Genomic DNA, 110,977 nt, shown 5'->3' on the forward strand with positions numbered 1-110,977 from the left:
ATACAAATGTGACAACATGCTGAAGTTTTAGAAAAGTCTCTGCTCTTGGTTACTTGTCCAGGTGTTTTGTGATGTGTCTTTTACAATTTCCCTTTCTGGAGATGGAAGATCATGACTTTAACACAACTCAAAATACTTATTCAAGACGCTATCTCAGGCATTCAAAAGTCCTTGCTTGAGAACTTTCTCCTTCTCCTTGGATTATCTACTGTCACCCTAAGAACTGCTCTAAAAATAAAAAAAACCAGGAAGAAATAATTCCTGGCTTCCACTGAACTGACTCAATTGTATTACTTGCATAATTTCTCATCAAATTCTTGCTGGGTTTTGTCTGTCTGTACATCTGCATCAAGCGGGGCAAACGTTTCTTCGGCCTCAGCAGATCATTGCTTAACACTAGCATCTTATTCAGTAAGACTATCAAAACAAAAGGGTGCTTTGGGCTGTATGAGATCGAGATGTAGGCCACACCTGGCGCCCGGTTTTCAGACTCTCCTTTTCTAATGTAGTCTTTGTTTTGTGCTCCTCTTCTTTTCTTTTCGGCTTTATCTTCCAAAACGCCCAGGTTGCCCATTCCGTCCTACTTTCCTGCGTACTTCCCCTCCTTCAGTCTGTATCTGCCCAGACAACTGTGGATAATGCTTGGGCCACAGCTGGGCTTTGATGTTGGAGTAGAAGGAACACAGGAATACCCACATGTGCAGCAGGGATTTTCTGGAGAAGTTTGAACTTCACTTTTCCAGTTGATAATTTCATTCATTGCAACCAAGGGTCAGATCTGGTACTGTTGTAATTAAAATAACACACCTTTCTAAATTTCCCCAAGCCCTTTTCAGGTGCATACAAGTACAGTTTCTTTTCTTCCTGTAACTCAGAAGGCTCCTTCAATTTTCTCTAATTAAACTCTCATCTTAATAATACCTTGGCTGAATGCCAAGATACGAAAATTCTTCAGAAAATAATCTTTTTAGAGGATTATAGCAGATTAAAGCACCATCCTGTGCTTAAAGACTTCAGCATGCCTTCCTAACAGTTAGGGATTGCAATGGTTTCAGAATGTGTTGTCACACTTATTAAAGAATTGCTGTAAGTTAAAATGCAGACTTCAGAGGGAAGAGAAATTCTTCATGAAGATTAACATTCTTGGTGTTCAGTCTGGGTGCTGTGTGGTGTGTGGCACATGCAAGGATAAGCACAAGATGATTTCAATATTCTAAAACGTATGGGTTTACTGGAGATACTGGTTGAGGTCAGGAGTGGTATCAGGTATGTGTTAGTCTTATCTGATTATGCTTCTGAGAAGCATTCTGCCTTTGCAGAACTCGTAACTTTCTGCAGAATATAAAATAAAATGGATGATATGGTTTGGAAAACTTTTTTTTGCAGAGCTTTCATAGTCTGTGATGGTGTGAGCTAAACAAGGAAAGCTGGTGAAACTTTAGAAGCATTAACTGAGATGAAAATCCAGTTGTGCCAGCTATGTTCTAAATCTATGCAAGCCAAAATAAAGGCCCTGCCCCCAACATGCTCTGTTTTTGAAGACTCTGAGTGAAAATATTCAGAGACTGATTAAGTTCACTTTGACTGATCTAAATCAAAACAACTAAGGAACCTTTTCTGAGTGCACTGATATTATTTTAATGGCAATAAACTAATATTCCTGAAAGCCTTTTGGTTTGTAGTAAATCAGATAGTAGTTTAACTATGAGAACAATTCCCCATCTGCATTAATGGGGCCACGTGGTCAAGAGGGGGTTGTTGGAATGACTGGAGCAGGAACAACAGGCTTTAAAGAAAGAGAAAGAAAACATGGGCATTTTGAACATGCATTTTGAAGCCTAGTCATGAGCATTGTTACAAGGAGTGGGCAGACTGCCAGCATGCATGTAGTCCTTCATGTAATTTGTCTTTTTAGTCTGTAGTGTTCTGACTACATTTTGAACATGTAGTCTTTATCCTTTCTCTCCTGCACTTCTCGATATGAAAAAAAAAAATTCTATCTTTTTCTATTCCTTGTTAGATACATTAAAGAACAGGTCAGCTCTTCACAAGCTGGCATCTAATTATTTCCTCTATTATGTGGATATTGCTGCTCCTCCAGTGCCTTCGTTAAGTTCCCGTCTCCAACTGTGCCAAATTCATTACTTCTGTGGAGCTCAAGACCTGTCTACGCCCTCTGTGAGCGTACTGATTGTCTCAGAAAGCGATGGAAAAGGGTTCATCCTGGGCCTCATGTGTGACGCCTGTGTGACAGATCAAACTGTCCTCCACCTCGAAAGTTAGAAATGCTGATGGTCATCTTAGCTGCTGCCAACCGTTTAATACTATGCTACATGAAGATTTGCAAAACCCAACCTCTATCTTTTTACCCTAGATAAGCCATGTACAGCAGCAGCCTAGAAGGGAAATGGGAAGAATCAATACCTTTATAGATGCTGGAAGCACAAGTACAAATGTTTTAACTACAATTTCTAGAATTGAAATTCTGTGATGAAGCTTAAACATTGCAAGCATGCCTTTTAACGCTGCAGAAGATGCTCTGCAAGAACAGTTGTAGCCTGAGTTTCTCTTCCTCCTGAATTGTTATATATCTCTGCTGTCTTGATCCAATGAGGGACAGGCCACCTCTCATGGTCACATAGTCCTGCAACCCTGGTGGCCGCGGACCCCACACGGAGGCTGCCCTGGAGGGCGTGGAGACAGGGCTCTGCTGCTGTAAAGCCAGCTGAGCCTAGTCTCTCTCATATCTCCAAAAAGAAAGCCATGGCTATGAAGGGGTGTTTTTATGATTTGCAATATATATGCTGATCCTTATGGCTGTATAATTTGCAGAAACCTTAGAAGTGGTGATATGCTCTAGGTGTATTCAGGTCAAGGACTGCAGGGCTGCCAAGATCCTGAAGTCCTTAAAGATGTCAATTCACTGTTCCTTTACAACGACTGAGAGTCTAGCCCAAGGTATGAAGAGTTGTGAGAAAAAATCAAACTGTTTAAAAACAGAGAGATTAGCATGAAGTACGGATTTTTCAATGAAACTACTAATTTTACTGAAAATACTACTCGCCTTTGTCTCGAAATTCCATTTCAGACAACATTCTGATTTTTGGGTCTGTTTGACACTAAGCAAATGTTTTCATGATGCCTTGGGCTTTTTATTTTTTGGATTTTTCAGAATGCCGTTCTTAATTTTGTTTAGTGCCTCTTCTGCAGTCAGAAACTTTAATATTTTGTCTTTGTAATGAAGGGCTTTGCTATTATGCATACTCTGCATGCATTTCCCAGTGAAGCAGCTGGCAGTGACATAGTGCATGTGATGTCCTGACAGCTGTCCTCCAGGTAAGACATTAATGCATTAGAGTAATTTCTTTAAAAATTGCGTGAGATTAATGAAAACTATAATGCTAACACTTGTTGCATTGCAACACATGGCTTTACTCCCTGGACCTGTATCCAAACCTGAAGTGGATTATTTTTAGACTCATTGCTTGACATTACAAGAGGCTCAGTTATTTCCTTTATTCATCATCTGTGACACGGTGCTTTGTTTGCTTTCAGGTGAAATACTAGAGAACTTTATTTCACAAACACATAGTGCATATATTGAGTCGCGATTACTAAAAATAGAGAAGATTTCAAAAAATTATGTCAATTACTGACTACAGATTCAGCATGAACTTCATTTTTATTCCTCACACCCTTTCCTATTGTATCTGAATAGCTAATGAGCGATCAGAATTTCCAGCCCTCTCCCCTGCAGGGCAACATTATAGAGCTGTGCTCCACTTTTCTCATGGAGAAGCAACGGCAACAGCAACATTTTCAAATTGCATTGCTAAGAACTTGAAAACAAGGACATGGCCTGTAGCAGACTCTATTACGGTGACTGTCTGTGAGACTTTACACACTTGATGAGCATTTACATTATTGCAGTGGCTAATGGGTTGGACTAGATCATCTTTAAAGATCCCTTTCAACCCAAATGATTCTGTGATTCTGTGATTTTAAATAAATACAGAAAGAGCTCCTAATAAGCCTATCTACACCAGATGAGGAGAAACGTTAGTTGTGTCAGGATATATGACATATAATTTTAGAATAAACTCTGCAAAAGCAAGTGATGTGTCCTCATTTGATCACGCAGGGCTTACTGTAAAGATGAGTTACATGCTTACCAAGCTTCCTGTAATAATTTCAGATGTTAATGACACAGTTTCAGAAAGTTTGAGAGAGGAAGGCTTTGTAGGTATAAGTCAGATTTTGTAGAATTGCTGGCTTTACCCAAAGAATGATTCATCTAGATTTCCAGCTTTATGAAAAATCCCATATTTTATTTGCTGTAACATAGGCAAAAATAGCACCTTGGCTCTCTTTCTCTCCTTTGTTCTTTACTAAAAGACTACATCATTTTAATCAAAAGACTACACTATTGTAGAGATCAATCTTGGTAAACATAGGTAAACCATTTTCCATGATATATAAAATAAATAGCACTGATATTTTCTATAACATGTTCCAGTTGAGAACCTTGGTGTTTTACAGGCATACATGTAGACTCCTTAAGAGCAATTGTGCCTTCAAGTAGCTTTGATACAGCTTGAGCATCAATGGATCACATCATTTAACATGACTGAGGTGAGTGGGTTTTCATTTGATAGGAAAAATGAGACACAAAATGTTTCCCATGAAGCTGAACTCAAGCTTTTGAGCTGAAACCAGTATCCAGAATTTCTAACTTCAGATGTTACACTCAATCTGGCAAGCATTTTTACATGCTGCTGTGTCTCCGCCATGCTCATTACCGGTTAGATGTTTAGTTGAAGGGCAGCTGAGCTTGTGGAGAGATTCTCCCTGCTACTTAACCCAACCTAAACTTCTAAATGTAATCTGAAGTAAATAATAATTTTTCTGCTGGTTTGAGGTTTTGCAGTAACGTTAAGTACAGGCTTCCTCGTTTTCAGTAAGTGGCTGTTAGTGGATTGAATCTGGGTAACGTCCTTCATTCCTTGAAGATTAAGAGCTTGCCTTCGTATCACTTTAGTGGAAGTGTACGCAGGTTAAAACTCCCTTTAGGTCACAGCTTCTTTTTTCAGACAGCACAGCAATGTCATGGTTCATAAATTAAGAGGTCAATTGTTTGTCACCGGAGCTGAAAATATCTCCCTAAAGGTCAGGCCTCTGAGAGATTCTTTAAAATTCTGGCAAGTTTCTATGACAATGGTCCTTTGAAAAGAATGTTTTCTGATACTTATCAGGAAAGAAACGTCAATAGTGTGATGCCTTATCATTTTGGACTCATTAGCAGCAGAAACCTTTGCCACGCTGTTTGGAGTGTCACTTGACATTCCTATCGTTGATTACAGGCAGAGTCAAACCTATGTCACATAAAACTCAGTAGCACTGATAAAATGTAATTTCCAGTCTCTTTCTTTCCCAAGGACAAGAATGGTTTTGTGGAATACAGGCAATACCAATGCTCTTCGTTCACGCAGCAGTACTGCCAAATCTCAAGGGCGGGTTCATCGCATGTCCACGCTTGTAAGGGAGTAGGTGTCATCTGAATCTGGATCTCCTGACTACCAGGCCACAAACCACTGGGTTCTTTACAAGAGTCACCAAAATCACCCAGGAATATGTTCCAAACTGTGAGGATACGTAGAGCGTATGTTACAAGGAGCCTGCAGGCTGTAATGTCTCTGCGTAGACATGTCTCTCTATTCAGTTTGCCACTGCAGTAACCTTTCCAGAGCATCACTACTGCTTGGTGACTGTGGGTGAGTGAGGGTTTAACCAAGCAGAAAAGCTTTTTCTGATGTCTTGGTCTTGGATGAGGCTTTTTGGTGCCTCAGCAGTGGAAGAGGAAATGGATGTACTCCTTTGCAGTGAGGCCCACCTCCTCTGCAGTGTTATATACATTAATTGCTTTGTACCATGAAAATTGAGCACATTTCTTGCTTGGTTGTGCCTGATAATGAACAGACCCTTAGTCTCCTGTGAGAGAACTCAAAGGAATATTTTGTATCATGCTTGCTTGGTAATGCTCCAGAAAATGCTTTTGGATAAAGAGAGGAAATAACCAGCAGATCACTGTTGCGAACTTCATTATTAACTTCTTGCTGGTAAACTCTGGGTTATTGTGGATGAAGATGACAGACTAGAGCAGCAGCTTTACTCTCTCAGTTGTGGTGACGGTACAAAGCACTGCAAAGAAGCCCCAGCCGTTGACTTCAGCCACAAGCATGCAGTAGTCCCAGATTATCCTCGTTTCTTCTATAGGAAGTGTTCTGGTTTTATGATGCCATGAACATGGTTATCATGTTTTTATGAACCTGACCGTGAGAACCACTGGGCAAGTCTCCGTGCAAGCCTAGAGGACTGACAGCCCCTTGCAGGATCAGCTCTCTGTCAGCATATCTACTCTTTTTTTCCTCTTCATGGTCTGGCCTTGTGATGCTGATCTTGTATTTTTGTGTTTAGGAAGAAGATAACTTAGTGCACTCAGGGGCCTTCCCACATTTGCAGTAGTCAGGAGGACAGTGAATCTTTATGGACAGAATATATATAGGCTGGGGAAGGAGAGGAAGGTAGATTTACTATTTCCCCTTTTAAACATGATCTTTAACCTGTTCCCCTCAGCCTACATTAGAGACTGAAGACTGGACTGCTGCAGCCGGATACCGTCGCTCACAGAATAAAATTTCTGCCATGTAGTAAATACCCAGGAAATAATTGTGTCTTTTTTTTTTTTTCCGCTCCAGTTCAGCAGATCTTCCTGTGTAGAGCCTTTGGGTTTGGGATGAGCACAAGTCTTTTGTTGCTTAGGGAACCTCATCCTTCTTTCAGGAGCGTTGGCTGAATGTGCAGATGACAGACTACATGCAGTTTAGCTTATCAATGCAAGTGGAAACGAAAGAGAAGAGATGGGGAGTGGGGTGTGTGCACATATGGGGGTGCATGTATTCTTGCCTGGTTTGTGCCTGGAAAGAAAGGGACTGATTGTGACTAAAAAATTATTACAGAAAGCTTACAGAAAACAGTTGACTGATTACCTTCATATCAACAATCTGGGCTGCACGATTTTAGCTAGTAATTAAGAAGGAATATATACTGTGTCAGTTTCATTCACAGGAAATGGAACTATTCTCTTTCGTGTGCGGACAAACGTGGAAATAAAGAGTCAGTACATGTACAAAAGGTATGTCTTCTCTGCAGAGATCTGGCATTTCTCAAGAAAAGCTTTGGTAATTTTAGTCTATCCTTTGGATAACATGACCTTGAAAGATTTCAAAAATTAATTGTAGTTAAAGAGTACAATAAGAAATGAGATGCCAAATTCATCACTGGAGTAATCAAACTGGTTTGAACAGAGCTTTTGCAATTATGTTATGGATTAATGAGTCAGAGACATGATACTTTAAAATAAGCCACCACTTTTTTTACCAGCCTGTAAGTACAGTTATGTTGCTGATCCTAACCAGACCACTGCACAACACTAACAGGCCATTCATCACAGTGAGTTAGTAGCTACATTCCAGCAAGCACAAACACAAACACACACACACAAACTAACCCACAGCCATCTACGTGACTCAGAGTAGATAAACACTCGTTCCAAGTTTTTCTGAAACTTGGTAAAATCTGAGGATTACTACAGATCTGAAACCCAGGACAGTATACCTCTCCAATGCTAATATAATTACCTCAAGGAATTTTGTTTCGCCTGGTGTATTTTCATAAGCAAATACAGCCCAGACTGTATCATATTGCGCATAGTGTAGCTTTGAGTTCATTTTAATTTTTAACAGTCATCTGTTTTCTTCATCTGACTTTAAGTTGGTTCTTTACCTTCATACTGTTGATTTCAAGTTTGCATTTTTATAGCGTGGTTTTGTTTCCATATCACGGTCAAAGTAACTTGCTTGTTCAAAAAGAGGCAAGGGAAGGCAACATGCTACAGAGCTACAGTCGTGCTGGATTTGGCCCCTGCTTACACAGGGAACCTAAGAGTCAACAGCTCTTTTCCGTGCTGTCCCTCTTCCCCTTGTAACAATGCCCTGTGGCTGGGCTGAAAATCTATTTGTCCCCTATGCTTAGAGTCGGTCTCTGTGGTGAGACGGGTGTTGGATGGTCTGTAGCTGATAATTCTGTCCCTGTATGGTGACTTTGCAACACAGCCTCGGTGCTCTGAAAACGTGGACTGTGAAGTTTACTCCTCAAGATGCACCAATGAGCCACTGTGTGGTAGCAAATTTTACTTAGACTCCCACTAGCCAGTCAAATCTGCAAATCTGATGTGAATCTTGTGACAGAAGGCTGGTGATATATCTTGAATTCTGTAAGTTACTAAAAATTGGTGGGATTTGGTCTTTACCCCTCCTCTTTCCTGCTGCTCTGAATGGAAAAAAAATAAATATTGAATACTCCTGGATTTTCCTTTGTTGCCACAACAATTAGTCTGTAGCAGGAATATATGTTAATTTGAATACTTACTACTTTAACATGCAACAGGATTTTGAACAACAGTCAACTGAACATTTCAGCGTGTAAAAAGTATCACATTTGTAAGTAGGCAATATGCATTACTATTAAATTGATAATTCACTTGATTTTAATTTCATCAGCCACCTTGAAAAAAGATCAAACCTGCATTGCTATTGTCTTATGAAGGAAATTAATCATGACTGTATTTCAATAAAGACCGTTTCTCCCTTCTTGTGGGGGAAAACTGATTGATCTGAAAAGATTTTAGGTCACCTCTTTGGCTGCGAATCTTTAATACACAAATGACTGTGTGTGTGTATGTGTTGAAGGAAATAAACTAGCAGAAGTAGGGGGAAAAAATTAGCAAACCTCATTAATAGGAGCTCAGTTTTCAGTCCCAACAGACTTAACTAGCAGAAGGGGAAAGGAAGATCTGGGGCTGGCTGCCAGAGAAGCATTGCTGAGTATAAACACTCCAAGGCATCTCAGAATGCCCTTATCATTGGGAGCCCAAAAGTGTTTGTACTCTGGGACTCTGCGGTCAGGAGCAATCCTACAAGTAAAGTACGGGGAAGGCTATAGCCAAGCTGACCAGAAAGACTGGAATTTCATCCCGCTCTCTCTCCGCCCCCGCTCCCTGTCTCTCTCTGTCACCCACTCATTGGATTTCTTTCTCTGCCAGCCTTTTAAACCAGAGATTACTGGGTCAGTGACATTCGTTATTCCTTTTATTCTAGTATGATCTCGTGTCCGGCCCCCTGGAGAAACACTGCTATCTGTAAGTATCTGAATCAAGTCTGTTGTATAAACTGAATGCTGCTGTGTTTGTGGTTGTTAATAGCTGTTTAACAGCTTGCAACATTCAGTTTGCTGCTGAATGTTGCAGCCAGGCAGTCAGGCAGCAGTTTTAGTAGCTAGGATGGATGGAGACTTTGGAGGAAAACACGCATTGGTTCTTGTCAGTTTAGTAGAAGTTAACTTGGAAGTTAAGGATTCCAAGCAACTTAGTTTATCCTAATGTTCAAGTTACTATACATCTCTCAACTATGCTGGCTTTCTTCCTTCAGCTCTAATAAAACTTTGTGCTTTTATCTTTTGTAGAAGTTTGGAGGAACTAAGGAAAATTTCTTTTCTTAGGATTGCCTTTTTACTAAGACACACTGGGGAGAGAAATGTGATAAAAAGCACTGAAAAACATTATGAAAACTTTCAATATTAGTATGTCTTCCTAAAGGATATATTTCATTTAGCTGGGAGAACTTGTTTTTAAACGCATGTTTTAAAATTGTAGACTTTTATTTTGCAGTAGGGATCTGTGAGAGTTTTCACATTTTCATGTACTTTCTTTCAGACAGCTGGCTTCATTCATCTAAATTAGACAGACATTCATTGGTCGTACGTCTGTGGCAATGTTTATGTGTGTTTCTGAACACGCACATACATGCTTGCACAGTTTTTACATTTCCTGCTGATATCTAGGCATTTATCTAGATCCAAGCCATCACCTTTTAGAAGTTAGATGCTGTCATACTATGTCGTGCTGAGATAGCATCAACAAATCCTGCAGATAATTACACAGTTTCTTGAAAAGCTTATTAAAAGGGGATTTTGCAAGTTATATTTTTGCAAGTTAGTGATTTTTACTAGCTCATCATCTCCGCTACCTCAGAGCTGCACGTTACCTTAGGCAAAACGCTTCTCTGCTGTTGACATGTGTCCAATGTGTCTGTGGGAGGCATTTGCACTGTAAACCACCAGTTGCTTTCACAGTAAAAGAGCACACGCATCTGTAGAAGTTGTTCAATCTCTTTCTCTTACTCGTGTGCTACTGCTGTGGGCTTGCCAGCATTTTCTTTATGATTCTTCCCTCGGGTTTGTTTTGCATGCAACGTGACTGCATTCAGACTGTTTTGCCGTAGAGAATGAGGTGGTTTGGATCTGGGCACCTTTAGATTTTGAACATTTTTTCCAGCATGGATCCCTGCTCTGAGAGGAATTAGGCAAGTATAAGGACAAATGATAAAACAAGTCCCTGGACAATGACTTGATGTTTTAAATGAAAGTATCTCACACCTGTTCATTCATTATATTGATTTTCTTCAGTCTTGATAATATTAGTCTATGGTAATATTAGTTACAGTACAAGTGGTCTTGATAATATATGTCTATGATAATATTAGGTACAGTACAACAATAATTAATTTATTCATGGGAAAAGAAATGACCACTAACTTCATCAATCTAACAGCGAATTTAGATGGAAACATTTATACATGTGTAGTAAAAACACCACTGAAAAATAGCACACGATGCTAGTAAAAAAACCCAATACACTAGCAGTGCAATCCGCTTGACTGTACCTGTTGGGTATAAAGGGAGACTGAGCAGATCCTTCATCAATACTTCAACTTTGCTTCCTTCATTTTTTGAGACTCTTTGGCAGTCAGTTGTGAACCCAGATTAATTTATCTCATGCTAATGGCTGCGTGGGCTACAATTACTGTAGCCAGGGTGTCGTGCACAACATCGCGCTTTCACAACTTGCAACAGGAGATGCTCAGGATGATTCAGCTGCCTTTTGTGCAGCTGGGTAAAAGCACCTGGACAGATTACATTTGGGAAGTTTGTTAAACACTCCCTAATGAAATGTATTATTTCCGTCTTCAGTCATTCCGTCATTGCGAAGCCTGCAACAGTATTTCAAAGAACTCTAATAGCTGGCTGTGAAGATAAACTGTAGATGGATTGTGTTTGATTTTCTGACAAATGTTGTCTAAAACCATTGTGACTACATGAGCTGACAGGTTGTAGCTGCACTGTGCAGGCATCCTGAATGCGTAAGGATATACATTTACCAATGACAATTGTTATCAAAAGAGGAACTATGGGTTTGTTTTTTGTGTGTTTGTTTTTTGTTTGTTTGTTTGTTTGTTTGTTTTTTTAGTGGATATAGATTAATTTTGATGATATGTGTAACTATTTAATCTAATTCATAGTCCTTGTTTATCAAACATAACTTGAAGGCAATCATACCACATCTAAGCAATTTACAGACTTCACAGAATAAACTCAAGTCACTTTTTATTTGTGTGTAGGAAACATCAAACTCCCAGTGGAGCCCACTCACATACCTTTGCAAACGTAAATTTGTGTCTGGGCTAAATCTATCGTCTTTCTCTTAAATAGCTATATAAACAGGAAGGAATTGCTCTTTGGAGGCATATCCTTTGCTCCCAGAATGTAGCAGTAATCCTGGCAAAAAGCTTAAATGAGCTTCTAAGTTTCACATATTTAAGGCACACAGAGATGAACCAAGCCAGCGAGTTTGTGGGAAAGTGTAAACCATACCATCTACCAGCTGTTAAAACTTAGGCATTCAAAAGAATCCTCTGTGTAGCATGTGCAGCAGAATGCAAGTCGTCTTTTGTTTAGCACATCCTCCAGCAAGCTTGCTTTTTTTTTTGTGAAAAACAGTCTGCAAAGTCTTCCTTCTCAAAAATTCAGCACCTTTGCTGTTACCCTCAAGGCTTATCAGCTCAAAGCTCAGCCTTCTTCCTCACACTCAGTTAACCAGCCAACCAATAGCAGTGCGTAAATAAATTATTCTAAAACCACCAAAACCACATGCTGCACTTAAGGTAGGTTTCTACCTGTAAGAGGGATGCTACCAGAGGTGGAAGTCCACTGCCATTTTGTTGCTCTGTACCTCCACATAGAGCAGGGCTGGGTGTTATCACATACAATTTACTGAGCATATGAGCAGATGTGCAACACTATGGGGAGGTGCAACATGTCAGTGGTACTGCATTTCACCATCACCGCCCAATGATTGTTTCGCAGAAGTATCAGGCCTTGCAGTTCCTGGTGTGATGAAACAAGGTCATTGTTGGACAGCTGGCCACAGGTTCCTTGTCCCTGCCTCCTCATCTTGCTATTCCTCGTGCAGGAGGCTTTTCCTGCTCCTTTTCTATGGGTTTTGACACTCTCACAGAGTGGGTCAGAGATGCTTTCACTCTCTCATAGAGCTGCTCTACCACTAAGTCAAGCTTATCTAGCACCTCATGCATGAGACCTGACCACAGCTTGTGAAGTTTGTGGAAAAGCATGGGGCTTGAGAGCTGGAAGGCTTGTGTTGTCACGTTAGATACTGAATACAATGCTGTCATTTCTATCCGCGCTCGCCAAAGTTGTGGATCAAGGTGAAGCTAACGATTTTGTCCTTGTAACACAAGAACAATGGTCACTGATGAATCCTAGCCTGCTTGCTGCATTTCAGTAGTTTCTTTTCTATCCATTACAAGCTATTCGCTTGAGCCAGCACTGTGTGCTGCCAGCCCAGAAAGCCAACCGTGTCCTGGGCTGTACCAAAAGCAGCGTGGGCAGCAGGTCGAGGGAGGGGATCCTGCCCCTCTACTCTGCTCTCGTGAGACCCCGCCTGGAATACTGTGTTCAGCTCTGGAGTGCCCAGCACAAGAAGGACATGGAGCTACTGGAGCGAGTCCAGAGGAGGGCCACGAAGATGATCCGAGGGCTGGAGCACCTCTCCCATGCAGACAGGTTGAGAGAGTTGGGGCTGTTCAGCCTGGAGAAGAGAAGGCTCCAGGGTGATCTTATTGCAGCTTTCCAGTACTTAAAGAGGGTCTACAGGAGAGCTGGAGAGGGACTTTTTCCAAGGGCATGTGGTGATAGGATAAGGAGCAATGGCTTTAAACTGAAAGAGGGCAGATTTAGATTAGATCTAAGGAAGAAATTCTTCATTGTGAGGGTGGTGAGGCACTGGAACATGTTGCCCAGAGAAGTTGTGTCTGTCCCATCTCTGGAAGTGTTCAAGGCCAGGTTGGATGAGGCTTTGATCAACCTGATATAGTGGAGGCTGTCCCTGCCCATGGCAGGGGGGTTGGAACTAGATGATCTTTGAGGTCCCTTCCAACCCAAACCATTCTATGATTCTATGATTCTATGATTCTATGATTCTATGATTCTATGATTCAATGATTCTATGATTCTATGATTTATTTAACACTTAAAAGGGAACAATCTATTGTTTTCAACATGGTCTTTAAGGGTCAAGTACAATCAATAGCTCATTTTTGTTAGTCTTCGTCTGGGACTCTGACCTGCTCTGCCTTTTTGAAAGTATGTTGTTTAATGGTTGAAGGCCAAGCTGTCAATTATCCCTGCTCTCGATTGATTCAAAGTCTTCCTCTTGGTGTTTCTCTTGCCCTTTATTTTCTTGTCCGTCACTGTCCAAGCCCCACCATAGGCCACCCTACGGCTTAGCTCTGTTTAACGGGAAAGAGTGGAATCCTCCTTAAAATCCCCTCTGGCCTTACAGATTCTGGTTGATTCAAAAGGGGGTCTCCGAAGGAGCAGAAATTAAAAGGGTTCAGCAAGGGCTGCAGAGGAACGCCGTGGAAAAGAATAATTTAGGTTTTAGCCTTGCATTAAGCTGCAATACTTGGCATTATGGGGCAATGATGTTTATGGTGTTATATACAGATTCTTCTCCTCTACTACTTGTCTGTCTTTGTGAAATATTAAATATGCTTTCAGTCTTATACTGGCACTGAGTTTCCACTACCTAATATCCTAAGCTTGGGGGAAACTTAACTTAGTGCAGACAGTGACAATGTCATGCAGAGAATGAACATTAAAGTCAGAAATAATCTCTATAAATAGAAACTATATTAGGTCTGAATCTGATAATCACTGTTAAAATAGCTGTAACATGAAAGAGGGTAGAACAAAGAGAACCAGGTTTTTTTCTACCTTATAGTATTTTGCTTTTAATGCAACAAAGAAACAAAGGACAAAAAAGAAATGTTAATAACCTGGATATATCTGATGTGCTTCACTTCCTTCAGCTCTTTTCTCTGATGAAGAAAGATCTATTCATTGAACATGCAACGGAACACTTGTTTCCTTACTTTGCTAAAACATGTAAACGTGTACAATATTTGTCAAAAAGTGCACAGGACTTCTGTTCAGAGACCAAAACTGAGAAAGGAAAAAAAGAATGGAACTGTTATCTGCCATTCCTTAAGTCAGCAAACACCTCGCTGAACACCTAGTTTCTGTGTGACCTATAATCCTTGTTTGTAGTGCATGGAACAAAAACATTAAACAGCAAACTGTCCAAAGGGCATATGTGTTAATTGCACATTCTGAAGTGACAACCCCCTAATTTAATAGCTCAGGATCCTTTCATTGCCCAGGGCTAAGTTTTAACTGCGGTAATAATATTCATCTTGTTTCCTAGAAAACAAGGAAGGCTGCAATTTGTTTTGTTTAATCCCATCCTCTAAAAAAAAATTTTAAAAATCCTATATTCTTTTTCTTTTCTTGTAAACTTTTTCTGGTGTTCATTAAAACAAATCAGTCCAAATCCCAGCCCACAACAATTATCCACTATAATTCCCTCAGGCTTTGCAAAAGAAGGCAGCAATTTTGGATGCAATTTTTTTCAATGAAATCTCCCAGGCAACCAGAGATTTTGCCACACAGAGAAACTCTTAAGGTCTCATCCAAATCCCATTGAAGACTTTGGATGTCTTGAGACTTGGCATAAGGTCACTAGTGATTACAGATTTTTTAGTCAGGTTTTAGGTATTACAACTGAGAGTTATTGGTGCTGTTTCTGATCTAATTTTCCGTTATTTTGCACTGGTAGACAGCTATCTAAATAATTGGTATTAGTCATTATTTGCATCCCATTAGTCCTGCTCAGAATCAGACTCAGGCATCTGTACGCTTATAACTTCTAAATAAAGAAGTAGTGCTAGAAACATTCACATCAGTGTATTAATACATGCATTCTTTGAAGTAAATTTCATTCATGCAGGTGTTGTAATGACAAAAAAAATTTCAAAAATTACCTAAAATAGCAGATCCACTTGGCTTGGATCTAGAGACACACAACTGGGAATTTCTGCAAGCACCTCCGGATGAGTTCCGCACAGAGGTATGTTTTCTCCAGAGTCTGCTGTTGGAAGGACATATAGCTTTCAGTAACTCATGGGTGCTCTAAGGGACCTAACACAGTTCTCCACATTACTGAAGGCAATGAACACTTGACAAATTGGGAAGTTTTGTCAGATATTTTGTGATGATGATAACTCTACAGCAGTGTTTTTCTTTCCTTTTTTTTTTTTTTTGTTGAAAATCTTGAAAACCAGTTGTATTTGGTGAGAATGCTAATGTTTGTAATTAGCCATTGCATCATTTCTCACATGTGCACCAGCAGCCCTAAAGGAAAACTATTTCTTCTAGTATTTAGAGGAAATTTTTAACAAACCACATCTGAGATTCTCAGTAATCCTTCCCTAAGGAAGATCAGACCCTAAGGTCTGATCTGTCCCTCTGTTAACTCTTTGGAGTCACATCCACAGCCTCTTCAGAGGGCCTTTCTCCCTCCATCTTCTCACCCGGGTTCATCTGCAGCTCGCGTAGGGGTCTGACAGCAGATGAGAGTCTCCTCAGAGTTCCCCTTGATGAGTGTCCCTTGCACAATGCCTTGGACACATCTTCGGGCTGATGCCAGGGGCCAAGAAGGGTACCCATTCTGCAAATAACTGGAGGTAGACTCCTTTTCCAGGCTCCCAGATCTCAGGGTCAGCTTGGCCAGTCTACCTCTAATTATGGGAAAGGAGGTCTCCTTCTTTTTTGCCACATATTTTACACCAGTATAGTTTTATATTGGATCTCATGGGAATGACTGGACAGTTTGTGGGGTGCAATGCAGTGTTTTGAAAAAATAGGTAATTAACTTGAGTCCTGGGAATCAGGCAGCTCTGTCATTTCAGCTTATAGTCATCACACGATTTAGGGTGTAAGAGACCTCTGCAGGTAACTGCGGCCACCTCTTGCTCTCTGCACAGCCAGCTTTTACGGCAAGTCCAGCTTCAAAGATACATCAGCGTGCTCAGGCCCCGAGTACCTGTTTTTAAAATATCTCTGAGGATACAGATTCCACAGGCACTCAGGGAAACCTGTTCCACTGACCATGCTCACTGTGGCCTTTTTTTTTTTTTTTTTTCCTAATATCTAATGTGAATTTCCCTTGTTGTGAATTTTGTGGATTGCATCTTGTCCCTTCACTGTGCACCTCCAGGCTCTCTGCTCTCTTCTGTTAGATGTGTAAAAAGAAACAGTAAGCCTTCTCTTCTTCAGGGTGAACAAACCTAGCTGCCTCAGCCTCTGCTCATAAATCACATGCTCCATCCCCACTGAGGGATAACAACTAATACATGATATATCACTGCACTGACACAGCTATTTTGCTTTTGAGACTGAAGCTGGCAGCTTTCTGTGGGCTCATAGGCACACAGCGCACCTGGAGCTGGTTCAGGTGTTTTGCCATATAGACAAATCCTTAGAAAGTCAATGAGGAAACAGCTTAGTTTAAAAACACTCATTCTCCTAACGCATTTTTCATGAACATCATTATTTCATTAAGCCTCTAAGTGTACCCGAAATATTGTGGTGCCTTTGGAATTAAACAGTGCCTCATTTGTTCATTCTGGATACACAGGTGACACTCCAAGGAATAGTGGGGATGAATCAGGCTCAGCTGTCATATTAAGGGCAGAGAAGTAAGGAGACTCTAAGGAAGTCCAATGCAGCCACAAAATATGGCAGCAGCATCACCAGTAGTTGTAGGGCTGCTGGAGAGCAATGTGCTGTCACTGTGGGTCAACATAAGTGTGTAGCACACACGAAACTTTGCTGAAGCAATGGCCTCTTCACACAGAAAGGAGAATGCTGATCTGATGGCAATCACTCCAACACCTTCTCATTTTATTGCTATTAAGTGCTGAAAGGATGTCTTGTCATTCCATTTTGCTGTCATCGGATAAGAGTTTGGGAAAGTGAGGTTATACTTCTCAGGATCTTCACTTGGCCGCAGAAGGAGACAGCTCTGCAGTTGACAAGTAGGGGCCAGTTGCATGAACATATGGGGCAAACGTGTATAGTGATACAGGTGCAATACCTGCAAGCAAAAGTAATCCAAGCAAGATTGAAATACACAGTGACAACACAGGACCATTCTGTAGCAGAGAATGGCTCATACGCCCTCCACAAAATTGGCCAAAATGTTCCTGGCTCCTCTTGGAGCTTTTCTACTCTTAGTGTGCGATACAGAATAAGAAAAGGCAGCAAAGAAACCACTGCCTGTGCCTGGCATTTACATCTGCACCCAGTGCTGAGGTTTATGGGGCAGGCACCAGAACACAGACCAACCTGGGCTTCATCAGCTGAGGTGCAAACATCTCTGTATGAAGGACCCTGGCAGTGACTGCTGGAAAGAGACAGCTGGCTTTTCCTTCTCGTAAGCATCTATGTAAGGTGTAAAGAGAATGACACACTTCCCAACCAGTGCCATTTCTGGACTGGTGATTAGGCTGTCTCTGAACTATACCATGTTTTTGTGGCAGATATCCAGGTGGGAGTGGAGAAAGTCAAAACTGTCCAGGCTTTAATTTCACCATTTCTCATAAGGAACCCAATGCCCTGTGAATAAAGGCATTTTGCACTTTAGATCAATGCCTTAGCCTGGTATTACGGAGCATGAAGTTACTGGCCCTGTCATGAGTTGTAAACCACCGGGTCTACGCTTCAGAGTCATTGACTGCCTCTTAGCACTTTGCCAGGTTCTAGTCAGAGTCTAAAATTCCTGATTATTTTCTTCTTATCTGAGGCACTCTATGGCTTAAGAAACTGGGTCTTCTCTGAAACTAGCTGTGACTTACTCATCCATTGCTTCTTCATCAGGGACTGGAGTCAAAGGATTTAAAATCTTTTCCAGTCCCTGTGCCAGGAGCTTCCTACTGGCCAAGGATCTCTGCATGCCTGTCAGAGAGGAGACATTAGGCAGAGCATCTTCTTGAGACATATGCCAAGGAAGTTATTTCACTTCCCTCAGCTCTACCTTCACTTTGAGTCAGGAAGTAGGAAAGGGAATAGCAATAGAGAAGCTTTTCACTTGGAACATCTGTGTGGGGTTTAAGTGGTGGGGTTTTGGCAGCTGGGGAGGGGCTACATCTGTAAGCAGAAGTGAAAAGCTTCCCTGGCTTCAAGTCAGACCAGTCTCTGGCCAGGGCCAAGCCCATCAGTGATGCTGTGAATAAACATATTTAAGAAGGGACAAAGAAACCTGCACCATCTGGGACCTGCAGCTGAGAGAGGGGGGAGGTGGCTGCCTGTCCTGGGCTTCTGCCCCTCAACTGGGGAAAAAAGCCTGTGCTGGAGCAGACTGATGTGTAAGGACTGGATTCCACAGGAAGGACTCACGTTGGAGAATTCTGTGGAGAGCTGCCTCCCGTGGGAAGGGACCCCACGCTTGATCCGGGGAAGAGTATGAGGAGTCCTTCCCATGAAGAGGAAGGCATGACAGAAACAGCATGTGATGAACTGACCTGTAATCCCATTCCCCATCCCCCTGCAGTGCTGCAGGGAGGGGGCAGAGAAATTGAGAAGAACAGAGGGGTGGGGGAAGGTGTTTTTAAGATCTGGGTTTGTTTCATAGATTTCATAGATTTCTAGGTTGGAAAAGACCTTAGAGATCATTGAGTCCAACCATCCCTAATCTCCATTAAACCATATCCCTAAGAAGATCATCCACCCTATTCTTAAACGCATCCAGGGATGGGGACTCAACCACCTCCCTGGGCAGCCTATTCCAGTGGCTGACAACCCTTTCAGAGAAGAAATACTTTCTTGTTATCCTCTCTGAAAGAACCATTAACAAATTGAATTGATTTGTTCCCAAACCGAGCCTGTTTTGCCCGGGCCATGGTCGGTGGGTGATCCCTCCCTGTTCTTATCTGGAGTCTCAGGCCTTTTGTTATATTTTCTCCTTCCATCCCATGGGGGCAGGAGGATAGGGACAGTGAAGGAGCAGTTTTGAGGTGCTTAGTTGCTGCCTGGGGCTAAATCGTGACAACATCTCTCCATACTTTGCATGTGGTAAAGGAAACACAGATTATATTTGATAAATGCTAGCAATCCATGCACTATGTGATAAATGCCAGTCAGATATTCGGGTTAAAAGGGTGCACTTGCTGCAAACCATACTTTCTCACTTGGAGGCTGAAGTGTAATCTGTTTTTCTCCTCCTCATTCCAAGTTGTCCTTTATAGGATTGTAGATTGTCTTTCAAAACTGTGAATTTTAGGAAGTGGAGTGCTGTCTCAGATGTGCTCATTTCAGTGAAGTGCCATGTATAACCATCCCACTAAAAAGAAACAAAAATCAGCAAGTACATTTACATAGCTGGATTTTAGTAAAAGCTGTCTGTTTAAGTAAACTTTTTTGAAATCAATTGAGATTTTGATTTGTTTCTGGAATTTGTTGAAAAACTTTCAACCATGAATTTCATTCCCTTTTGTCTGGCTAGAATTCTACATTTTCTCTCGCATTTTGTTCAGACTGATCTGGCTGCATAATTTTAGATCAAAATGGAAAGATTTTCAGATAAAAATCTAGAAAACCAGAGTTAAGATTTGCAGCCCAGACTACATAGTCAACATACATCTAACTTCAAACATACATTACTCCCAATGTCTTCAATCTTGAATCTGGGCTGAAGTGAATGTATCTGTCTTGTGTTACTTTAGGAAGTGAGCAATTCTAAAGAAATTCTTAGGTGCTGTTTGTTTTTCAGTTAAAAGTAAAACTCGATGGATATGTGCATACAACCGTAGGCTGCTCAGAAGGTCATCCTGCCAGAAACAGCAGAGTGAACACTTAAGTGCTAACAATAATGAAGGACACAAAGAGACACGTGGATTGTGTTTTTTATGTACTTTCAGGAAAGGTCACTGTTGGTGGCAGAGTTGTGGTTAAATCAGACCACGCAAATAAGTAGTTGAGGCACCAAAATTTTACAAGAAACTGAAGGAGCGTTGATGCTTTACTAGTTTGAAATTATTTACGATCATATCAAATTTAATTAAATCAATACCATTGCCTATTCTTCGTGCCAAAGATCCAGTTACTATGGAGGGCTGTAAAAATTAGGGTCTCATAAAGATTTCAATAGTGCTTTTTCAATGTCAGAAGAGCTATGCTTTTCTTAAGAGTTTATAAACATGAAAGAAGATTAGATGTAACCGGGGACATAAGGGGCTTGTGTAATTTTATTTACCATATTATCTTTTGTTCCTCATTTTGATTAAATTTTCCTCAGAATGATTACTTTTTTTTTGAGAAAAATAAAAAATTCAGCTTTGTCATGCCATATTATATGTTTCTATGCTGACATTCTGGCATACTTATTATAGCAGGAAGAGTGGAGAGGTGCTGGCAAGGTGCTTTCAACCAAAGGCTGAATTTTTTCCCTCACACTCAATGGCAAAGCAAAATAGCTTTAACAAAAGGCTACTCTCTCTTTATCTCACTTTCAGGTATATTGAATCTATACAAATGCCTACTCCTGCATTTTAAAATTACTTGGATGCTTACTCGCTTTTATTAGTATCTGCTCACTCTAGCGATTAAAAAGACGAGTTACAAAGGATCCTACACAGCAAGCGATTGTTTGTGCATATGGATCAAAGGTGCCTGGAATTTATATTGAGAGCTGATCCCATTGAGGGAGAAATCTCATTTTACATAGCTAATTTTCTGAGCATGCGCGCACTTAATAGTATTCAAAAGTGAAGATAATCTGCTGCTTGAAATGAACTGCAATTGTAAGAAAGGGTGGAAGTTTGTTTTGCCCCAATAGTTACTCAATGACTTATATAAATTTTCTTTTTTTTTTTTTTTTTTCAGGATTAACAAACCTTAGAAGTACTCTCAGAACACATTCATCATTTTGTCAGGCTTGACCAATGAATTTTATAAAAACTCAACGATATTTTGAAAGGTCCCTGTTCAAATTTCAGTCAAGGGGTGCATCTTAGTGGAATACGTGGGACATTGCTACCTGTGACTAACATTTGGGTCCTTCGTTATATGGTGAAAAACTGCTGGTGGAGAGAGAGAAGACTTCTTTTGTGGAGAACATTTTCACTGGTGGAAAAGAGCTGGCATTCCCTCATAACATGAAGGCCTTTGAGAAAAGCTGGTTGTTTCTTCTTCTTCCTGTTGTACTAAGAGTTGCCTGCTCCTCCTTTATTAGTGTCAACCTTGGGGTGAAAGTGATGAAAGGACAGTCTGTCTTCCTGTCAGAAGATGACCTCAAGTTTTCCATCCCCAGAGAGAAGGATGCCTGCAAAGTAGAAGTTGTGATTAATGAGCCAATAACACAGAGGGTTGGGAAACTAACTCCACAGGTATTTGGGCTCCATTGCGCTGCTCTGAGTGTCCACATGTACGCAGATGTGGGAGAAACTAGGAAGAGCTGCTTTATTGATTTTTCTTTGAATAGTGACTAAAAGGCATAAAACTGAACGGCCTGTGAGATTCAGCCTTTTTCTGTAAGTAGCCAGCTGACAGAGAACTGCACCCCTGAAATCAAAAAGCTGAGTTCAATCCAAAAAACACAAGTTCATAAAAGCGGGTTGGGTCAGAGTCTCCTTTCACAAGCAGAGAATGAGTTCTTCAGAACTTTCAGTGAGGAATTGTGCTCCTGTCTCTCAGCTGCTTGTTTTTCATAGATTTCATAGATTTCATAGATTTTCTTGGTTGGAAAAGACCTTAGAGATCATCCAGTCCAACCGTCCCTAATCTCCCATTAAACCATATCCCTAAGTAGTTCATCCACCCTATTCTTAAACACATCCAGGGATGGGGACTCAACCACCTCCCCGGGCAGCCTATTCCAGTGGCTGACAACCCTTTCAGAGAAGAAATTCTTCCTAACATCCAACCTGAACCTCCCCTGACTAAGCTTATACCCATTTCCTCTTGTGCTATCACCCATCACGAATGTAAAGAGCCCCTCCCCCACCTCCCCACCATCCCTTCTCAAGTATTTATAGGCCGTAATCAGGTCTCCCCTCAGCCTCCTCTTCTCCAGGCTAAACAGCCCCAACTCCCTCAGCCGCTCCCCATAAGTTTTATTTTCCAGCCCCTTGACCAGTTTAGTCACCCTTCTCTGGACCCGCTCCAGGAGCTCAATATCTCTCTTAAAGCGAGGGGCCCAAAACTGGGCACAATATTCCAGGTGCAGCCTCACCAGTGCCGAGTACAGGGGCAGGATCACTTCCCTGCTCCTGCTGGTCACACTATTCTTGATACACGCCAGTATCCCATTGGCCTTTTTGGCCACCTGGGCACACTGCTGGCTCATATCAAGCCGGTAGTCAACCAACACCCCCAGGTCCTTCTCCGCCAGGCAGCTCTCCAGCCACTCTTCCCCGAGCCTGTAGCGATGCTTGGGGTTTTTATACCCCAAGTGAAGGACTCTGCACTTTTCCACCATGATGGTAACCAATGCCCCTCAGGTAATCCATAGCCCTCTAGAGCATTTTGCATTTTAGTCACGCAGACACTACTTAGGGAGCAATTAAGAATAATATAATCACAGACAATAAGCACATTGTGTACACCATTGTTTGCTCTGCTCTGCAACAGCTAAATTGCTAGCAGATGGCAATTACATAAAAAAAAAAAGAAAAAGTTTTCTGTTAAAATTTCAAGCTTGTAGGAATAATGAGATGTATTTCACGTATCACTGTTCTGCTACTCATTTGCCTCACAAATCTCCCCACCTGAGTCATAGTATGAAGGAGTTGGAAGTAATGGACATGAAGATGTAATGCAGAGATAAAAGATAAGTGGTTTTAAAACGAACCATAACCACACAGTTTTCGTCCATTTTCAGAAAGTTTTGTTAATTGTACCATGCAGCAGGCACTTTTATATGTATATTGTTTTAAACATCCTCTCTGACGTTTCCGGTGGTCTCTGTGAAGGCTGATGCAGGAGCGCCAGTCTCAGCAGATTTTTTCAAAGCTTCTGGCTTGGTCATCATCATTATTTTTGCTGACCACTGACAAGCCCTTCAGCTGGACCAGCACTCAGAAGGAGCAGAGGCACGCCAGAGAAAACTGGAGGCGATGAGCAGGACAACATGTGATCTTCTCTAGAGACTGGCCCCAAGAGATGCGATGCCTCTGCTGGGACTTCCCCAGGGCTTGCTCTCTGGTCACCACAGGGACTCTGACCGTCGTCCTTGCTCTCTGGTTTCCCAGTCTAGTTTGGCCCATGTGGAGAAAAAGAGCGACTTGCATGTGTCGTTGCAGGCAAATCTCTGCTGTGGGCAAGCTGGCTGGCTGAGTGAGTGACTTTGCTTTTTATTTCTGCCTCAGCCTCTGTGTGCAGCAGGGCCAGCTATTTTGAAAAAGCATCTTTGTCCTTTGTAACCTGACATGCTCCAAGCACAGGGTCAGAGGTAGTTTTCCAGAAACTATACTCACCATACCTTACTTTCTAAAATATCTAGGGTCCTTATCTTTCCCTGCTCCCAACCCCACCTCCATTAGGTGCCCATCCTTTCATGGCCCTGATGTGAGCTGAGGCAGCCAAGCATGGCTCTCGGAGGCTGCAGACACACCTCATCTGGAGGGGTGAGCTCTGCTGGGCAGGCGGCCCTGGGTACCAGGCTGGAGAGCGGCTGCTGGTGGTGCCCCTGGCTGCCATCCTGTTAGAAAAGGTGCCTTCTCCTCTCTGATAGGCAGTCTGGTTATCTCCAGTCATATTTCCTTGCTGGGAAAGAACAAGACAGCATTTGTAAGTTGAGGGCTTCTGTTTTAAGTGACAAAATCCTGAGCTAGATACTGAAAAGTGTTGCCTGAGCTTTCACTGTTCCTGAAAAAAGGTGTCAGAGTCCAGCCCTCCTGGTGCCACTCATGCTGCTTCTACCAGGAAATTCTGCAGCCAGAAAATGGCTCTGGTCTGACCTGTTTTACAGCCATTAAAGTGAGTAATGTCCTAGGAATGTATGACAATTTAATTATAAATTGTAATTGAAAAGCAGTTGAAGTAGAAAAAAACAAAGCTAGAGAGTAATTAGGAAAAGATTTACATGTCCTTTGTCTTACCCAGCGAATTTATAGACAATTGGAGTTGCCTGTTCATATAAAAGGAAAACATATTAGGAAATAAAACAGATGTTTCTTTTTGCAAAGCAGATTGTGTCTTATACACATATAAAATGACTGTCAGTCATTGGTAGCAGACCTTTGTGGAAAGGTCCTTTGTTTTCCATCCTCTTGTCATCAATTAAGAGATGGAACTAATGATGTCTTAGAAAGAAATTAATTCTTTGATATGATAAACGGTCTCCTTTACAGTAGGCAGTCCCCTCTGGTACGAACAGGGATGCATCTTCTAAGCAGTATCTTACTGTCAGGTGCACACCCGACCTATACATCACCAAAAACCCTACTGACTTTGAGGACTCCACACTGACTTACATCAGCGAAGAATCTAATCTTCAGCATACAACATTAAACCCCTGGAAGCTGTAATATGAGTGGCTTTTGTATATAATGTCCTTTTTTTCTCTTTAAGGTAATGCATCACCTAACTACTTCTCTTATTTTTTTTTCTTTTATGTAGGATATCACTTAGGACTGTCTAGTTATTAAATCACCTTCCTTTATGTTAGCTTGTATTAAGAAAGAAAGACATTAAGTAAGAACAAGACATATTTGCTGTTTGTTAAATACTGAAAAATAATTAACCATATTTATGTGACATTTGAAAACAATACACAACAGAACAGCCACAACATAGGCAAAATCTTCATCATATAAGAAAAATTTTGTTTTTCACAAACTGTTCTCGTCCTTCCTTTTTAAGCAGTCCCAACAAAGGTAATCCATCATACATTCCATAACATCATATATTATGGATTATTCCAAGATTATTTTAGCCAATAGAAAGAGTGGTAAATCCATGTATATGTATCTGACAATCAACTAACTCATTACTTAAAAAAAAAAAGAGAATAGTTTGTACAATGTACTTCTTGATGAAAGTTGAAACCAGGGAATACATTTTAAAATCACTAGGAATATAGAACAATTACCACATAGCTTGAGCATCTGAGAATAACTTCAGTGGAAGTGGACACTGCCAGTAATAATGAAAGCTGATAAACTCTAATTATTTTTCCGTTATAGAAAGATGCAAGCTCTAGTTCTGTGTAATGCCTAGAAACAAATGTCACTAGTTCTCATATGATGCACTTCATATAACTACCCACTAACCACTAATTTATATACCCCACTATATGGGGTATAAAAACCCCAAGCATCGCTATAGGCTCGGAGAAGAGTGGCTGGAGAGCTGCCTGGCGGAGAAGGACCTGGGGGTGTTGGTTGACTACCGGCTTGATATGAGCCAGCAGTGTGCCCAGGTGGCCAAAAAGGCCAATGGGATACTGGCGTGTATCAAGAATAGTGTGACCAGCAGGAGCAGGGAAGTGATCCTGCCCCTGTACTCGGCACTGGTGAGGCCGCACCTGGAATATTGTGTCCAGTTTTGGGCCCCTCGCTTTAAGAGAGATATTGAGCTCCTGGAGCGAGTCCAGAGAAGGGCGACTAAACTGGTCAAGGGGCTGGAAAATAAAACTTATGAGGAGCGGCTGAGGGAGTTGGGGCTGTTTAGCCTGGAGAAGAGGAGGCTGAGGGGAGACCTGATTACAGCCTACAAATACTTGAGAAGGGATGGTGGGGAGGTAGGGGAAGGGCTCTTTACATTCGTGATGGGTGATAGAACAAGAGGAAACGGGTATAAGCTTAGTCAGGGGAGGTTCAGGTTGGATGTTAGGAAGAATTTCTTCTCTGAAAGGGTTGTCAGCCACTGGAATAGGCTGCCCAGGGAGGTGGTTGAGTCCCCATCCCTGGATGTGTTTAAGAATAGGGTGGATGAACTACTTAGCAATATGGTTTAATGGGAGATTAGGGACGGTTGGACTGGATGATCTCTAAGGTCTTTTCCAACCTAGAAAATCTATGAAATTTAGCAATTTAAGTGTCATTTTATTTTTACACTGAAAGAGCATCCAAAGACTTTCCCTATGTTCTGCACTTCCAGTCAACCTTTCAGAACTTCACTAAAAGCTCCCTCCTGCTTAATTGTTCTCCAAAGTGCTTGGGGAGATGTAGGAAACGCAGGCATGCCATTTCATTTTCAGGATTCTTTCGGTGTATTTTAAGAAATGACTTGCAGTAAGAAATGACTTCTTTCTGCAAAAAGATGTGGTTTGTCAGTCAGCCGCATGTGTATATTAATCCTTATTAGTTACAGCCTCATCAGGTCTATCAGTGAATGCTGAACAGATTTTATTTTAGTCCATAGAATAACTAATCATATGTGAATACTGCTCATGAGAACAGTATCAAAACATTTAGTTCCACAGTGAGACACTCAGCAAAAGCAAAAAATAGCTTTTGCCTTCTTGCTGACAAGAATATGCCCTGTGGCTCTGTAGATAGGAAACATGAGTATCCTTCACCTGTGCATGGGCTGTGTAGAGGTTCTCTGTTATCACAAGGACAACATAGACATAGTCTTATCAACGCTAGGAGCTTTCAGCTGTTAAACCCCATAAAGAAACAGAGCTAGGTGGGAACTGCAATTTGCCCAACCTGCAAATGGGCATGTGTGAGGACATGAAAACTCTATGCCTCAGAATCCAAATCCCTGCTCCATTTGGAGAGCGTCAGAACTCTCCAAAGCAATCTTTTTTTCATTTGGGCCAGGCGTTTTTCCTTATTGCCTTACTTTCACAAGTCAACAAACCATTAAGTAAAACCATCAGCCTGAAACAAGTGTCTGTGTTAGATGGTAAAACCATTGCCAGCCATCTTTGCCAATCTGACCCTGTATCAGGTGTGTCATAAGAATTAGTCTCTTTTGAACGAGCTGGTGGACACAATACAGAAATTCTGCTTGCTTTTATGCTGTGAGATTACACTGAAATTTGAGCTGGGTGTTGGTATGGAACAGGGTTGACATCTGGCCTGGTAAAAGACTACTGGTACAAAGTCAGTGTTCCGAAAACACGTTAACAAATCCGAGCTAGAAAAGTTTCCAACAAAGAAGTTTTGCAGGATCATACTTTCGCAGTCCAATGGTAGTGACCATAACACAGGATTTACTGTATAATCAAGCTATTGCCACGAGCAACTTTAAAAGCTAATAAATCTAACATTATACTACAGGAACTGTTGGCTTTTCAGATCCACTGCAGTGCTCCCACTGAATGCAGCTGCATCCAGAAGACCACAGGCTGTGGTGGTAGAGAAGTGTGCTCTCAAACTATTTGTTGTGCTGGAGGAGGGACTTGGCAGCCTGAAACAATCACATTTATATGCCCATTCTTCTGTAGAGTGCCAAGTGGCCACATTAAAGTGGTTGCTCTGGCTTTCACTGGGAGACCACAAAATGTGTGAATACCTATTCATAGAAATAAACTACAGATTAAAAATTTCCTTATTCTGATGCATTCCTGACAGTCAAGAGAGAAGTGGAATAGAAGCCGTGAAGTTAACATCCTTGACAGTGTTGTACTTGTCTATTCTTTCTCCTTCACAGGTTTTTGACTGTCACTTCCTTCCTAATGAAGTCAAATACACCCACAACGGCTGTCCGATTTTAGATGAAGACACAGTCATACTTAGGCTGTACAGGTAAGCAGAGGTGGGAGATGACACTTCATTGTTAGCAGGAGAACAGCTGCCTTCAAGAAGTGCAAGCGGCTCATCCTTCGTGGTAAATGTGTGTTCTGCTGTACATATCATAACCACTCAGATTCAGTAACAGCATCGTTAGTCAACAAGTGACCATTTGTTTACAGAAAGCTTTGTCACGATGTATTTCAGATACACTCAAACAATGTGCTTGTTAGTACTAATAAATATTATGTACTGCTTGTTCGTTTCGGAAACCCAGTGATTTTTCTTTTTATTACTGAAAGTGACAACAGTACTTTCAGAGCACTGTATGCTCTATGCTGTCCTGTTGATAGGGTCACAGACCCTTGTATATACACAGCATGTAACCTCTTCCTTTGTACAAACACCCTTTTTACAAGTATGAGGAGGTGGGCAGCAGTGTCTGACACCTCATTGTGTCTGGCGATCTGGGGTTTGAGGGCGCATGAGAGAAAGGGGTTCAAGTAATTCAATTTAGACGGTGAGGTCAATGCCAAACTCTCAGAGCAACAGAAGATGAGATGAAGCATAACTAATTTCTTTCTGTCACCTGCAGGTTTACAGAAACTGAAACGTTTGTAGAAACATTCACTCTCCATGTCCAGTTACTTGAGCCAGACTGTAACATCATCAAAACGCGCTCCCGCACCCTGGTGGTCCCTGAGTACTATGGTCTGTCCAGGGTGATTGACAAGAATGTCCTCACTTTTGACTATGACAGGAAGATAAATCTGGATTGCACTATTTCCATAGCCGCTTCGGAAACCCACCTGCCTGCTCATGGCCAGCTCATCACTGGGGAAGTGCAGCACGAGCAGCTTCGTGGAGATCAGCCACAGAGCTTCTTCCCTGGTCCTAGTACGATGTGCTTTAGTTGTTTGCATTAGCAGGTTCAAAGAGATCTGGCAGATTAAGTCTGCAGCAGAGGGTTGCTTCAGACGTGCTGGGTAGGAGTGGGTTATCTGAAGTTTAATAAACAGCTTGAGCTATCATGGAAACTGAAAGGAACAAGAAGTTTGAGTGGGGCACAATGCAGATCATAGATGTGAGTCAGTAATTCTGCCCCGAGTGGAGTCTGGTTTTGGCTTCTAGACATGTGGACCAATGTGATGGCTTTGGAGTGCCAAGACTCAGCAGAAACAGCACAGGGAGTTGTGGAGGCAGCACCTACCCAAGACATCAAGGGAGGCTGGAGTTGGAAGATGTCAGCTGAAAATGAAATCCTTTAGGAAAAGTCAAGTCAGAAAAGGAGTCTTTATTAGGGCTAGGTTAGCTATACAGACAGGCTTCCCATGTTGGTTTCTGCTCCGGTAATGGTTTCACTGTTGCTTCTGTTGGGTTACAGAGCACAGCCTAGGCCAGCAGTGCAGAAATGGGAGCTGCGTGCTGGGACTGGGCATCATTCACAACACAAAAATGAGCTGCGAGGAATTCCTGAGGATGGGGATTCGATATCAGCACCTTGACCCTCCCTCGCCTGACACTGACTATATTCCCGTGAGGCTGGATCTCACAGACACCAGAAGCAAAACCCTGCACAAGGTAGACTTTTACACAACTTTACAATGTCTGATTATCTTCCTGGTTTTCAAAAAAAAAAAAAAATCAGATTTGTTACTCCCTTTCACATTTGAAAAGAGGTCGTGATCCTGAAAACTTGTTCAGTTCTTACAATGTTGCCAGCTGGGCAAATGAAATATGTGTCTACCTGCCTTTATGCTTAGAGCATTATAGCTACAGAGAAACACCTCTGGTTGTTTACTGGCAGGCATAAGCAGTTTAACCTGAAAGCAAAATTAATTCTGGCATAGTTCTACTTCTAGAGCATGAGCTGCACTGACTTCAACATATATCGTAATTAATTAGTTAAGATCTGTGTTAACATATTCAGATAATAATAATGGCTTGCACATGTTTCTGTCAGGTAAAGTTACTCATTAAACTCACATCAAATTAAGCAAGTTGTTTCAGCCCAAAATTAAGACTAGTGAACCTGGAAGACCTTTTCATGAGGTCTGAATATTTACTTTAGGCATTTTCTCATTAAAATATTTGAAGTTTTCCTTTAAAAAAAGATATTGCTTTAACATGTACCCCAACTAGCTATGTGAAGGTAATGGAAATTGAATTTATTTTGTTTGCTTCACTTTGTCTTTTCAGTTGTCTCATTTTTTCCTGTTGTAGACTGAGTATGCATGGATCCCTGTTCAGATTAAAGGTGCTATTCCCAATCAAATACCCAAAGCTGCCTCAATGGCAAAGTTCAACCTGGAAGTAGATCAATTTATTTTAACCCCCCTTACAACCACAACTGTTGATGCTGAAGACAACGAAACTCCAAAGTCCCTGCTTGTGTTCAACATTACCAAGCCACCTGCACAGGGCTTCATCACTCATCTATCTGACCATACAAAAGCTGTTGGCTCCTTCACATGGAAAGATCTCAGTGACATGCTCATTGCTTATCAGCCTCCAAATAACAGCCACACAGAGAGAAGGAATTATGAGGTAACAGTATGAGCATTTGCTGGTTTTCACCTCCTTAAGATTCAGTAAGATGTAAATAAATGCATCAATTTGTAATTAATATTTTTTTGGGGAAAAAAATAATGTTACTCATATGTAATGCAAGAGCAGAGGTAAAATCTGTTACCACTTTCACCTGTGACTCATCAACTTCACTGTCTAACACGAATCAGGTATTTGTTGCTCACTAGTGAAGAATTTCTTTGCACTGAAAGATTTTTTATCCCTCTGACTGAGAATATCTAATCTGGATTTTTTGCTGCTTCTTTTCTTCTTTTATTTTAATTTTTTCATGAAGGGAATAGGAGAATAACACTACTTGTAGTCTAACCAAGAGCCTTTGGAAGGATGAGTGGTCCCTTTTCCAAATAGCTTTTTTCTCTACATGGCAGTTCTGATCCCTGTGACCTGTGGACAGGTGGCATATTTAAAGCCATGAAAGATGGACCAGCTAAATGTCAGGATTGCCATTTGATCTTGCACCCTATCTACTGCGGCAATGGCAGTACAGGGATAACAAAAAGGGACTCCCAACAGCTCCTGCTGGGAGGAGTAAAAGCGTGTCACTAACATGGAGAACATGCTGCAAACAGTGAGAGCAGGCTGGTATCTGCAGGGTCTGGAGTAAGTGAGTAAATAAACAGCACCGACCTGTGAGATCAAGGCTGCAGGACTGTGTTCATGTTTTATGGAAGTGAACAGAGCACCACTTCTACCTTTTCCGTGTTGGCTCCTAGGGATGTTTCTCCCTCCAGGTCTGTCACAGAGTGCTGATGGTGAACATCCCCTACTTCGGGTACAGTGTTACTTTATTTTGTCAGTATAGTGCTGCTAGATATTTCGTATAATTAATTCAGTAGTGTGCCAGCACTCTAAGAGATAAGCGTAGTCTTAAAAAGGAGGTACAAGAGGAAGAGAAATGAATTAAAGGAGTATATAAATATGCTAATAGTTATAAAATAACTGATAACATGGTTAAGCAATAACCCAAACAAAACATAGTGGTTGGTGCTAAACCAACGAAACAGAAGAGACGTAATGAAACTGAAGAGGAAGAAAATCAGAGCAAGGTAAGCTGGCGAAAGAGTGTTCTGGAAAGCAGAGTAACAGTAAGTTTAGTACTCAATGCTGACAAGACTTGTCTTTTTTTAACCTTGGCTGTCACAGAAACCTCCTTTCTTTTTGTTTCCTTAGTGTGAGGATTAGTCGTCCTACCAAACCACCCACTCCTCAAGTGCCTTTTCTCTGTTCTGCTTTCAGCATTGTTTGATCAGAGGTTCAAGAATTTGACAATTCAAGAGTTTCACAAGTCAAGAATTTGACATTTTCTTTCTTTTTATGACTTTTTTCTGTGCCAGCCCACATCTTTCATAATATTTTTGGTCCTACGTACATTAAAAGAGTGGTAAATGCCCCTTCCCCCTCTTATTACTATAAAAAAAGCACTATGTTAATCCCTGAGTTAATCATACCCCAAACAACAGTGAAAATGCTTGTCTTTCCCATTATTTTCTACACATTGCTAACTAACTTTCCCAGCATTCACTGTGAAAAGCACAGAAGTCAGATACTTAATTTAGTTCAGAACCTCAAAGATTCTTTTTAGAAACTATATCAAATTTTGTTTGTTAACATATTATCAGAAGACCTTAAGATCTCTCAGGTAAGAACACACTATGTTTTTTGAGCTATAGTTGGTTTTCAGGCTCTCTTTTTTTTTCCCAATAAATAGTTTGTCTGTTTTCACAACAGGTGGAGTTTGAGGTTCATGACTTCTACTTTGAAAGGAGTTTACCAGTTACTGTGCAGCTTTCTATCAGAACAACAGATACAAATGCTCCTCGGGTTTCATGGAATACAGGTGAGATCTCTTTTCCTCAGTTTACTTTGCTACAGAATTTACAATGCTTCAATGCAGACAGTTGACAAAGCTCTAAAATTCAGATTTACACCTGGAGTTTAAGCATAATTGAATTGAGGGATTATAAATCTATTTTTCTTCTTTATCCATTTTGAGAGAAACATGTTACAACAACTTGAAAAAATCTTAAGATTGAACTGGAATGAAAAAGAGGGAAAAAAGAGAGTTACAGGAAAATCAGGATTTCTGTATATAGCATTTTCTTCAAGAATGAACTGAACATAAACCAGGATAAATCGTAAAGAAAAGTATGTAATGAAACAGGAGTAGTAGACTAGTGCATGGGAAAGACAAAGGCTGGATGGTATTGTTTAAAGTGGAAATCAACAAAAATGAACAACTAGAAAAAGAGGACATGATACACCACCAGTCATTTGAAGCCTGGAAACTTTACAGGGTTAAGGCTAACTCAAAGAGATTTATAATGCCTGCTGTGGAGAGGGGATAGGATCTCCCATCTAGAGTGAAACGTACATTGATATTTAATCATCAAAAGGCAAATGTGTAAGATCGAAGAAGCCTGGAAGTTAACACCAGAGAGTCTTCTCACAGAAGAAAAGGGAAGGAGCTGAGAAGGAGAGGCCTCATGTCTCCCGGAGAAGCCCCACCTGAAATGACTCTCTGAGTAAAAAGAAGAGATACTGTCCTCTGTCAGGAAGATCAACATATATTTTTAAATGCAGACTCACTAAAGAAGCTGAATGCCCAGTTTCAGAAATTGTGGGATGGCCAGGGCAACACTCCAATTTGTGTAAATGTCCAGAATTGTGCCTAGATAGTCTATCAGATCATTGGGAGACAGAATACCTTATTTCTCTTAAGTCCTTGAAGACAGTTGACTAAGGCAAGCATGTCAGCATAAAAGCTGATATCAAGCTTTTAAGCTGGCCTTGAAATGTCTGTCATAGGTAGATATGTAGATGGAATTAAACGTGGTGCTTCTCCTGACTGCAAAAAAGTTTGGAAAGGTTAGGTGCTGACAGCTCGAATGTCACAGACACGTTGGTGCAATAACGCTCCGCTCTTCGCAGGCCTCAACCTCCTGGAAGGGCAATCCCGACCGATCACATGGCAGCACTTCCAAATTGTAGACAACGACGACATCCAAAATGTCCGCTTGGTCACAGTTGACGGCTTACAGCATGGGCGGCTCACAGTGAGAGGTAAATCATTTCCACTCAGGGATTTGGAAACATGTTCTCCGGTGACAACTGGCTACGATAACGTGACAGTCGATAAGGCGTTGACAAAGTCTGTCGTGTGTCACTCCCAGCTGCTGCCAGCCTAAGAGACAGATTCACAAGGCAATCAGAGTGCGGAAGGAAATACAGACCCAACAGGCAAACACAGCTGCTCTGACTGAGGAGCCCCCACCCTTTCCTCGCCTGGCCGGGAAGAAGAATTCAGGAGGGAATGAGGAATGGCAGCAGGTCCCTGCCCGGCAGGCCTGCCCCCTCTACTCCCACATCTACCTCCCAGGTTCCGTTGCATAACAGATATGAAGCTCTGCAAGTGGAACCGACCCCCAGGGAGGATCACAACACACACATATTAGAATCCTTCCCAAGGTCCATACATGCCATTAAGACATCCTCAGTTAAGAAGAAAAGGCGGGTGATTGTGTTAGGTGACTCCCTTTTGTGGGGAGGAGAGGGCCCAATTTGTAGACTGGACCCTTTACATAGGGAGGTCTGCTCACTTCCTGGGGCAACAATTAGGGATGTGATAAAAAACTCCCATCTATAGTCAGGCCCACGGATTACTATCCTCTTCTTGTTTTCCAAGTTGGTAATGACTTTAGGAAAAGAAACCTTCGGGCAATTAAGAGGGACCTCAGGGTTTTAGGAAGAATGGTGAAGGGATCGGGGGCCCAAGTGATATTCTCTTCTGTCATACCGACTTTGGGACATGACACGGGATGGAAAACAAAGAGCGAGGATTTAACTAATTGGCTACAAAAGTGGTGTGAGGAACAAAACCTAGGGTTCTTTAACCATGGGCTGACCTTCTCAAGGCCAGGTCTTCTATCCAGGGCTGGGGCAGATTTGTCTTCACAGGGAAGAAGGCTATTTGCTGCAGAACTAGCTGGGATTGTCAATAGAGCTTTAAACTAGATGTGAAGGGGGTGGGGGGCATTGCCAGACTTGGAGGAATAACAGCTGAGGACGGCCCTCCAGTGTCTGAGGAGAGGAGTGTAGGCAGGTACCTTTGGCCTGCCACCTCAGGGATAGTCGGGGGTGGTGTGTGTAGTACGGGGGAACATACAAGTTGCATTGAGGTAAAAGAAAATCCCATAAATAACGGCATAGGTAAAGCTACTCCCCGTAGGGGTGCGATGTGGTCGAGAGCCCAACGTAAGTGCTTCTATACGAACGCACGCAGTATGGGCAATAAACAAGAGGAACTGGAAGCCCTTGTTATCCGGGGAAGCTATGACATAGTTGCCATAACAGAAACATGGTGGGATGACTCGTATAACTGGAGTGCTACCATGGATGGCTACAAGCTCTTCAGGAAGGATAGGAGAGGTAGGAGGGGTGGCGGGGTTGCCCTTTATGTAAGGGAAGGTCTAAACTGCTTAGAGTGTAATGTTGGGGATGACTTGGTGGAGTGTCTGTGGGTGAAAATCAAAGGGGAGCCTATGAAGGCGGATATTGTAGTGGGAATCTGCTACAGGCCACCCTATCAGGAGGGTGAGGCTGACGAACTATTTTTTAAACAACTAGTTTAACAACTAGCTCACTAGCCCCTGTCCTTGTGGGTGACTTTAACCTACCAGATGTCTGCTGGAAGTATAACATGGCAGTCAGAAAACAGTCTAGGCGATTCCTGCAGTGTGTGGAGGACAACTTCCTATCGCAACTGGTCAGTGAACCGACTAGAGAAGGTGCTTCCCTAGACCTGCTGTTTGCAAACAGAGAAGGTCTCATGGGAGATGTGATGGCTGGAGGATGCCTGGGGCATACTGACCATGAGATAACAGAATTCTCAATTCTAGGGGAAGTTAGGAGGGGGAGCACTAAAATGGCCAAGCTGGACTTTGGGAGAGCTGACTTTGGACTGTTTAGAAGTCTGGTCAACAAAGTACAGTGGCAGACAGCCCTCAAGGGTAAGGGGGCGCAGGAGGGCTGGTTACTCCTCAAAAAAAAAAAATTCTGGAGGCACAGGAGCAAGCTGTCCCTGTGTGCTGGAAATCGAGTCGCCAGGGTAGAACACTGGCTTGGATGACCAAGGAGATTTGGGAACACCTCAAAAGAAAAAGGGAAGTCTATAAGTCTTGGAAGAATGGGCAGGCGTCCAGGGAGGACTACAGGGACGATGTTAGGGCATGTAGGGAGATAATCAGGGGGCAAAAGTCCAACTGGAACTTAGACTAGCCTGCTCCGTAAAGGACAACAAAAAGTCCTTCTATAAATACATTAATAACAAAAGGAGGGCTAAAGATCACCTCCAGCCCCTACTGGACTCAGGGGGTATGTTAGTCACTAGGGATGAGGACAAGGCTGAGGTCCTTAATGCCTTCTTTGCCTCAATCTTTAATAATAAGGTCAGTAGTTCCCAGGTGAGCTGGCCTTTGGTGTCTGAGAGCAGGGAGGGAGAACAAATCGAAGCTCCTGTGATCCAAGAGGAACGGGTCAAGGAACTGCTCCTTCAGCTGGATGCCCACAAGTCTATGGGGCCTGATGGCATCCACCCGAGAGTCCTGAGAGAGCTGGCGGATGTCATTGCCAAACCCCTGTCCATTATCTTTGGGCAGCCTTGGCTCACTGGGGAAGTTCCGCTGGACTGGAGGCTGGAGGACGTTACCCCCATTTACAAAAAAGGGCGGAAGGAGGATCCGGGGAACTACAGGCCTGTCAGTTTGACCTCGGTGACGGGCAAAGTCATGGAACAGGTTCTCTTGAGTGCTATTAATGAGCACATACAGGTTAACCGGGTGATCAGGCCCAGTCAACATGGGTTTATGAAAGGCAGAACTTGCCAATCAAATTTGATCACCTTCTATGATGGGGTGGCCCTCCTGGTTGACGAGGGAAGGGCTGTGGATGTAGTTTTCCTTGACCTCGGTAAAGCCTTTGATACAGTCTCTCATAGTGTTCTGGTTGAGAAACTGGTAACTGCTGGCCTGGATAGGCACACCCTCCTTTGGGTTAAAAACTGGCTGGAGGGCCGGGCCCAAAGAGTGGTGGTAAATGGGGCTAAATCCGGCTGGAGGCCGGTCACCAGTGGGGTTCCCCAGGGCTCAGTGCTGGGTCCGGTTCTGTTTAACATCTTTATCAATGACCTGGATGAGGGGATTGAATGTACCCTCAGTAAGTTTGTGGACGACACCAAGCTGGGAGGCTGTGTCGATCTGCTCGAGGGTAGGGAGGCCCTTCAGAGGGATTTGAACAGACTGGATCGTTGGGCTGAGGCCAATGGCATGAGCTTTAATAAGGCCAAGTGCAGAGTCCTTCACTTGGGGTATAAAAACCCCAAGCATCGCTATAGGCTCGGAGAAGAGTGGCTGGAGAGCTGCCTGGCGGAGAAGGACCTGGGGGTGTTGGTTGGCTACCAGCTTGATATGAGCCAGCAGTGTGCCCAGGTGGCCAAGAAGGCCAATGGGATACTGGCGTGTATCAAGAATAGTGTGACCAGCAGGAGCAGGGAAGTGATCCTGCCCCTGGACTCGGCACTGGTGAGGCCACACCTGGAATATTGTGTCCAGTTTTGGGCCCCTCGCTTTAAGAGAGATATTGAGCTCCTGGAGCAGGTCCAGAGAAGGGCGACTAAACTGGTCAAGGGGCTGGAAAATAAAACTTATGGGGAGCGGCTGAGGGAGTTGGGGCTGTTTAGCCTGGAGAAGAGGAGGCTGAGGGGAGACCTGATTACAGCCTACAAATACTTGAGAAGGGATGGTGGGGAGGTGGGGGAGGGGCTCTTTACATTAGTGATGGGTGATAGGACAAGAGGAAATGGGTATAAGCTTAGTCAGGGGAGGTTCAGGTTGGATGTTATGAAGTATTTCTTCTCTGAAAGGGTTGTCAGCCACTGGAATAGGCTGCCCAGGGAGGTGGCTGAGTCCCCATCCCTGGATGTGTTTAAGAAAAGGGTGGATGAACTACTTAGGGATATGGTTTAATGGGGGATTAGGGATGGTTGGACTGGATGATCTCTAAGGTCTTTTCCAACCTAGAAAGTCTATGAATCTATGAATCTGGATGCACAGTAAGAAATTAAAAAACTCACAAGCTCATAAAGACAGAAAGTTGCATAGCTTAGACACTTCTGCAAATAGTGTATTTATGCCGTCCATGTCCTTAAACGGGAGGCACTAGTAAGTCTGGCATTTTGCCTACACACCGCTCTAATTTGAAAATGAAATCGGTCCTTCCTTTCTTCACTGGAGGTGCATTCATTGACCGGCTTCCCCCGCTGCAGCTGTGCTAGGCACGGGGGTTCAAACAAGAGTATTGAAAAATTCAGTATTTAAGCTTTTATTTCCTTAACTTACATTTAAATCCCAAAGCCGAAATTTTAAAGAAATCAGCTATGCTTTCATCGAGCAGCCATGACCTAGGCGATGTGCAGTCACTGTATTTTCACTTACATCTTTGCTCTAAGATGCTAAGGAATGCCAAGTGATTTTCAGTTGTTGGCAAATACATATGACATTTGGATATGATTGTTATTTACCGGCAGCTTTAAGGTTTATTTCAAACAGTGGTAATTAAATTGGGCTTCTAATTCGTTAGCCTTCTGCATTGTCAATATTACTGATTCAGCTTCGCAATCTCATGAGTCAGCACAGTGCTGCTCTCTTTGGGAAAATGGTTAGGTAAAAAAAGTCACTCTGCTGTTGGCAGGGTGGAAAGCTGCTGCCACTATCAATGCTGATTTTTTTGATAGTTAAATGCATTCATGTAAAATGCATAGCCTAGAGACAAAGCAAGTATTTAAAGAAAAGGGGAAGGTGGTGCTTGGAATTTAGCGGAAACAGAAACTATTCAGAAGTACATTTCATCTCAGGAAACTACTGCCAACGAGTTCAGTGTCTGCACTATTCTCCACTATCATGCTACAAACAGAAACTCTGAGGTGTCAGCAATTTTTGATGGGCTCTGCCCCAGAGATGGTGTTACAGGGGGGCTGTGCAGACAGCCAGGGAGTGAGCTGCAGGCTGTAGAGCAGCAGACCAGTTGCACCTGCAGAAGCAGGCAGAGCCCGGCACCCATCTCATGGTGGCAGTCCCATCCTTGCATGTGGGCCCCTGGGGTTTCTCCGCCTCCTATGGGCCAGCCAGGGGTGGGTATTTCTGCTCCTGTGACCGTGCTTTATTCTTTTTTACGTGTCTGCATAGGCACATGCAAAGGAAACCATCACCACATTTTTTGGCAGTTGCCTTTTTAGTCTAGCAAGCACTGACTGGTGTCTAAACTTCAAAGGAAGGCTCAGGTTCAGCCCTCCAGCTGCACCATAACTCTAATGCTGCTGGCAAACAGTCTGAGCCACTGCCCACTGAGTCAGCAGAGGGATTCCTGTTAACTGCAGGGAACACTGAACCAACCCAATGTTTTGAATGCTCTTTTGGTAATGCCAGTCCTAGAGCTAAAGGAAAGCCCTGAAAGAAAGAGGTACGTATAGCGATGTTGCCTGCCTTCTGTCACCTTTAATAGGTTTTTGTTCAGTGATGACACAATTATTTCTCCATCCTAAAGTTTGCCCATAATTCTCTTAAAGTAAGGAGTAACGGGAGTGGGTGGTGGTCTCTGCTGATGCTATACAGCATGGAGGGCAAAACGAGATTTTCCTTCGAGGTCCTGGGAAGATCATCTTCCAGCACCAACTTGCAGTTCTGGAAAACTTTAACCTGCCTGATCATTTGTGTGCGTGCATAACATGCCTAGTGAAGCAGAGGTGCAAATTGTCTTATTATAGACATTTACCTCCATATGCAGAAAAAACAAGACCCACAAAGGTTATTTTTTACTTACAATGAAGTGATGAGCTGTAATTACAAAGCATATTCTCTTTAATGCTTAAAATACATGTGAAATGTTCTGATATGAAAGTAAGAGGTCGACATGAAAGTGGAAACAGTTGCAGCTAAAAATCCTTGATATTTCCAGTTACCTTTAGTGCAATGGACATTTGGAGGATTTTCTCTGCTACCATAGCTGTGAACTCTGCATTCTCATTTACTATTCCAACTTCTACAAACTTGTTTCCAGTAGGTTTGATTTTTCTAGTTAGAAATGCATTCTCCTTCTGTCCCCCTTAATAACATTCCTATTGGTGGAAGTATTCTCCTCTGGGCTGAAATGAATGTTTTTGATGCATTATCTTCCACCATTTTGACAGGAGGGAAAGGATTCATGTTCACAGTCTTCGACATTCAGGCTGGGGCTGTTCACTACCATCATGATGACAGTGATTCTACTAAGGACTTTGTGGTATTTAGGATTTTTGATGGCCTCCACAGTATTCGCCATAAGTTTCCAATCAACATCCTCCCTAAAGATGACAGCCCCCCATTTCTCGTCAGCAATGTGGTCATTGAAGTTCATGAGGGACAGACAATCCTGATTCAGGGCTCCATGCTTCATGCTTCTGACATGGATTCCAGTGATGATTACATTCTATTCAATATTACCAAGCCACCACAGGCTGGAGAAATCATGAAGAAACCAGGACCAAACTCAATAGGTAATGAAACACATCCACAGAAGTACGTCTTTCTTTGTCCCTTCCTTTTTAAACTACCTTGAATGTCACAGTTAGATAACTTACCTTGGCTCAGGACATATCACGGCAAATTTGTACTGCTTTCATTATAGTGTAAATCTCTATCATTAATTGTTGGTCTCTGCACCAGGGTAATTATACCTGTGAACACAATTTATCCCATAATTCTTCCACTCTGAGTCAATTTCCCTGCTGTAATTTTCTCCTCCAGAAAAATTGGGCTAGTCAGGAGTTACTCTGTCTGCAAAGATAACTGACAAGTTCAAAACTTTTAGATGACATTAACAATGCTAAAAGAGGAAGGAAGCTCTTCTTCCATTTAACTGAATTCAGAAATTCCTTTGCTAGACTGCAAAGGCTGCTAGTCCTATAAATTCTCTTTTGCCCTCTGAACAGGGCCACAGCCTTTCTATGTTGCTTCATTTTTTGAATGATCTTTAAGTGACATAGAAGTCAATGATCTCCATGAAATGTGGAAGACAACGAGTTAACATTTCAAACAGCTTGCCCTAGTTAGAGTGAGAAAGAGGACATCATGCTTCGCTAGTTACTTGTAGAGCTAATGGATTATTTTTATGAATTATTAAAACAATGCACTGTTCAATAGAAAATATATTCTTCAATTCAACAGGGTATTCTGTCAGCAGTTTTCTTCAGAGGGATCTATTTAATGGAATAATTTACTACCATCATTTGGGAGGAGAAGTGTTTGAAGATTCGCTTGAGTTTGTGCTCTGTGATAGCCATGACCCTCCCAACCTCTCAGAGCCACAGGTATGAAACTAGAGCATCTTTGGCAGAGCCCTGCACTCTTCCTTCAAATGGCTGATGATTTTACACCTTCTGACAGACTTTCAAACCAAGTATAGATCTTTGCTGTTTGCCATCACCATCATCACCACAAAAAATGTTCTTCAGAGCTTTTCTTGCTTTCTGTGAGGTAATCATCTCTGCCTGGCTGCAGAGAGACAAGTCCATTGCAAAGACCTTTTCCTACACTGTAAAATAAAATGTTGAAATAAAATTAGATTTAGAGACAGTACAAACAAACTAAATATCCCTCTTAAAGTCAACTGAGAAGAGACTATTTATTTCACCCAGTAGTCCAACTTAACAGAATTTAACTTTGCTTTTAATTTAAAGGGAAACTGCTAAAATTCAAAGGCTTTTCATTTGACTGTTGTGTATCTTCATTACTCCTGTGTTCATGATATGGCATGGCAGCCGCATCCTATATCTCATATTCAGGTGATCCACTTACTTCCATGTGAGCATGTTTGTGAACAGCTGCTTGGACAATCTCTTACTGAAAGGAATGGCTGCTGATTTTACTGTCTTCCTGATTCCAGGTGATGATGGTGCACATTATCCCTGTGGATGATCAGCTACCCAGAGAAGCCCCAGGAGTGACCCGTCACCTCGTTGTTAAGGAGACTGAGATTGCTTACCTAACTAAGAAACATCTCCACTTCATAGATGTGGAAGAGCAAGACAGGGAACTCACATACACCATAACCACTTCCCCATTTTTCTCTTGCACACATGGGTAGGTGTGACCTGCCATACCTTTCAAGTGAGACAGGGCAATGACCCATGTAAGAGGAGCGGCCTTAGTGGCAGTACGACGCTTGTGTCTCGGGTTCTTCATCTGTTTGCATAAAGTGCAGGTGACGATAGCTGGGTGCAGATCTCCTGTTGATGATGAAGGGTGAGCTAGAACGGAAAGCAACAGAATAATTCACAGATTAATTAAAAAAAAAAGCATAGTTTAGCAAGAAATCAGAAGGAGGAAAGCATCCAAATCTTTTATTTCTCTTTGTTGGACTTGCATTTCACACTGTGTTGTGGGATCCTGTACAGCCTTGAGTACAAGTCATGGCACCTCTCCTAACTGGTAGAGTGGGCTGACCTGGCCCTGCCCCAGACTGAGAAGATGAGGTGCCATAGCTTTTTCTAGGAAATGTATTATTACCATGGCACTGTGAAGGACTCCTGGTCCTGGACCAGGAACCCATGGAGCAGAATGCAGCTGGAACATGTTATGAGACCAATAGGGGTATGGGATGAATGGGTATAGTAGAAGTTAACATTTCACTGATGATGTTTCACCCTTTGGTAAATTCATGACAGCATCAACAACAATTTGCTGAATAGAAAAGTTTGAAACTCATCCATTCTACGGTTTAAGCTGAAGATCAACACTTTCAAATTTGACCTCAAGCAAGAGAAGATCAGTACGCAGCTCAGGGAGAAGGACATTTAGGTTGTTTCCCTATTCAGTCAAATAGCCACATGGTTTTCCAGTTTGCTGGTTACTGCTGTTGGAAAGCTGGCTTGCTGGAAACTGGTTTGTTTCAGAAGTTTAGAAGATGCCTGAAACTCAGAAATAATTTATTTTTCTGTGTAAAGATAAATGTAGGTGTGTGAGTGATGAGAATGTGATGGACTAGACTTGCAGATGGTGTAAATGGTATCTAGAGGGTGCAGAGACACACTTGTAGCACTTGCTTATAAGGTATACAACCTGGCGCTTGCTTATAAGGTATACAACGATTTCTCATGACTATCCTGAAAAATATTTCTTGTGGTCAGTTTTCTGTGGTAATGTTTAGATGAATAACAAGGATAGAAGAAAGAAAAATGTTTTTCCTTTCAATGCAGTTGAGAGTGGGAAGTTAATTTGAAGTGCAATATTGAGCTATGTGACTGCTGTTTTTCCTGTTCTTGAGTATTGCTAACCAGGATGTGACATACATATTTTTGTACAGCCACTCGGACGCTGGGAAGCTGTTTATGGTGGACACCATCCCCAAGCTGGTCAAGGATCCTGCTGCTCTTGCACTGCAGTCGTTTACTCAGGTTTGTTGTGTTACCTGATAGCACAACCAGTTAATTTAAAAACTTACAAGCATACAACTTCTTTTTGACAGGAAAACGAGGTGAAAAATGATGAGCAGTACTATCACAAGCTCTGCTTAAGAAGCTCAAAACTTTGCTAATTCAATTCCAGCTTTTAAAACAAATTTCCATCATGTTTCAGTTCCACAATGTGTAAACACAGCTCTCCTTCTGAAACCAGCAGGGGCTGCAGTTGTTTAGGGTAGGCTGAATTTGGCTCCAGCGTGATGTTAAGAGGAAAGAAAACTACACAAAATGTGGAAATGAAGTCTTGACAGTTTCCTGCTTCTTCTCAGTGTCTCCACTGACAAATATGGTATAGGCTAGCAGAGGCCTTTTTCAGGATTTTGTTGTTCAGTTTTCATGTTTCTATAGTTTGACAAGTGTCTTACAAATATCAGTAAACTGCCCTGTTTTATCCTGCTGTATGGTTAAGTTGCATAACAGTGATCGTTGTGGTACCACAATGAGAGCTCTGACCCTACAAATCCTTAACCACATGCTTAGTATGGGCATCTGGATGCAAGATTTTGGTGATTATTTTAGCCTCTTTCATCGGCGTGCCCTCACCGCGGGAGGCCAGGTGTGCAGTTTATTTATGCTGGTGAGGGCAAATTCAGCCGCTATGGGAGATGCTGTAATTTGATCCACTGTTTATTTTCAAGTCACAGTTAGAAAAGGCCCTGGGACCAGCATTCTTACCTTCTCCATCAGGAAGGTAGGGCCATTGCCTCTGTTATCACTTACAAACTGTATCCATATTTTTTTGCTACAGGTTTGAGTGTTTGAACCTGTACTCACCTGATTTGTAGCTAAAGATGCATTTAATGAAGGTATGACCAGTAGCTAGAGCATGTGCAAAGTTTCTGGAATTAATTTTGATGGTTCAGATAACACCTATCAGAGGATGAGAAAGGTACCTAATGTCCTGAATTATGGCTATTTCCATTACGTCTTCTTACATGCACATCTCTTCTTTTTCGCAGCATGCTGTGAACTATATGAAAGTTGTCTACATGCCACCGCTGCAGGACATTGGGCCTGAACCTCAGCAAGTCCAGTTTATTTTTTCTGTCAGCAATCAGCACGGTGGCACTTTGTATGGGATCTGCTTCAATATTACAATTCTTCCTGTGAACAATCAAGCCCCAGAGGTAGGGTGCTGGCGGAGGTGAGAGGGAAGGACTTGGAAATGGTTTTGGGTAGAAACAGAAATGCGGAGAGATGTCCTGATCTGACTGAAATAAATAATACATCCTCCATGGGATCAGGGCTTCTGTGTCTTGCACACAGCCTGCATTGGGACTGAAGTGGAAGGCTAAGTCTGGTGAGTGTGAAAGGTGATTTTTTGTGCTAAGTAAGCTGACGGCCATCTTCAGCATCTGAGCAGCTGTACAGAAATACATATGTCACATCCTGGTTAGTAAAACTCCATCCCTCCTCTTTGTGCTGCCTATTGCTGATGAAGGCCAGGAGTCTCCATGAATGGGATCAGGTCTGGGCTGCACGTGTTAGGGCCTACCATTAGTAAATGTCTTTGTTTTTCCTAAAGCAGCAGAAAAGGGCACAGCCTTTGGCATTTTGGTTTTTAAGGTGTCACACGTCTTCACACCAGAGCAAATTGAAATTGCCCTGGTCGGAGGACAATTTCGGAAATCGCATGTTCGGAGCTGCAGTAGAGAAGCAAGTTCAGCATTTCTCCTCCGTGCAGGTTTTTACAAGCCATTTGAGAGTGGAAGAGGGTGGCCTGACCCCTGTCACAGAGGGACACATTCGCATCTCCGACGTGGACACAAAGCGGGAGCATCTCCTCCTCCTCCTGCGGAGACAGCCTCAGCATGGGGCGGTGGAGCTGGACGGCATTCCCATGAACGAAGGCGACAGGCTTTCCTGCGGGGAGCTGCGTGCCCTGGCAGTCAGGTCAGGAGAGTGGCTGTCTTTTCCTGGCACAGCCGGGTGAGTGCAAGCCCCGCGGTGGAGCTGATGCAGGACGAGGCGGATGCTGGAGCCGCGGGGCCTCCGCGCCTGCTGCGGGAACGGAGCTGTCCTGCGGCCGGGAAGCGGGAGCTAGCGAGCGTGTCTAATGTGGATGGGTTTCTCTGAAACTCACTGCCCTCTGCAGATGAGGAGGCAAATTCTGTGGTCAGCCATGCAGCTCCCGTGAAGAAGGCAACGGTTGCCAGCTGTTCTCTCTGCAGGAAGTTGCGTGTTTATTCAACTTGGTTAGTTTACAAGAAAACTTGTGTTAGTACTGATTAGCGTAGAGATGAAAATTTGGCTGGTGTATTTTTGGCAAGAGCAAGACTTGACTTCCGACATGCACGCAGAATTAGAGCTCCCTGACTCTGTTTCCATCTGTTAGTCCAAAAGGGCACCTACTGCAGCGAGGACATACATGTTTAGTAGACACCTCACAAGCAGATGGAGCGTAGATGACAAAGCTTCAGTGAAACCTTTTTGCCAGCTGATGTCTCATTTATCTTAGGGATTTTCTTCTTGTAGGAGACCCTACCAGCCCTCTGAAGACACTCTGATCCAGAATCAGCAGTCTTAGATGGACACCCTGCACAGGGATCAGCTTTTTATATCAAGAGGGCTCCACGTTGTTCTGGCATGACCAGAAAGCACAGCTTCTTTGACTGTGTGAAATCAGTGTAGCTTTTTTTTTTTCTCACAGGTATCGGCATGATGGCTCTGAGACTCTGACTGATGATGTCCTCTTTGCAGCCACAGATGGTATCCACTTTGTAGAGTTCATCCTGCAGGTCAAGGTCAGTGTGTTGCATATTTCTGAGAGCAATTGCCTGTATAGAACAGTGCAAAGCTTGACTTCTGAAAGTCTTTGAATTTCCCTGGAAATTGGAAGGTAAAGGACTTGTTAGGCTTCCATTTTGACCCTAGCTTTCAAGTTTATGTGGCAAATTTGACAGGAGATTTGGCTTGTACTAGGTGAAAGGCATTTGTTCTTCCTCGGTCTTGGGTTCTCCTGTCTGGAATTGTTGTCTCTGTACTTAAATACGGGGAGCGAGTTTTCTTTCTCAAGCTATAATTATCTAGTTTGGTTTACTGTCATCTTTGAACCTTAAGAGAGACCCTAATTCATCTGTTTTCATTTTGTTCGTATAGAAAGCTGAATGTACTCTGACACCATACTGCTGGTTTGGGCTGGAAAGCAATGTGTTAAGACCACAGGTTTCCACTGGGATGAAAGATAAAAGAGAAATTGTTTTTCTGATTAGGTGTTGCCTGTGAATGATGAGCCACCAGTTATGCGAACAGGCCTTCTTCCTGTGCTCCACTGCCTGGAAGGTGAAGAAGTAGTCCTCTCCTCGGAGTACATTTATGCCACAGATGCAGACACTGATGACATGAAACTGACGTTCATGCTGGCTCGCCAGCCCTACCATGGGGTAGTGAGGAAAGCTGGCATTGCTGTGGATCGTTTCTCCCAAGCTGATGTCATCTCTGGCTTAGTCACATACAAGCACACTAGTAAGTGAGTTAAGGATAAAATTAAACTGGGAGGTGGTCAGAGAGTTTTTGGCGGAAAATCTTAACCTGAATCTACAGAATCTCTGCAGAAACTCAGCAGGAATTGCTGAGAAACCACATGTTGTGACTAGGGTAAAAAGTAAACTGGCTTTGAAAGAGGGCTGATGATATACAACTTCCAAATGTTTTAATGTGTTCTCCTGTTTGAACCGAAAATTATATTACAACAAGTAAGTGAAAGCACCATTAACCTGAAGTATCAGTTTCACTGTTGCTGATAAAATATCTTGGGCATTTTTTGGCAAAATTACTATTAAAATAGAGTCTTTTTATTTGTTTCATGACATTAAAAAAAAAGCTTTGACATTGTTCGTTAGTCATGTTTAAATAAAGTAATGTGACTTTGTAAATGAAGATGCCAAATCTTAATAGCAAACTGGTAACAACCTGAGGTGCTTTTTGCTTGCCTCCTCAATCTAGGTAGATAATCACTTTTGGACAGTTTATAGTCTTTCTGTACCACAAGATAAACGATGTTCAGATTTTCTACAAGAGAACCACAGTGCTAAAAAGATGTTATTTCATGGTTTTATCTTTAAAATCCAAAACTACTTTTTTTTTTTCTTTGTAATTACAGGAATCAAGGGCTGGTTAACCCCCATTCCTACTTAATTTCATCCTTTCATTAGCATTAAAGGGGTTCTCTTTTCTACATCTCTGATGGCAGCTTTAGTCTTTTTTTTTTTTTTTTTTAAAGGCTTTGGTTTTCTGTCTAATTAGTCTGTAATTTTGTGCTAGCACGGAGAATATATGTGATATTTTCAGACTTGGCACTGTCTAAAATGAATAGCTGGTATTTGAGAAGAGAAGGAAGTACTTTATGACCACTCATAACAAACTTTTCTTCAGCATCCTAAAGATAACAGGAACATTATTTCAATGGCAGTGTTTTCCAGGGGCAGCGAAGGGCAGAAGCTGACCTTCAAGGGGGCAGTGCCTGTGTTTTTTGTTCCCAAATTTCTGCATGTTAAATGTGCTGTCAGTAGATATCACAAGAGAGGGTGGGAGTCACTGCCTTTCCTTTGCAGGCAGCAAATAACAGTAATATGTTGCAGCAACGAAGACACAGGCTGCCAGAAGACCTGAGAACTGGAATATGCTCAGTCACGGATGCTTCTTGCAAGGGGTAGCAGTTCCCAGTTGTGTGCTGTATCAGCCCACGCTTTGAACACGATTACACATGGGCATAATAGACAGTATAGCAACAAAGCACAGCCCTTGTTGTAGTCCATTTTGTAGAGACGAGAGGCATATAGGTACATATGCATTTCTTGGTATGCAAAAATGTTTTATTCTGGAAGAGCATTGACATTACCACTTGTCATATAGAGAGTATTTATGTATAAAAAAAAAGATCTTGTCCTACGTTCTTCAAGAAGGAATGCAGAAAAAAAAATCTGTCTGCACAAATGTGCATTTTGCACATGCCTTAGTGCACAAAGAACAGAATCATGAGGACTATTAGCAATTTTATTACAGTATCATATTATAACATTGCAATAATAATATTGTAACTATTAGTAATACTACTTAGTTGTATACTTTTCTACACCCTTTTGTTCTAGAATAGAAGTAAGCTGGTTAAAATTAATTACAAACAGCAAACCAAATCCCTAACCAAATAGCACCCCCACCAGCCAGAACTGTGAATTCTAGCAATTTTGCCGTTTTCTTCTTCTTGTGAATTTAATACTGCAGATTGCCCTTGCAGAATACAAAATTATTCTTCATGAAGTTTTGGTATAACATTTCTTCTGAACTGCCACGTTTTTTCCAGGTGGGGAGATTGGCCTGATTCCTGCCATTGACGTCTTAACCTTCGTGGTTTCTGATGGTGAGGTTAGCCTAGATGTGAAAGACTGCTGTTATGATGGACCTCTTCCTCCGGTTCCACTTCATGATCTGTTTCCAGTATATGACCTTAACATCACCGTACTTGCAGTGGACAACCAGCCTCCATCAATTACCACTGGTGAAAGCTTCCTCTCACTATAGCAGTTTAGTGTGGGCTATGCAGTACTGTAATGGCCAGAGATTAAGGAGTTTATTTCTGTGTTGGTTTGGTTTTTAGCATTAGAAAGAGTCAGCTGAGATCAGCATACAAAAGTTTTGGATCAGAATTTCCATCAATATGTTTTTTCATTTGCTAGTACAGTGCAACCACCAAATTCAGCTGCAGGTGCAAGTATGAGTAACTGCTTGTGGCTCTTCAGCTGCATGTTTAAATCATGTGGTTAGAGATGAGAGTGCTCAGATCTGCTCCCCTCCATCTATGCATATCCATTACTGCATATGTGTGCTATGTCTGAGTAAAAGTGATGTACATCTTGTCCCTGAACTTAGGTCTTGACAATTGTCAGGTTTATACAATGCAAAAACATAAACATAAACATAATTATCTGTCTACATTTGCGTGTAAAGTATACAACAGAAATTTAGGCTCTGGTCCTTATATGAAGGGAGAGACTCTATTACAACCTCTATTTAATTCTGTTAGTGAATTAAGACACATTTAGGCTATGGACGTGAGACCACATTTTCACTAGTACTCTTCAGGATCTAAAGTACTCAGTTAAAATGGAAACAGCATTGGTACTGTACATTTAGTCCAACAACAGCCCATTGTGTGTCACTTCCATTGACTTCCTGGGCTTTGGATGAGGTTTGTAGTACACATATTAAAAGTATGTTTGCTGTATACTTGTCTTTTTCAATGTCATTTGTCTGTAAGCATCATGTATATGTTATGTTTCTCAGAGTATATTTAAGCATATGTAGGAGTAGTTTTGTAATTTGCAGGCTCTCGCCCAAGTAATGTTCTGGAAATGAAGCATTGTCCCAGCAGGGAAATTAAGCAGCGATGCATGAAAAATCGTTCATTATGAGCGATTCGTAATAGCTCTCATGTAATTAATGCTCTGACAAACAGAAGTAACAACTGATTTTGAGCAGCACATAAACCATACTTAATAACTTACTAGTAAAATAATTTCATGATTCCCTTCCTCTTGACTTACATGACGGCAAAAGTAGAGTTGATAGTGTAAGCAGAGGAAGAAAGCCTAAAGCAAAACCCCTCAGTAACTCAGTATTTGCTGTCTTTCCCCCTCTTCATTATTATTACCATTCTTGTTAAGAAAAAAACAGTAAAATGAGCTAAACAAGCAATAATGATTATCATATTGTTTGTGTGCAGGTGCAAGGTTTGTGGTGGAGGAGGGCTCCTCAGCAGCCCTTACCACCAGCCACTTGTTTGCCACTGACCCTGACACCACGGCAGATGACTTAGAGTTTGTCTTGGTTTCTCCTCCTCAGTTTGGTTACATTGAAAATGTACTGCCTTCTCCTGGGTATGAGAAGAGCAACGTTGGCATAAGTATAGGTGAGTCTTAACCACATACGGTCATCAAGCCGATGAAATGCTTGTGGAAGGCTGTGCGGTGGGCTCTGGAGTGGGCTCTGGTGAAGTAGCTGCAGGTGTGTGCATTGATATGGGCTTATTGAGGAAGGCAGGTGCTGGCAAGTGAAGAGCAGCGGGACTGGGTGGGAGGAGTTCAAAGGGATGCTGCAGCTCTGCAAATGTGAAGAATTGGCACTGGAAGTAAACAAGCCAATGCTTGTTTCAGGCATTCCAGCTGCAATCTATTAGAAGTGGTGATATGAGACATTAATCTGCTCTCTCCACCTCCCCCTTTACTCTCCTATGCAAGGCTCCTGCACTTCCCTTCACCTATAATTCTGACAATTAAACACTGTAGCTGAGGATTTGAACAGCCTGAGTCTCATGTTAGTTTCCAAGGCAAATTTACAAAAGTGATGGAAATGGTGGTTGACTTGGGTCTCTTCCGCTGCCCACCTTCAAGCATTTTAAGGCAGTTTTGTCCCCAGCAGAACAGATTGTGGCATGCTCTGTAATGCTATCAGCTTTTACCACTATCTTCAGCTGAACACCCAGAGTCGCTGAGCACTTTGTTCCCCATTTTCCTGGTCTGTCCGTCAAATAACTATCAACGTACCTACTTAGACCTCAGATCTTCTCCTGCTTGTTATTCGAGTCTTTTTATTTGGCCATATTTCTGCAGACTGAACTGAGAAGTATGAAGTTGCACAGTCCCACAAGAAGCAGCAGGATGCATATTAGTTTCAGGAGAAGGGCATGTGTCCTGCGGTAACATGTGCAGTGAAACTCTTTCAGCCAAAAAATGACTGAGAACTTATAGAATCCACTTTATTTGTTCTTTGAACAAAGACATAGTTCCAGATTTTTTTATGATGTGTTAAGACCAGAAGGCAGGAAAAGATTGTGCTAACTCATCTCTTTAAAACCTCTAGCTTCATTTCAGCTGAAGAACCTGAAGGCCCTGAACATAAACTATGTACAAGCCAGGCACATGGGAATGGAGCCAACAGCAGACCGCTTTGTACTTTATGTCACTGATGGGCTGCATCGCTCAGCAGAGACTCCATTTTTTGTGTTGATCAACCCAACCAATGATGAAGTCCCAGAATTCATAGCAAGGAATATTACCGTAAGAAAAAAAAAATAAAAAAGCTTCTCATAGAGTTATTTTATACCTGAAAAGACGCTGTAATATAAGTAAGAACATTGTTCTGACACCTGTTCCTCTGCATCTTTCCCTTTGTGTAGTTCAGCCTAGTTCAGGAAACAGCTCAGTTAAATCCCACGTAAACCTGTAAGACAGAGCTTCAGTGGGACTAGAGCAGTGCACAGCTCTGTTTGGTAACTTGCAGTTAAGAGAAAAAACAGTTCAAATCTTTAAACAAGTAAGTGGAGTAGAGAGCAGAAAGGGCTTTATGCCTATTCTGGTTTCTTAAAAGCTTTTATAATCTTTTTGTAGAGTTTTTTTATGTTCCTGGCATAGCCTCTCCCCTCTCCAAAGACTGCTTTTAATATAAATAGTAATTCTGTGACCACTGCACTAGGGCAGTGTAATCTTATCTTACTGTAAAATAAAAAGTGCATGTATTTGTACAAATTTATTTGCATCCATATTTTTATATATATTTATGTATTTAAAGGCTTTCTCCTCTGTGCATTCCCTAGCACTTAATGTGAAGTTTACTTACCTAACAGCTTTTCTAATAATTGAGGCAGATACGACCTCCTTATCTCATCTTCTCTTTTCATCACTGTAACCATTTACTCCTCTGTGCCTCTTAAACTGGTTGAAAACAGTAGCTGGTTCAGCAGCTACTGGCCAAGAGGTGGAGGAAACCGAGAGATACACTCATACACCAAAACACCTTTCTTAGGAAATCACGCTAAAATTATATTATTTCTTTTTGTGTAAAAGAATTGGACATTTTTTTCTTTTCTGTTCAGGTTCAAGAGGGGGAGATGAAAGAGCTGGATCTTTCTGTTATCAATGCAGTTGATCTGGACGTGCCTCAAGACCGTCTGGTATTCGGAGTTGTGCAGAGGCCCTGGTATGGGTTCCTTATTAATGGAATCCATGGAAATGATATTCTACATTATAAAAAGCTAATTAACCACGACCACCACAGCCATGGGTTGCTTGTTCAGGACTTTTCCATGGAGCTACTGAAGAATGGTAGGTGCAGAATTCTTCTGACATTGGTCTCTTATTCCTTTTATGAGGCAAGGTGGCACACAAGAAACCTTCACCTTTTATTTATTCACTTGCCTTATGTGTGTTTCCAAGACAATGTTTAGGAATAGAAGTTAACCTATTTAATGCTAATGTCTATTGATTTTAGGAACTGTCAATAAAATCAGCCTGAGAGGCCTACGTGTCAGAAAGGGTAGTAATGTGACTAGAGAGGCTGTCTGCTCTAAAAAAATACAGGGACTACTGTAACATATCAGCAAACAGATTTTAAAATGTTTGACAGCACCTAGAATAGAGACAAAGAGACTGATTTAAAAATGCATTAACTGATCATGGGGTTAAATATTGCTCTAAATGATCACATAATCATAGAATGATAGAAGGTTTGAGTTGGAAGGGACCTTTAAGGATCATCTAGTCCAACTCACTTGCCACGGGCAAGGTTAACTTTCACTACATCAGGTTGCTCAAAGCCCTGTCCAGCCCAACCTTGAACACTTCCAGGGATGGGGCATCCACAATTTCTCTGGGCAACCTCTTCCAGTGTTTCACCACCCTTATTGTAAAACATTTCTTCCCTATATTCAATCTAAACCTACCCTCTTTCAGTTTAAAACCCTTGACCCTTGTCCTGTCCCTCCAGGCATTGGTAAAAAGTCTCTCTCCATCTTTCCTGTAAGCCTCCTTCACAAATTGAAAGGCTGTGATATGTACCTTCATCATACCTAATGATGAAGATATGAACGGGGGCTCTATCGCTTTGCGTGATCAGTTAACCTGCTTTGAAGCAGACTGTGGCCATTTAGTGAAACATGGGATCTGCCAATATAAAGAGGGCTATGAATCCTGCCACTCAGGTTGCAGTTCAGTCTTCCAAACCTGTGGAAAGATTCTTCTTCTCTCTGCCGGTCTAATATGAACCTTCAGAAATATCATGTCCCCATCTCAAATTCTTCAGCCTTCTCAAGTTGTGTTTTTGACCCTCTTCCAATTGCTTGGCTTTTCTCTTTTCCCGTCCACAATGGTGACTGAGCCAGCTCCAGCTGCAGCCCAGATCTACTGATTGTCCATGATCTTAGCTACACAGCCAGGTGCCCTCCCCAAGGTTTATTTAAAGTTCCCTGAGGATTATTTAAAGCACAGAAAAGTGCTGCCTGATAGTCTCACCCTTTCTATGGTACCTGTTAAAATGACTTGGAATGAGGAGAGGAGAAGAAATGTGCCTTTTTCAGACCAACAGGAATTCTTTTATGAAGGGAGTCACTCCTTAAACCAGGTCAGGCTTGTGTCTCTGACTGTTGTCAGATTAATGAAGAGCAGTAGCTCACTAAGCTCATCTGCTGGTAGCTGAAACAAGCTTGTTGTGACCAGGGCATGTGGGGAGGGGAGATGGAAGAGGGGTGGTGGAAGCAGAGTGAAATGATGTGAGAGATGTTGCAGAGTCAGATTTATTTGTTCTTTCCATTTTTTTTCTCTCTCTCTCTTCCTCCCTCCCCCCTGCTTTTTCTTCTCCCTCCCCCCACATAGGAATGAAGCTGATGTACATGCATGATAATTCGGAAAACCTCACGGACAGCTTTAAAATCCAGCTATCTGATGGGAAACATACAGTCCTCAGAACCATTTCAGTAAAGGTCATTCCAGTTAATGATGAGAAACCAGTGCTGAGCAAGTAAGCCACATGTTCCTGTCTCTGACAGAGGGATGATTTCAAAGAAAATGATCCAAAAGTGATCAAAACAGCAGATCGGTAACTGATGGGGAGAGGATGCCGTAACTAGTCACAGACTAATGTCAACACAGATGTTTCCATGTGGGTCTCTATTAACCTGTTTAACAAAAACTTTTTTTAGCAAAAGAAGGGCATGCTTTAGTGTTGCTCAATATTAAAAGAACAGAGAAAAAAAAAAGGGGGACATGCTTGTTCTGTCTTTCACAACTTACTTCAAGATGTTTGCCAGAGAGCCCTGATCTTTGCACACCTCCACTGGCCACTGACCACTATGATATTGACTGCAGTTACTTTGCTTTCCCCTTCCCTGGGGCAACCACCTGTCTAAAACACCTCTCTGAAAGCAGCTCTGGAGTTTGGCATGAGAGAACCCACAAAGTTGATGCCCCCTTGCCTCATGGGGAAAAGCCTTTCAGCTTAATGATTGTCTTCTTTTCTGTTATAAAACTCTATTGCACAGCCAAAATTCAACTTCTGAAAAGGTACGTGCTAACTTCCCTTACAGTTCAAAAGTAGGAGTCATAAAAGAATTAGATGTGGTCAGAAATTGCCTGACAGACGATTTGCAGATAGGTGGCTGGCTGTGAGAGAGCTGAACCTCCTGACATTTTAACAAGGAGCTCATCTCTCTGGATCCTCATTCTTCAGCTGATGACCTGCCACAGAGCATCAGGGCTTCCGACCTCCTGGCTGCTTTCCAGCTCCAGGTAGGCAGACGGGGAGCTGGGAGCACGAAGGCTTTGGGAGTATAGCTCCGAACCTCGAATGTTTGTATTTCAGGAATGACTCACAGCCTGTTAAGCAGGCTGCCACTAAAGAGGGAATTTCTGATCCCTCAGGATGTTTGGTCTACCTTCAGATCAGACCTACATTTCCCCTTGCAGAGGATTTTGAATGTTTTGTTTACCATGTAGTTTCCTGCATTAACAAATGTTAGTTTTATAATTGAAAAATTATCAAGGACCACATAATGCTAACGGGAGAAAAAGTCCTTTTCTAGTTAGAGTAAAGAGTATAGTTTATGCATTAATATCATGTACTGACAATTACTGATAATTGCCTGTTTGTTCCTCACATGGTAAGGATTGATATGTCATTTTCCAAGCTTTCTCTCTGAAGGAAGGTGATGGAGTGTAAGAAGTCAGGTGTTTTTAGCTTTGCCCGGCTGGATCCAGAAAGTGTTACTGCCTTGTCTGGCAATGTTAGATCTCAGCATTTGCCATTTGTGGTGAATAGTAGCACGTAGCGAGCCATCTACTTGAAAAATAGCATTATCACTTCTTGCCTGTTACTCTACCACCAAGATGCAGTATGCTGCCAGCTGTTAAGCAGCAGTGCTTTAAGGTAACTTGTTCAGTCTGGAATTGGAGTGGTTTAGCTGCCACGTTCAGTCATTACATTTCTGCTGTGGGGTAAGAGCTACTTTATGCCACTGCAGTGTTTTGCAAGTGGACACCTGCCAATACCTGTAAGCTTTCTCTCACCTTTTGATCTAGGGGTACCTTTCCACCCCAGGGAGTTACAGCTTTCGTCTCTGTTAGCTATGGTCAACAGACTGAAGAATCTGGGATGGGATGTTTTTGGCTGGCAAACAGTGACTCTTATTCACAGTGATTGCCAAAACCTCAATCTGGCACCTCTTGGATTTCTTCCTGTAGAAAGGATCGCCCTTGGGGAATGCAAGGCCCTTGCACATTCCCCTTGAAAGCTTCAAGATGAGTCATATGGGCGCTAGGATTTAACCAAATAACTGCTAGGCAGAAAAATTAGTTGGGATTAGACAGCATTCAGGATGTAGTTGAAAGTGTGTATCTTCATTTATTTTTTTTTGTCTGAATCTTCTCTTCCTGGTTTATACAGTCTTTGGGTCAGGCACTTGGTCTTTCTGTTTGTGTAGTCCCAGCATGTTTATGAGCAAATCATTAATGTTGCTTGATCTATCATTAATACGACTTTGATATACTTTGTCATATGACTCCATTTTCTTTGCTTCTCATTTTGCCAAACATGACATTTCTATGTCTCATATCCATATTGGTTTGAATATAAAACTTCAGGGAAAAAAATATCCATTCTTCCTGAGAATAATAAATATATTTTCCAAAATCACTAAATAATAGTGACAATTTCTTCTTTGGAAATCTCAGTCATCACTTGGCTTTGGAGCAAGCACCTGCAGCTTGGCAAAGGGCTGTTACATGAAGAACGTGTCTTTAGCAATTCTTGTAAAAATTCTATCTGTATTTGGCCTTTGAAATAGCATGGTTTGCACATGCTCAGTTGTGTCCAGCCAGTTTAGCTGCCCAAGTGCCTAAGGAGTCTGTCCTTTTCCAACTTGCTGCATGGCCCCTGGGCAGATTAGCTAGAGCAGGTCCCATCCCTGGACTGACTGAATATGCTGAATCCCCTCCAACCTCCTTGAAACTTTTGTATAGTCTAATAATATTATTTGGGTGCTACATAGCAAAAATGTAAGACAGCTTACGCAAAATGATAAAGCAGGATGTGCAGAGGCAAACTGGAGGATGGTTACTAGCTGAGAATGGAAGCAGAGAAGACACAATCTGAGAATCACCCTGGAACAAGACTCTGCATGAATTTCAAACTATGTGGTGTGGGTTTTTTTCTCCAGAACTGCCTCAAATTTTATTTGTGACTAGCAATGGCCATTTCTGCCAAGGAACAGATGGCCTTAACCTACTTTTCTGAATTAAGAACCAAGGAAAATTCTGCAATGGGGAGCATATAGAAGAGGCCAGTTAGGTCTTCATAGTGTCTTTTAAAGATTAAGGTGAGCAGTGACAGACTAGTAATTTAAAAAATAGTCTTTTCTCTAATGCACAATCAGGTCATTAGAGCCAGTATTGCTATGGTCTATAGTAGCAATAACAGATAATACAACCTATTTGTTTACTCTGTCCTCTTCTTATAAACTGTATTAAGGTAAGCAGAATAGGGCCCAGAGGAAGAAGACAGCTGCGATAAATCCCAGGTTTTGCAGATATCTGCTTTCTTGGTTTTCACCATTGTAAAGACAAGCTGGTCTACCTTGTTTGCTTTTTTTTGATTCTGTTTTGAACTGAAATAGGAACCCTCCTTCCATTCTTTCTGCAGTTGTCATTTCTGTCAGCATCTGAGTATTCCATACTCCTGGCAGAGAAATTATGTATTGGAAAGGTTACTTTTCTTTCATTGCATCAATACATGACTTAATTTTTGCAGGAAGAATGATATAGAGGTGAACATGGGTGAAACTCGTATCATTTCTAGTGCCATTCTGTCAGCGGAAGATAAAGATACTCCCAGGGAGAGAATTTACTACTTATTTGAAAGACTTCCAGAAAATGGTCAGCTTCAGCTCAAGGTTAGTCTTTGAACTTGAACAAAAAGCATGCATGCAAAGAACTCACTCTCTTCAGGGTAGAATGAGGTTCATCTTCCTTTTCTTCAAAATGTCTGTCATGTTTTGAAGTAGATGGATGTGGCCAGTTTGATTGTTGAAAGGGCGTTTGAACCAAACAATGATGCTGTCCCAGAGGCTTTGACACTGACGGCCAGATCCTCAACAGGAGGAGAGGTAGGGTGAAAAGCATGGCAGATCATCTGAGATGACAATGTAGAGAGATACTGGGAGAATCAGTCCACAGAGGGGGAAAACCAAGCGTCAAAGCTAGGAGGAGGTGTTGGGGAAGCACTTGATCAAGAAAAAGTGACAAGCCATTACTTCTGTTACTTCAGGGTTCAGAAAGAATAGAGGGAGACGTGTGTGAAAGAGTGACTAACGAATCATGAGTTAGAAGAAAAGAATAGGGGAAGGAAGGCAAGAAAAGGAAGATGATGGGAAGGATATAGCAAGAGGAAAGGCAGAAAATAAGATTAGAAATGGAAGGAAAGATAACTGTCTATTGACCAAAGATAAACCACAGGAACAAAGATAGAAAAAATGCCTCTCTTTAATTGCATGACATATAATAGAAAAAAAAAAAATTCTAAGACCTGCGAGCCTGGAAAGTATTTTGATGCTGGATCCCTGTGAGAATCTGTTGGTCACGTGAGACTTGTGAATTAAAGGGGTCCTACACACTGGGGTGAGAAACAGCTGCTGACTGTCTGACAGTTTGAACTTGTAGGGTATGCACGTGTATTTGAGCTTTCTGTCCTTGATAACCTTTACTTCAAATCTAGTGACACTGTTACTGCAGGCTAAATGTCAAATACACAGATCAGTCCAATATAGGGTACTACACTATCTTCAGAAAAGCAGGAAATTTTATTGGGCCATTCACATTTTTCCATTAGAGGACCTCTGGGGCTTTAAACTTCTGTGCTTCCCTGAAGTTTCCCATAGGTTCATTCCTAATATTCCTTTAGGTATGATTTCAGATAGAACCAAGAGCAGCTTTGTTAAATTAAAAAGTAGAAAACCTAAGCTGGGTCAAGAACCATTTCATTTTCATCTTCTCGGTGTCTCATTGAGAAGTGTGCAGAAATGTATTTCCTGGAGTAAAAGTGGCTAAACTCCATTTGCTCCATTTTATTTATGATCACTGTATTTTCTCCAGCTTTACAGTTGCTTGGGAGCAACTCTAGCTATTTATTGCCCTTCAAAACATACCATGAGGAAAGAGTCTACAGCTTAGAAGGGAAGCCAGGGAGCTGCCACTAACAGTCTGCATAACTGCAAAGACACACAATTAACTTGGGATGATGCATGGGAGACTATCTGTTTAGTAAAGGATGTTTATTCTTTCTAGGTAGGCCAAGGCTGGATGACTCTCCAAACTGGAATGAAGTGCACTCAGGAAGAACTGGATATGAACCTTGTGAGATATGTCCATACAGGAGCTGTAGGGTCCAAGAACCAAGACAGCTTCACATTTTATCTGTGGGATGGGTACAACAGATCCCCAGCTGTGGACTTCTACATAAATATCAAGGACATGGAAAAGGGTAAAGATCTGCCAGACTTGATGTTGTACAGTACCTGTTTCTGAAAAAAAGATCACCTGAGTACGTGTTCTAATCCTTTCCCTGAGCATTATATAGGCCCTTGGCAAATCTCCCTGCAGATCCCAAAAGCCTGTCTGCTTGGATTTCACTGCTGGCCAGAGCTCTGATGGTTCTGCTGGTGAAGAAGTGGTCCTGGGTTTTGAAAAGGCTCTACCTAAGGCAATGTGTTGCACCTTGCCTCCCAGGACTCCCAGCTACTTTTCAAATAGAGTTGAAAATATCCTTTTGAAATTAACTTAGTGTCTGAGTAAATCAAAGCAGAGAAAAACGGCAAGAAGGTGACAAGGTAGGCAAAACACTGCTCAAGAACAGCTCTGTCTCCCAGGTTTGTGCTCTAGTCTTACAGTCTCTCTTCCTTTACTGCATTCCTATTAGAAACCTAAATTAGACCAATTTGACACTGCTAAGACTGGAACAAGTTTTCAGAGAAGTCGTGCTGTCTCCATCCTTGGCAGTTTTCAAGCCCCGATAGGATAAAGCCCTGAGCAACCTGGTTATGGCTGATCTCATGGCTGACCCTGCTTTGAGCAGAAGGTTGGACTAGAGACATCCTGAAGTTCCTTCCAGTCTGAATTTCCCTATAATACTACAGTCCTATGATTTTTCTACTGGTGATGGCTTGCATGCGGCTAAATAAAGCATAGAAGATCAACTTACCATTCAATATGACTATTTTAGTGTTGTTTTGTCTATCTGGCAGGAGATATTGGTGTTTTCATGAAACCTCTTAGAGTGACGAAAGGGGACCAGGGCTGCATTACGACTGATGTCCTCCTTGCAGTGGATGGTACTGACAAGCCAGAGGAGCTCCTCTATGTGATAACATCCCCACCCCAGTATGGACAAATAGAGTACGTCAGCTATCCTGGCATCCCCATTACGAGCTTCAGTCAAATGGATATAGCAAGGCAGATAGTCTGCTATGTTCACAACACAAAGGCAGTTGTTCCTGAAGACACATTCAGGTAAGGCATAACTCTCCACTCGCCAAACTTTTCCCCTTGGGTTTCTTGAATATTTAAAAAAGACCCACAACACAAAGCAAACAAAAAATCCCATCCAAACCAAATTAATAAAAAGAGGTGGAAGCTCTGTGGGAATTCTTGATATTTGTATAGCAAAGATACTTCTACTATAATACATGTAGTTGTGACTGCTTTGGTAATAAACGCATTTTCTAGTTGGTGCAGAAACTGTAGCCAGAGCCACAGCTTCAATTATTATAGCACCCAAAGACACATAGCTGTTAAGATTTAAGTAAGGGAGAAGGACTAAGAATGTACTTTGTGGAATATTTCTTTGGTTTCTTGCTACAGCTGGATATGACAAAACCAGTCCACATAGGTATTACATAACTGCTTTCTTGTCTATTCTTATTCATCATATTCATTCGGTTCCAGGCTTTTTGAATCCATAATTAGTTCTTGTACACACTGAAAACCAGTGCACTTACCTATTCTGACACCACAATAGTTAAGAAATTCATGTAGACAATTGGATTTTTTGGGTAAACCGTGTTATCTATAGGCTCAGTTCAGCCTAGTGATATTTAATTTACTTCCACCTGGTTCTGAACCTTCTCCTTAGACCAGCTAAGACTAGGTGCCCTCCTAAAGTGAATATTTCCTTATTTTGTTTTTAAATGACCCTCTTTTGGTTGTAGACTGGAATGATGTAATGAGTTATCAGGTAAAGACTGAGTAGATGTATTGTTGCTCAAAGTCTCGGGGACAGTTTTGTAAAAGAGTAAACTCAAGGATAAAAAAAAAAGCTCAGAAATAAGGAAAATGTTTCTAAGGGAAGAACGCTAACTTCTTGCTAGCATTGGCAATTTCCTCTGAAAAAACCTTTTGACAGAAAATGGACTTTCTGTAAAATTCAATTTTCCAGACAAAAATAAAACCTTACAATTTTTTTTCATTTGTGACTAAGAAAAATGAAGGATTTAGCTCCTAAAAGTTGCAATTCAGAAAAGAACTCTTTTCACACTCTCTTATGAATAGATTCCTGATCCGAATGGCATTTTCCATGATGCATGATAAAGATTCAAGGACACGTTACGCCATCCAGTTTGAGAGCTTTTTTGCAGGGAAGTCAAGCAAGTGGGGTGTGGAGACATCAAATAAACCTCCCTATGACACCGAGGCAGCTCAGGTGACATCATCTAGAGTTAAGGCAAAAGTAATTTGGGGACTTTCCTCAGCTGGCACATTTTAAACTATCCTTTCCTTTAAATTCAATGTGGTGGAAATTCTAGTTAGGAGATTTGTCTGGTCCACTTGTAGTCATAACAGAAAAAAGGTCACAAATATTCTCTAGCTTCATGTTTCCCAATTGTGAAACACAACGACCAAAACTAGGGCTAGCTTAGACAAGTAAGGTTGCAGTCATGCCAACACTAGGTTGGGCAGTGTGTGAGTGGCTTGCATCAGTATGACTTCTATACCACGCTAATGGAAGCAGACCAAACAATTCTAGGGAAACCGTGCATGTGGATAAATCCCATGTCTTATGTTCAAGGCCAACAGATAGGAACCACACTAGAAAGCCACCCTTATAAAACTAAGGTTATGAGGCTTTAATAAATATTGATATTCAATAACTATTTTAATCACAATGATTGATGTTCCTTGATGTTATAATTCAGAAAAGAATTTGGTTTTATGTAGACATATAAATATCATGGCAGAAATTATTATTTAAACAAGAAATGGTTACATTAATTACATGCGTAATTATGTTGGGGAGGGGGGCATTAACTGATCAGATTTTTATTTTCCACTGAAGTACTTCCTTCAGACATAAATTTGCCTGTATTGTTTGGTGCTGCTGGCCTGGAAGAAAGATTTGGCAGTGCTTGTTTGGACAGATGACTTCAAGAGATTAGCAACCTGACATCAGATGCTGGCAGCAGGATACTAAAAGAACATGCTAATGTCCTCCATTTTGACACACTGGCTTGATTTTGTAATAAGCTGGCACTATTTATGATTCCATTTTTATCTTTTAAATGCCATGACAGATGGCAGGTCCTACAGCCAACTCTGTTGCCATCAAACTGCAGAAAGCATGAAATGTTGGTAATGGTGAAATCAAACCATGCAACATGTCCTCCTAACTGTCCCCTAAATTTCATCAGAGTGAGGAGAATATTGGCTGCTCTCCATTCCTAAGGAAAAGATGAAGCAGCCATAAACCAGAAATAAACAACCAACATCTCCCAAAGTGCAGAAAAAAGGATGTCTTGGACAGAGGCTGCTTCATCACCTGTGAAATCAAGTGGCGTACGACATTTGCATCATAAATTTCAGTCTGCTGTGTATAACCAGGAGGTTTGTTCCTATTTGGTATCCTGTAGAAGACTGGATGAATCTTCAGTTTCATGAACTGAACTATCTAAGTCTTTCACTTAAATATTGTTTGAGGCTTCATCCCAATGATTTTACAGCCATAAAAAGAACCAGAGGAAACTCACTTCTGCTGCAATCTTCCAGACTTCTTGAGAGATCGTTAAGGTCTTGACTGAACATGTTTTGCCTTTTTTTTTTTTCCTTAGCATAGTATTTATCACCACTATTCTAGTGCTGTATTTGATTTCAGCTAGATTACTAATAGTACAACCCTTTTACCATTGGCACAACAGCATTAGGTCAGTGCAGACAGATGTCTCTACGTTCCCAGATGGGAATACCATCCTCAGTAAACATATTTCTAACTGCTATATAGTCCCTGGTCTGTCTATGCTCATTCCCATCTGTTTCATGGCATACTGCCAGCTTACAAGTTGATCAAGCCCTAATCATCCAGCATTGGTGAAGGCAGTCAGGAGTTTTAGATGAACGGTCTGTGTGACAGTAAGCTACTTCATGACCTACTGAAGGTCACTTACGTTCAAGGCAAGCAACAATAGGCCAGGTTCTGACCCTGTAATTATTTAAATACTTGTTTGAGGTCTGCAGTCAAGAAAGCAAGAGGAGATAATCCAAATGTTAACCAGTCCCCATTTTACTTATGTACAGTAGAAGCATGATAGCTCATATTATCTGAAACAATCATCCCATGATACTATCCCATACCAGATCAACAGTGTAAGTGTAACTGTATGTCCATTCAAAGTGGTGGGCATTGGAGAGTGGGAGAAAAAGGAAGGTCAGGGAATCTGAATAGTTTACCACACTCAAATTTCTTTGCAAAGCAGATGCTGTTCTGGCTCAGGCAGAACAAACCTGAAAACCACTCTCCAAGATACTTTTGCATGTACTATGCAGCATAACCACAGAAGCTTCTGTAGAAAGAAAGGTAAGTTTTATGAACCGTATGGTGATGGGACACGAAGGATTGTGAGACATTTTCAAAGAAATTTTTAGTTTGTGAGGTGCTGAAGTGTGTCCAAAGAAGGGCAACAAATCTGGTGAAGGGTCCAGAGCCCAAGTCTCATGAGGAGCAGCTGAGGGAACTGGGGTTGTTTAGCCTGGAGAGAAGGAGGCTGAAGAGAGACCTCTACAACTACCTGAAAGGAGGTTGTAGCAAGGTGGCTGTCGGTCTCTTCTCCCAAGTAACAAGAGATTGGACAAGATGAAATGGTCTCAAGTTGCACCAGGAGTGGTTTAGATTAGATATTAGGAAAAATTTCTTTACCAAAAGGGTTGTCAAGCATTGGAACAGGCTGCCCAGGGCAGAGGTTGAGTCACCATCCCTTGAGATATTTAAAAGTTGTGTGGATGTGGCACCTAGGGACACGATTTAGTGGTGGACTTGGCAGTGCTAGGTTAACAGTTGGACCTGATGATTCTAAAGGCCTTTTCAAATTTAAACGATTCTGATTCTAAAAAAACTTTTGTTGCAGGCTTGACAATGTGTAACATAATTGCTTTCAGAAAAAATACTGAAGTAATAATCTTGACAATGAAAGCTAGGACGAATTTTGAAGGCTAAAAGATTGGTTTTCTCTTTATTTTTATCCATAACTAAATTTGATAATAAATTTCTATAGAACATGCTGTCACTTGGACGGCAAAGGCCCGTACCCAGCTGGTAGGGTTCCAACAGATTTTGTCTCCAGCCTCGGGCACTTTTGTCTTTCTGTTGTTTAGGAAAGGAAAATCAGCTGCAGAGCATAATCGAATATTTAGTATATCTAAATAAATATCAGTGCTTGAGAGAGAACTAAAAGAAACTCTGCTGCTACTAATAAAAATTACCAGCATGGAATAAGAACTTTGCAGATCTGTCCCTTTGATAAATAAATGGTACAGACATGTACATTTTTACAATTACCCTAGCAACTTGTATAATTCTGCCCAATATTTTCCACAGAATCTTAGTATTTCAGTGAAACCTTGAGTTTTGTAAAGAAGTCTGTTGCTCTGAATATACAGAAATTTACACATACAGTGAGTGCCTAAACAAACCTATAAAGTGAGATAAGGACGGATCTTTTTCCAGCTTGCTTTTTTAGATAGTTTTGGGTACAGAAGGCTTGTAAAAGTGAACGGAAAAAAAACCCAAAACATTGTCCAGGCAGACCATGCACTTTACACACCCCTTTCTGTAGGCTGTAGACAAAGCCAGCACTTTCACTGGCAGTTGGCACTGCCAGGTAATCAAGTGAAGACATACTTAAGGATGTGTACAAACATGTTTATATGCCAGAGGGTGCAATCAGCACCCCAGCCAGCCCACCATTTTAGACCTGTTCCGTCTATGTCTGAGCTAGAAGATTACACCAGCTCTGTTATGACTGCTGAGACTGATGGGTACATCTTTGAAGCCATTCCTCTGGCATCTACTCAGATTCCTGCAGATGCATTGCAACTCTTGTCACATACCTGGCTATCTACTTTCACGTTTTTAAGTTGCACATCCACCCCACCCACAGTTTGTGTCTGAGCTCAAACCAGCTCTACTACTATTGCAGTATCAACACAGGCAAGTCATAGAATCATAGAATCACAGAATGGTTTGGGTTGGAAGGGACCTTATCATCTAGTTCCAAGCCCCCTGCCATGGGCAGGGACACCCTTCACTACACCAGGTTGCTCAAAGCCTCATCCAACCTGGCCTTGAACACTTCATGGGCAATCTGTTCCAGTGCCTCACCACCCTCTGAGTGAAAAATTTCTTCCTTAGATCTAATCTAAATCTGCCCTCTTTCAGTTTAAAGCCATTGCCCCTTGTCCTATCATTACACGCCCTTGTAAAAAGTCCCTCTCCAGCTTTCCTGTAGGCCCCCTTCAGGTACTGGAAGGCTGCAATAAGATCACCTCAGAGCCTTCTCTTCTCCAGGCTGAACAGCCCCAACTCTCTCAGCCTGTCTCCATAGCAGAGGTGCGCCAGTCCTGTAGTAAAGGTGTGTATTATCATTTCATTTCAGTAGATGGTGAATCAAGAACACATGCTGAAGACTACCTTGCCTCTCTTTGCCAGATTCATCATCAGCAATGGCCTGAGGACTAAGCATGGGACATTCATGATCTCCTTGGAGGCAGTCGACCAAGCTTTGCCCACACTGTCTAGGAACATGGGGTTAAGATTAGTGGAAGGCACTATGGCACTACTTTCTCCTGATGTCCTGCAGCTTTCAGATCCAGACACTGCCAAAGAAAACCTTACCTTCCTCTTGGCTCAGCTCCCCCAATACGGTCATCTCTATTACCGAGGGGCTGTGCTACTGCAGTACAACTTCACCCAGCAAGATGTGGACAGCAGGGATGTTGCATACAAGCATGGAGGTGGGGATTCCCAGATTGACAGATTTACATTCGTTGCGACAGATACGACTAATCAAGGCTTCATCGTGAATGGGAGGGTGCAGAGCGAGCCAGTGGCATTCACCATTCAGGCAAGTGTGATCACAGGCCTACTTAAGAGATGTATAGCATGATAAGTTGGAAAATGTAGTAATTTTGATGAGAACTGGTACTTGCTGCAGTCTACGATTTAACAGAGGTATTTATCAGCTAAAATATTTGTCTTCTGTGTTCCGTGAATAATTAACCTGGAGAATTAGCTACTTGCCACAACACATTACTCAGGCAAATAATTTGATACAGGGCAAAGAGAGAGACTGTATTTAAGAGAAGAAAGACATCCTGCTTACACAAATATAAGCAAGTGTATATTTACATACTTACACTTGCTAAAATATTTTACATAGAAATCTCAACCCTAAAGTTGAGCCCACCCACGGGGAGGAACGTACTTCCTCCTGCTGTGCTTTCCCACTTGGTACCTGACCTGCCGATTTGCCTATGAGGGATACTAGGATGACTGTTATCTTCATATCACAGGAATCTTGAATTATAGCCACTTTGCTCCTGCAACTGGACTGCCTGTCTTCCTTCTGAGAGTCTTTGTAAGATGACTGCTCTGATTCTTCCTTCCTTTACTGGGATCTTTCTGTTCACTTCCCATCTCCCTCGTTTTCAAGTTCTTTGCATTGTGTCGTAGGCTCAGATGCCTTTGCTATGACTTCTTGTATGTATGTCTGGCGTGTTTTGGGGTGCAAAGCAGGCCTCATTGCATTGTATGTCAAAATTCTGTATGTTTCAAAACACTGATACTAACGAAGAGGCTCCTAACTTCTCCTGATGACAAAATTCGAAGTTATATGATGAGCAAGGCGTGCCATTTCAGCAGAAGAGGAGATGTGGGAACAGCAACAACCATTGCAGGGTGCCAGAACATTAATCAGACGTTGTGAAAGGCAACATGGATTTGAGGAGACATATTGGCCAGGGCTATGAGTGTGATTATCATAATTCTTAGGTTTCCATGCTTGTTATTGTAAAACAGAGATGAGAAAGCTTTGCTGGAGTTTTCATTTGCTATGAAGAAAACTACATCAAAACTGAAAAGGACTGTGGGGAGTGTGGGACGTCAGGGCAGAGGTACACAGAATTTGTGTTGCCCTCCCCAGTGTGTGCTATATCCCACAGCATCCAGCAAGTGACTGGGCAATCTGGGCCCAGAAACCTCTCATGGGAAGTAGTACTGATCAGATTTCTTCTGGAGCAGACTGCGAGTCAAAGTGGCTATTGCCACTCTGAGCAGGCCACTGTGCTTTTAGCAAAACTAGGACAAAGAATATCCTGTTGCTGTAAAATTAATATACTCTTGTCTAACTTTCATTTAGGTGGATCGTGTGGACAAAATGGCACCAAAAATTATTCATCTCCGTTGCTTTTCTGATGTGGAACTGCTGAAGAACGGCAATTATGGGATCTATATTACTGCCAGGTCCCTGAAGGCATCTGACCCCAATACAGAAGATGGCAAAATAATTTTTAAGATTTTACGAGGTCCTCATTATGGCTACCTGGAAAATATAACAACAGGTGCCTGTCTTCTATAATCTCTGTATTTCAGGACATAACAGACCAGATTCCAAAACCTACCCTGTTAATGTTTGTTTGATAGAGGAAATAAAAAATTTTTAGGAAATTCTGGGCAAGGTTTGAACATAGTAAGAAAGCTTTTAGATTAAATAATGAATCCTCAAAGAATTTGAGATGATGGTTAATAGCTGCTGTTGAGAAACTGTTTTTTGTTTGTGTCAAGAAAAAAAAACATGAATATTGAACTTGGCCATTTGATAAACTTGTCACATGAGAAGAAATTGGCTGGGGCTTATTAATGAGCTGGGATGTTGCCATATAGCTACAAAACCAGGTTTCTATAAGTTCAAATTTTCTAAGTGTTCAATGAAAAAGAAAAGTTGAAAACAGTCTATATGAGCTACATGGTTCTTATTAAGAGGCTTTTGATTCACCTGAATGTTTCTCTCCTTTCCCAGGTGGATTTATTCGGGAAGAGTTTAGCCAAAAGGATTTAAACAGCAAAATCATACTTTATGTCATCAATCCTTCGTGGGAAGTGAATTCAGACAACTTCGAGTTTCAAGTCACAGATGACAGTGGAAACTCCGCGGTGCCCCAAAGGTAGCTCCAACCCTCGATGGCGCACGCTGCGGTGCACTGTGAGCGCTTCCCCCCCAGGTGAATGAACCTGTGCTGGGCTTGAAGCCATGCAGACGTGAACGTAACTATGACTCAAACTGCCATTTCTTTCACTGAAGAGTAGAGAAGGTTTCTTCCCCTCAGAGAGGCAAAATACAAAGGGCTAGCTCCAGGTTAGATGTAGGCACAGTTTTCAAGGATCTTTGGGGCCTCACAGAAAAACACAATGGAGTTTATTTTAAGCAGTAGTTGGGCACCTGGAGATCCGAGATACTGGGTGCTGAGGGACGAGACCGTAGCTTCCTGTACGTGGTCTTGCAGCTGGAGGTCACTCTTGCCTTGTGCTGACGGCAACTCTCTTTTCACAAGCTTGAGATCACGATAGAGGGGATGCTCTTAAGCAGTAAAAACTATGTGAGAGCCATACTTCTGCAACAGAGCACTGAAAGAAGGTGGAAGATGCACAGCATCTTCTTTGTCATCCAAAATTTAGATTAGGCATGTTATCAAAATTTCATTGTGACATATGATAAGCCTAATGTACAAAAATCAGAGACTGAGGTGTCACCTGAACTGTGCTTTGATGATAAAGGCCGAAAGTGGGAGAAGCTCTACAGCAGGGGCAACACTTCTCTTTGTTTCTGAAAACAGCACTGAACATTCAACTGATTTATTTAACCACGATTAACCGTGAAAAATAACTAACGCTGTATTCCTGGGCTAAATGGGCTGGCTACTCACAAAGCAGGGCTTGTGGCAAGGGAAAAGGACCGGACCAGTGGTCCCAAGGGCCAGGGTCCCCTGCAGAGCACTTCCCAGCAGACTAGAGAGAAGGGGACTGAGCAGAGCTGGGAAGGCTTTTCGGCAGTTAACGTGCTGTGCCAAAAGATGTCCCTGTGCACAAATGCATCCCAAGGCGGCCAGCCTCGGCGCTTCCCCGCAGCTGCACCGTGCTGGATCATGGATGCGCTGCCATGAAAACCACCCCTAAAACGTGGCCGCTCCGCAAAGGGGAATTTGGCTTTTAAGGAAAAAATAGTGTGTTTAGTATTGGATTTAAAAGCTTGTGAGGGTTTTTTTGTTCGTTTGTTTGCTTTTGAACAATTTATCACCTAAGGCCACTCGTTCAAAATACAAGTTTTATTTGCATGTCGATATTATTAAGGTTGAATCCCAGCTTCTGTCTGAATGCTGCTGGACTATATCTGGCATATGCATCCTCTTTAATAAAAAGAAAGTAAGTCAGCTTCTAAATGGGTTGCCCACACCATGAGTATCAGAAGATTTAGGAGGACAGGAGGACACTTCCACTGATGTTAGAGACAGTCAACCCTGAAAGGTTTATGCATTTGTTTTAGAAAAGTTCAAATTGTTTTGTAAGTAGCACAGGTCATTTTCCTTCTTTCTACTCTCTTTCATTCCTCTCTGACTGACTAATTTTTATCATAGCTTTTAAAAAGGCAAGATCTTTATTGGCCGCCCTATGTGTCATGTGATCCTTGGAGGTTCAGTCACATCCCTATTAAAAAAGCTCTAAAATTCAGTGTATGAATTGCCTGGACTCAGCCACTGAGTGAAGTACACAGAGTGATAAAGTAAGAGGAGCAGGGAGGGTACTCACACAGAGGTGGTGAAGTCCTGGAGGGTGCCCCATGCTCTACAGTGCCAGAGTTAGAGGACAGACAAAGGAAGGTGAGAAGAAAACAGGATATTGCAGAGAAAATACCAGGTGGTGAAAGTAAAATAAAACTACAGGGATAAAGAGAACCAGGAAGAAACAGCAATAGCTTGACTTGGCGTATTTGGTGTTAGGGACAAACTCTGCTCTTCTCAGCACTGCTGCAGAACCCCTCTGGTTCTGAAACAAGGTTCAGGCTTGGTTTGAAGTATACCAGGGCTCGACTGGAAGATTAATTAACCACCTCTTCCTCTTTCTAATCAGCCAAATGTGTTGATTTGGAAACAAAGACTCAGTATGTGTATTGGCTAAACGAGCAGTCAGGAGAGAAATGGCTCCTCAGGGACCCTGGGAGCTGCAGGGGGTGGGGGCAGCAGGGAAGGTGGCGTTGCTTCACACCAGCTTTCCCGTGTCTCCCACAGGCTGGAGCTGCGGTGGTCCCGGATTGAAATGCAACAGACCGAATACGAAGTGTGTGAGAGCGTGGGAGCAGTGTCTCTGAGAATCGCCAGGGCAGGACACTCTGCAGAGTCTGCCTTTGTCACAGCGAAGGTAGAACGGAAAGCCAAGCTCCCAACTGGAAACTTAACAATAAATAATATGCTGTTTCAGTAACCAGCAAAAAGGCCATCAATTCAAACCAGACTTACTGGGATGTTGTAGGACAGAGGGTTGGAAAGTTTCTGACAAAACTTTCTGATTTTTAAGTAGAAATGCTGATTGACCAAAACTGGAATGTTTTGGAGCAGTATTTCCATTTTGATGACTTTCTGTGACAAAGCAGGCAGTTTCCTCTCTCACAGTGCTCAGAAGCTGGGTTTCCAGGATCTGCCACTTTAAAATCCAGGCTTTGATCAACCTGGGGCCTTGAGGCTTCTCATTTCCTTTCTCAGGCTGGAGGAGCCCAGGATCTATGGGAGCTTCAACTCCACACACATGGCAGTCTCCCCCATTTCTCCCCTGCTGACATCACCCTAGGAAATAGCCCAAGGAGCCTCCTACATCTCCAGTAACAGCCTCTGTCTTATATCAGAAAAATTAGACTGAAAGCTGCAGGGTATAATTTTGTAAAACAGGTTTTTTGCAACTTGCCTTCACAAATTTTACCCGTTTCCTCATAAAATGGAAGTTCCAGGATTTTACCAGAAAAATACTAAATGTTTCCCCCAGTTTCTCCAGATTATAACTCTAATTTCTAATTGGAAACATTGTTTGATTTTTTTTTCCACTGAAGTCAGTGGGAATTTTGCTATTGGCTTTGTCAGGGGCCATCCTGCCCTATCCTTCACAGACTCCAGTGACTCTACTTCACTAGTACCTACCTTTTCCAGGTCAGCTAAAAAGACTTGTGAGATCAATCCCAGCATCAGGAACGCAGTGTGGAAGCTGGTGTTCTCTGCCGATCTCCTACGAAAATTCAGGGAATTCCTGGAGTCCCCATACTTTTGTATGTATGCAGGGGTTCCTGCTTATCCCAACGAGTCTTTGGGGCTGACAGACAGCTCTGCATGCAAACGCTTCTTCCAAGACCTCACAAAGGGATAAATGGGCAAACGTGGCCAGGCTGCTGGTGCTGCTTTTCCAGGGTGCCTTGATGTGCCAGTCCAGGAGCCCAGTATGGCTGGGTCCCCAGGCATGGTGAACAGCAGTGTTATCTGATGCTGTCAAGTGGCAGTCTGAGAGGGGCGAGGCAATATTTTAAGACGAGAAATTTTTTTTGATGATGAGATTCAAACCATGAGTGAGGACAGAATGACAGTTGCACATCACAAGGTTTATTCTTTAGGCCTTTATCTTTTTTTCGGTCTAAGCACATATATGGATTGGCATGTCTTTTTGAGACTCCATGGAGAGCTGTACAGTAGCTTCAGCACACAGCAGAATGCAGTGGTTTGGTGAAACAGGTCACAGCATGGCATTTATGGTTTGATTTCTTCTCAGGTCAAGGAAATATCTGCTATGCTGGGAAAGGACTTCACAGTGACTCCCTCCAAGCTTGTTCAGTTTGATCCAGGTATGAACCAATGTACTGAATAATTTCAAAATTAATTCACTGATTTTGAAAATGTAAACTCTCATTTTGGAGAGTGAAAACTATTACATATCTGAAGCTAGAAGAGCTGAATAGGATTAAAGACACTTGGGCTCGTTTTCTGGAAGTGCAGTTAGCTTTCTTTGTGAATTAATATCCTTATTACTTAGGGTGAGATGGGTTATGGTTCCTTTACATCAGTTAAAATATCAAAAGTGCTGAAATGATGCCTCCTAATCTCCTCACAGCTAGGCTGGGGAGGACTTACCCTGAGCTGAGCTGTGAGATGCTTTAAAGATTTGAAACTGAGTACAGCTTAAGTTATGCGATTTATCCAAGACCAGAAAGGTGCAAAAGAACCTCACGACTGTCAGACACCATCTCTGCTTGCTCTGTAATCATAACAGCCTGACCTCGGCTGAGGTGGTAAATAGCAAGAAATGATAATAACTATATTATCAAAAGGAGCTTGATTTTTTTCTTCTGGAGGAGAATCAATAGTAAAAATGAATACAAATGTGAAGATACTGAAGATACTGAAAAAAGCTTAATTTGTCCTGCACAATTTATTATTATTATGCTTTGGGTATCTCACTGGGTCTAGGTAAAAAACAGTCCAGGTGAGAGTTTCACAATTTACCATTCAGTACTTCAGCTTCATCTGAAAAATTGTTTTTGCCCATATAAATACTTTATCTGGGAATGAAAACCCATTTGCTAACATGATCACTTCCTTCGCATATGCAAGTCTGAGGGTTTTTTTGAACATGTGGTGTTGGCATAGTTCAAGATTTATTTGAGTTTAGAAAATGGTGTCCACACAGGCCTCCCAGGATGTCACCTGCAATGCCAGCAGAGATTATCCCAAGATTGCCAGCAAAGAGATTTCAATGGCAGAAAGTCACAGTGACTACAGAGCAGACCAAATATATCATCTGTCAAAGGCTGAAATAAATGGCATGCATTTGATGGTAAAAATTAGTTTCAGTGCTTACCTGCATTTGAAAAACAGATATGGGGAATATGATAAGTCAGCTCCAGCCAAAGCCTGGGGATTTTTACTTTAGGATTTAAGGTTTCTATTTTGAAAAAAGGCTGCAGAGATTATGTAGCACTGCATCGCATGGATGCACTCATATATACCCTAGCTTTGCTTGGCTATGCCATAGGAAAACTTGTAGCTTCAAGTCCAGTGAGAGTCACAAATCTGAGTATTTTGCAAACATGCCACTACAGCCATCTTGAGAAAGTAAAATTTTACGTAAATGTGTAGAATGAGCAACTGCTGGTTAGTTTTCAGAGGTGGATGAGGGAGGACACCCAGCAGACAGCAGTAAAAAACAGCTGGGCAGAAAGGTGGAAATCTGCCCTAATTTCCAGTGTTTCTGGAACACACATGAAACCCCTGAAACTAATGTGCCACTCCCTGAGACCCTTTATCTAGCATTAGATTTTTTTTTGTTGTTGTTTTAAATTAGAAGATAGAAGGAAGATTTGAGAGATCAGTGTAAAAAGTAAAAAGTCCTTCCTACTGTGCTGCCCAGGACTCCAGCACTCTTTCTTCTAATGTACTATGCAGTCAAGCTTACCAGCCTCTGTACTGAAATGGCTAGAGACTGTTGGAAAGAGATTTTTAGTGCAAGGCCCTTTACTAGAATTTCCTTATTCTGCTGGTCCATGCAGATTCTCCAAGCATGGAACGATTTGGAGTCACTGCTATTGTATTGCTGAATATGGTGGTAAGCCACATGAAAATGAACTGTGAACATGGACAGGAGAGAGGCACACTATTCCGCTTTTCCAGCCAGCTTCTCAGTTAATCCAGCCAAGCTCCTTCACATAGGCTTTTTGGGGTGGCTCTCTTCAAAAGTCCTTTGCTTAGGCTTAACTTTAGGTAAGGACCCTCCAAACTGTTACATTCAAGGTGTCAGTTTCTTAGTTCTAAATACAAGATGTTTGATATGTATTAATTAGTAGTATTTATTAATTATTTCGTAAGGCTGATAGGTTTGTTTTAGAAACAAACCTCAGCTATGCTAATTAACTGGACCGACCTGCACATTAGACTGCAATCAAAAAATTTTAATAGAAAGGAGCCGAAGATGTCCCTGTCCAAGTTTATGGGTCTGTACTGACAGCGTCTCTTGGCTGGAGGATTCATACTGGAAAGAGGCAAGGAAATAGAGATTATGCAAGGTGCCATAAGGATGCAGAGATTTTTTTTTACTATGTCGCACATGTATCTTTGGTACTAAATTTTGGACATTAGCACTGACGTTGTGATGCAGAAACAGTTCCCAAGATGTTTTGTTGACAGCAATGTGTACATTAAGATCTGTTTCTGTCCTGCTGCCTCTGACTTTTCCTCACCAAATTTTGTAGCCTTTTGGGTAATAACCAGCCTAGTCCTTTATCTTGGAATGATCTTTTCCCATTCCCATAATGCAAGCCTGAAGTTACCTGAAGTAAAGGCAAGCAGCCAAGCAAAAATTTTGTAACGAAGTATAAAATCTGCCTATAAGGTTGTAGTTGAATCTAACACAGTCTTTGATCCTTTTGCAGGTATTTTAAATAACCGTTCCATCGCTGAAGTTAAGCTTTCAAGATAGAAAGCATCTGATGTTTTCTCTTGAAAATTGCAAAGAAAGTCCTAAATCTATGAATTGTAGTGTCCTTTCCCACATCTACAGCTGCTTTTTGTTACACTTGTATGCGCTTGAAATGAATCATCATTGCCCAGGAACAAATTCAAACTTAATGTTATTTGGGAGAACTGCAGGAGTCCAGTCAGTTGGTAGGAGCACAATAGCATACACCAGCTACGCCATTCTAGCTGCAGACATGTTAATTAATATATTTCTTTGACACCCTGATTGATTGAAATAGCACTTAAAGAGTAATTAAGATGTTTATTTCTGTTAGGAATGTCAACCAAGACGTGGAATATAGCAATTACCTATGATGGATTAGAGGAAGATGATGAAGTCTTTGAAGTAGTTCTGAACTCCCCTGTGAATGCTGTTCTTGGCACCCGGACAAAAGCTGTAGTGAAAATTTTGGACTCAAAAGGAGGTATTCTCTTTTGATGTTCATTGTTAAGTAGGTGGGACAATCTTGGCTGAGTAGCTGCTTATTTTCAACCACAACTTGTTCCTAACACTCACCTTCAGATCAAAACGCTTAATTTCTTTTTAGAGAAAACAGGCTTGACAGTTGCAGACCCTTTATTCTCTCACACAATCATATTCATCCTCTTAGGAAACACAGCATGGAGAAAGCAACAAGTACAAAATGAGAAGGGAGCAAGGAAAGAAACCACTTTTTGTAACAACACGAGTTCTGTTCTCATTTATTAAAGTAAGAAAGAAATGTGGTTTAGGTCCATTAGAATGTTTTCTCTGTTATTGTATAGCAGTTGTCATACACCTCTGAAAAAGATTTATTTTCCTCTCCAAAAAGAAACATAATGACTAAACCCAGCTCTTATAAATACATTTTCTAATGCTTAACAAACGCAGTCCACAACATTACAGCACACAGCAGTGATTATTCATTATAGAGTTTAGGCTTTTATATCTGCATTATTATTGTGTTTTTCAGTGATCAAATGTGGTGCGCCTAAAATCATACCAAAAAAGAAACAACTGTAGAAAACCACAAATAACTAGCAATGCAGCCGAGTCCTCTGACAGCTGAAGAGTGTTTTTTTTTTTCCTGGTGCTTAGTGAAACACTATTTTAAATACCTGTGTTGAAAGGAATTAGGTTCCATTTTGCAAAAACTCATTTTAAAATTTCAGATCTATTTTCTCTTTAACATTCATAATGTAAATCAGCAGTCAATTGACACTAGTTTGTAGGAACAATAGTGTCCTGGATTTCTGAAAAGAAAATTATCTGGGCATGATGGTATCTGTATCACCAACATTAGTTAAACATACCTGTCTACCCATGACCAAAAAAACAGCATGCCAAACCCCAATCTATGCATGAAAACAGGTATTTCCAGCAGATGCTTGGTTGAAATTCTCATCTGTGGATAGACAGATGCGTTACATATGAAAACATACACACACAGGTAGTAGTGGCAGCCATAGTCATAGCAAAACCCACAAATCAGGATAACAGAACAAACAGCAAATCAACCACATCAAGTGAAAGAATCATCCAGCTTTTAACAAGAAGCTGTTTATGTGCCCATGTCAACGTGACCAGTTATCTGCTCATGCAGTTAGAACTGACCATCTGCCATTTTTTATGCTTTCAGGTCAGTGCAGATATTCCCATTCTTCTGGCCAAGGCAAGCACGACTTCTGGGGTAGAGGCATACTGTTTCCAGTTTCCTCGGGCTCCTCATCACTTCCCAGGCCTGGCACTGCTCCCTTGGAAGGAATCCCACTGCCTCCTTCCAAAGGGATGAGAGAACATGGAGGGGACCCGTGGCAGGAACACAGCTTGGCGAATCAGTCAAGGACCACGCTGAGAGTGACTGGAAATGGCAGAATGGTAAGATGCTTCTGTAGTGCAGTGATAGACTGCTTGGTGAATTAATTGGGATTTGATATCTTATCATAGAATCATAGAATCATAGAATCATAGAATCATAGAATCATAGAACAGTTTGGGTTGGAAAGGATCTCAAAGATCATCTAGTTCCAACCCCCTGCCATGGGCAGGGACACCCTCCACTACACCAGGTTGCCCAAAGCCTCATCCAACCTGGCCTTGAACACTTCAGGGATGGGGCAGCCACAACTTCTCTGGGCAACCTGTTCCAGTGCCTCACTACCCTCTGAGGGAAAAATTTCTTCCTCAGATCTAATTGAAATCTACCCTCTTTCAGTTTAAAGCCATTGCCCCTTGTCCTATCACTACACGCCCTTGTAAAAAGTCACTCCCCAGCTTTCCTGTAGGCCCTCTTTAGGCACTGGAAGGCTGCAATAAGATCACCCCAGACCCTTCTCTTCTCCAGGCTGAACAGCCCCAACTCTCTCAGCCTGTCTTCACAGCAGAGGTACTCCAGCCCTTGGATTATCTTCATTGAATCTTCGTTTAATCTTCATTTAGTTGTCATATTTTTGTAGTGATCTTACCTGACCATACAACTACCAGAGTTTGCTTTTAGTTAGACCTGAGAGCTATTTAAAAATACTGATGGTGGTGGTGCTAATTTTAAAAAATCCTAATTTTGAAGATCCATGTATGCAAGAGAGGAAGAAAAACTCAAAAAGAGTTGAGGGATGAAACATGCATCAAGCAACTTCGGCAATTATGCAGCTTCTAATCTTGTCTGAATTATGGGTCAGCTAGAAGAAAGGAGTCACTGGAGTCAGGCCAATGCATAGAAGATGTGCATCTGCTCCCAAAGGTGTAAAGCTGAAAATACTGTTAATTTAATCAGGGAACAGTTACTTAAAACTTGCCCATTGCTTTTTCTGCCTAAGTGACATTGATTTAACTTGGCTGTTGAGGGACATTCCACTACTGTGATCTTACAAGTTAAGGGAATCTCCTTATAAACATACTTGTGTGTTTTTTTAATGGCTGTTTTCAGAGGTGATCAATTTCTCTTCTGAAAGAGAAGGAACTAAACCCAAGATATGTTCTGCATGATTTGCAACCTAGATCTTGCAGTAAATCTTGTATAAAGTCTTTTTGTTTCTATAACGCATGAATATGCCCATGTCATTCTGCTGTTCTACCTTTTTCAGGTTCATCCTTCATCTGTATTTAGAAATGGAACTGATGTGGTTTTCAAAGTAAGAGTATTATGAGTATTGCTCAGACATTTCTGCGATTTCTTTCTGATTCTGTTCTTTGCAGGCTTTATCACTGTTAATAATTCATTATGAGCAATACTTTATTTTTCTATGTATCTTTCTTTTTCTTTGGTGTCACTTCCCCTTAATTTGCAAAAATTTGTATTAGAATGCCTTTTTTTTTTTTGATGGAGTTTATTTAAGAGACGCTTGTACGTGCTTACCCTCTCTTTCCCTCTCCTGTTCTGCTCGTGTGTGTGTGTGATACTGTAAAACGCAGTATCACGGGATGGTATCACTCAAAATAGAGGATGACACCTCATCAGCTAAAGCAAACAAGAAGGCTCAAGTGTCAGTAATTAACCAAGCACAGCCACAGATAAATGTCGTCTCCTCTAGGAAGACAGACATCCCACAAGCTGATAAGGCAGAACTGGCATCTGAACCAAGCTCAAGACCTCAGGTACAAAACCTTTTGTTTCACAGGCATTTTCACCATCTGTTTTCAGTCATGCTGTTTTCCAAAATGATTTAACACCTCTGAGATCTGCAGCCCAACCCTGCTCACTGCAAAGCTGAGTTTAACCTACACGCAGATAAATTAAAAACTCAGACCTTGAAGAGTTCTTATGTCACAAAGGTTTAATATAAGACCTGTTTAATCTGTTTCACGTAGCTTGTTTGTTTTGTGTAATTATTTTCCCTCAACTGTTCAAACAACATTTCTCTTTCCAGGACTCCTACTCTTTTCCAAAGGCCTGTACACCAGATTTAAAGGGGCTCTTGCATTACGAAGAAAGCACTCAAAAGTTATTTCAGTGTGATGGGATAATATGGAAATTCTGGAATTCCCAAAGCAAGGTAAAAGCGTTGCCATAAGCATGCATCTAAATCAGAGCACGGACTCACGATGAGTGAGTCTCTCAAGCAAAGGACCATCCTGCAACAATTATCAACTCGTACAGGGAATAAAAGATTTGTCCAGAGCCAAGTTTGCTGTCAGCAGAAAAAAGGATTCCCAGAGACATGATGAAGGCTTGATTGCTGAGGTTGCCTTTCCTCTCTGTCACCTGTAGGTGCTCCTAGACAAACCACACAAATACTGATGCTTTGGTGCTTGTGGGGATGTGGGCATGAGACAGTCAGTGAATGAAGTCTGTGAGAAAATGAGTGGGAGTCAGTAAAATTAGCTCGCTCGGGTATTTGGTAAACATGCACTCCCTCCATCATGTAGGATGTCAGGCTGAATTTTGTTGCACTGCATTCCCTACACAGACTGCAGGAGACAGACGATAGTGTCCAAACTAATGTAATCTCTTAAGAGGGTTTTTGGAACTGAAAACTCATGTCACCTTTAAAGCTACTCATTTTAAATGATAAGCTCCTCTGACAGGCATCTATTTCTTTATATCTTTTAAGCAGTGCTGTAGTTTTATCAGTACACATCAAAGTTCATGTTCAATTTAATTCTGGGAAGGCCATAAGCAGCACCTCCAGCCTTCAGTCTGATTACTAGTGCACAGACCTGGATCAGTGTAAGCAGGAGTCTGATTTGCCTTTTCCTCTTCTATTTTAGGAGGAAAGAATGAAGAAATGTCCCTCCGGATGGACCCATCACATGGGCAGCTGCTACCTCCTGGTAGCGAATCACAAGGTGACCTGGAACACCGCTGCTCGGGCTTGCAGAGAACAGTAAGGGACTTCTTTGAGCAAATGTGTTTGCGGTGCGCTGCTGTTGCCCTCAGTTGAATGCTGCTCTCAAGGCCGAGTTTATTTGGATAAGCCTTGTTGTCACAGCTCCCTGAAAGACAGAACAAGTGCTGGGATTCAGGCCCAGCAGAGGACAGGAATATTATTAGTCTCATAATGTTTCAGGTGGTGATGCTACCTTGTTCACAACCTGAATTCCTGAAGCTGTCCATCTGCAGTGAGGATGCTTTCCTAATGGCAGAGTTAGTTTGAGAAAAGAGAAATAGAGCAAATACATTAATAACAAAAGGAAGGCTAAGGATCACCTCCAGCCCCTACTGGACAGAGGGGGTACGTTAGTCACTAGTGATGAGGACAAGGCTGAGGTCCTTAATGCCTTCTTTGCCTCAGTCTTGAATAATAAGGTTAGTAGTTCCCAGGTGAGCTGGCCTTCGGTGTCTGAGAGCAGGGAGGGAGAGCAAATCAAAGCTCCTGTGATCCAGGAGGAACGGGTCAAGGATCTGCTACTTCGGCTGGATGCCCACAAGTATATGGGGCCTGATGGTATCCACCCGAGAGTCCTGAGAGAGCTGGCGGATGTCATTGCCAAACCCCTGTCCATTATCTTTGGGCAGTCTTGGCTCACTGGGGAAGTTCCGCTGGACTGGAGGCTGGCGGGTGTTACCCCCATTTACAAAAAAGGGCGGAAGGAGGATCCGGGGAACTACAGGCCTGTCAGTTTGACCTCGGTGACGGGCAAAGTCATGGAACAGGTTCTCTTGAGTGCTATGAATGAGCACATACAGGTTAACCGGGTGATCAGGCCCAGTCAACATGGGTTTATGAAAGGCAGAACTTGCCAATCAAACCTGATCACCTTCTATGATGGGGTGACCCGCCTGGTTGACGAGGGAAGGGCTGTGGATGTGGTTTTCCTAGACCTCAGTAAAGCCTTTGATGCAGTTTCTCATAGTGTTCTGGTTGAGAAACTGGTAACTGCTGGCCTGGATAGGCTCACCCTCCTTTGGGTTAAAAACCGGCTGGATGTCCGGGCCCAAAGAGTGGTGGTAAATGGGGCTAAATCCGGCTGGAGGCCGGTCACCAGTGGGGTTCCCCAGGGCTCAGTGCTGGGTCCAGTTCTGTTTAACATCTTTATCAATGACCTGGATGAGGGGATTGAATGTACCCTCAGTAAATTTGCGGACGACACCAAGCTGGGAGGCTGTGTCCATCTGCTCGAGGGTAGGGAGGCCCTTCAGAGGGATTTGAACAGACTGGATCGTTGGGCTGAGGCCAATGGCATGAGCTTTAATAAGGCCAAGTGCAGAGTCCTTCACTTGGGGTATAAAAACCCCAAGCATCGCTACAGGCTCGGGGAAGAGTGGCTGGAGAGCTGCCTGGCGGGGAAGGACCTGGGGGTCTTGGTTGACTACCGGCTTGACATGAGCCAGCAGTGTGCCCAGGTGGCCAAAAAGGCCAATGGGATACTGGCGTGTATCAAGAATGGTGTGACCAGCAAGAGCAGGGAAGTGATCCTGCCCCTATACTGGGCACTGGTGAGGCTGCACCTGGAATATTGTGTCCAGTTTTGGGCCCCTCGCTTTAAGAGAGATATTGAGCTCCTGGAGCGGGTCCAGAGAAGGGCGACTAAACTGGTCAAGGGGCTGGAAAATAAAACTTATGGGGAGCGGCTGAGGGAGTTGGGGCTGTTTAGCCTGGAGAAGAGGAGGCTGAGGGGAGACCTGATTACAGCCTACAAATACTTGAGAAGGGATGGTGGGGAGGTGAGGGAAGGGCTCTTTACATTCGTGATGGGTGATAGGACAAGAGGAGATGGGTATAAGCTTAGTCAGGGGAGGTTCAGGTTGGATGTTAGAAAGTATTTCTTCTCTGAAAGGGTTGTCAGCCACTGGAATAGGAACTACTTAGGGATATGGTTTAATGGGAGATTAGAGACGGTTGGACTGGATGATCTCTAAGGTGTTTTCCAACCTAGAAATCTATGAAATCTATGAAATCTATGAAATCTATGAATCTGTCTTTCATCCTCTCTGACCCACCACTTCCTTGGCTTTACCTTCACTTGATATAGCAACAGTACAACGTTGTCAGCTCCTGTATGCCTCACCATATTCTTCTGAACATGCAGCTCTTCAGATTCTGTAACTACTTGAAAACTTTAACATTCAATTTAACAGTGAATTTCTGACTTTTAAGGATAAATAAAAGCTAATAAAGAAGAATAATAATAGTTGTCTCAAAGCAGGAGACAAACAGAAAATCTGCCAGTCTTGCTCTTTGGAGAGCTTTGTGATTTTGGTTTTAGGAGCAATAGCATAGGACTGAAAGAAATGCTAGCCCTGGTAACATGGAGCTTGCTGTGTGATCATGCATGTTCTGTACCTTGTGTTGAACTGTGAGCGCCAGGCTGAAGACCAAGCTGAACAATAGGAGAGGCTTTAACAGACCTCTCCATTACTCCATGAAATTAAAACGGAAACAGAGAAGAGTTGGAGATGAAAGAAACAGAATATACTCCACAAGTGGTTGAAAGACATGCCAGAAACATGAAATATGGACAAGCGTGCATAACAAATCTTGATTCATTCCACTCAGTTATGCCAGATTATGTTGTCTTGGTAACATGCAAAAGGAAGCTCTCAGTTCTAACACCTGCCAGCTGATGGAAGTTACTCTTTACTAAAATGTAAATGCTACCTGCTCTTGTGAGCTCACCACAAATTTACATTGTTAATTGGTTTACTTAAAATTTCAGTTGCAGAAATGGTTTTCTATCACCTGCTTTTATTTTATTACTTATCCGAACAGAGCTGTAAGTTGTGAATATTCTCATATTTTTTTCTGAAGCCTTCAACATTCAGTTGATCTCTTGGGAACATATGTCCCCCTGCTGCAAGGTGTTCCTCGTGTCCTAAATTATAGAATCATAGAATGGTTTGGGTTGGAAGGGACCTCATAGATCATCTAGTTCCAACCCCCCTGCCATGGGCAGGGACACCCTCCACTACACCAGGTTGCCCAAAGCCTCATCCAACCCGGCCTTGAACACTTCCAGGGATGGGGCATCTACAACATCTCTGGGCAACCAGAGAAGAGGAAAAAAAAAATAAGAGTGTGCTCCTGGTAACCCATATTATTTGTAGGCAGTAACTTCTTGCTGAAGGCTATAGTGTGCAATGCAGATGTTAAACTGAGTAACTGTAAATTAATGACAATGTTAACACCTACACAAAAAGTCAAGGCATATCACTGAATCCACAAGCAAATGAATCCTAGGGCAGTGATGATTCAATTAATGTCAGACTACTATAGACTAAGGAAGCTGTATCCTGGTAAATGGAGTACTCCTGGCTACCATCTGGAACTGATTTACAAAAGCACAGCCTCAGGCATACATTGAAAAGTGGTACAAGAAGATAACAATAAATTTTATTTTGTCCAGCTCCCCACCCTGGCAATCACCACCACCACCACCACCACCTGAGGTATTTCAGTTATTAATACTTCTACTGTTGATCTTTAAATAGCTGATATGTCCAACAAGCAAATAAAATCATCATGGAAGTCAATCCTCCGTTTTTTGATAGATCAAACAAACTTTAGACATTAAATGAAAACATTAGAATTGACTTTCAGTAAACCAATTTCACTGAAAAATAATTTTTATTACTACAAAAATGGCAATATTTTAAACTTCTATTCAATTCTCTTGCTAGACTTTTTCTACTGTACAGAACAGGAAAAAAAGCACAAGCATTGTTAAAGTTGTTTCAGTAACAGCCTCCAAATAACCAACCCCCTAACCTCTGAGAGAAAACACTGCTATCCTGAGATGATGGACTTGTGACCAAGCTATACAAAAAAAGATGTGGACAGGCTGGAGAGGGTCCAGGGAAGGGCCACAAAGATGATCAAAGGACTGGGAAGCCTGCTGTATGAGGAAAGGCTGAGAGAAGTGGGTTCGTTCAGCCTTGAGAAAAGAAGGCCTAGGGGAGACCTTCTCACCACGTTCCAGGATTTAAAGGGTGGCTACAAAGGAGACTCTCTTTTTACAAGAAGTCCCATGGAAAAGACAATGGGTAATGGGTACAAGTTAATCCTGAAGAGATTCTGACTGGACACAAGAGGAAAATTTTTCACAGTGAGAACAATCAGCTGTTGGAATAATCTCCCCAGAGAAGTGATGGATTCCCCAACACGGGACACTTTTAAGATTTGGCTGGACAGGGTGCTGGGCCATCTTGTCTAGACCATGCTTTTGCCAAAAAAGGTTGGACCAGATAATCCTTGAGGTCCCTTCCAACCTGGTATTCTGTGATTCTATGATTCTATTCTATCAAAGCAATCCTACCAATTTATTGTGGAAGCACTAAATTCTGTCTGGGCAGAATTATACATACATGGGCTTATGCAAACCTATTTGGGCTTCTAATGAGCTTTGACATTTATTGCTTTCATTTGTTGCAGGTGGCATATGAACCTTTTCTTCAGTTTTCACGCGAAGGGATAGAAACTGACACAAAAATGTGCCTGTCTTGATGCAAGTTGTTGTATGCTGTGGTGATAGTGAGGGTAGAAGAAATATCAGCAAATTGCTGTCAAAGTCTTGCACCATCTCTAACTCTTCCCCAATACATTGGAGAGAAAGGTGGTCTAAGAACTCATTTCTCTAGTTTTGTTTCGTATGCATGAAAAGGGCCTTGGCAACATGAAGAGAAGCATCTGAGGGATATTACAGCTGAGTGATCCCACAGCAGCCTGATTTAGCAGCAATTTTGGGGATTTATGTTACAGTTCTTGTTTATCCCACAGGAACATGTCCTCCCCAAGGTTCAGTGCAGTGAGGTTCACTCATATGTGAGATGGTTTCACTGCTGCCACTGAAGGCACTCTCCACTGGATAGACAGAACCCACAGTTGTGTCTTCAACTTTGTTAGTCAGATTATACCTGCATCCTCCTGAAGCTGAACATTTAATTAGAGCTTAAATAAGGTCAGATTTCGGATCCTTTGCTGCCAGCTTGGTAAGGCAAGGGCTGTTATTTTGTGTGATGTTTGTGTATCAGCACCATGTGGCCTTAGTCCTTGGGAATCACAAGCAGAAGCATATCAAAAATAATAGGTTAGATCCTTCGTGGTGACTCAGTGTTGCCTAGTGCAAAGCAGGATGGACCCTGCTGCCCTCCTCTCCTAACACTGTGCTAGTTCTGAAAGTAACTGGTTTAACTCATATTACTGCCAGTGACTCCAGCACATGGATTCAGGTACCTACAGTCATTTCAAAGGTCTAGTGTATCTCGCCTGACTTTCAGCTGCCACTCTGGAAGCACAGGGCTCCTGTAAGCTCTGCGCCACGTCTGCCAGCCTCATATGAATGTTTTGAACATTATGAGGCATTGTAAGCAAGACTAGACACCTATCTCGAGGCACCGGGATTACTCCCTAGGTGGTCAAACAAAAGCCTGGGATAAGCAGAACCTCTCAGTCACTGCCTCACTTCACCACCAACGTAGGACATGTAGGAACTGCTGAACACAGCAGTTCAAATTAATTGTCCTCCTGTGCTGCAGAGACCTTCATAGCTAGTCAAGTGTGCTTTTGCCAAAGTTAAATTTATCAAAATGGTACAAAGCTCCTTTAAATGTATTGGACAATTTAACGTAAAATCAGCAAAGTCTTTGTGGTAAGCGTTTTGCATATACTACTTCAAGGTCAATGACTACCCAAAAGATTTCCTTAATTTGGGCAACTTCTCTAAGGTGATGGATGCTCTTGACTTGTTAGCCAAAATTTTGAAACACACAGGAATAATTTCAAATGGAGTTATTTAGCATAGAAATCAGTGATGTGTGTGGGGTTTTGGTTTGGTTTGGTTTGTTTTTTTTTTTCAATAAGGCATTATGCCTCCTTCTCTAGAGTAATTCAAATTAGGAAGTATTAGATTTACATAACTCCATAAATAACATTATCTTGTCATTTCCTGTGTCTGGCGCTCTGCCTAGGGGTACAGTTAGTAATACTACGGTTAAGTGGTATGTTCCTTCAGGACTGTTCTCATTTCCCTACAATACATCCAAACCTCTACTAGGTGTAACAATTAGAATGGTTGTTCTCTCTTCAGTCACTTGTGTTTCTCAGGCTGTATTTAGAAAGCACTCCTATGGAGAAAAGATTAGATAACATTATAATTACTGCAGTGCTTTCCTTTCACTGTGCTGAAATCTCTCCCTGGTACTTGGATTGAAGTAAAAGTCTGAAACTGTTATTGCTCAGACCACCCCTATATGTCATAAATGATAGAGCAGTTACTGATACACATTGGTGGTTTTTGTGTTCACATTTTCCAAAACAATGGAAACAACAGGAGAAGGCTATACTTGCTTAAAGTGAACAACTTAGTTCCAAGGCTTTGATTGTCCTTAAGCAGAAGCCAGAAAAAATGCTCTATTTTTGCTCTTCCTCAGCTAGTAGCAATACCACAGCGACCACTGCCCAAATCTCTTCTTAGCCCCAAGTTTGGTCAGTGGCCAACTGTAGTCACTGTGAGGGGGAATGGCATCCTGCCGCCGAATCAGTTACCCTGGGAGGACGACCCGAACTAACTGAGCCTGCTTTCCTGGACCTTTTGTCTGAGGACGAAGACAGAGCCCAAAACTTTCCAAGAGCTTTTGTCAGTGTAACAGCTTTGTTCCTGGTTCACTGCAGATTCGGTGCCTGGTAGGTGGGCCAAGAGGTGCAGAAGGACGTCATCCTGGGGACATACAGGCACCAACACCATCCACGAGACTTTACCATGATGAGAAGCACAGTCAAAGCTGCTGCTGGGAGCTTCACTGGGTGAAGTTTTGGGAGCCGGTATACGATAAGTGGGTGCACAATCCTGACTACTACCAGACAGCTGCTAAACACTTTGTGCTGGGACAGTCTGCCATTTGACAAGTCACGAACAATTTCCGAGGCCATCCTGCCACACTTCTACCTGAGGAGAGTGTACACAGATGTCAATGAGATCCCTTACACTTTGTTCTGTAATGGCCCCTGAACCCAGAGCGCCCTTGATGAGACCTACGTTAGTGTGTGGTGCTTGGTCTAGGGCAGCCATGGTTACATAGACTTCGAGGGCCAACACTCAGTTGTCCCGCAGCCCTTGGCAGACCCACCATGCAAAGCAGAGCAGAGGGAGAATCCCCCGCTGCTTTGGTTGACTGCAGGGATAATGGAAGAGGCCTTTGCAGCAGGAGCATCCCACCAGCATTGGATATATATGGAACATACAGAGCATATGGAACAATGAATTTGTTCCATACCATGACTCTGTGTGCCCAGATTAAGAAATGGTCCAGATTTTGTGCAATAGGGACTGTGCAGAATATTGTGGGCTACCACTTTGAATTTCTCCTGATGTCAAATTAGCCTGCTTCCCTATCTTGTGTGGCGTTATGGTATGGCATCCATGGGATCGGTACCATTAGAAGAGATACAAGGCATCCAACAAGAATGGAGCTCCAGGCACAGGTCTCTAACTAGGCAGTAGGCTTGGTGGTGGGCTGGCATCTCAAGGTCTGTTCGTGGTCTCTATAGCGGATTCAGGTCTGCCATGCCACCCTTGAGGTCTGGTTGTTGTCCGAGCTCTTAAAGAGGACAGTGTTTACCTCCTTTGGAGCAATACTGATCTTCTGTCTCCATTATCTGGCAACAGTCATGAAATTAGCAAAATTCCCAAAATGTCATTGACATATTCTGCTGCTAGAAAAGCTTTTGGTTCTCTTAAAACACGTTTTGATGAGCAGTGTTTTTTGCTTGGGCCCTATCAAGCATCACCCAGGATGTTCTGGGAGGCTGAAGGGGTTGGTACCTCTGTTAGATGGAGTGGCAGTCAGAAATATGAGACAACAGAAATGACAAAGTCTCGACGTCGGAGGGAAGGCAAGAGCAGGTGTGACAGGTAAAAAGGTGGTGACATGATATCAAGGCAGGCAAAAAGATGGATAAATAAGAAAGTGGAGCCACTGATGGCTGACAGTTCCTGGCAAATGTGAAGGACGCGATACGTCTCTTAATGCTTCAGGATTTAGCCTGATCTCTAAAGAGCGTAAGGCCAGCCTGCTGGTGCTTGCATGCTTCGTACGAGCTGGAAGACTTCACAGTGGCAAGGCCACTCAGTGGCTAGGGTCTGCAAGTCCTCTTCTGGGGTTGGCACACTTGAAGGACAAACACAGGGCAGAGCTTATGCATTGGCTTCATCATGAAATAGTCCAGCTAATACACATCACCACCGCTCTCCAGTCTGGACTAAACGCATCCTCATTGCAGACAAACCAGTATTACCTCTCAGAACCACACTACCACTCTAAGCCAGACCCCTCAATTACTTGCACTTCATTCTGTTTTGAAACACTGCCAAGATTTTACCAGTGTTATACAAAGCTTTAGTTCTGTCATAACATGATTTTGAAAAGATATGGTCTGCTCTTCTACCAAATGGCTGAAGATGTATTTTTCAGTGGCTTGAATTTTAGTGTGGGCAGATTATTATTTGAGAGAAAAGAATGTATCAGCTGGTTTAAAACAGAGTTTGTGAGTACGAGGTACACATTTCCTGCGTACACTTCTTTTCAGTTGCCCAGCTGACTTAGCATTTCTGTGAGGAAAATCAGACTAGGACTTTGGTTCCTCTCCAAGTAATCCATAATTTTAAGACTTTTATCTTCATGTAATCATTCTTTCATGCCAGTAAGTAGTGGTTTTCCTGTGAAACGTTTATGTGCTTTATACTAGAATCAGTGCCTCTTGTGGATAAGTTGATAAGAGATGTCTGTCACTCTGTGAAATGCTAATTACTCCTTCCTCTCTCCTTGAGCCTAGATACCTGGGGAGTCTAGCAAGTGTGGCTAATGAGCAACACATGCAGTGGCTGTGGGACTTCAGCAGGAAGAAGCCCTTTTGGATAGGCAAGTACATCAGCTGCCTGTGCCCTCCGGGGATGACAGTTCCTGTGCACCTTGGAAAGCAGAAACTGCCACAGCAATTCCAGACCAGTTTTCAAATGTTGCATTGTTCTCAACTTTTTGCTGCTTCTATTATTTCAGAGCAAGGCATAAACTGAAAGCTGTAATTTCCCTGGCTAATTTTATAAGACTTTATCAAAAAGAAGAGTTTATCATGTTGCTTATTGCTGGGTTGTTTTTGCCTTGAAACCTTTCCCATTTTAATACTAGCTGGTAAAATAAGTTCTGGTGGAGCTCCTACTCTTTTGTTTGTATCATTTTTCTTTTGACCATTACTTTATTTATCTCTAATTTATCTTTTTAAACTCTACTTTAAATAATTATTTGTTACTGCTAATTTAATGGTGTCATATTTTATCATAAGTCTTGTGAACTAATTAGATGATCAGCTAAAGATTTCCTCTCCTTCAATTTTAGATTTAGCTGTCTGTTTCTTATTATGCACCTTGCATTTCATGAGAAATGGAGAGAACTCAGATGGGCCTCCTCTGTACCTCCTGACCTCCTTCTGTGGATGACTGCCTTAGCTCACGGACTAGTGCTATTGCTTTCTTCTAACCTGTCTTGTTTCTGCTATACTGTCCACTTTTTAGGTCCTTTTTTCCAATTGTGAACTGTAATTTTCAGCGCTTAGTGATTTTCTGAGATGGGCTGAATAGCTACACTAAGTTAACTTTAAAAGCTATAGTTAGTTTGGGATCATGTTTAATGGTATCATGATTCTGTTAACCTGAGAGAAATAAACTCCTCTGATAAGAATAAAGACCGTTGTGTCAATTTTCTGATCTTGGTCTCTTCTAGCTAAGACGACAGACCGTGTCTGAAAATATGCCACCCGTGTTGGTCTTAGTAACTCAGAGGCTAAGTGAAAAGGCGTGTTCTAGGTTGTATTGATTAACACAACTTAATTTTACAACTGTTAATTTCAACAGTGCAAGCAAGGTCTAGAAAGATCTGCAGGATTTTATTTTCAGAAGGAATCTGAAGGCATCTGAGGCTGCCTAGACTTGAGTACAACATTCTGCTTGGCATCTTAAGTACCAGAAGAGAAAGGTGGGAGGTGATAGACATGCAATAGACGGAAAGAGAGAAAATATTTTAGATAGGCAATAATGAGTAAAAGTATATTTTCCTTTATTCAGATGGCACTAATTGCCTTATGAAATATTAAATTGTATTTCACTTGTGTTCTTCCAGATAATTTTTTTTCTCAGCACAATATTGTATGCATTTTCTAGCAAAGGGATAGAACAACACCCTGCTGTTGGCACCAGGCTCCAGAGATGGTAAACATCACTGATTTGGTCTTATCAATTTCACACAGGCTTGAATGACCAAGGCAATCCTGGACATTGGGAGTGGAATGGAGGAGAACCTGTGACCTACGTAAACTGGAGAAGAGGCGCCTACCACTTTCCAAAGAGAGGAAGAAATTGTGTGTTGGTGCAGAAGCGAGGAAAATGGCAAGCAACTGACTGCAGGAAGGTCAAACGGAGCAGCTATATATGCTCAAGAAAGCTGTAAAGAATGGAGGATCTTGTGAGAGCTTGTGGATGTTCATGTTGTTTCAGTTACATTTATCTGCAGACATGTGAGGGTATGTAGTTAGAAAATTCTCCTAATCATCAGCAAGGTTTATTTTATATGCTGCCAGAGGTGCAGATGCATTGGACTCTAACCAGGGAACAGAGGTCAGTCACAAAGATTAAGTCCAGGTTAAGGTTTTGAACTCTCCTCAAAGACTTTGATCTCTCACTTAGTCATATGTATTTTTACACCAGAGAGCTAGGCCTGAAGGCTTTCACCACACTTTTGTGTAAAACAACCTGTTTTTTTTAAAAAAAAAAAAAAAAGAAAGTAGTAGATCAGTTGAGTTGCTTCGCTTTTAAGGATTAGTTGTGATTTGGTTGCTGCTTTAATTCATTTGTGGTAAAAACTGCGGTTTTACCCTGCAGTCACAAAAAGAAGACAACTGCTTGGGGTGGAAATGAGGGAAAAGTCTGCTGGGTGATGAGGGGAGAGACATTATGCCAGGAGACTGAGGCTTCCTTGGTGGATGCCCTAGTACAATGTCTTGTGATAATACCAGCGGCGGGATTTAGTGACAGTACCAACATGAGCAAAGCCTTGCATTTCTTTTTCTACCTCCCAAGGCCTGCTTCAGATCCTAATGGATCTGCTCGAACACAGCTGCATATCATTTCACATTCCTAACTAAAATCGTTAAACATCTTTTGAATTACAGAACGGTGCTGTAATTTTTAGTGTAATTAAATAATGAGACCTCTGTAAATCTAATGCTTTATCAAAGGATGGTTTACGCACAAAAAAAAAACCCACAAAAAACTGAAGCTTAATCCTAGAATATTATCTTGGGATATTCGGTGGTACATGAACATCAATAGGATTTACATGCGTGTATAAACCAGTGTAATCATGAGACATATTTTGTACCAAAGCGGCTATGGCTTTTGAAATGTATTAATCTAAGTCCTTATTAGGGATTTGAGGTTTTTAAAAACAATAATAAAAATTCCAGATTTAGCTCTGAGAAAGGCTTAAAAATCAGCATTTAATAGAAAAAAAAAAAAAACAAGCTGTTCGATTTTAACTTATTTTAAATACATGCAGTTGCAGTGTTACCATTTCGTAACATTATAGTAAATTTATATTTGACCTGTCAAAAACCTTGCTTTAGGACCTTCTTACTGCCAGCCTTTGAATTAAAAAAAGGAACAAGTCAGAAGCTTCCTACAAAAATATTAAAGCTCCTCTCTAACCCTCCCTCTGCCCACGATGACTGTGGGACAGTTGGTGTGGCACTGAGAAGGGCGACTTTGCCCTGTACCTTCCGAACTCTCATCCCTCCCATCTGCCCGCCTGTTGCCAGCAGCTGATTCCTCCTCTGGATCAATTGCATCCGTACGCTATTTGCATCAGAGGTGCAAAATCTCCCTCTGGGGCTCTTCACAGCAATTTCTGCTGTGAATTTTCCTGCAAGGGACAGATGCAGCAGAATCACCTTTCCTTTCTGGGCTGAGGGATGGTGCTCCAGTGATTATTTATCCCTCCTCCTTGCCTTTGGCATGTGTGGGTTATGTATCCTTCCTCCTTGCCTGCGACATGTTAAAAGAATATGCGTGTGAGTAGCTGGACAGCCTTTGTATGAAGGAGACAACCTTCCTGAAGGGCCTGTTGCGGATAAGCATTGCAAATTTGGAGGAAAAACATTGTGGACAGAACCTCACCACCCTTACTGTTTGTATCTACAGACACAGGAAAAAGTATTCCCAGCATTTCTTTTTATTGGTCATGGTAAAATTTATGCCAAGTTTCTAGACACTTTTGCTTGAGCAGTTTTCTAGATCAACATAGACAGGCTAATTGTTTTAAGAACTCCCCAAACCAAGTACCTCTGAGTATTCATCTACATCTATTTTAATTCCAATAGATAGGATCTAAAAAAGCCCTTTGGGGATCTCCTGATGTTGTGTTCTGGAATTCCAGAGAAAATTGACTAAGAGAGCTTGGTAAGACATAAACTTTTGTTTCTTTAGGGCCTTGTTTATATAAACTGCAGAGTTTATTGGTGCTTTCTTGATAGAACCTGTCAAGATTATTTAAATACCTCTCCTAATTATTTAATAAATGAGTGACATGAACAGAGAGGGAATTTTGACCCAGGAGTTTTTTACTTGATCAGTAACTAATAGATGACTCACACCTAGGCTGAGACAACAGTGATCTCAGAGGTTTGCTTTTGTGAGAAGAGGGTGGAATCTCCCTTTCCTGTATTTTGTTGGAACCACTTCAAATTGATTGGAAGAGTATGCAGATTTCAGCACACAAGAGACTACGAGTTGTGCAAACTCTATATGTTTACTGGTTTCATTAAATCTAACACAATACACTAATGAAGCTAAAATTCTTACATTGCCGTGCAAGGATATTTCTGCCCTGAAAGGCTGCTGCATTGTTTTTAAATACAATGAACTCTTCCAAACATTTCTTCATAAATTTTGTCTTTCCTTAAAAAATAAGTATTTTTTCACAGATTTTTACAGCTTTTGTTAGAATACCGGAGTTCAAAAAATACAACATACTCAAATCAGGGAAGGCACAACTAAATCATTTTTTCTATTGCCATAGGAAGCTGCTGTCTCTAAGAGGTTTAGTAAGGAAAGGGCCTAAAATCCTGGGAAGTTACTGGAAATTTTTCCAGTCTTCAATCCTTTTGAATTAGATTCTGAGTAAACTCAGAGGTAAACCGGTATTCGGAGGATGAGCATCAGCAGGGGAGTTTTGAAAGGCTGTAAGTAAGAACAAGGAGCATGTAAACGCTGGTATTCACCTATGGATGCCACACTTTCTGGATAAACACCAGAACTATCCATGTGCCTTTTAAGAGCCACAGAACCCAGAAGCAGCCGCTCAGTGGAAAGAGCCCCACGGTGAGCCTAGATTTCTATAGAGGGACAGGGAACGTCAGGTCTTCGTGTGCCTGTCACTTTTACCCACCTCTCCCTGTCCAGTATCTTTTAAACCTGTTGATCAAACAAATTTGACAGAGAAGTAGTTGACTCGAAGACAATTGTCACAGAAAAAATGGGTAGGCAACTGGCCACAGGAGCAATTCTTCCAAAACAAAATACTCTAAAAGATTTGTGTTGTCATTAACTTCATGGAGATCAAGATTTTAAGCTGAGAAAAATCAGAAAAGTTTTCCAGATCTCTTTTGTGCACACTGAAACTTACTGAATGCCTTCAAGACTTTATTCACTCATTCTAAAATTCTAAAAATAGCTTTGAGAGAATGATATATAAAGGGAATACTGTGATTCCACATTATTTACACCACCAGACTGGTGCTATTGTAATTCTTGTATTCAGAACACTATATATATTGTTATGTTTAACTTTGTAATGTGTGTTAATACAAAACTGAAACATGTCTTGGTCAATATGTATTTCTTCAGTTACATAATCTCACAAAAGCTTTCTTCCTAGTGACAAAAACTATAGTTTTTGGGCATAGTAGAAATGCACTCACAGCATAATATACCTACCATTTACTGTATGCAGTATCGGTATTCTGTTTCTTCTTCTGCATGAGCCTATTCCTGAATTAATACTGTAAGGACATTTGTATTGTGAGCAAACCATTTTTAAAAGAGGAAATGCTCTTTATTTTGAGAAGTAAATTTATGAAAAGTTACAGATCTGCAAGCCGATATACAAGAGGAAGAATGAATTCAAGGAATATTCCATAAAATTAGATTTTAATATGATTATTGATTTAAAGGAGAATGTGAAAAAAAAAAAGTCATTATCCCTCAGTAACCTCAGTCATCTTTATGGAAGAGATGCAGACATCAGCTCTCTTCTACTACCCTTTGAGAAGCTAGGCTGCTTGTAATATGGAGAACTTTGCTCCTCTAATTCCATTGCTTAACTACTATCCTCCAAGAAGTATAAAGTTAGAAGACAAGAACTTTGGGTTTGTTTTTTTATTTTTATAGCGTTCAGAAAATGTATTGTTTTCTGCCAGAAGTAGTACTAATGAATAGGACTCTGGTATCTGAAGTACTGGATACAAGCACAGTAAGCAAAAGAATATAATTTTATTCACATAGATGAAATTTTCACATAAGTCTAAAGATATTTTTACCTTAATAAAAGAAAACTGATCTGCATCTCCTTCCTTGGATTACATTACAAACATTTTCTCGGTGTTGCCAAACTCTTCAGTGAATCACCACTGCTCTCTCAAAGTATTCATGGCAATCTGAGAAAGATGTGTCTTCCTGAAGACAGAAAAGTCTCTTTGCCCAGACTCTTCCTCCCTTGGCTCACTGTCCCACAGCTGAACAACCTGAAGCAATCAAGTGCAGACCCAACATAAGCTCTTCAGGCTGGGTTTGGAATAGGGTAGCCTCTCAATTAGGCAGTACGTATGTGCCAGTACCATTGAGGAGATGCTTCAGGAGGTGGACATCTGTCCAAAATCCACCAGCCTGAGAATTATAATAGGGAGAAACCCATCCATTGCATCCTGGGCACGTACCTACAGTCACGACAACATGGGCCAACACTTCCCCTAGCCGTGCTGGGAACGCACGCCAATGCTTTCAAGGGTGAGCATCTATGTTTTGGCAGCAGTTTAAAACTTGAGACTGTTCTCAGTTCTGTGGCTACAGCACAGAGAAAAGAAACAGAGAAATGTGAACAGGAAAGTATAAATGAGAGAAGGAAGAAACAATGCAACAGAGGAACTGACACTGAATGGCAAAGGGGGGAACTCATGAGGTACAGTATCTGAGGGTGAAGGTAGAAAACTGAACAGATTTATTGTCTGTTCTTTCATATCATACCTTGTAAAAAGCCTTTTGGTTTCATAATTATAACCTCCCCATGAGGCCTGTATGTGATCTGTTTCCCTGAAACTCAGTAAAACAAAGACCACAGATGGCTTTCTTTGATAAGTACAATAATTGGAGAATAAACTGCATAGTGCTAGTTCATTAGTTCTGAGGTCTTCATATGGGTTCCGTAAAAGATATATCTGGATACGAGTTTTTTCTACATAGGATGTGTTTCGAAAATGATAGGACATTGAATTGAGCTGTAATATATAAAATCCATTTTAATGATTTAATCATCAGTCATGCTATGATGAGACTATTTAGCTCAACAGAAGGCAAGTAATTCAAGCACTGCCTAAGAATTATTTTTAGGCATCAACTGGCAGTGTAAGTAATTACTCAGTTTATGTCCATAATGACTGAATAAAGCTCTGCAACAAATGAATAATACCACTTTGCATTTCCATAGCACTTGTCATCTATAGACCTGACAGTTATAAAAGGATGGGCAAACATTCACAGTGACTATTTCTAGTGAAAACAGAATGTCCCGAATAAATTGCTACTATGAAGGCAAATCAAAGCCTGCTTGAAAAGCACCGTTGCATTTAGCCACAAGATTTAGCAAACAAAATACAGTGAAAACATGTGCTATGCTTATATGAAAGGGTAATCAGGCAGGAAAACAAATTTTTATAAAAGATACAGCGATCCTTTTTGTAGAAATCTGAGATTAGCTGTATTTGGAACATAATGATTATGTGCCCAGTCCAACATCTACTGTCAATTATTAGTCTATGCAGTTGATGCCACCACAAAGGGAGGTATAAATACTTACTATTTTTAACTTTGGAATGATCCTCCAAACTTGCTGGCTGAGCTGGGATGCCTTCCCGTAATGCAGGCAGGCTCCTGGCTGAGCTGAGGGGCTGAGGATAGATCTGCTACCTGTACACGGATATACAGGCAGCTGATTCCAAAACAGACTTAGGCAATATGTAAACATAGAACAAACTGTGCCCAGACGTACCAGGTCCCGTTTCTTACCAACTTTTGTCTCTTGGAAAGCAGCCGCAGCTTACTATCATAGGGATGAAGGAACAGTATGAGACTGGCCCAGCAGAACCAGAGCTGGAATGCCCATTTTGACTCTCAAGCAGATGTTAGGTAAAACCAACCAAAAAAACCAGGAACTAGAACTGGCTTGACCTAGAGGAGAAGAACGCTTTGTTTCTGCCTTTGGGATGCCGAGTGGCTTGCAGAGTCACTTGCTGACACCGCTTGGCTTCAGCTTCTATCCCACCCTTCTGCAATCAGTACTTTGTGGTCTGACATCTCAAGCCCTCTAAGGCAGTACATTTTTCTTGCTGAATGTTACGGGATTAGGACGGTACGTACCATGAACGGATCCTGATCTTGAACAGCTTTTTTTTCAGTGCCATTGCACTGCAAAAGTAACACTAGCAGTTTAACAGCTATACATATATGCCAATACTAATGTTTTTATACATTCCTTGTTAATATTTGCACTGCACCGATAACCCAGACCAGTTTAGTTTAGAGAAAAATGTCTGGGCAGCCCAATCATTCCAGTACTGCCATTTACTTAACGGTTATCTGTGCATTGACACACTTAAATCATTTGCACCATATTTGCTGCTTGCAAGGTGATTTATTTTTTGTGAAGAGCTGCAGAAAGAAACCTCTGTAAACAGCAGTAATAAAGTGATTTTTCTCATACTCTTGCTGCAACGGAGAGAACTCTCCAGCAGAAACTAAGATGCTATCTGGGCACCAAACCATGCCTCAGCCACATCAGACAAAAAGGGCAGAATACACCTGCACACATAGACATACGTGGTTTTTTTTTCTTTCAGGGCAGATTGGGGTAAATAGTCTTTTTTCTTTCACCTTGAAGGAGGTGAGATTCTTTAAGCAGGCTTTGAAGGGAGGTAAATTGGGCCTTTCAGGCACCTAGTTTTCAATTCTGTAAACATACAGGTGAGCAATTTAATGTAATTTTGATTAATGGATAAAGTTAAATACAGACATTACAGGATCAACACCACAGCTGGAACGTTTAAACAGAAAGAGCTGGTATACCACTGGTCTAGACTTAGAGAAAAGGAACTTCCTGGCAAAGGAAGTGAAAAATATCTGAAAGAGGCAAGAGCAAACAGAAAGAACTCCTCTGTTATGTTGCCGTAATCCAGACCACATCTTCTTTAAACAGTTTTAGTTAGTTCTATTTTAAAATTCTAAGGCAAGGAGCTCCAAAAATATATGTTGCTTCAAACAGTCAAATCATGTTTGAAATACATTGCCAACTGTGTCAGACCTTTCTGTGTCAGTATGATACAATACAATACACAGGTGTGAGTATCAGCCCAGTCTTGCAACTCTATGAGCAACTAAAATACAGAGTAAAAAAAGAAGGAAAACTCAAACTATGATGTCTTTATCCTTGCTGAACAATTTTGAATGACTACTACCAACGTGCACCAGATACAAGAAATTTTAGACCCAAAGGTCAACTGCTTCAGTTCAACTTGTCGGCCAATGAAGATAGGATGTGAGGATTCAAACTGCACGTCTAGGCTATTTAATTATCTACCATCAAATCAATCCTCTTGACTCATTGTTGCTCCACCCTAACACTGCACATGCTTGTGTAAACACAATGCAAGGACTTTTTTCTTGCATACCTCACAGCTGATCTTGTTGCAGATGACAGTATTTTCTGTGATTTCACTGCTGATAATTGTGGGAGAATCTGCCCCTCCCAAAACAGGCCTGAGACTTCAGAAAGGCACTAAACCAGTGGCAGAATTAAATTGCTTTCAGCTGAAGTTACAGAGCAATAAAACTTGTGCTTGATGGCTCTGCCTCCCTTAAAGAGATCATCCCGTTGAGGTCAAGGCACCTACACACTCTAATATTGGTGTATGAAGCCCATTCTTGTTGCAGTGCTATGCACTTCTGTCTCAAGATGGACCTCGAGGTAAGAACAAGTTTTAACTCAAGTGAATTATGGAAAAGCTCTAGATCTCCACTAACTTCGTGTTAAAGTTGTAAGTCAGCACCTCACCAGGCAATTACTTCACTACAGTTATCAGGCAGTAAACTAATTCTGCAGTCGGGTAACTCTATACATCTAATACAGACCACTTAGTTTTTCAAGAAAAATGAACACATTAACTACAAACTTAAGAGTTTATTGACAGGCTCTTTCTGGTATGAACAGGAGTGTGGTGAGATTACAGTATCTAAATGCAAATTATCTGAAGTAGAATTTCCTTTTAGTATTTTCAGATTAGGATCAATGTTGGCAATGTTTATTGAAAATATTTTTTTTCTTCTCTCAAAACTTTCCTCTGTTCAATGTTTTATCAGATTTTTTTTTCTTACGTGTTGCAGAGCATAAATTTGCAAAAGACATCTCCAGTTTAGGGTCTAGTAGTCTTTAGATATTTCGATTGAGACATTGATGTCTAGAATCATACGTCAGTTCTAACATGTTTTGTTTAAATCTTCACTTTGTTTACCAACTTCACAGGATGTCTGTAGCGACTCTGGTGCCTGAACAGTGTTAGTTAATCTTTGAGAATCTGGGGTGCAGATTTTCTTCACCCTGGGACCCTTTATTCTAGGTTAGTGTTATACACTCCAGTAGCTGCAAACCTGCTGTGAAGGAGGTGAAGCAAGGGCTAGCGCTCTCTGCCAGACCCCTCTGGGTGTGCGAGCACTGGTCTGCCAGTTTGCAGTGGTGCTGCTGCAGGCCTCAGGTCATATCCCAAATCTGAAAGACCAAAGCTAGACTTGACTTTTGAAAACATGGTCTGATTTGACATCTCCAGATCTAGCTTCATGTTTTAGTAAACTTTAATCAGCTTGCCTTTTGCTGTCGTGATGAAATAACGTTCTGTGTTTTGATAGTCTTTGGCTTTGTGGAATGGAAAGTCAAAATAAACAATGGAGACCACACTGAACATGCTAATACACAACCTCAAATGTTTCCTTAACTCCTAAGCCTAAACTAGACAGTTTATCCAAACATTTCCTCCTGTTGACTCCTCCTGTCCCCCACGCCATCCTGGGTTACTAGATTTTTAGATAGGAACTTCTAATACACATAATCCAGATTGAAAGCAGAGTTTCATTAGCACGAACTGCCCTATCATAATTGTAATCTACAGCAAATGAATGCAATTAACCACACCGGGGTCTGCCCTGAGCCCTCCCCTCCCCTGCACATGGGCAGCAGCCATAAGCTGACACCAGGCTCACGTATAAAGCTAGGGTGCTACGTTCACCACGACAGCAGCCGGTCTACAGGGTTACACTTTCCAGGATCATGTCCCTGCTGCTGCTTCAGCTGTTAGTGCTCTCATGTCTGGGAGTCGCAGAGCCACAGGGAGATTCACCACAAAGGAAAAGCAGGCGGCCGTTCCAGCACCTCTTCTATCTGCGCAAAAATCTGCTGGAAAGTCAGAGTTTTCGTGAGGTGGCAGGGAAAAAGCCAGTAGGTGTTGAGGAAACCCTGGGACAACCAAGCTTTTTTGTAGCAATTCCACAGACGGCATCTGAAAGTGAGAGGCAAGAGGAGAAAAAAATGTCCAGATTCATCCTTCCCAATGCAGAACACCACGCAGACAAAGACCTGAGAACCTGGGCTACACCCAGAGAGATCTCTCCCGTGGAAAACTTCTCTCCATCCCACTATTCCAGCAAGAGGGAGGCCGAACCTCTCTACAGAAAAGATGCCAAGAAATTTTGGGACCACTTCATGTTAAAGAAAAATTCAGCATCTGAAGAGGTTGTCCTGCCAATCAAGACCAATGAAATGCACCAAGAAAACTGCAGAACCCTGCCTTTTTCCCAGGTAAGAACAGGTGTCCAAGATCAATAAACATGTTCCCCTGCTTCTTGTAATCAGCAACTACAGACACACAGGTTGGTTCATTTGCTAAGCCACAGGGCTGCTTCACAACACTCACATGTGATAAGCAGCTGAAAAACACTGCTAAAAAAGGCTGAAAAAGCTTTATTCTGATGAGGCAAGCTGCTGAATTGCAGCACTGGAAAGCCACACATCCAATTTTCAGAGAGTTATTTATACTTTTTATGCAAAGACGTTCTGACCTAGCCTGAGCAAGCAGGGCAGTGACGCATAATTATCTGTTCAATCAACATATATCTAAACAGTTTGTATACATGAATTTCCTATGCATATACACATGTATGTACATGCACACATATGCACACACACAGAGTCTCAGGGCAAGTATTTACAGCAGAAGCTGGTTGTTTTCTTACAGCTAAGCAAGGATTCCTTTCTGCTGTATTAACTGGAAAACTGATGCATACATCTAATTCTGTGCTAAGAATGCTGGAGAACTGGTAAATTGTCCCACGCACGGGTGACGCCACTCTGCCATATTGTAACATCAAGACAAGCAAATGGTATTGATAAATGTGCTGTATTCCTTGTAATGTAACATCTATTCTCAATGTTTCTGTAACCAGGGTCGGTCAAGGACCATGTTTCACATCCCTCACTAGATTTATTTCATTGGCAGACATATGTAAATACAGATGTGGTCTAGAAACTCGTACCGTTTTACTTTTTGTGCCATGCAGTACAGCAGGCTTTCTCCAGGATGGCTGTAGTCATGCCGATACAAAAGTGCTAACTTCAGACTAGCTTTTTACAGCTTGGGAGTTGACATAGACTCTCCTGATATAAGGCATTGTTATTCTTGCAGATCAAGAGATTACAGAACTTCCATTGTACTTTTAATATTTTTGTTTAAAAAAAAAAAAAGAAAGAACACTATGCCTCTTCCACATGGAGACAAATCTTAAGATTACAGTTGAGTCTAGCTTGTGATTTATGTACAAGTTCGTGGGGTCACAATGATGTTTTGAGTCCTGCAAAGTATAAGACTGCTTAACCATGTCAGAAATTTAGAACTCAAAAAGCAATTAAAAGGTAAATATGACAAACTCACCTATTGGATTTTCCCCTGTCAGCTCACAAAGGCTCAGGTCGAAGCAGATTTTGCCTTTTTCATTCAATCTAAGAATTGTCCATAGAAGCCTCAAAGTTTGCTTTTAAAAGCTCTTATGTTTTACTGCTTGCTTGAGATAAACATGTTTAAAGCAAATGTTCTGAGAAGAAAAAATATAGTATTTAGGTTTCTTTTTTTGCCTTCATGCCTTCTAGCAAAGTCCACGGGTCATTCATGTACTGCTTTGTATTTCAGAGTGTTACTCATGAGAGCTGCGAGAAGGTGATGATACAGAATAACCTGTGTTTTGGAAAATGTAGTTCCTTTCATGTTCCTGGTCCAGATGATCGTCTTTATACCTTTTGTTCTCATTGCTTGCCCAGTAAGTTCTTCATGAAGCGCTTGGATCTCAACTGCACCAGTTCTGTCCCAGTGGTCAAAGAAGTCATGATAGTGGAAGAGTGTAAATGTGAAACTCAGAAGATTAAAGACTCTGTGACTGGATCTCTACTGTCAGACTTGCATGCAAATGTACATGAGCACAACTGAACTGTGCAAAGTACCTCTTAACTCCTTCATCATAAGAATTTGCCATTGAAAGAAACCAAAAAACTAAAGCTTTCACCACACTGGTACACAAAAAAATTAGACGTAGACTTTCTACTTGAACTGCTTTTCTGCTTCAACAATAATTTTACCTAAAATGTAACAGATGTTTCCTTGCAGCTGTTAAAGAAATGGAGGTGAAATTACTAGGCTTATGTGTAGAATTCTTGCTTTAACAAATTTTTCACCCTTCTTATCTCTGTTTCTAGGATGCTAGTAAACAACAGCTGAAGAAGCAGCGTGACTTATCTGTGCAAAACCCTAATGTATTGGCTGGTTTACATGGCCTTTGCTTGCATAGTGGCAACACAGATGAGGCTTTAGTCTCTTCCCTGCAAGAACAGGTCTACTTTTACATCAAGATAGTCACTGGAGAGTGTAACGTATAAATGGACATAAGGCAGATAGAAAGCTATGACTAGTTAAGGTCATTCTGATTGCTCCCAGCTGGAGTTCATTATCCAGTGAAAACTAATATACTTCACAATTTACACACTTAGATAGTGGTTGCAAAGAATATTTTGCCATAGAAATGACTTACTCTTCTTCTACATGCCTGCATTTGCTCTGCAGGTTTTGTTTTTCTTTTTCTGAAAGTGTTACATAGTAGGAGAAAAAAAAAAAAATTGTATACTCCCACGGAAAACAACATAAATGAATGTATTGTTATTATTTAAATTATTTAATGCACGCTTTCCAGTCTGATGAATTTGAATGTTAGTGACTCCAAGATTAAGTAATGTTCTCAACACTTAAACTAAAGCAGAAAAGGCGTTTGTCTGACAGAAAATCTGCAGGATTTTATCAGCGTGGCAATACCTGTATAGCTTTACAGGAACAGCCAAGAAAACTCTCTGCTAGGAAATGTCTGAGTCCAGTGCTCACCAACACAGCACCAGTGGCTGTTAGTCAAAACTGCTGGCTTCTCTGCTCTCTCCAGCTGCTTTTTCCTGGATTTGTCTTGCAGACCTGGCACACCAGATAGTAATCAGCTTCCGGCAATTAGACTTCAGCCTATTTCTAATCCAGCTCCTTTACTCCTCTGGGAATCTGCTCCTCTGTTACTGCCAGACTCAGACCTGGGCCCCTATTGTTAAAACTATCCACAGCTTCTCTTTGGGTATTGGAAATCAGTATTGATACAGCTGGTCAATCCATGGGATGGGTAAACGATTCCTTGTATTTGAACTGTGCTGTGACCAGAAGTGTCTTAATATCCTCTCAAAAAATACATTCAGCATGGCTTTGGAGTGCAAGGCCCATGTTTAATATTTGCTGAAAATTGCTTGTGAATGATCTTCTGATACAGCATCTGAACTGCTGCAATAGCTGTTTGCTTCTGCAGGTCACTCGCAGTCAGCAAACTGAAGATTAGTCTCTAGTCATCTCTCACTATATATAAACCTGTTTTTAAATAATAAAAATTGTGTATTCGAACGAAGCCTTCTCTTTGTCCTTTTAGACTAAGCAAGCTGTGTATGTTTTGGCATAGCATATGATGTCATTCCAAGAAACAAGCTGTTAAGATCTTATCCCTGCGTTGAATGCAATAAAGAAAATACTTATTTTAACTTAATATTTATTCTAGCTTTATAATGCTGATCGATATCCTCAGGATGCTAGTGAAATGAACTAGAACTCAGATTCAGAAATTTACCTTCACACGTAAGGCTGTGTGGAGCACAAGTGGGCTCGGGTCACGCACAAAGTGAGAAAAGCTTTTCCAACAGGCAAAGTAGCACCAACCAGCAACCACATAGTTTCAGAGAACAGAGTATGGCTCCTGCTTTTTTCAGCAGAGTTTCCTCCTCACGGGGCACGTCCAATTGCATGGTCAGCCCTAACGACTGGTGCTTCGTTAAAGCATGCTGAGTGCAAGTGGAAAAGCTAAGAAACAACTCCCTGCCTTACCACAAGGTTCAAACCCCAGCACTTTATCAAACCTCTGGGAGTCATTGTGTACAGTCATCAGTACATTGCGTACAGCCTAAGGATGAAAAGCACACAAAGCATGAAAGTTCCCAACTTTTTTTTTCTTTATTCCCAACATCATTTTTTAATCTGAAAAAGCTAAACCATCTCAGGCTCCTAACTACTTATGTTTTAAAGCTGTGTGGACATATCAGAATGTTCGTCTGTGTTTTCATTTTTTTCTTAAATGCAACTACATTTTAGGTTTGGTACTTGCAGAGAACCACTTAAAGGCAGGACCTGCATGCACTCCTAGTAAGATCACAAGTCACTTTAAAAGAAAAATCTCCCAGTCTTATAATTTTGACTGCTAAACTGTGACTTTTGCACCTATGGATGGCAGAACTGAAGCTATATTGTGGACTGTAACACATTCAGCCTAATTTTTCAAGCTCTTTCTGTGTGCTGAAGCATTATTGCAGTCAGAGGCAGCTATTCATGCAAGGAGTTTGCAGGACCAGATTCTTAGTGTGAATTTGCACAGCTTAAAAGTAGGTGAAAAGAGGTAATGACAGCTGTAGTAATTGCTAATTAGATTAGTGATGTAGGGTTTTTTTTTTACGAATGTTTAATTAACCCAGCAATGACTGGTTGCATGTAATTAGCACGGTACTCTGCAAAATCAAGAACGTGCTAATTGGATCAGATTTCTCAGCCTTTAAAAATTCCCTATTAGGAATAAGTTGAGCCCAGGGGCTAACAGGATTTTGCTCTTTCAGCACAGCTATGATGGCCTCTACTAGGATAATTATGTGGGTCAGGAAGGTGAGGGGTGTGATTTATATTACTATACGGATGCTTCCAGCAGTAATGCCATTATAGCAGCAAAACTGTGTGACTTTAATTTAGTCGTGTCCATTCAGAGGTTGCACGCTTTCTGTAAGGAAAGCTTTCCCAGAATAATTATGCTTACAATGAAAGCGCTGTTAATGCACTATCTTCTATTCCAGAGCAGTCCTTGCGCCAGCCAATCTTACAGAACAAGGCTAAGCCATTGTTGCAGAGGCCTCTGAAAATTCAGCTCGATCCCAACTGGAGTCCGTGTGCTTCTGCCCTTTTATTTGACCTACCACCTCTTTTCCAAATGCCTGTGCTGAACCTTGGAAATAACTGAGGAGAAGTGCTGTTTATTGCAATTGTTTAAGCAAAATAAATCTTCAGCACAGGCTGTTCTCTTAAATGAGGATTTTATGCAACTGGCTTTAATGCCTGTAATTACACTGAACACTAGAGCCTAGCTCTTAGCAAATTCTGCACAACCACACAATCTGGTGAAAAGTCTCCAAAGTGGCACTGAGTACTTGATGCTGTGCTCGGTACTTTGTTCAACAATTATGAAACATTCACAGTTACCCTCATGGCTGCTGGCTAACAAGCTTTAGCACGTTTTACTGACAGGTGGCAAAATCTCTGGTGGTACTTTCTCTCAAATATACCAGCTCCTCACTGCAACAGCAAGGTGATGAGATTCCTTACTCAGAAGAAGGGCCCGGCCAGTCTGTACAGCTGCATCATCACATCACATCTGGGAGTGTGTGCTGTGCAGGATGGTGCCTGGGAAGAGGTGCTGGAGTTGAGGCTATCTCAGGTCCCCCATCGATTTGCTTGCCAGTGGAAACAGGAAACACTGATAGTGAATGATAAATGTTGAGTGTTTGCAGTTTTGCTAAACCTAACTCCTTAACTACCTGGTATGCAGCCACCAATTTCAGCTCCCCTGAAATTTTTCCCTGAAATTTTTCCCTGACAGCTGTGCACACTCCCTCTGCTCAGATGAAAAAGAATGGGAATGAGAAGACTCTGTAGTTGGCCCACTGCAAGAATATTGATAAAAATGTTCATTGTCCACATTGAGAGTAACATCATCCTGTTTACAGCACCTTGTGCTCCATGGCATCAGTAAAATGCACTTCAACTAGAAAACCAAAAAATAGAGATCAAAAGCTAAAAAGAATAATAATAAGAAAAGTCAGGGCCACGCTTCTCTAAGGCATTTTCTGAGGCCTTTTCATTTCGCTGGTTTAGGGTATTGACCAGCCATTTAGTCTGATGCTCTGCTGGTGGCTGCAGCCCGCAGTCGGGGTGTTCAAACAGAGCGGGCACATCCCTGAGCCGCCTTTTCGAAGGAGGCACTGCCTCAACGTAACCCCCGCCGAAGCTGGTGCAAACTCACCTCGCACGGCAGAGGATACGGAAGCATTCAAGGAGCCTGTTGCCCTGCCTGGACTTCAGGCAGTAACTCCTGGAGGGAGAGAGGCGTTAAGAAAAGCTAATGCTAGGACATCTGCAGCTGGACATTGTCTCAGCAGAGCTCCTCACACCATTGAAGGGCCAGTGAAAATGAGCTCCCTAAATTAGGCGACTGCTTCGTCTAGCTTAGCCCCCCTGTAACCTGTCTGGGCCAGGGGACCAGTAGATTTCACCATGTCTACTACTGACACAGATCAGAAAATATATCTTGCCTTCGATTTTGCTGGCCATTAGGTCAGAGAGAAAGCAGAGCCTGAGAAGAGATTTTCCTTTAACATCTACTGCCTCATCCTCAGTATGCAACACCATGACTGTCGAAACCTCTGGGCCAGGACAGGTTTTGTTTCAGCACAGCATGTCATCAACACAGACCTCTGTCTTCATGACATGGATCTACATGACACGAAGTATTCTGATCCCATCCTAGGGCTAACTGTCTCCTATGCACATCAGAAAGGTTTATAAGGAAGTGAGCAACGCAGCAGCGCTGTAGAAAAGCAATGGCAGTAACAAATCCCACAATTTAGAGGGACCCAGGAAGATGAGTACTGCTGAGAAGGCTGATTTCTCAGCACAGGAGGTATCTGTGCACAGACAGTGCCCCTCCTGCACATCCATCAAGGGCCACAATTGGACTCAGAACGCATCCTGGGAAACAGCTTCATGAAGCAGTAAGAATCACAGGAGTCACAGTGTGTCTCTCTCTTTTGCTCGTGCTCTCCGTAGCAGAGCATCAGCTGTTACCGCACATGGCTTGATTTTAGCATGCTGATTTAATATTTACAGAGTGCCAATAAAATCTATATGATGACAGCTGGTGGCTCCTGTGGTAATTTATGAACAGCAACAACAGCACAACACAGACATCAGAAACTCCAAGAGGAATTCTAGGCTATTGTGCAATATTCAGCATTGAAGAATGTGATGTTTTTCTAATTTTGCAGACTTCTAATAATCTTTGTGTAAGGCATCCACATTGGACTTCACATAAAGTCCATACTATGCAAAGTTAGCATTTCCCCTAGGTATGTTTTTTTCCTTCGGAATGGAGTTCACCACAAAGAGTCATCTATCTGTCTGGATTCAATGCTCTGGCAGAAGTATCAGGTAATATCTATAGTATGAACTTTGCAAATTCAATTGGGAAGTCCAGCACGATCACCTGCTTTTCTTTCTGCACTGTGCTTCCTCCAAAAAATGTTAACACATGGGAACTGCTGTGCTCACAACTGAGCCAGAACAGACTATTGCCCTTTTTCCACAACCTGCATTTGGTCTGCACTTCCATGAGTAGAAAAGAGTAAAATACAATCTGTCTGACACGACTACAGACCTAATGGCTGGCTGTTACCCGTGTACCACTACAGAAATGCAAATACCGGGTATTTGACTAGAAGATGACATTATTGAGTGATTCTTTTTCATTTTACAAGAAACCTTCATCAATCGTACTATCCCTCTTTGTTTGTTCTTCCATTTTATTTCCCAGGTCCTTGGTTTCCTTTCCGCTCCTTGTTCATTTGCTTTTTTTCTTTTTTAATCTATATCTATTCTTCAAATCAGTGGAAAGTTTTCACAAACAGCTTATGTTTCTACCTGCATATAGGTAGAAACTCACATGTGAAATTTACCATGGAACGGAAGCAGAGGGTTTTTTATTAAAACAATCTTCCCAGTGATGCTTTTCCCCATACTTTCTAATAATCCAATTAATATCATAGAATCACAGAATCATAGAATGGTTTGGGTTGGAAGGGACCTCAAAGATCATCTAGTTTCAAACCCCCTGCCATGGGCAGGGACACGCTCCACTACACCAGGTTGCTCAAAGCCTCATCCAACCTGGCCTTGAACACTTCCAGGGATGGGGCAGCCACAGCTTCTCTGGGCAACCTGTTCCAGTGCCTCACCATCCTCACAGTGAAAAATTTCTTCCTTAGATCCAATCTCAATCTGCCCTCTTTCAGTTTAAAGCCATTGCCCCTTGTCCTATCACTACACGCCTTTGTAAAAATTCCCTCCCCAGCTTTCCTGTAGGCCCCCTTTAGGTACTGGAAGGCTGCTATAAGATCACCCCAGAGCCTTCTCTTCTCCAGGCTGAACAGCCCCAACTCTCTCAGCCTGTCTACATAGCAGAGGTGCTCCAGCCCTCGGATCATCTTCGTGGGCCTCCTCCGGACTTGCTCCAGCAGCTCCATGTCCTTCTTGTGTTGGGGACTCCAGAGCTGAACACAGTATTCCAGGTGGGGTCTCATATGTCTATTATTTTAATATTATTATTCTAGTATGTCTATTATTTTCAGTGTTACCTGTTCCTAGTCACCTATGTAGTTTGTTCCAGAGGAAGCGCTGTTTTCTGGTTTGCCTGGAACATGCTTCATTCTATCTTCAGACAACCTCCAGACAATAATATGTCTTTTCAGGTCAGAGCAACTTTAGCTTGAAATGTTAACAATTGACCTGTATAACAGAAGACCATGGACACGGAAAAAAATATATCAGGACAAGGTACAAAAGTCTCGACGAAAGCTTGAAATCCACCTAAACACTAAACTAACTTCTTGGGTACTCTCTTTTCAGAATAATCATGTTATGATTAAGTTTTAGGAAGAATGTTATCAATAATAAAGAAGAGTTTTCCGTATTGGTGGTGATCAGCATATTACTCTTCATCCATCATAGTTCAGGAAAAATGCTCCAGGGCAAGAGCCCATCAATTTGCAGTGGGAACCATGCCACTCAGACAGATGGGGACACCTTTAGGTAGCCAAAAGATCATGTATGTGCATCAGCAATGGGTGCTCAAGGCACGATTCCCAGCTGGGAACACTAAAAATGCTGTCCATTACAAGCTGTCTGTGGCTCTCAGCCACTGCTAATCCCTTGCGGGTCAGAATTATCTTTTAAAAACAAGGATTGGCTTCTGTGGCCACGTAAGGGCTCTCTGTGAGCAAGGGCATAGCACAGCAGGGGACTCAACTGTCACGAAAATTTCATAACTGGCCTGTGCTGACCTAGGAGAGAGGCAAGGATGCAAGGTATAGAATTACAAGAGTAATTCTTTACTCATGCGCATGAGTATACTCAGTATACTCAGCACTGCTGAGGCCACACCTTGAGTACTGTGTCCAGTTTTGGGCCCCTCACTTCAAGAAGGATGTTGAGGTGCTGGAGCGGGTTCAGAGAAGAGCAACGAAACTCGTGAAGGGTTTAGAGAACTTGTCCTATGAGGAGCGGCTGAGGGAGCTGGGACTGGTCAGTCTGGAGAAGAGGAGGCTCAGGGGGGACCTTATCGCTCTCTACAATTACCTGGAAGGAAGTTGTAGGGAGATGGGGGTCGGTCTCTTCTCCCACGTTATGAATGACAGGATGAGAGGGAATGGCCTCAAGTTGTGCCAGGGGAAATTTAGGTTAGATATCAGGAAAAATTTCTTTACAGAGAGGGTTGTGAACTATTGGAACAGGCTACCCAGGGAGGTGGTGGAGACCCCATCCCCGGAAGTGTTTAAAACTGTGTGGATTTGGTGTTGAGGAACATGGTTTAGGGACCCTGACAGTGCAGGGTGAATGGTTGGACTCAATAGTCTTGAAGGTCTCTTCCAACCAGATGATTCTATGAAGTCTGCCCATCAAATCGGGGCACGCCAAACGTGGTTTTATACATGATCCTTCTATCTCTCAAGCGTTCAGATACAACAACAAAAGAGTGGTGGTAAATGGGGCTAAATCCGGCTGGAGGCCGGTCACCAGTGGGGTTCCCCAGGGCTCAGTGCTGGGTCCAGTTCTGTTTAACATCTTTATCAATGACCTGGATGAGGGGATTGAATGTACCCTCAGTAAGTTTGCGGACGACACCAAGCTGGGAGGCTGTGTCGATCTGCTCGAGGGTAGGGAGGCCCTTCAGAGGGATTTGAACAGACTGGATCGTTGGGCTGAGGCCAATGGCATAAGCTTTAATAAGGCCAAGTGCAGAGTCCTTCACTTGGGGTATAAAAACCCCAAGCATCGCTACAGGCTCGGGGAAGAGTGGCTGGAGAGCTGCCTGGCGGAGAAGGACCTGGGGGTGTTGGTTGACTACCGGGTTGATATGAGCCAGCAGTGTGCCCAGGTGGCCAAAAAGGCCAATGGGATACTGGCGTGTATCAAAAATAGTGTGACCAGCAGGAGCAGGGAAGTGATCCTGCCCCTGTACTCGGCACTGGTGAGGCAGCACCTGGAATATTGTGTCCAGTTTGGGCCCCTCGCTTTAAGAGAGATATTGAGCTCCTGGAGCGAGTCCAAAGAAGGGCGACTAAACTGGTCAAGGGGCTGGAAAATAAAACTTATGGGGAGCGGCTGAGGGAGTTGGGGCTGTTTAGCCTGGAGAAGAGGAGGCTGAGGGGAGACCTGATTACAGCCTACAAATACTTGAGAAGGGATGGTGGGGAGGTGGGGGAGGGGATCTTTACATTAGTGTTGGGTGATAGGACAAGAGGAGATGGGTAAAAGCTTAGTCAGGGGAGGTTCAGGTTGGATGTTAGGAAGAATTTCTTCTCTGAAAGGGTTGTCAGCCACTGGAATAGGCTGCCCAGGGAGGTGGTTGAGTCCCCATCCCTGGCTGTGTTTAAGAAAAGGGTGGATGATGTACTTAGGGATATGGTTTAATGGGGATTAGGGACGGTTGGACTCGATGATCTCTAAGGTCTTTTCCAACCTAGAAATCTATGAAATCTATGAAATCTATGAAACATGATTTGGCCACTCGCTACTTAACACACACATACTACTCTTTTGAAAAACAATTAGAATACTGTGGTGCCACCACGCATCCGCTTCTTTTGTGATCCAGGTGTTCCTGGAGTTGGTCTTGTGTGATGGTTTGATGTGGGGGGGAGGTTCTGGTGGCAGGAGCTGGCCACCAGATCTGACTCCCATCTCCCTTGGGGTTGAGACAATTGGTGCCTCTGCGAATTGCCCTATTTAAGTCGGGACAAAGGAATCGGAAAGGTGTGTGCCTTTGCCCAGGAGCGAGGAGAGGGGAGGGAAGCACTGCCCTCGCTCCCCGGCCCCTGGCCAGGCAGCTGCTCACGCCGGGCCGGCACCACCTGCTGAGGATGGCAGCAGCAGAGCCGCCTGGGGAACTCGGGGAGAGCCCCGCTCTCAGGGTGCCCGCTGGGCCGAGTTCACCCAGAGAGGACTGAGATCTGAGAGAAATGGCCACACTGACACCAGGTCAGTGAAGGTGGAACAGGACAAGGTGTGCTGGAGCTGAGTTTCCCCTGCAACCGGTGGCGAGACGGCAGCAGCCACCCTGCAGCCAGGACAGACTCGGTGGAGCAGAGACCCACTTGCAGCCCGTGGAGAAGCCACGTTGGAGAAGGGATGCCTGAGCGTGAGGACGGTTGTGGAGCACGGGATGCACAAGTAACTGTTAATAATGGAGCACGGGATGCATGAGGAGGTCGTGACGCATCTAGAGTCCCTGGGATGACCCACGCCAAAGCGAGTGGCCACAACTCCCTAAGAATCCGAGACTGCGGTAAAGCCCGCAACAGAGAAATCCGATGGGGAAGGATTGCATCCTGCGGGTAGGACTCACACTGGAGAAG

The 110,977-nt window shown here is 42.1% G+C and overlaps 2 protein-coding genes across 2 annotated transcripts; both read left to right on the forward strand.

Moving 5' to 3' along the window:
* The first annotated feature begins 21,435 nt into the window (after nucleotides 1–21,435).
* FREM1 (FRAS1 related extracellular matrix 1) lies at nucleotides 21,436–89,713 on the forward strand. The gene is made up of 36 exons (XM_086629399.1): nucleotides 21,436–21,755; nucleotides 27,973–28,067; nucleotides 28,648–28,949; nucleotides 29,437–29,633; nucleotides 30,276–30,599; nucleotides 32,370–32,478; nucleotides 33,570–33,701; nucleotides 39,880–40,224; nucleotides 40,895–41,037; nucleotides 41,613–41,809; nucleotides 43,032–43,122; nucleotides 44,148–44,315; nucleotides 44,873–45,081; nucleotides 45,839–45,932; nucleotides 46,401–46,653; nucleotides 48,491–48,685; nucleotides 49,910–50,095; nucleotides 51,046–51,242; nucleotides 52,058–52,286; nucleotides 53,832–53,976; nucleotides 57,259–57,400; nucleotides 58,791–58,986; nucleotides 59,747–60,011; nucleotides 65,473–65,887; nucleotides 67,181–67,382; nucleotides 67,841–67,985; nucleotides 70,104–70,233; nucleotides 71,623–71,695; nucleotides 74,636–74,785; nucleotides 75,980–76,218; nucleotides 77,424–77,471; nucleotides 77,752–77,934; nucleotides 78,207–78,332; nucleotides 79,048–79,163; nucleotides 88,047–88,132; nucleotides 89,514–89,713. The coding sequence occupies exons 1-36, from the start codon at nucleotides 21,525–21,527 to the stop codon at nucleotides 89,711–89,713; spliced, it is 6,558 nt and encodes a 2,185-aa protein (XP_086485525.1). The 5' UTR covers nucleotides 21,436–21,524.
* A 9,192-nt stretch (nucleotides 89,714–98,905) lies between these two features.
* On the forward strand, nucleotides 98,906–101,111 carry CER1 (cerberus 1, DAN family BMP antagonist). The gene is made up of 2 exons (XM_009990471.1): nucleotides 98,906–99,433; nucleotides 100,818–101,111. The coding sequence occupies exons 1-2, from the start codon at nucleotides 98,906–98,908 to the stop codon at nucleotides 101,109–101,111; spliced, it is 822 nt and encodes a 273-aa protein (XP_009988773.1).
* Nucleotides 101,112–110,977: the final 9,866 nt, after the last annotated feature.

The sequence above is a fragment of the Tauraco erythrolophus genome, chromosome Z (assembly GCF_009769465.1).
Source record: "Tauraco erythrolophus isolate bTauEry1 chromosome Z, bTauEry1.pri, whole genome shotgun sequence".
NCBI lineage: Eukaryota > Metazoa > Chordata > Aves > Musophagiformes > Musophagidae > Tauraco > Tauraco erythrolophus.

Coding starts and splice junctions, on each gene's coding strand:
- FREM1 (XM_086629399.1), top strand. CDS start 21,525: ATGAAGGCCTTTGAGAAAAGCTGGTTGTTTCTTCTTCTTCCTGTTGTA. Junction 60,012..65,472: donor GTTCCTGAAGACACATTCAG/GTAAGGCATAAC, acceptor TCTCTTTGCCAG/ATTCATCATCAGCAATGGCC. Junction 77,472..77,751: donor GAACTGATGTGGTTTTCAAA/GTAAGAGTATTA, acceptor TGTAAAACGCAG/TATCACGGGATGGTATCACT.
- CER1 (XM_009990471.1), top strand. CDS start 98,906: ATGTCCCTGCTGCTGCTTCAGCTGTTAGTGCTCTCATGTCTGGGAGTC. Junction 99,434..100,817: donor GAACCCTGCCTTTTTCCCAG/GTAAGAACAGGT, acceptor TTTGTATTTCAG/AGTGTTACTCATGAGAGCTG.